This window comes from Myxocyprinus asiaticus, chromosome 29 (assembly GCF_019703515.2).
Source record: "Myxocyprinus asiaticus isolate MX2 ecotype Aquarium Trade chromosome 29, UBuf_Myxa_2, whole genome shotgun sequence".
In the NCBI taxonomy this organism is placed as follows: domain Eukaryota; kingdom Metazoa; phylum Chordata; class Actinopteri; order Cypriniformes; family Catostomidae; genus Myxocyprinus; species Myxocyprinus asiaticus.
The window spans coordinates 22,154,377-22,273,531 of NC_059372.1; the positions used below are offsets into that span (position 1 = coordinate 22,154,377).

Consider the following 119,155-nt stretch of genomic DNA (forward strand, 5'->3'; position numbering starts at 1 on the left):
TTGTAACCATGGAAGAGTTGGAGGTTGGTCCTTTTTTAAGTGTTATTGATGAATCAGAGTACTTTAATACAGTAGTGTCTCATTCATTTTACATCTTTCTTTCACAGGAGTACATGGACCCCATGAATGAGTACAATGCTCTGAATGAAGCCAAGCAGATGATTGCTGTTGCAGATGAGAACCAAAACCATAACTTGGAACTAGAAGAGATCCTTAAATACAGCGAGTACTTTACTGGCAGCAAACTCATGGACTATGCCCGCAACGTACATGAGGAGTTCTAATCTCCTCAAATCTGTAAAAAATAAGAATAGTAATATGTATGTATATATCCCTTAAGGCTACACTGAGGGCTATACAAAGTGTTGCAAGAACGATGTTGCTCTTTGCTTGCCTTCCAGATTGGCTCAACAAGTGCATTTGAACATGTGTTTGTAACTTTACAAACCTGCAAGCCAGAAAACCTTTTTTAAAATTGCAGTACAAAGGTGAAGTCACAGGTGTGCTGTTCAAAGGTTTTCCAAGTTACATATGAGCTTGCCCCATACATTCCCCTGTAATTAAGTTGAGACACTTTGTCACTTTCATGAATTGTTGAGTGTTGATAATTTAGAGAAATGTATGTATATGAGGAATTTGGTCAGGGGGAAAGAGTGTGTTTCACATAAAGGTGGAATCAACTTATAAATTGATTACTGTAAATAATATAGTTACTTGGAGTGCCATAATATATACATGTTATATATAAATGTTTTGAAATTTTGGGTGGGTTAGTTGTAAGGCAGGGCTTTGACAGGGTTTGTATATTTAGTTTACTAAGCTGCAACCCCTGTTATTTCCAAAGATTAAGAAAATTATTTAGGGTGGTCATTTTGTGAAAGCTAAAGTATATAGCACTTCTTTTTGGGATCTCATTGTTCAATGCAAAGCAGTAAAAAAAATTCAGTTGAGAGAGTATAGATTAATAAAGCCAGATGTGACGTATTGTATTATTTGGGCACCAGGTTTTTTTGTAAGGAGCCATTTTGTTGAATTCATTATTGCGGCTGGCCTGAGTATTGTTTTTTTTTGACTCTTATGACTGCAAGTGAAAATTCAAATGACCCTGTTACCTCAGAAATCTCTTTCAGTCACATGCTTATAAGTCAGTAGTTCATTGACCCTGACAGTTTATTTGAGAACTTGTTCCCAGACGTGGTCATAGCGCTTTCTCCATTAAAGTTTGTATTTAGAGATCTAGAAGTAATTTTTATAAAAGTTAAAAATATTTCCAAGAATTATACAATAAGCTTAAGACAAATGCATTGAAAGGCATACGCAACCAGAGGAACTTTTATAATTTTATTATTATTTCATGATTATGACTAATGGAAGCAGAATTTCATGTATTTTCTGGTCTTGCCTATATATTTGAGCACCAATCTCTGGTTTTGGTGTTCAAAGACAGTCTTTGAATGTGCAATAATTGTTAAGCATGCTTTGGTAATAGTTTCAGATTATGAATTTTTCGTAAACGTGTTTTTTTTTTTTTTGTGGTTTTTTTTCTGTTTGAATTATTGATGACTAAGGCTTATTTTACTTTCTTTTGCTTTGTGGTTCCCACAGAGGACTTTTTGGCTGTTTAAATAATAGCTCCTAATCTATTCACAATCATCGTTGTACAGAACATTGACTGACTATATTGCCCTCATCCTGTGGAAATTCAAGTGACTTGCTTGACGTAAAGTTTTGAAAAAACCCACTTGTGTCTGAGTTTCTGATTGCTGAACATTGTTAAGCTTTGAAATGCACCGTATTGTAGTTTATATATTCATGAAAATGATTTTTTTCATCCCATATTAATACACTGATCAAGCAATGGACAAAACATACCTCTAAACTTGACACTTTACCTCTAAAACTTTTAAACTTTCTTCATACTTACGGTTGAAACTGTTTGCTAGATTAGAGAGGTTGCAAAGCAAAATCAGGCTAAAATTGTTATAAAAAAATGATAGTTATTCTAATCTCTATATGTAATTTTGATTAATTGGACCCTCATGATATCAGCACATCAGGATTGTTGACTGTTTTGTTCATTTGTTCTGGACTATCTTATACCATAAAACAAATGTTGCAAGATGAAGTAAATACATTTCTTTTGATATCAGGATCATATCCACATATAAAATTCTCATTAATTTGCTAGGAGGTCTGTGAACAATTATTGAGAAATAAAAAGTTGCCAAAATTCGACATTACTGATGTTTCATTCTGCATTCTAAAGTCTACAAATACATTTAAAATTAAAAACTAACATTTTCTTCAAGTTTCTACATCTAACATTCACCTTATTCTAATAGTGGGTTGAAAAAAAAAAAAGATATATTTTCAACATAATAAAAAGTAAATACTTTTCAAATCATATTAATGGCTTCTTTTGGCTTTAGTACTATGACAATATAAAAGCCAACTATTTAATTTTGCCAACAGCATGTTGTCTATAATATTATGGTTACTATTTTCACGCCCAGAATAAATGGGTCTTAATACATGAAAATGTATAGCAGCCTTTTTATTTTAGAAAGTGGGTCCCTTACAACACAATCGTCATATTTTGTGGTTCTTGGCATCAAAAGGTTTAAAAACAGACATTTTAGATTCATTTTAGATACACTTTTAAATATAATAATAATTAAAAAAAATAATAATAATTTTAAATGGAGTCAACACGTGAAACTGCTAATAAAATTTATTTAACCCTCCTATGGTATTCGGTAATTTATGACCAAAACAAATGTAATAAAAACAGTTTCCTTTATCTGATCCTTATCATACTGGGCTTGATTCAATAAGTCTAAGTGGCTGTAAAAAAAAAACAACAACATGGCTTTTGGTATTTGTGGTCAAAATTGACCGACCACTGAAAATGAATGGGAAAGTCCAAAAAACAGCAATTCTTTTTTTTGATTTGTCAAATACAATCAATAAATCAGCTACATTGCAGAAAAAAACAGACAGAAATTACAGGGTGAGACTCTAAAACATCCTCAGTGTGAAACATACACAACCACTCACACTCACTTACACAAACACAAGAATGGTGAGACTTTAACACAACTTTTTTTTTTACATTTGTCAAATGAAACCAATAAATCTGCCACAAAGCTAAACATACACACTCAGGGTTGAGACAATAACACACTCACATACCAGAGCATCAGAGCATCAATAAGTAGAGTTCTACAACCATCTTTTGTTCATTGTTGGCATTACAAGTCATCTGTTGTTTTCCAGCTGTTGACAGCAATCTGACACACTCACTCACACACACACGTTTGCAAAATAAAATTTAACTACAGAAAGTTTGATATTGTAAAATGTTTACTCTGATTCTTCTGTTTTATACTCTTACAATACTATTGACTTTACAGAATTTTGCAGTTCATTTCTGTTTCTTGATGTTCATTTTCTTGGCATTATTATGCATTTACCTTGAGTTATTACATTTTTATGTTTTAAATAAATTATTGGTAGAAAAATGCTTATTCTGTGTAACACCATGGTCAGGTCTGATGACAAGCATAAAGACATTTACTGCGAAAACTAACACTTCAAATTCATTTTAAAATGCTAAACTTTGACAAATAATAGTTTGATAATGTCTAAATATATATCCAAATGCATATCTTGTGATAAAATATAAAATAAGTTTACAACACACTATCAGACTACACAGTAGGTGGATACAGCCATCTACTGGCTGTTACTGGCATGGCATGGTTTTCAAGTCTGTTATTTTGTTCACCAGATGGCAGCCATCTGCATCCAATTAATGTCACATTCTAATATTTTCTTCATGTTTTATCTTATAGAAGAGTAGGGTCTGATTTTTATTCATTTATTTATTTCCAAAAATGTGCTTATTTGTTTTTGCAAATTAATGGTAAAATTTAGAAATGTACATGTAAACAAAACAGCATAAAATCTCAAAAGAAATACATAATTTTATTGTTCTTACTTCAGGGAAGAAAAATGGTATCATTATCCTCGTAGAAAAAGGGGGGGGGGTTACATATCTAAACCTTTCGGTCAAAAAAAAAGCGAATACCAAAGGAAGGTGCCATTTTTTAATACCATATTTTTGAGTCAGCATGTGAAACTGCTAATAAAATTTATTTATTACAAATCTTCATGCATCATATTTTTTACTTGCAGAATGGTTTCTCATATTTTGGGGTCCTTGGCATCAAAAGGTTTAAAAACTGACATTTTTGATTCATTTTATATAAACTTTTAAATGTTAAAAATGAATGTAATGTTAAAAAAATATATATATTTTTTTATCAACACGTTAAACTGCTAATAAAATTAATATAATATAAGAAATAAAAATATTTTTTGAGTCAACTTGTGAAACTGCTAATAAAATTAATTTATTAAAAATCTTTATACATTAAGTAGTTCATCTTATTTTTTACTTGCAGAATTGTTTTTAGCTACAAGGTGGCAGTCAAGTTTCAAAATTCATAAAGACTGTTGCTTTTAACATTTGTTGGATTAAAACTCAGACCATGATAAAGATTACTGCATGTGCTTTGAAAATATGCTAGTTTACCTGCTGCTACCACTTTTTGTCATCTTAAAATTTATGCACAGCATTCCCTAGCAGAGATTTTTGCAAGCATGTCTCATGCATGTCTTCATGTAGAATTAATCTATCTTAAATGTATTAAAAGGAGCAGGGCATTTCTTTCTCTCCAATAAATAAAACAGTCCCAAATGAATGATGAAGTTCTAGCAGAGACCTACAATAGGGTGTGGCATTGTATGAAGAGCAAACAGATGGGTAGAGAGAGGCTTTTTTCACTGCTAGAGAATGTTATGTAAGGAGGGAGAGTCTTCCCACCTCCCCTCTCTGATTTTGTTTTTCTCAATGAGCCAGGCTCTCCCTGATGCAGGCCCCTGTGCCTGTCCACTAGGCCCCTTTTCTGGAAGCAGAGCCTGGCGGGGGCCACTTAGGGGCAAGTTTGGAGGGAGAGAGAGTGTGATTGAGGAAGGGGGTCTCCTTTCCCTTTCTGCAAATCACATGGTTTCAGACTTAAATCTGAGCCTTACAGAAACCTCAGATTTGGTCAATCTGGGCACAGTTCTTCTTGAGCATTTGCAATACTTGGGTTCAGGTCATTGAGTACATGCATGGACTGACACTGAGGGTGGGAGGTTCTAGGCCGGATTAAGAATCTTACATCCTGTTCAATGATTATTAATATTGCAACAAAAAAAAAAGTGCAAAGAATGTTTAAATTTGGAGGATATTTTGGGTGTACAAACAACACACAACAATGCTGTGATAAGTTGTATTTTGTGTCTTATACTTACAATAAATATATTTATAAAAATACCAAATAGAAGAAAAACTGGAGATAATCTATTATCTAACTGATCTTGAGTTTAATCAAGTGCCATATTTTGACAACGCAGTTTTCAACAACAAAAATGCTTTAAAGGACACCATAATTAGATAAAGGAAAACGTAAATATTATGGTCATTCAAAATAGCGCATGCATGATCTATGATTAATGTTATAATTAAATATGAATATTATGTGTAAATATAAATATGCATCAGATAAGTGTGTGCAACAGTTTGACAGTTTTCTTGCTTGATTGTCTTGAAATGTATTCCAGAGATGCTTGAGTGCAAGGGAGCAGGTTCTAATTTCGCTCCACCCTTGTTCAAGGCACTAATCCAAAATTGTAACCTTATAAAAACACAACAATTGGGTTGCCCTTTTGGGTGAGTGCATGCAGGAGCTAGGATTACAGTAGGGTTCAATAAACTCTTTGGAGTTAGGTACAACTACTCCATGATGGTCCGTGATTCATTTACAAAAGGATCTACTTAGCAGGAAAAGATTTGAAAGGAACAAGTTGCCAAACAGCCCAAAATTGGCAATATATAACAATTTTGCTCTTGTTACCTGTACCTGTTAGCTAGTTCTAATGGAAATTATAAGAAATGGAATTAGTAATAGAAATGTTTTACATTTTTCATGTGAAAAACAGACAATAATATAATTTCTAAATAATCAATATTATTATTATTTATAATAACAAAATTTTTTGGACCAAGCTTATTTGCCGTAACTATTATTTCAATATTAAATCAGCTCAACAGCTCAACTCAAGTTAAATCAAGATAGAGCTTCATTTACCTCTTTTTATCTCACAGCTTTGACCTCTGTGGAATGCTTAGTCGGCAGGACAAACAAGGGGCACTGTCTACAGCAAGCAAGAGGTGTTAAAGTTTCTGTAACACATAAATGCTTTCATATTCTATATCAATAGATTGAGAAAGTACTATCAAAAACCTAAACTTTGTGCTAAAAGTAAATTGTGGCATATTTTATCTTAATATATATATATATATATATATATATATATATATATATATATATATATATATATATATATATATTATATGTGATAAACATAGAAGATTTTATATAATATATATTATGCATTGTGGTTTTTTTGTGATTCCATGCCTTTAGTTGCATGGTGTTGCAAAAAAAAACTTTTTCAAATGCAGAACATGTTTTGGAACTCTCCTGGTTACACTTATTTTAGTCACATATCAGACATCTGCACAACTTCAACATTTCTAAAACTAAGAATGTAAACAGTGGTACCATTCTTGTTTATGTCTTGGTTTTGTGGTATAGAATTGGTTCCATTTGGGAATAGTCAGGAATAGATTTCCAACATAGGAGATCACTCAGACTCATAACACTGTACCTTTCCTCTTTATTCACTAATATTTATCTCTACCTCTGTTCTCATAACTAAAATAAAAATGAGATAAACAATGTGCGAAGGAGCAGTGCTTACATTTTTGTTTGAAAACATGTTCAATTTGGATGCCATTGTACAATAACACTGCTTCAACTAATTCAAAAGCAGCACCGCATTAACAGGAATTATTTACTGCAGTAAATGCAATTGCATGTCTGAAGTAATTAGTTACATTATTAAATGAACTTAACCTAACTGGGTTGCACTAGACATACAAGGCAATTAAAGGGATAGTTCAGCCAAAAATTAAAAATTCTCTCATCATTTACTAACGCTCATGCCATCCATTTTGTGTACGACTTTCTTTCTTTGTGCTGAACACAAATTAAGATTTTAGAAGAATATCTCAGCTCTGTTTGTCCATACAGTGCAAGTGAATGGTGGCCAGAACTTTGAAGGTCCAAAAGGACATAAAGGCAGTATAAGCGTAATCCATATGACTCCAGTGGTTGAATCCATATCTTCCGAAGTGATATGATAGGTGTGGGTAAGAAACAGATTAATATTTAAGATTTTTTTACTATAAATCTCCACTTTCACTTTCACATTCTTTTTCTTTTGCTTTTAGCGATTCGCATTCTTCGAGCATATCACCAACTACTTGGCAGGAGGAGAATTTATAGTAAAAAATGACTAAAATATTGACCTGTTTTTCACAGGTCAATATTTAGCTTCTGAAGATATGTATTAAACCACTGGAGTCATATGGATTACTTTTACTCTGCCTTTATGTGCTTTGGAGCTTTAAAATTTTGTTACCCATTCACTTGCATTGTGAGGACCAACAGAGCTGAGATATTTTTTTTAATTCTTAATTTGTGTTCTGCAGAAGAAAGAAAGTCATACACATCTGGAATGGCATGAGGGTGAATAAATGATGCGAGAATTGTAATTTTTGGATGAACTAACCCTTTAAAGGTGCTGTAAACGATTATAGCCGTTCTAACTTCCACAAGACTGAGCCAGCCATGCCCCCTCCAAAACACTGCACCAATACCGTTGAAACCGACACAACGCATGTTCCCACGGTTATTAAACACAACATTAGCGAAATAGTGCCCTCAACTGACAAATTATAAATCAGAATATGGCAGTAAGTCTCAATAATTAGCTGCAATGACAACACTATGAGAACGCACAAAATGATTGACAGGCAGAAAGCGTCAGAGACTGCGGTCTGCCGACATATTTTTATTTGCTGTTTAGAGAGTCTAGAGCTGTCACAGAGATATTTGTTGAGATATCTCATGACACTTATTTCAGTGATATCTTTCAGGGAGTAGGAACATTTTTTGCATACCTTTCCAAGAAAAAATCACTTACAGCACTTCTAAGGTGTAAAAATTGGTCAAACTGGGTTGTGAGATTATAGCAGCATACTGTCATAGGACAGACAGGGTTGGGAGGGTTACTTTTGAAATGTATTCCACTACAGATTACAGAGTACATGCTGTAAAATGTCATTTGTAATGTATTCCATTAGATTACTCAAGGTCAGTAACATATTCTAAATACTTTGGATTACTTCTTCAGCACTGGTAGATTTTTTTTCACTTGTTTTGACTATAAAAACTCTGCCAGTACAGTAAGACAAAATACACATTAAAAATATACTCTCTGAAAAAAGCTTAAAAAGCAGTGTTGCTTCTAAAACAAGATAAAGCAAATTGATCTTGTTTTAAGGATTTTTAGATATTTCTGCAGAAAAACAATACAAAAATTCTCATCAAGAATAAGATTTTTGCTCTAATATTAAAGGTCTTACTAGAAAAAAATATATATATAACATGGATTTTCTTGATAAAAAATATGATCGTTCCTGGTAACAGGTGCATGTAAAATGGCTAGAAATAGCATTTTAGCTTGGCATGAAGCTAAATGTTCACATGATAATTTACACAAGGTTTATTTCTATTTCTTCTGCTCCAAACTTACTTCAAACTTACATCTCTGTCTTCTCGTTTGAATGTCACACATCTTAAGAAAGTGTTTCACCGCTGTTTAAACGCTCTTTGGATCGAATCATTTATATGGATAAATAATTTACAACTGAATAGACTAAATTTTAAATGGAACAAATGACAATAAAATGCAAAGTAATCTCTTCAGTAATCAAAATACTTTCTGAATGTAACTGTATTCTGATTACCAATGATTTAAATTGTAACTGTAGTGGAATACAGTTACTAATAAATACGTAATCCCATTACATGTATTCTATTCCTCCCCAACCCTGAGGACAGAATATGTAACTCAGCCAGAGGCATTTTTTTCATGCAGCTCATCATTACAGTTTTACATAGATGCTTTCACTGAGCCAAAGTCCTTGCACGGATACCATGAAATATTGTTGTCAAAGCAAACAAGCTGTTATCGGAGTGGTAACATGGTTTGAGAAGCTTGATGATTTTGAATATTCATAATTGTTTTGATGTTTAATGGTCTTACATCTTTACAGAGATTTTAGTGATGTACTGTATGACATACTCCATAACACCAGTAAATGCTCATGACCAAATCAACATTAAGATTGCATTAAATGCAGTAAAAACAAAAAATTAGGAACTCATTAATAAACGTGCATAATAATAATCTGTAGTTCATTGAAATGTTGCAATTATATTGTTAGCTGCTATTTTAAAAGGATCAATATTTAATCAATATTTGTACAATCACAATTATGATGAGGAGGATAAGGATCAGTAGGAAAAGAAGGCAGATTTGGTGTCACACATTTTGAAAACAAAGCTTTTGAAATATTACCAATTCAAGCGCATCCCTAATTTCCTTTGCAATGTCCTCATTATTGAATTAGCATTCCGACACTTTCATTTAGATTCAATAAGACCACTGCATCAGACTATACCAGCACTAGAATGTTTTCAGTGTGGTGTGCAATGTACAGAAGAATGCTTCAGTTACGCCCACTTCCTGGAGATCCAATCCGAAACGACCAGCTGTTTCAAGGCGCCCCTCCGAGCCCATCCAAAGCAAAACAATACACGGAAAAACATTAAAATCGTCAATTATCGGCTATTTTCGATTCTTTTCTTCTCAAGTTATAAATCTAGGCGAATTGGCCGTATTTTGTTTCGAAACTATAATGCTGGTTATAGCCCAGCTACGGGGTTGTTTATCTGTAGTAAGGGGAACTTGAAACCGTCCCTTGCCCCATGTCCTCGGTTGTTTTTCTTCTTTCGCCTGGATTCTCCATGTTGTCGGAGAAATAGTGAGGGCTTTACCTAGACTAGGGGCGGCTACGGATAAACATACAAGCGATAAAGTAAACTGAGACGCGAAGCCTACAGAAAAGCAGATAAGAGAAAACAAAACAAAGTGCCATGCCCCTCCCATGTGGAAGAGAATAGAAGGCGGGAATAAATAAATATCAAAATAATTTGTCGCCGTAGGTTCGAGATATTTTTGCGCGAACGGAAATGATTCATTTCAAGTATCGATAGCCATTAATGCCACTAAATGCGGTCCGACTGTTTGTCGCCGGAAAAGGTTGGTTGGACGTTGAGGGCTGTGCGTTTGTTAGATGGAAAGTTCGATCATCACTCAAGTGCAGAGAGAGAATTCTCGGTTGCCTTCGAAAACAGGTAGGCAATGCACTGTCACATGCAAAATGGTAGTGTTGCAGCGCTGTCAATACAAGCAGACCTCTTTGAAGTCAGAGATTCTCGCTTTGGCAATAACGCGACGTGAGATTCGAACATTGTTATTTGTGATATTGAGCTGATTGACATGTCACAATATGGAGCGGAATTCTTCGGAACTTAACGAATTCCGCTCCATAATGTGACACGTCAATCAGCTTAATATCACAACAGGATGTGTGTATATATATATATATATATATATATATATATATATATATATATATATATATATATATATATATATCGTGTGTGTGTGTGTGTCTTGGTAAAGTAAGATTAAATCTCAGTGTAACTGCAGAAATGTTATTTTATTATTTAGCCTACATGTTTTGCTGTTGCAATCAGGCAGATGCTTGATGTTTACGTAATATAATTCAAAAACTGTTTTTCTTTCTGTAATATATATTTTTTTTAATTGTTTTCAGCTTATAAACTATTAATGAGTTTCTTTCTATTTATTTATGCTTATTACAATACTATGATAGTATGCTGAAGGTTTTGACATTTTTTCAAACGTGTCACCAATCCTACCAAGTTCATTGTCGTTGAAATAAACTACTGTTTGCTCTTTTGTGATGTTAAACAGGCAGCGTTTCATAGCTTGGCTAATGAATAATTCAAGAGACACTTATTCTTAACATTATGTAGATTAGGTTTCACAAATATTTTCGGTTTTGTTGCGTTTCCTAAGATCACATATCTCATACTATACCTCGCTGAAGTAAAACTACGAAAATATCGAGTTTAAATGTGAAAAACATCGGCCTAACCGAGAACGCAAGGTGCCGCGGAGGAATGCACAAACACACCCCTCAGCACACGCCCTCCATCTGCCGCCCGACACGAACAGCCACAGACGATACGATTACACGAATTGTAAACCTGGACGCATTCATTTAAGCGTTTAAATGATCGTGTGTGTTGTTTTTTTTTTTTTATTTATTTCTTCTTTTTTTCTTTTCATTTTTTTTCTTTAGAGTAAAGGCCACAATGTTCTGCAGAAAATACCAAGTAGCCCTTTTGTCCCCTTACTTACTACCCGACCAGCCTACCCTCTCGACGGTGTGTTGACGTGCTACCAGTGTTGTTTATTGTGTTTCTTCTGCTTTGCGCTTATTATAGGCCTGACGTAAATACTTCGGATATGAAAGCCTTCGTTCTATTGTGACCATATGTTAGTGATGTTAATAAGGCTATTATAACAGATTTTATTACCTCTGTATTAGTGAATTACGAGCAGCCATTATAATGGAAATGACCAAGGCAAGTATGCAAAAAATAGTTGAACACAGTTACACATGCTTGCTTGCATAAAGAAGTGTCCAATTACATGACTGTACCACATGTCTAATAAATGACTCGTTTGTGGCCATGACAGCAAAGAGTCAAATTATGGCGCTCAGATTTGAACGAATAAAAAAGTGCAAATGTAAACATGCGTCTGTGGCAAATAATGTTTTGCAGTGTTGCATTTTGTATTGCTTTCAGTAGTGTGTTTGCTTTAGAATCTTGAGGAATTCGATTTGTTTAGAATTTCATACAGTATTATAAATATTTAAATGATAAAAATGAGGATTACAGTGTATTAATTTGTTATTTAGATAGTTGTTTGACATTCTGTTGTCAATAGCTGAGGATTATCCACCTGTATCTATGGTTTAGTTGTACATGTGCTGGATGATAACGGATTACATGTAATCTGTATTATGTAATCAGATTACAAAAATCAAGTACTTGTAATTAGATTGATTTACATTTAAAAATGAATCATAATCACATTACAGTTACTTTTTATGGATTACATGATTACATATATTAATCAGGCAAAGGCAGTAAATTGTTCATAATTTATTGGTCCCTCTAATACTTCTTTATATATATATATATATATATATATATATATATATATATATATATATATATATGTATATGTATTTAATTTTTAAAATAAAAATATTGCACACACACAGACCTGATACTAGCCACCAGCCATAATTACACTGAAGATGGAGCGGTACTAATCCACATATTAATGCCGAACCGATTGCATTAGTGCAGTAAAGTTAGTTTTGCGAAATGCTTTTATACATGGCTTCAAAAATGTACATGAACCCGCTTTTGATTAACATAGTGTTGTCACGATACCAGAATGTCTGTAGTTGGTACCAGTACCAGTAAAAATCCCAGATTCTCAATATCAATTTCGATACCACATGCTATTGAACACTCCTTTAGCCTGTTTAACAAAGTTAAATGTATCAATGGAAATAATAAATTAAAACAATTGCATGTTTCCTCAAGTAGGACCCTATAAAATAAATGTTTTCTAAATTCCGTTTTCCCTCCAAATTCTGTGTTTTCCGTCAATTTCATAATCAAAGTAGTGTCTAATTAGATTAATTAATAAAACTGCAATCAAATCAAAATAGAACAACTACTTTTCAACATACCATTGCATTCTTTTAATCAAAGTTTTTTTTAATCCAGTTAATGTAGTGCTTCAGTAAAGATCCTCTCAGCATAATTCAAAACACAAAATTGGTTTTATTATTGTCAAATAAAGTGCTGCACAACAGAGCATCACATTATAACAAAACATTGATGAAAAATTATATTCAGTACAACAGCTCTCTTGCTTGTGAGATATTGCTTAAATATAATAATAATTATTATTACTGCAGTAAATACTACATTGTACTATACAGTAGTTATATATTTCTGTTGTGATTTCCTTAATTCTCCCATTGAGTTTTTATTTTGAATCAAACTTTTATTTGACGTGAAGGCTTTTCCGTTCGGTGTTTTTCACTGTAGTTTCACATCTCCAGTTAAGACATTGGTTATAGGGTCCAGTGTGATTATTAAAGCGCAAAATGCAACGATTTAATTATATAAATATACTGTCTGCAGGCGCTGTGCACTTTACACTAAATGTACATTCTCTTCTGTCATCTGCTACAAGCACATTGCGTGATGCTCATAAAATGTGGTGTTTTCAGCTCATAAGTGGCTTTACACATTCACGTGTGTGCTGAAGCGTGCAGCACATGCAGACTGAATTTATTTAATTAAATCGGCGGTTTAATATTCAAATGGTTTAATAATCATACTAGGACATATCCCTATTTTAATTTGATTAATTGTCCATTTTAATGTAAAAGGAGTTACAGAGTACATGCTCATAAGCATTTGAGCATTTGAAAGCAGCCGTCTGTCAGTCAGACAGCGTGCTGGGACCAGATTGAGTCGGTGCTCGGTACTACTGGTACTGCAGAAACACTGGTATCATTCTATCTTTTTTTATTTTAGTATCGACTTGGTACCAAAGTACCAGTACATTTGACACCACTAAATTCAAAATATAACTGGTCTGGGCTGCATTTTCCAATAACGATTGATCGTAGCGGTTAAGAGTGTTTTCTACGAGCAATTTTACGAACGTTCGTTATTTTTTTACGTGCGTTTTCCAAAACTGCACTTAACATGAACGTGTGAGGATGCACTTTAAGTGCTACTTAAGAGAGTTGCTGCTGTCCATGTGACAGTGCTGAAATGTGACCATATAGTGCTGCTCGTCATTGTAACTTCATAATATTTGTGCACAACTTTACAATTTGTAATTTACCTCACTAAAATTTGTTTAAAAACAATGTCTTAAATATTCGACCTAGTTAACTGCATATTTACATATTGTTTTTACAATAATTTTGTGCAGAACGATCTTTTACATAATCTGCTTCCATAATCAGGTGTGCATTTGTAATATTTCGTTTTCACAAATTCCTCTCGATATAAAAGCTTCCAGGATTAGTGAAGACAGTGGAGGCCCTGTGTATGATCCTGCTAATTACAAGCATTCATTGAATATTATTCTGTGTTATTGCGGAGCACAAAATTGGAGACGTTTGGAAGATGTGCTTTAGGGACATTTACCAATAAAGCAGAGGTCTGCTCTTTACTCCCAAATGTTATAATGGTGACAGTAATGCTGCATGTGTGGTGCTACACAACTTGTAGTGCTGGCGAGAGAGCCTTTGGGTGTCATAGAGGAAGAGGAGACGAGGATAAAAGCGTCTTCCAAATGAATAAATGTAAATGTAGGATGATGAGCAAATATATACAGACGATTTTCATGCACGGCAGCAAGTTAATGACTTTTTTCTTCTCTTTCTAATATTAATTTATACTGTTGTCTGCATCAATCATGCCACAACTTTGTTGTTACCAACTTGTCCAACTAGTCCACACAAATAAATGTATTTGCATACTAATTAATCTGTTCATCCATTTAGACTATCTAGTTTATGTATTTAATTATTATAGTCTGTTAAAATTAAAAATAAATAAAACACATATATCCTGATAGTAAAGTCTTAGCCTAAAGTGTTGTGCTGCAGGTGTCTGCATATGTCTGTGTCCTCATGATGTCCTTAGCGCTGTACGATTACTCCAGAGCACCCGTTAATCTAGGAGCATTTTCGAGAACTACTTAATTTACGATACTTTTGGGAAATGGGCCTCAAAACTAAGTTGAATCATAAGTTGGATTTTACGATCTACTTATGCTTACGATGCTTTTGGGAAACGAGGCCCAGATCTGTTAACACACCTGGATGCCGTTTGTAATGCCAAAATTGCTGGAGTAAAAACATTATAAGTGCCTTTTTTATTTTACTCAGAAACAGACAAATAGCGAGTAAACACACAAACACAAAAAATAATATCAGTTTTCATATTTTGGTCCATTAAACCTGAAGTATGTTACTTTTTCAGTGTTAAAATACTTTCTTCTATCCCATCTTAATATGCAGAGACAACAGTAAGTAAGCCATTCATAGGTTAATTTTTGTGAAAACTGTAAACACTGTGTCTCTGTGGCACCTCTGCTTTGAGAGACCCATTTAGACCCACCCCAACAACATTACTCAACCAATGGCATGAGTTGGGGGCGGGACTGTCTCTTTGTTTAACCAACAGGGTGGGGGGGGTCGCATATTTCTTTTTTGCAAGTCCATTCGATTGCGCAAGTTTTGCAGAAATTACATACTTCAGGTTTAATTACGTTTTCTTTAATGCATTGAAGCATTTTTAACAACATTATGTCAAAATGGTTCAAGCTTATCCTACTCAAATGTATGTGACATCACATAAACAAGAATTAGGTCAGAAGTAATCCAAAAGCAATCAGATTATATTACTTTAAAATATAATCCAATAGATTACGTTACTGACTTTAATTTTAGTGTTGTAATTTGTAATCAGTACCAGATTACAATTCAGAAGTAATCTACCCATCACTGGGCATGAAGCAAGTTGATGAGAAACAATGCATTAAAATTAAAACTTTTCAGTACTCTGAGAATTTAGTGAATTCTCATTCTGTGCAATGTTTTTAAGTAGGTACACAATTTTGATATACTTGAGTACACTGTAGATTCATGGTTAGTTTATGCAAATGTCCAGCAACTCACTGCATACCTGAAAAATAGCTTCCATATGTATTGATAAAACATTAAGTCTAAAACCAGTTTGTTTTTCATTAGGTGAAGACCAGATCTAAGACATTTTTGGGTGGGATAACATTGCTGATGTTCTCCCAGTGTTTTGGATCTCTGCTCTTTAGATACATGTCAAAAAGGAAGAATAAAACTTATCTTAAAAAAAGTTCTGAACAGTACCGAAAGGTTCTGGGGGCAGGTATGTATTTACGAGCTTCTCCATCCAGTGCTCTAATTACAGAAATCAAGCACATGGCCTATTACTGTTTTCTTAACTGATTCCTTGGAGTCCAGTTACACCAACCTCTTGAAACTCAAATCCATGCTTGACATTTATTTCACCTTCTTTAGATCTTTATTATCTAGGAAATGTCAATCAGATAATTTACCAAATTAAAGGACCAAATTAGTGCTGCAGAAGCTCCAGGTTTTAGCATTTTGTTTTTACTTTTACTTCTATTCAGTGTTAAACAGAAAGTTGATTTTTATAAAAGGATTCACAGTCTCTTAATTCTAGTTACTATTAAGTTAGTAACTAGAATCCCTGTCCACTTACATGCTTCTAACAGAACCTTTGATGGCCCTTAAAAATGCCATTCCTTATTTCAGACCGCTCAGAAATCTGTGCAATACTGTTCCATCTGCATGTGAGAAAGAAAGTAGATTTAAATTCTTGGATAATTATTTTTGTACTTAATTTCCTGAGTCCTTGTGTTAAGCAGGGCTTTATCAGTGAGTGTACAGATGGGCAAATACAGCAGCATAAATGATGACGAAGGAGGCCATTTTCTCTCATCCTCTCTCTGCTGTACATGCCGCTCGTATGTTACATAAGATGATTCCTATGGCTACATAAGCCCCTAAAGGCTTCAAGAGAGAGAAAAGGTGCATGGATTGGAAATGAGGATCAGCCTCTTTTTCCCTTGCCCATCAGGATGGTCAATGCCTTCATATGAGAGAAAAAAAAAACAGAAATAATAACTAGTACTCACATTAGATCATTGTTGAAATAAAAAGAAGATTCTAATCACTGCATGATTTACTTTCATGTGCAAGAGCTTTTAGGTCTATTTTTTATATTATATGCTTCCTCGTAATCTTAACAGGCAAGTCTGGACAAAATCATGTTTCACTTACATGCATATTTGCAAGCCAAAGTATGCAGAAGCCCCTAAATTTGCAGTGAGCCATAAGCCCTCTGTAATGAATTGCAAAGCTTGCTACAGATGTCATGTTACAAAACATAGCTCTTATTTCTGTGGCTAGGAGTTGTGTTTGTGGTGTATGCATATGGAGGACCGAACGTGACAAAATCAAAAAATAATTAAATAAATATATTTGCAAAGAAATGTAAAAAATTAAAAAAGTATACTTAGAAATAAATAAATAAATGTTTAAATTTGACATAAATGAGAATTTATACTAATAATCGACTGATTTGGGTTGATTAATGTTCGATGCAGATATCTAGAGAGCAGGATGGACGATATAATGGTGATATACATATACAGTATATACTGTAGGATATCACACATAGTAAATTACATGTTTATAAAATTGCTAAGAATTCATTTAACTTTTTCAAATAAAATAAAAATCTGTAAAAAAAAAAAAAAAAATGATAAGATTCTTGTGTGTAAAAACAAAACAAATTGTGCTTAGTAATTTACATGCCTTAAGCTGGGCCACACTAGCCAAGTTCTCTGCTGATTTTCAGGTGTGAGCTTCACTTACATAATCACTGGACAGGTGGAGGGAGACAGAGTACGCATTATGTCAAAGTGTCTTATCAGATCTGTTGAAATGGTGGTTTCTGTTCAGATTTTCAAGATATTCAGCTGAATCCCTGATGGCTGGGATTTCTAAAAGAGTCTGACAGGTATTGTCATCCTAGGTACATACAGTTACCGTGATGTGAAATGACAAACAGTGATATAATATTTTGTCATATCGCCTACCTCTAAATCATTCATATAGTAGATATCATTCATTATCTATTCAACCTATTTGACTCAACCTCAAGATGTCACTGTGGCCTCCAAGCTTTACTTTGGAGCACTCTGAGCTTGATTGCTATGCCTGAAGTAGAAAACACACCCCCTCCACGGACAAAGAAATGTAGAAATAAATAAATATGGGAATAAATACATGTATAAAAAAAGAAATGTGGGAATAAATACAATAATGCATAAATAAGGAAATAAATTTATAAATACTAATTTATGTCAGATTTGAACATTTATTTATTTATATCTAAGTACACATTTCTTTGCAAGTATATTTATTAATATATATATTTTTTAATATTGTCAAATTCGGACCTCCATATATGCACTTCTAGGACTTGTTTCTGCCAGACTCTCCTATGATGAAATGGCAGGAGTGTTGTATATGTGTGTGTGTGTGTGTGTGTGTGTGTGTGTGTGTGTGTGTTGTGCTCCAATGGTACTGCTGAAATGTGTGGGCTTTCCCGCCCTCTGAGATTATATAACATATACCAGCCATGGCCAGCAGTCTCATTTAAAACAGATTTTCTGTTTCTGTGCAACGTGTGCCATCTCTGCAGAAGGGTGGCTGAGCATTTGATCATTTTGATGTTTACAATCACTGCGTTTACTGACAAAAACATAGATTCCATTCCAGTGCTCTTAAATATTTATAAGGTCTGTCAAGTGCCAGTGGCATACTTGATGCAAATGCAACTAGCTAAATAGTGAAAGAAAAAATATTGTTTGCATGTAGCACAAGATCTGTCTTATCTATTGAAGGTTAAATTGATTTATCAAAAATATGCATTAATGCACACTGGGTGGGGTTTAGCAGTAGTCTGTAGAACTTTGTAGTAGCTTCAAGTTAGATTGTTTTAGGGTGGCAACAACTAATCAATAAAATTGAAAATGGTCAACAATAAATTTTATTCTCGATTAATCAGGTCTTTTGGCTATGCATGGAGATACTCAATAAGTGATGTCACTTTACAGTGATGACTTTTTTTTTTTTTTTTAAATGGTAAAAGCACATTTGATAAAAAAAAAACGTGCATGCGTCTCAACCAAACAGAGTACAATAAAGAAACGGAGCACAATAATAATTAAAGGTGTACTCCGTTGTTTTTTCCTTATGAAAATTGTTTTACTCCTAAGGAAATTAATTGTAATTTTTAGTGCAATTTTAACTAAACAAAAATTTACTAAAATGAAAATTACATTTATGTTTTGAATTAACTACATTTAATTTAAATCCAACAAATAATGCAAGTAACAATATTTTATGAGAAGAGTAGTACAGGAATATATGATATAATACAACATACAGGAAATGTTTATTTTTATTTGATTAATTGAAGAAAGTGTCAAAAGATTAATCGATATATCAAAATAGTTATTAGTAGCAGACATAGATTGTTTTGTAAAACAATCACCAGGAACCTTGTTATTATATCTAACTCAGTTGAGGAAGGTAGAAAATTAAAAAAATATATTTTATTGTGTTGTCCTTCAAACAGATCAGGTAAATAATAACTCGCCTCGGAAACCTGGAAGTCGGAACATCTTCAAAAAGCTAATCTGTTGCCTTCGACCTCAAGATGCCCAGCTGCCAACATCACCTACCCATGATGCCTTACTATCACCTGAGGACAATGGGATCATTGCTGAAGTATTAAATTATTTATCTTTAATTACCATTGAATCAATTTTTTGTGTAATTTTGTTGTTTTATATCCTTAAAAATATATAAAAAGACATTTCTAAAGATTACTAGATTTATGTATTTATGTCATTTGTATAAAGAGTTGGACTAGCTAACAATAGCTACCTCCAGTGTAAAAATGTTTTGTCTGCTAACTTTATGTGGTAACATCTAAATTAACTGGTCTAAAATATATCTAATATGAATAAACCAGAATATTTTAGGCTGTACCAGCAAAAGTCATTTTTAAGGGCTAGATCATGTAGAAATAACTGGCAGCTCCTTACAACTGACCTGTTTAACTTTGAACCATTTAACCTTTTAGTGTAAACAAAACAAAAAATAATAAATTTCTAGCTGCATCCAATACATTCAATTTAGCTGCAAGTAGACTGAATAATACATTGAGCATGAAACATTTTCATGCTTGGGCTCCTGTTCAGCATTTGTTCTACATTGTAAGCCACTGCATTGTCCTGCCCAGTGGAATGAATGTGATGAAATCTTTGGGTATAGGAATGAAAAAGATACATATAAAAACGAAAGAATTCCCCTCTGATTTCTTCTGAAATCAAATATACAATGAACAGACAATAATGCCTTAAAGTATTGTTTTTCTCCTGTCAGTCATAAGCTGTTTGATCACGAGTTTCAAGCTCACATGGTTAGGAAATAATAAAAACATGATTTGTGGTAACACATAAACTTACCTGAAGAGTTATGGTATCATCTCCAGATTCCAGGGGAGTGTCTTCTGCCAGCAGTGACCTCTCAGGACCAGGGGAAGATCTGTGTGGTTATAGATCTGGATGAAACACTGGTGCATAGCTCCTTTAAGGTACGCCCAGTTGAGCATTAAACATTGCATGAGATTGCATACTCATTTAAATGGGTCTCTGAAGCAAATGGCTAATGAACTAGATATATTGTCTGTAAATAAATTAAGCTACATGTAGCAGTTTTAATACTTTGTAAATCGACATAAAATCACAGGATACATAGTAAGATCATATTAAAATATAAATATTAAAACAGTTCATATAATATTCACATTTAACAGCATTGTTAATATGTAATATATTAAGTTATATATTGTGTTTTTTAGCCAATAAGCAATGCAGATTTCATTGTGCCTGTGGAGATTGAGGGGACAACACATCAGGTGAGATCAGATTAATATTTGTATATGTGAGAAACACTGGTAATCCCACTGGTTAGCCAGTGCACTGGTGTTTTTCATTGACTTGCATGTGCGCTGTGCCTGAGGAAAGAGTGCGGATGTTTTTTCCCAATGAAAAATGAGTGATGAGCACCCTCTGCTGGACTGATGTGAGAAGAGAGCTTTGGCTGTGGCTGAGGATTGTGATGTCATGTACACAAGTAATCACAGAAGACATTTGCCAGTGCTTAGATTTTTTTATCACACTGAGCTTGCATCTTTCTTTAAACATTTCTTAGTCCTTTGTGGTTGTCCTCTTTCTAACTTTCCACCTGCATTTGGCCTTTGCCTGGTTCAAGTAATCCAGGATAGGTTAGTTCCCACTAGTACGACCTATTCTCGATTACTTGTTTCAGGAGGAGGCTACCAGCAACGGAACTATAAGCACCACAGTGCACTACAGAACATTTTGTGGTGTTGTTTGTTATTTACGTTCTCAAATCAAATAATTTTAAGACTACTTTTAGCAGTGAACTTTACATCTAATATATCTGTGATGTCAACTATCTCAACCACTGACAAAAAACATTTGTGTTTTAGGTGTACGTGTTAAAGAGGCCATATGTGGATGAGTTTCTCCGGAGGATGGGAGAACTGTTTGAATGTGTTTTGTTCACTGCAAGCCTTGCTAAGGTATCAATTTAAAATAATTCGACAAGATGGTAGAACATTAAGAATTTCTAGAGATACCTTACAAAAAGCAGATGTTTTAGCAGGGTTCCCACAGTCATGGATAAGCTGTAAATATGAAGGAATTTGAAAAGTTTGATTTCCTGACCTGGAAAAATCATGGAAATAAAAATAGTAAAATTTAAAAAATACATGAACATTTCAGTTGTTCATAGATGTATACTAGATATGCTTAGCTTTAAAATATTTCATTAGCTAAGTATCACTTTTTGTGAGTGCAATAGCTAAAAATTCTTACTCAGTAATCACAAGCGACTGTAAAAGTCCTGGTAAAATCATGGTAGTTCATTGGTCTGGGAACCCTGTTTTAGTGAATTATACCCTGGTAGTTTTGCTTATCCCAGCTTTCTAATGTTTGTTCTAATCCTGTATCAATCCAAACTTGCAGATCCATTGCCGTTTTCTAAGTCCATCCCTCCTTCTCGTCTATCCTTTTTTTTATCCCTCTGGTAGTATGCAGACCCAGTGACTGACCTGCTTGATAAGTGTGGTGTATTCCGGGCACGGCTGTTCCGGGAATCTTGTGTGTTCTATCAAGGCTGCTATGTTAAAGACCTGAGTCGTCTCGGCCGTGAGCTCCACAAAACCCTGATCCTGGACAACTCCCCTGCCTCCTACATCTTCCACCCTGAGAATGCTGTGGGTTTCATTTTCTTGCTTTCATTACCCTGCACTTGGCTTCTTGATTCATTTTCTTGCCATTTTACATACATTTAATGTTTCATGCATCCACTTACTGTGTACAGAATTGGGCAGTTTAAGACTTATTTAGTTGTATTGGGCATAATATATACACTCACTGAGACAAGGAACACTTGTACACCTGCTTATTCATGCGATTATCTAATCAGCCAATCGTGTGGCAGTTGTGCAATGCATAAAATCATGCAGATACAGATCAGGAGCTTCAGATAATGTTCACATCAACCATCAGAATGGGGAAAAACTTTGATCTCAATGATTTCGACCGTGACATGATTGGTCTGGTTTGAGTATTTCTTTTTTTGGTAGCTTCTTGGTTACTAATCAAATAAGCAAATTTGTGACATTGACCATATTAACTCCTTTGTACAAAAGGATTATGCTGGGATAACATGGATCATCTGGTTTTGCACAAACTTGTGTAGCCCATGCCAGCTCTAGTGCATAGTGTTATCAAAGCAAAAGGGAGACATACATTAAATGTTAAAGTAATATTCCAGGTTCAATACAATTTAAGCTCAATCTACAGCATTTGTGGCATAATGTTGATTGCCATGAAAAAATAAATATTTTCGATTTGTCCCTTTTCTTTAAAAAGAGCAAAAATTTCAGGGCCAATCCGTACACATTAAAATACTCAATGTTTCAAAAGTATAGCCACAAAATGTAAACAGTATGTGCAATAACATGAGTTTAGTGTGGAAAAATCGCTTGTTAAGCTTTCTGGGTAAAGTTATATTTTACATCTTCGTTGCCATGACAACATAATGCTGTACACCCTGTAATCCCAGTAAAAGTCGATTTAAGCAACTTTACAGCTCAAATAATACCAGTTTCATATGAAAGTGCTTTTATAAAATTTCAAGCTTCACATTTCTGCCTTTAAACCCTCCAAAAATTGGCCCCATTCTCTCCAATTGAAAGTGTCTCACTGTAACCTCAATTTTTACTTTTTTTTTTTTTTTTTTTTTTTTTTTTTATTTATTTAAGAAAATGAGGGACGAGTCAAAATAATTTTTTTGTGGTAAACAACATTATGCCACAAATGTTTTCGATTAAGCTCAACTGACATTGAACTGGAACTTTTCACTTAAATGGTTGTACTGATAATATAATTTGTAATAAAGCAAACGGTATTAAATTAGAAAAAATGAAAATTTTTCAATTTTCACCAGTTAACACAGACTTTTGTACCCAACTGTATGTAACAATGTAATATGAATGTCCCACCCCCTTAAAATATATACAGTAGGTTACACTTTATATCCTTAATACACTTATATTTTTATAATGACATGTATTTTGTTTGTAATGCTGACTATAAGAGGACCTCTGTGTCTTTTACAGGTTCCTGTAATGTCCTGGTTTGATGATTCAGAGGACACTGAGCTGCTGCACCTCATCCCAGTATTTGAAGAGTTAAGTCAGGCTGAAGATGTCTATAGCAGACTAGAACAACTCAGGGTTCCATAATCCCTACAACTGCCAGACCACAGCAAACCTAGATCTTGCAATGCACTGACTGCCAATCACATGCAAGCGGCTCATATGACAGAAGGCTCCGCCCTCTGACCTAAAAACATAAACAAGTATTCTACTGAACAGAGAGAAATGTGTGTTCTACTATGGATTACACTTACTTGGATGATATTCTGGTCAGAGACCAACTGTCTCAGTCATAGAGCTTGCTTTTTGCAATAACAATTTACAAATTTTGTATTATCATCATTATTATTATTATTATTTACTATTTTATGAGTATTTTTTTACATTTATAATGCCATCTTTTGGGAGATTTAAACAGATGCTGTTAAACAGGACAATACACAGGGTCTAATCAAGTCATTAACAAACAGTGCAGCTGAAGTCAATGCATTATGGCATACAGCTGTAATGTAAGCACAATATACCTTCAGGCCAGTGTCTCTATGCAAGCTCTACCTGAACACACTCTCACATCACATGTTAATTTACATCATGAATTCATAACTATACTTACAATATTTAAAGGAAAACTGGTGTTTCTAATGTATTCCAGACATAAGCAAAATGCCACAAAAATTGTGAAATGGCATAAATGGAATACATCTTATATTTGTCCAACATGCTATGCATTCTTTTTTATAAATGCTAATGTGACACCAAGGACCAATACAACCTTGTTTTTGGTAACAGTTCTATTACTTTACAAAAGCCTTGTTTAAGCGTAAGTCAGTTGAGTAAATAGCTGAGGTGTATGAACATGTTTTAATTATTTTATGAAATTCCTGTTTTCAACACTGTTTCATGTGAATTACAACCACATACTGTTAATTTAATTTGACACTTCCTGTATTCATCTTTAAGTGGCCTTATATCTGCTTCAGGTGTACATAATGAAAGAAGTTGTTTTGATACTTGCGGGGCAGAATTAACCACATAGAATGAACCAAAGATATTTATTTTGTTCAGTTCACTTCTAACTCTCTGAGGGTTTACACCATGCTGTATTTATGCAGACAACTACTTGCTGTCCACCATATATGTGTATATTTGGTTTAACTTGAATTTAAAATCTTTATATGATACTGTTATCATATCTGGCATAGACCAGACATTCCAGCTCTTTATTTCAATCTTGTAATATTATTTAAACATGATCATTTCTATAAGTTGTTTTCATTGTAGCAAAAGCATCCAAAATGGCCATGTTTTTTTTTTATTTTTTTTTTATATATAAACACAAAGGGTGGTATTTTGCCTTTATGATAAAAAATCAACATGCCCTGAATAAAGTTTGTGCTATTTAATATTTTTGACTTCTGAATTGCAGACAATATTTTGTTTTCCCCCAAATAGGAATATAAAATTGCTAGGGCATTAATATTCATCTTACATACTGTATACAGGACTACACAATTCTAAGGTATAGCATGTGTTAAAATATGGTTATTAAAATAACTTCTAATCCAGTGTAATGTTCAGAGTCAAGCAAGTCAGTTTTAGGTTGATCCCTACTAAAAAAAAAAAAAAATGTAAGTGTATAACTGTGGCACTATGTAATTTTTTTTTATTTTTTTATTTTTTTTATTTTTTTTGAGCATCTCTACCAGCCTGACATTGGTTCAATCAATAGCTTTACTTTTTTTATGAAAAAATAACCTATAAAGTAAAAACCTACAAATAATAGGTGATTAATTATTAATATCAGAATATTATGAAACTTTCAGATATCACAGAACCACATATATTGCAAGTAGTCTTAAATCTTACTTTAGATGACTAACTTGTTCATCCTTTATATTTACCACTAGTGGCACTGGAATCCATCTTAACAAAACTACAGGTACAAAAACTGCCACATATTTTATAATAAACCACAAAAATAAATACTTAAAAGGTTTTATTGAGCTGCATGAGTGATGGCGATTGCTTAAAAAGGAGATTATGAGAACACATTTATGGCTTTTGCAGGACAGAGTGAAAACAAAGAAAATCAGCACCTTACAGTATATAAACCTTTTACAGATATATTAACAACATCGTTATTTCTTTTGTAAACATACCAAACTAATAAAATATTCCTGACAATTACAACAACGCGTAAATAACAATAGTTCAAATGGCAGGCAAATTATGGATCTAACATAGTAACAAACTACTTTAAAAAAAATCATTAGAGGGTTTTGTGACAAAACAGTGTCGTGCTTAAAAGATGGAGCAGGACTACAAAGTTTATTCCTCTCTACAAAAATGGTACATTATATATGGGCCTGGAGAGACTGCTGGAGGACAGTACACATGTTTGGGAATGTTTCTGATTGGTCTTTTGCTATGGTTGATTTATTAAAAAGAGGTCAGCACATATTAGAAAGGATTTGGGCTTATATACTAACCTATGGCTTTTTGTGCAACCACTTGAAAATGCAAGGCATTTGTTATTATAAATTTTTTGCCTATAATCCCTTTTGCAGGATTAGCATTGTCAAAAACATGCATTGCTACACCTTGACTTGCATTGCACCAAAATGTTTTAGGTTGAAAAAATATGGGTTTGTGGAAAAACGAGCATTTCCCAACGAAAATCTCTTGAAACTTGGCCCAGAGTAGGATCATTTCTAACAGCTTGTGAAAAGATGTGTAAGGCAGAGACAGAATAATTACATCAACAAAAATAGTAAATGACTTATCAGCCTAGTATTCAAAATTCACAAGGAATGGTTTGATGATTATTTGCACATTTTTGTTTTCTACTACTTGGCTGTGGTCAAACTTAGGAAAGTCCTGTGAAATTTTAATTTTGTATAAAAATGTCAGTGATTGTAAGCAGGGTGATCCAATAGCACAGTTCAAAATTAGGTCATGAATTCATGAGTCAAAAGTTTTTAAAAAATCCTTGCATAAACATAACAAATAAGCCATGGCCAAATTTGAGTAACAAACTAAAATATAGACACCAAGAGAGACAAACATATAAAGTCAGGCACGGTACATGTTTTAAAAGAACTTAAAAGTAGTAACCAATAAAACGTGGTCTTGTCTTACCACACTATTCAAAGAAATCAAATAAATAAACTGTGGAACACTGTAGCTCAGTCTTGCATGGATAGCATTTATGTTGCTGCTACAAGTTTTTTTTTTTAAACACAATGAATCAAACAAATCTCTATGCATGAAGTTTTATACAAAGGCATTTTTTTATTTTCATGAAATAAGCATATTAAATTAATTGAAAATCACATATATTAACATTCACTTTCCAATAACTTTACACAAATTTGACCAAAGAATGTGCACTGATGTTGCATGAGAATAGCAGAACATTCTGTGAGATTAAAAACTGGAAGACTGTTGCAATGGACTCAGAGCTTTCACCTTTAAAGTTAATTTAAACCCAAAAATAAAAAATAAAATCTGTCATCACTCACCCTCTTATTGAACACGCTTACATGCACTTAAGAAAGCGGTTTATTCCAGGATTTTTGCAGAAAGGGGCATTCTGAAACGTCATATAAACGAGAACGTCGATTTCTTTATGCCGTTTAATGATTAAGAGAAAGCAGTTTAACACACCTAGGTTTCTACCAGAGAACGCAGCTTATGTGGCCATGTAAACACATATCTAATGGGTTTTTGAAGAGTGCGCATGTGCGTGGAAAAGACCGAATAACAAACGTTATAGGATGGAATCCAACAACAAGACAACAAAACATTTCTGGGAGTACAGCAGGGAAAGCACACACAATAAAATATACCCATTTATACACACCAATGTAAAATATTGACTGTCCCTCACGTTCGCGTATATGCGCTCGTACATCGAGGCAATCCCGGAGTTTTACGTAAAGGGAAACCCCACTATTGAAGTGTAATTCCACTGCAGGTCGTGATAGAGAATTAAGGAAACAAACACAGCAACAGCTCTGGAATATCTGGAAATAAAGTGAAGCTACAGAGCATAAAATAGTGAAGTCTTTTTCGGATACCATGTTTGTTATTTGCACAAGCATCACGGGGAAAATTACGTTGCTATGGAGAAAGCTGCTTACTGACCGAGCCGCGTGTATACGGAAGTAATGAGTACACCGCTTAAACCATGTATGTAAACCGGAACACTGCTTTCTTTGCAATAACCTGCTTTCTGATGTCCATGTAAACGTAGTCTTTGTTCCAAACCTGTATGACTTACTTTCATGGGACACAGAAGGAGATTTTAGGCAATATGTTATGTTATCTCAGCCACCATTCACTTTAATTGCAATTTTTTCGATAAAATAAAAGTGAATGGTGACTGAGGCTAAAAGAAAAGTCATACAAGTTCAGAACATGAAGGTAAGGTAATGATTAACAAATTTTCATTTTTGGATGAACTATTCCTTTAACAATAATATGATATCAACATCACTACTTGGCTACTAGAAACACAGAACACGAATGAGGTGACAGAGTTGTTATAATGGTTTAAAAATGACATCAGAACAAACACACTGTAAAAGTCCTTCTTCCATCCATCAGGTAACTGAGATACAAACATGGGTATCTTGTGAACAGGAGTAACATTTTGTGTGAGTTTTATTTCGGGTCAAAAAAATGGGTTATCCCATAAGCATCCTCCTCCTAAAATGTCTGAAGCATAAGAAGTATCATGAGAATCGGGGTTACAATAAAAGGTTGGTACCTGGTTATCATTCAGTCCTAACTTCTAAAACCATGTCAACCTTGGCTACCACAGGAGGAGAGGCTGTCATAGAGAGAATCGCTCAGGGATTCGGGGGTCTCAAGGACTTGGGGATGGCTTGGAGACAGACTATCGTCAGGTCTTTCTCTCACCAACTCTAGACCAGTGTCTCTCACCATCTCTGGGTTAGCAGGAATACGGCTTTTGCCTCGACGTGCCTGACCAGGTTGAGGAAGACTTCTTGGGTCGCCTTCACGGCTGACCATGGAATCGCTAGTCTTGTTGCGCTGCAGATAAAACAGACCAGAAAATGCATTGTGAGTAACACAGTAGGAATGAACACATGAAGCATTTTTTTTTTTTCAAACTGTTTAATTAAAACAGAAAAGGATGTTGTTTGATGTTTTCATCTTCTTGTTGGGTAATAATAGGACAGTCATAAGTGATGCTCACCCTCTTAAACGAACTCTTATGACTGACTGGCTCCACTCCATCTCCAACGACAAGAACCTCAGATGGCTCTGCAGATGCTTTGAGGTTAGGGAAAGTCCAGTTCTTTGTGGGGCCTAATTTCATAGGTGCTCCACAGATTTCAGTGCCTGAAAATACAAATCACAGCTTATTATCCAATGAGAAATAAATACCTACATATCTACATATAATAAAATCTGGATTACAAATCGAATTTAAATTGTGGAAATAAACATTTGTAGAATTTTGAAAAAATGTAAAACAAAAGACACATTATGATGCAAAATGATTAAGAAATACACTCACTGAGCACTTATTAGAAACACTTGTACACCTACTTATTCATACGATTATCTAATCAGCCAATCATGTGGCAGCAGTGCAATGCATAAAATCATGCAGATACGGGTCAGGAGCTTCAGTTAATGTTCACATGAACTATCAGATTGGGGAAAATGTGATCTCAGTGATTTCCACTGTGGCATGATTGTTGGTGCCAGACCGGCTGGTTTGAATATTTCTGTAACTACAGATCTCCTGGGATTTTCACACACAACAGTTTCTAGAGTTTACTCAGTATGGTGCCAAAAACAAAAACCATCCAGTGAACGGCAGTTCTGCGGACGGATATGCCTTGTTGATGAGAGAGTCAACAGAGAATGGCCAGACTGGTTTGAGCTGACAGAAAGTCTACGGTAACTCAGATAACCAGCATCTCAGAATGCACAACATGTTGAACCTTGAGGCGGAGGGGCTACAAAAGCAGAAGACCACGTCGGGCACTTTATTAGAACCACAGTGTTCCTAATAAAGTGCCCAGTGAGTATTTTCAATAGTGGTCTAAACTTTTGGACCCCACTGTATTGGTTATATTTTTAAAAATTCTTAAATAATGCCTTTTTATTAAATGTAAAATCATTCTATATTCAAAGGTCTCATAACTGCATAATTTTAAGGGACTGCTAAGAGTTTTCAGACATCTATGCTCCAAATACTGCCTGGCAATGTGAACGGGCTAGTTACAGCAAAGTGGTGTAATATTCTACAAGCTCCTTCCAAATTCAACAAGATGACAGAATAAAGCTACTCTCTATTATGGCATATTTCACATATTGGTTTAGCATGGCCATTTACAGTAATACTCTATAAACAAGTTATTTTAACAAAAAAGCATTGTATTACAAATATAATGTTCAAGTCATACCATCATGAACAATGTTTGCAATCTGGCTGGATGGAATCTTGGTTTCCATAGTGCTGGAGTGTTGGTCCATATCCTGACTCCCCATATAGTCTTCTTCTAAAGATGACAGCTCTCTCTCCAAAGTCCAGACCTTGTGGGAAATCTTCATCCCTAAGCCATTTTTTCCCTGGAGAAGAGAAGTGTCACTCTCCCCTTGGGCCTTTCCTTTGGAAATGCTTTTGCAACCAGCATTTGCACTGTAGTCAGGAAGAGGAAAAGTGCCGATGCCACTGTCAAGGGTGTGTGTAGAGATTCCTGAGCCTGTAAGAGAGGGTTTCATTTTGAAAATGTAGACGTTAAAAGTAAAAATTAGTATTTACTATATTTATATGCATATTTTACAGTATATACTGTATATGTGTGTGGATGTAAGGGTGTGGTCGAGCGCCCGTTTGGGGAGAGAGAAAGTGGTAATCCACCTGAGATGAACTGTGATTAATTACCATTTCTATGTTCACAGTGAGAGTCGGGGGAGATAAAAGATGGCCCAGTCCAGAGAAAGAGGGAGAAATACAGACCAGAGACTACGTGTCTGTTACCAGAGTGTTGTGCTGAAAAGCAGAACTGTCTCATCTTTTATGCTGCAAAGCAGACTTTTGGTTGAGTGTGAAGCTGCAAAGCGATTTTCTATTATTTTTGTTAATAAAACTCTGATTCACATGGAGTGTGAAAACCGGCTCCCATTTCCTCCTTTGATCCAAATACGAACCTTTGCTACACTGGTGCCGAACCTGGGACAAGGAGGAAGAATACGCTGTTATGGAGTCATCTTTGCTGCTAGAAGAAGAGTTCCGATCCCTCACCAGCATCCACCAGGCTCAACACCAGGCCCTCATGGATCTGCGGGCGGAGCAGCAACAGCGCTTCAAGGCGCTCCTTCGAGGTCAAGAGGAGGACCAACGGGTGTTGCTGAGCTTGTGCCTCAGGAGGGGGGCGCACTCTGTGACCCCGGCAGCAACGAACCCCCATGTGTTGCTTGCGAAGATGGGGGCACAAGACGATCCAGAGGCCTTTCTGGAGCTCTATGAGCACCCGGCCCAAGCTCTGGAATGGTCAGTCCACCTCTTACCGCTGCTGACCTGGGAGGCCCAACTCGCGGTCCAACAGCTCCAGGTCGACAACCTCCTGAGGTACCCCGAGCTGAAGAAAGCCATCCTGCAGCGGGTCGGCCGCAGTCCAGAGGAGCACGGTTCCAATCCCTGATGCTGAGCGAAGTCGGCAGCCCATTTGCCATCACTCAACAGCTCCATGATGCCTGCCGGCGGTGGGTGCTGGCTGAGGAGCCCAGCGATGTCAGGGATGTCATCGATCTCATTGTGCTGGAGCAATTCATCTCCTGACTAATGAAAGGATCAGCAGAGTGGGTCTAGTGCCACCACCCGGTGTCACTGGACGAAGCAGTACAGTTGGCAGAGGACCATTTAGCAGCATACCCAGGGGCCGGCATGCCTCGCTCTCTCTCTCTCTCTGTGATCCCTCCCCCTCCCCTCTTTCCTTCCAACCTATCCCGTTCCCCCAGAAATGGTGGAACAATCCCCCGAGGCCTCGGGGGTGTATTAACCCTCCTGTTTCTCTCTCCCCCGGCTCTACCCATTCTTCCTCTCAGGTGGGGGAAGCTGCCACTAGTGTGGGTGTGAGGTTCGGGCCAGTCTGTTGGAGTTGCGGGGAGCCAGGTCACGTCCGCAACCAGTGCCCGGTGATGGAGGTGGAGACGTTGATCCGGTCCCCGACACTCCACAGGCCGCCCCCGATCGAGCCAGGATGTACCAAATACCCGTGAGTATTGGGGGGGGGGGGGGGGGTACATACCAAGCCTTGGTGGATTCAGGTTGTAACCAAACTTCCATTCATCAATGCTTGGTACAAAATGGGGCACTGAATACAAATAATTGGGTGAAGGTAAGGTGTGTGCATGGTGACATTTACGATTATCCTGCAGTGACAGTCACTATTCTATTTCGGGGTCAAAAGCATAACACTGAGGCTGTAGTTATTTCCCGCCTCACCCATCCACTAATTTTGGGTACTAATTGGCAGGCTTTTCCCAAATTGTTAAAAGATGGGTCCTGTAATACAGTGGGACAGTGTGGGGTGTGCAATGCGCTGACAGGGGAGGCAGAACTGGGGCCGTCTATGTCAGCTACACATCAGGATGACGTAAGGGAGGGGGAAGCCTCGACCAGCCCTTAGGGGAATTCCCGCTGGGGATTTACCTCTGGAGCAAACGCGAGATGAAACTCTTAAGCATGCGTTTTTCCAAGTGAAAGTAATTGATGGTCTACGCCTTCAGCTGCGCATTGCACCCACATATCCGTATTTCTCGATTATAAATGATCGGTTGTATCCAGTGATGCAGGACGCTTAGACAAAAGAAGATAAAACCCAGTTGTTAGTACCAAGGAGCCGTCAGGAAATGTTGTTCCAGGCGGCACATCATAATCCAATGGCGGGTCATTTGGGACAGGGGAAAACACTAAACCATCTCATGGCCCGTTTCTGTTGGCCAGGCACATTCACGGGGATGTTAGCCGGTGGTGTGCGACATGTCACGAATGTCAGCTGGTGAATCCGCCGGCCACACCAAAAGCACCATTGCGCCCTCTTTCGTTGATCGAGGTTCCCTTTGAAAGAGTTGGCATGGACCTCATCGGGCCATTAGAATGGTCAGCACGCGTGCATCGCTTTGTGTTGGTTCTGGTGGACTATGCAACGCGATACCTGGAAGCAGTGCCTCTTCGCAACATCTCAGCATATAGTGTTGCAGAGGCACTCCAGAATAATCTCGCAAGTGGGGATTCTGAAAGAAATCCTCACTGATCAGGGCACTACTTTCAAGTCACGTACACTACGCAAGCTGTACAAATTATTAGGTATTAAATCTATTCGGACAAGCGTGTACCATCCACAAACGGATGGCTTGGTCAAACGAATTAATAAGATCTTAAAAAATATGATTCGTAAGTTCGTTCACGAAGATGCTCGGAATTGGGATAAGTGGCTCGAACCCCTATTATTTGCAGTGTGAGAGGTCCCGCAAGCCTCCACAGGGTTTCCCCCATTTGATTTATTATATGGCCGTAAGCCCCGTGGCATGTTAGACATCATGAAGGAAAATTGGAAAGAGGGACCTTCACAAAGCAAAAATGAATTTCAATACGTTCTTGACCTGAAAGCAAAACTCCACACACTGGGTGTCTATCACAGGAGAATTTGCTACAGGCTCAAGAACGTCAGTCCCAGCTGTATAACAGGGGAGCTCGGCTATGGGAGTTTACACAGGGAGATAAAGTACTTATGTTACTACCCATATCAAGTTGACTATGAGGTAGTGCATACGGATAGGGGTGGGGCTCATCAAATTTACCACCTCAACCTACTAAAACCATGGAGAGAGGTGGTCCCCATATCCTTGACGATGGCAGTTCCGGAGAGGGAGGAGCTCGGTCCGGAGGTGAGTCTAAAAGCCAAACAGTTCACTCCGGTCCCTTGTGGAGACCACCTCTCACCGTCACAACATACGGAGGTTGCCAGATTGCAAAAAAGTTTCTCTGACGTGTTCTCGCATCTCCCCGGCCGCACTAACCTCATAGAAAACCACATCAAGACAACCCCCAGGGTAGTGGAACACAGTCGGCCCTACCGCTTACCTGAACACAAGAAACAGGTAGTATGGGAAGAATTAAAGGCCATGCTCGATATGGGAGTAACAGAAGAATCCCACAGTGATTGGGCCAGTCCGGTGGTTCTGGTACATAAGAGCAATGGCTCCGTCCGATTCTGTGTGGATCATAGAAAAGTCAACGCAGTGTCGAAATTTGACGCGTATCCAATGCCTCGTATTGACGAACTGCTTTATCAGTTGGGCACTGCTTGCTTTTACTCAACACTGGACTTAATAAAGGGTTATTGGCAGATCCCTTAACGTCGAAGTCCCGTGAGAAAATGGCCTTCTCCACACCATTTGAATTACACCAAATTGTGACCCTTCCATTCAGTTTGTTTGGGGTCCCGGCTACGTTTCAGCATCTGATGGACAGAGTCCTCAGACTGCATGCTGCATATGCTGCTGCTTATTTGGATGATATCATTATTTACAGTAATGATTGGTAGCGTCACATGCAGCATCTGGGGGCCGTTCTGAGGTCGCTGCAATGAGCGGGGCTCACAGCAAACCCGAAGTAGTGCGCAATTGGACGGGTGGAGGTACAGTATATGGGGTTTCACTTGGGGCGTGGGCAGGTGAGACCCCAAATAGATAAAACCGCAGCAACTGCAATCTGCCCTTAGACCAAAAAGGAGGTGAGACAGTTATTGGGGCTAGCTGGCTATTATTGAAGGTTTGTGCCTAATTATTCGGACGTCACCAGCCCTCTGAGTGATCTTACTAAAAAGGGAGCTTCAGCTCCAGACCCAGTCCAGTGGACGGAGTCGTGCCAATGGGCTTTCACACAGGTAAAAACTGCATTTTGTGGTGGGCCGTTTCTTTATTCCCCTGATTTCTCTCTCCCTTTAGTCTTGCAGATGGACGCATCGGACAGGGGGCGGTGTGCTGTTCTGTCCCAAGTGGTGGAGGGGGAGGAGCACCCTGTGCTGTACATTAGTCGAAAGCTCTCTATGAGATGAAGTACAGCACCACAGAGAAGATTTGTTTGGCTATCAAATGGGTGTTCCTCACTCTCCGCTACTATTTGTTGGGATGAGCAATCACCCTCTGTTCGGACCACGACCCACTTCAATGGATCACCCGTTGGTATCTGGCACTCCAGCCATTTAAGTTCGAGGTGGTCCACAGACTGGGGGCACAGATGGCTGTCGCGGACTTCCTCTCCAGAAAAGGGGGGGGGAGTGGGCAGTCCGGACGGTTCCCCCGGCCTGAGTCGGGTGGTGGGGGTATGTGGAGGTGAGGGCGTGGTCAAGCGCCTGTCTGGGGAGAGAGAAAGTGGTAAGGACATCCACCTGAGATGAACTGTGACTAATTACCATTTCTATGTTCACAGTGAGAGTCAGGGGAGATAAAAGACAGCCTAGTCCAGAGAAAAAGGGAGAAATACAGACCAGAGACTACAAGTCTGTTACCAGAGTGTTTATATAGAGTGTTGGGCTGAAAAGCGGACCTGTCTGCAAAGCAGACTTTTGGTCGAGTGTGAAGCTGCTAAGCGATTTTCTATTATTTTTATTAATAAAACTCTGACTCACGTGGACTGAGAACACCAGCTCCTGCTTCCTCCTCTGATCCAAATGCAAACCTTTGCTACAATATGCTTTAAATGTGTCACTATACAAATAAGGGGCCAAAAGAGCAAAAGCAGCCCCAGATTTTGACCTTACTAGCACCATACTTGACTGATGGCATATGGTTGTTTTGATGGTAAGCAGTGTTTGGTTTTGGCCAAGAATAGCAGTTTTGATTATGACCAAAAAAGTCAATTTCATAATTACTTACCCAATCGATTCTTATTTCTACCTACAGTATTTAATTGAACCAATGTCACTTATTTTTGCTAATGCAGTAATTTTAAATATACATTATATATAATGTAATAATAATTACATTTTTTTTTAACACTTCAAATAAAAAGGCTGGTTCTGATTAAATAAGGATTTTATTAAATAAGGAGTTCACAAGGAATATGATGAAAAGTACAGATACGCATATCAAACTCTATAAACAATGTTTCTGTTTGCTATGCAGCTGTTGTTGGAAATGAGTCATATTGAGTCACCGAAATAGGGGGAAAAACTCAGACGCACCTAGATCATTCATCATCAGAGACTGTACAACCAGGTTTAAACCTGTTGTTTGTGGCTACATGCTAAACAATCAGAATTCTTGCCTCTGGAAACTGACGCCATGCATTATAATCATAATTTACCTGCAAAGTGTTCATGGCGAATTGTCTCAGCCAGGTTTTCATCTGATGTAACATCTTTACTTAATAAAGTAGAAACCTGTGAAATATGAAGGGTCAAACTAAAATTAAAAAGCAACATCACATTGACTACTTTCAAACCAAAAATGTGCATGATATCCATTAATTTCAATTGGTGATGATTTCAACTTATGATTTTACCTTTTCCATGTCATCACTGCTTCTTGTCTGACTGGGAATGCCTGTGCTCTGATGACTAAATACAGGTCTGGATTTACAGTCAAATGAGAAGCGTCGATGTGCCATAGTGATCCCTGTGTCCTTCCCATCAACACTTATGGAAGAATAAGGATAAAAATAAGTGATCTGAAAAGTACTTTTAATTGTTTTTCTACACTTGAGTACAATGCAATATCTCACATTTTGTTCTGTTCCTCACACAAAGTGTATAGCTTTAGAAGACTTGGTGTACAGCATCAACAATTTTATGGTACTTATATGTCCTTTCTGGAGCTTCACTGCCTTGTCACCTTCTAATTGTTTTATCTGGAAACAAATGGCATTTAAATTCAGCTAAATAATTCTTTATATTCCAAACATACACACACTCCACATATGTGGTTCGAGTGAAGGTGAGTAGATGGAAGAATTTTCATTTTTGGGTGAACTTTCCCTTTAATTTTTTATCAAGCAATACACCCCAGACAAGCTACTATGATAATTATCCATAAGAATTCCCAGTCACTGACAAAGCAGCTGCCATTTTAGGTACTTTTACTCGGAACTACAATTTTTCGTCATTTTCGCACATGAGGAACTATAGTTCTTCTTAGCTGTTTAGAGGGACGTTTTAGCTCCTACTCTCGGGTAGGTACTTTTTGAGAGAAAAGGGATTGTAGGAGGTGTTGCAACCTGTGATTGGTCAAAGCACAAAGCAATGAGAAATGCGAGTCAATGAGTCAACAGCCGCTATTAGTAAACAAACTTGTAGCTGCTAGCCTTCTATTCAGAGGATTGCACTTTTTAGAATTTTCCAATTCTCTAAAACCAACAAAGTATCCTAATTAAATCACCAGTTTCACATATTTTGTGTGTGCGAGAGGTGAGCAGAGCTGCTGCGTGACTGCAACGGGAGACGCAGTTTGAGTTTTCATCGCATCTGTACTGTGTGACTATACAGAAAATAAAGTGATTTCTGGATTACCACATTGAAATTTTCCTGGGATAACAGACATAATAATAAGATGTTTATCGAGAGTGCCTCATCTCTCCTCTCACTACCGCAAGGCTCATGCGCCCTAACAAAACAAAAACAAAACAAAACGTTTTGTTTGGTGTTGTTGATTTTTTGGTTGTTGTTGTTGCTATTGAATTACATGTGCAAACAATGTCAGAAAAAAATGGTTGACACTAGATAAAATCACTACGGCTTTTGCTTTTGTTTCCTTGGGTGTGCAGTTCCTCTTAAGAGTTCTCATCAAGAAAGTTCCTAAGGGGAAAGACTATAAGAAAATGGCTATAAAGCTTACATTCAGTTGCAATTAATTTGGCCTTTGTTTTGTAGGTTTATTGTGGGTTTTCTAGGTGTTCTACTTTGAGGTTTATGTAAAAATGCAAGTTGTACCCTCAACTACCTGTATTTGTTGTTTTCATGATACATGTATTTTATTATAAGTAGGCTTGAAAAGAAAGTGTCTGCTTGGAATGTAACCAACAATATATGAATACAAATATATAACATAACAATAATCTATATCCCAGCAAACACAGAACATTTCCCTAATGGTATTGTATGGTTACCATTTGGTTATTTTTTTAGGGAATCAATTCCTAAATTTGTAAGAACATTCTCTGAAGGTTTGAATTTTTTTATAAAAAATAATCTAACCTTCCCAGAATGTTCTGGGAACCAAATATTGTAAGTTGGGATACAGTTTTGTACTAACCGGTTTAGCAGTTGCTGCATGAAGTTGTCAGATGGCAATCCTCTGTACATTACAGACAACTGCCCTTGGGCTTGATCCATCACCACCTCACAGGAATGTCCTTTTCCCTGGCGATCCAAAGCCACTCCATTCACATAGGCCCGTTCTTCTTCAAGAGCTTTATGTAAGCCCTCAGCCTTCTCAATTAGCATAGATATGTTCAAGCTCTCACTCTCCATTTTCTTAGCAGCACCCTTGAAGTCCTTGCCAACTGAAGATATATTAAGTTTCCATTCTCTCTTGTCATCTTTCCCTTTCAGTGCTTCTGTTTTTCGGCTCAGGGCTGGTAGCTTGCTTTTTCTTAGGCCAAACCAGTTGGCAATACCATTGGAAGCCTTCTGCTTGACCTCAACCATTTGCCCTTTATCTTGCTCTTGCAGTTTTAGCATATTCTCTTTAATGCCCTTCATGACCTTCTGCTCAATAGAGGACTGAGGGCTGGGAGCAGAGTGCCTCTTTTCTTCTACAGATTCTACCGGCCTTGGTGGTGGAGGAGGAAGGCTCTCTCCATAAGAAGTCTTCTTCTTATTGGCCCTGAGATGGCTCCTGTCCTCAGATTTTGACATGTACCTCTGAAACTCCTGAGTAGGTTTCCCATCTCGTTTCATAGATGGCGGCACAGTTTTCATTGGCGATTTGAGTGGGATTTTGTTAGGACTACTACTGTGGGGGCCAGCAAAATGTTTTCCATTATATGAAAGGCTGTGGGGTGTTGTACCTTTAGCATAGCTGCGTAAAGCTTGTGCAGCTTCTAAGTTAGCAGATGGTGGATGCATCTTTGATTTTGGGCTCTCCTGCTTTGCTAAAAACATTCTAGAAGGTTCATGTTCAAGTTTCGAGACTAACGAACTAGAGGGAAGTGACCTGACTGCTTGGTCGGCATGCTGAAAGGATCCTTGCTGTTTGGAGATGGAACCATCAAGATGACCTGAATGGTAGGGTTTATCATCAGTGGATTCTGCATTTTTTGGAAGTCTATATTCTCCTGACCTACAATCAAAATTTCTTTCAGCCGTTTTGATTTTATCATTGGTCCGTGTTGGTATAATAGCAGCAGACTGAATTTCTTTCTTTTCTGCAATCTGAGGACAAGCAGTCAATTCCTCTGGGTTCCTTAGCTTGCCAAGTGCAGCCAGACGCTCTTTAAATGAATGGTTTGATTCACCTGAATGTCTTCCAATCCCTGGTTTTCTAGGAACAGGTGGTGGATCATCCCTTTTGAAAGGTGACTCTATGGTATGTGGATCATTAACTATGAACTCATTCTTCTCTTGGCTTCTGGACCTTGTGCCGATCCCACTCTGAACCTTCTGGGATGATGACTGACTAGGCAGACTGCGATGATTGACTTGTTTATGCCAAACCGGGCTCTCCGAGCTGTCCTCCTGGTCTGAAGAATCAGATTCTGGTGAGATTTCGTTCTGCCTCAGACTGGTTGGCCGCTCAATACCAAATGCTAGCTGCTTTCCTTTCACACCTTCTCTACTAGGACTGGCACTGCGAAGAGATGAGCTCACTTCCCCAAGCAACTGGGATACATCAGTGCCATATGTCTTGGAGAGATCTGAGACATTTTCATAGTGTGGTATCTTCTGAGGTGTCTTCTGAACATGAGAAATTTGTGTAGGTTTGGCTACACGACTTGTTTTAGGAATTCCACAGCTAAGCTCCTTTGTCAGTGGTGTGGGGACATCATCAGGCTGGGGTGGAGAAGTTGGAGCAGAGTGTGATTCGGATTTAGAGGCTGGCAACTGTCTTTGCCTCTCGGTTGTGGTGGCTTTTCGTGTGGCAACAGGTGACTGGTGCACCTCATAGTTGTTGCTCCGGCAAGGAATCTTTGAACTACGTGTCAATTGTGGACTGAGACGGGGTGTATTTGGTACTTCGGTACGTTCTCCAAGAGTGGGTATCTTCAGGAATTTGAGAAGTTTGGAGGGAGAGGCTTTGACCTCTCTAAGGCAGGAAACTTGATTGGGGCTCACTGCAAGTTTCGATCTGTTGGACTGAGGATCAGGTGGGGTGCTGTCTTTCACAGGGATGGAAATGTCATCCAATACTTTTGAGGCAGTATGGTTCTCATTGGGTGAAAATAATAGACCTTTGTGAACTGGTTCATTGCTTTCCATCTCACAGTGTGCATTGTCTTTGAGTCCAAGAGTTGGCAGCTTTGAGGCAGCTGTGTTGGCACCACAGACACAGTCAGTGTCTTCTTTATTTGCAAACTCTTCACTACCACTTACTTTCTCAAGTCTCTGTGGCACCACAGCATTTAAGTGCTTTAAGTCAGAGTCCAGCAGGGTAACATCAATTGTGCTATCATCACAAATCGTCTCATTGCAGGTGCTGCCACTTGACCCGTTTGACTGGGACTCAAGCAGAATGTCTGACAACCTATTCTTGTCTCTTGTTTCTATGGACATATGATCGGGAACTCCTCTGGACTGATCTCTTTCCAAGACTAATAATCTGGAGTATGACTCTCGGGCTTCTAATGAGTCTGGATCATTAGGATGGTCTGTTGAAAGAATGGACACATCAGCAGATGTTCTATTAACAAACAGTTCACTTGTACCTGTGGCAGGCTTCACAAGGCTCTGCAAGTCCGTATTCTCCTGGAAATCGGGCCGAGCCAAATTGAGGTTATTAATAGTAATGGGGTTTGAAGTGCAACAATTGTGGCTACTCTTGGCTAAGCAGACAGAATCTTTATTGGACAGCATCAGGCATGTGCTACAACTACCACACTTTACATTGCTGTGCTCTCCTCCATTCAAATGCTGATGTGTGCAAACATCTGGACAGGAATGCGAACAATGTGCTTTGGGTGCATTGCACCTGGATGAATTGTCTCTGCAGGCTAATACAGCCTCCTTGGAGGCAAGAGCCTGGCTGTAATCACAGATTGAGGGAATGCCTGAGGAACGATGGTACCGAAGCGGATCTGTTTCTTCAAGCTTGCGGAGGACCTCCAATATGTGTGCTTTCTTTTTCAAGAATGGGGACATGGCCTCCATTGAGGTGGATGAGCCCTGGGTGTCAGGTATGCAATTTTGTGCACATTCACTGTTTTCCTGTGGAGCAGAATCATAAATATTAGGAAAAGTTGCTTACACTGATCTCATAAATAATAGATTTAACAAACACTGCTGCCGTGCATTTGTTCTTTGTGTATGTCACTTACCTTGGCCTGCGGAATCCTCTGAGTCTCAACCAGTTTGGTAGATTCACTGTGCTGCAGCTCGCCGATGTGTTCCATACAGGGTCCTGGCTGTTGTGATAAGACACATCAAGTTAGCTTTAAGCTTCTTATTATATAAATCAATTAGTGGGTTAAGTAAAACACAATGTATAACAAGCATAAATATACAGTCGGGAGTCCTTTTTTGAAAATGCTTCTATTTTGTTCTATTTTCTTATTTAATACAGTTTTCATTACAAATAAAATTATTAGCATAACAATTTGATTGAAAAGTTGAACTGACAATTTAACATGAATTTCAGATCTTTACATTTGGTATGTCCCCTTTAGATTCACTGGCAGTTTGTACTTAAGCTGACAAGGACTCCACAAGTTTGTGCAAAACCTGATGATCCATGTTATTCTGATCTGAGAATGTTCCAAAGAGCATCTTGTATGCATTAATGGAGGCAAGGAAATCTCACACAGGTACACACGAGTTAACATGCCACAAATTGCTTATTTGATTAGTGACCTAGAAATAGTGCAGAATCTTAAATATTTCTTATTTATTTTACATCATAACATTTCTATTGGTTTACATTTTTCAAAATCCTAAAAAAAAATTATTTCCAGGTTTACATTTTGAATTCCTAGATTTTCAATGTCAACTCAAGACTTTTGAACCTCACTGTGCATGTATAACAAGGGAATTGTTTTCTGTCTTATACACAAATTCCTTTTAGTCACATAAAAAAATTGCTGCATGGGCATCACAGGAAAATTATACAGGAAGAAGTTAATTGAGCCATTTTCTTCCATTTGTAAACAAATCTAATAGAACATCCCTGTGGAGTTAGAAGAATGTTTCGGGGGAAAACAGCACATTTAAAACTATAACATGACTGGTGCAGTGCAATTTTCCATCACATTTTCAACATTTAATCACCTACCTGCTGATGTACACATGATTGACTGTGTAATTTCTCCTGCAGGAGTTCACACAGTGTTCGGTTCTGCCTCTCCAGATCAAACACACGCATTTTTAGCTTAATGCATTCCTCTCTGAGATCCTAAAACAAGGATGTACAACCATTAAAACAAGAGAAAATTTTATAGCTAAAACTGTGATTGCCACTATTAAATGTCATTACCCCTATACAATAAACACTTTATAAAATACATAAGCACTACATAAAAATGCAAACATAGTGATACATACATTTTGTATTTTACATTACATTTTGATAAAAAAAATTACAAAAAAGTAAAGGTTTTATCATTGTCTTTCAGATCCTGAAAGCGTTTAACAGTGTTTTTACCTTTTGATTGAGTAAAGCTTGGACAACATGGTTGGCCACCTAAAAACAAACAGGCATTTAAAATAAATTACTTTGAGAACAATTGTTTATATATCAACTGAGTAAAGAAACTCTGGTTTTAAGGTGTTTTTTTTTTTTTCTTCAGCAGGGTGCATTAGGCAAAACCACTGCAAATCTCTATGGCTTGGAATATGTATGTATGAGTGGTAAGGAAAAATATTAATTCTGTCAATCAGAACTCACCTCATCCAAGCATCGTTCATATGCTTCTCTCTGACTTTCATTTGCCAGGGAAAGGGCAGAATTCTCGGCCTATAAAAAAAAAAAAAAAAAAAAACATGGTGACTTTAAATAATGAATCAAGAAAGAAAAGAAACTAAATCGATACAAATATACTCTTGGTGGAAGTTTATGGTATACTTACTTGAAGTTCTTTCACTCGCTCCAGAAGCTCACTGCTACTCTCTTCCTCTAGACAGGACTCAAGATCTCCCTCCTCAGACTCAAAGTCCTCATCCACTCTATGTTGGACCTCTTCTGACATTGTCTCTATCTAACAATAGAGAGAGAGAAATTTGTATTATATATATATATATTATTCCACTACAGTTACAATTTAAATCATTGGTAATTAGAATACAGTTACATTCAAAAAGTATTTTGATTACTGAAGAGATTACTTTGCATTTTATTGTCATTTGTTTCATTTAATATTTAGTTCTTTCAGATGGAAAACATTTATACATATAAATGATGCGATCCAAAGTGCATTTGAACAGCGGTGAAACACTTTCTTATGATGTGTTACATTCATACGAGCAGACAGAGAAGTACGTTTGAAGTAAGTTTGGAGAAAAAGAAATAGAAATAAACCTTGTGTAAATTGTCAGCTTTACGCCAAGTTAAAATGCTATTTCTAGCCATTTTACATGCACGTTACCAGGCACGATCATATATTATTATCAAGAAAATCCACGTTAGATCATAATTTTTTTTTTTTCCTAGTAAGACTTTGATATTAGGGCAAAAATCGTATTCTTGATAATTTTTGTATTGTTTTCCTGTAAAAATATCTACAAATCCTTAAAACAAGATCAATTTGATTCATCTTGTTTTAGAAACAACACTGCATAAGATATTTAGGTTTTTCAGAGAATGTATTTTTAACGTGTATTTTGTCTGACTGGCCAAACATCCAAGGGTATGTAAACTTTTGATCAGGGCCATTTGGGTGATTATATATATACATATACACACACACACACACACACACACACACACACACACACACACACACACACACACACACACACACACACACACACACACACACACACACACACACACACACACACACACACATTTATAACCATACAACCAAACAGCAAAAAATATGGACAGCAAACTAAATAAAAGGTTATGTTCCCAAAAGTGATGAACAAATAAAAGTAAAAAAACAAATCACATTTGAAATATTAAGCCACTTTCATGTTTACAACGTAACACTGAATAGGAGTTTATCATTACATCCCATAGGGGACTGAGTCTAATTTTGGGGAAAATAGCTTAACCCAGTCAAGAGACCATTATGAATAAAGACAGTCAAGGCTACAATCAATTTTCAGAGTTTACTGAAGACAAAGTGTTTTCCAATCTCCACAGTTCCAATGGCAACAATCTGAAAAACAGGCTACAGATGAATTCAGGAATCGAACTAAATTAAAATACAAAAATACTAGGATTTATGGGCATATGCAGAACTGGTTTACATCACCGAAATTGAACTAACAGAGGAAGATTACAGAAACTGCACAACAAAAGTACTATTTAAGACATAACATTTGTTATCATAATCATATGGTAATTAATTATTAATAAACTTGATAATATAATATAAAGAGTACGACATCAGTGCATATTTACTGTCATGATGAAGCCAGGCTAAATGATTAAATACTGTAACTGCACTCTTGACATAGATCAGACCCTCAGACCCCGTTTACACCTGGTATTAAGATGCATCTTGAGTGATCCGATCACATGTAGGTCAGGTGAGACACATAGCTGTTTACACCTGGTCGCTTGAATGCGTCTCCTGTGACCACTTGTGTTCGGATTTGGAGGGGAGGGTCTCTGTTTCATAATGACTTACATCAATCACTATGTCAGTGTGTTACTGCATGATTTTACAGTGCAACAAGTCAGAAAAGACAAAGAAAGCGAAAAAAAAAAAAAAAGCATCTTGCCGTTTCTCCCAGATGGGGTTGCAATTTCATCCCAGCACAAACGCAAAATGTCAAGCAGGATTATCCGTTATTTTAACGGATTACCTATATTAAGGGAGCTTCAGATGTTTGTGATTCTCATCTGTGTTGATATCAGACACACTGAAGAAGATCCGTGTAGCTCTCGTGATTGTGTATATATCCGCCTTTGAAATGTTTTTGATTGGACCCCCCCGGGTCAACAACTTTGGGGGCGTGTTGAAGTGGGTCTTGCCCAGGGCGCCATACAAGCTAGAACCACTACTGTTGGCACTTCACGATGCATCACGGCCTGGGATGCATTCAGGATGGATTAGTGATTGCACCTCAAATGTGATGTGGTCACATGCAGTTTTGACCATATATGTATGTGGATTTTGTGATCTGATCACAAAACAATTTAGATCCCATTTAGACCTGTATTTAGCACTGATCACATGTGATCAGATCACCCGAAACGCATCTTAATACCAGGTGGAAATTGGATCTGAGTCGCTTCTCAAAGATTAAATATAAACTTGTGACAAAATAAATATTAAATAACATATCATTATGACAACATAAAATCATTCATTAATAAGAAGTATTGTTAGTAATTTTATTAAACTCATTAACTAAACCATAGAGAAATGCAATATAAAATAAAAGGGTGGGGATCTTAAATCAACCCCTTCACTAAAGTGTGTAGATCCAACTAAAACCCAACTATACTAATTAACAGCATAACTCAAGTAGCCTTCATCCACCCATTCCCACCAATGCACTATACGATACATTTGACCTTCAATAAGAACACCGGATGTTGTAGCGGATGGACTGTCATTGCAAAATTTTATCAAAAAAATCAATATGCATGTTCATGGGACTCATTCATAATTGATCCTCAAAGCATTATGTATGCCCATCTATGTGGCAAGCCTATCCATAGACGTCTGACTCTTTGCGAGTGAATAGCCTAAATGGAAACTCCATATCTGAGAGTAAATTAATACAAAGGCTATTGGGGTCGGAGGGTTGAGGGGGTTTAGCGGGTCAGAGAATAAACTATCCTTTGACAGTAAAGAATGGCACTAAGACAAGCTCCAGGCCACACTATACGACTGGTAGTTCCTCTAGGAACACTGTAGTGCCAGGAGGCTCCTTTCACATGACAGACTCTTTTCATAGAGACACAAGTGATAGTCTTCCAATAGAGGAAGACATATTTAGCTGTGTAGAGTGGAAGTATTTACAGTGCATTTTTTCATTTTGAAAACCCCCTGCTGAAAAAAAAAAAAAACATCTTAAACAAGCCTATGCTGGTCTCGGTTGGTTTAAGCTGGTCTAGCTAATCTCACAGTCTGGCCAAGATGGTTTGCCATCTGACAAGCTGCCCAAATCCCCTCTAAAACCAGTACACCAGACCAGCCTGATCAAGCTGGGAGACCAACTAAGTCAAGCAAGCCAATTTGGGCTGGTTTAAGTTGTTTTATCAACAGAGAATTTTTATTTTTATTCTTATTAATGTTTAATCATAATTCAAATCTTATCTTTTATCTACACATCACAAATCTTACAAACTAATGCATGTTGCCATTAAATGTTTTACTGCCATTGAACCAGATGTTTAATACATAAAACATTGAACCAATTCATTTTAAAATGTTACTTTTATATTATATTTATATTTTATACTAGTATTCCAGGGTAGTATTCTTAAAAATAATAATAATAAAAAAATATATATATCCCTCTGAATTTCATTGGCACACTCAATTTCTCACATGTGTCTGCCTAACCCATACATGTGAAAAAGATGACTGCCCTACAAGGAAGTTAAATCTACATTCATATATGTAATTACACATAAGTGATGACACGTCAGTTGGAAATACACCTCACAACATTTTTAATACTTCTGGATTAGCGAGAACCATTTTTATGTCTTTGTTCATTTGTCTATTTTTACTGTGTTGTTAATGCTTGCTTTTTGAACGCTGGTGGCCAGGGCTGGGCACTCTCAGGAGATGTGATCTACCACCAGCCTCGATCATCTTTCCTTTTCATCTATGAATCACTGGCAAGCAATGACAAATTATTGGATGAGTAAGCTTATTCTGGTGAAACAGAGCCTCAAAAGCCTATTTTGAAGTCTTTAAGATATCACTGTCAGTGGAGAGATGACTGCTAGCAATGATTTGAAGTGTCAAACTCGATGAGAAATTCAACTTTACTGCTACTGTACAGTTGTACTTTTCTTTCAAGTCTGCCGAAAGCAGTACGAATATTTTTCAAAAGTTACATTTTGACCAATCGAAGCTGACATAGTTTTAGCTACAATATGTTTGACAAAAAAACAGTGGGCCTGTTACAGATTCCGTTGATTCTCATATGCTTTGAGGTGGTCAAAGATACCCAAAATGCGCTACACCAGTATGACAGCATGTCAACGCGTTCTCGTTCAACTCAAGATATAAACAAAATCTTAACATAAACTTTAAAACACTTTCCAAAAGGTCCTGACACCATGGAAATTGTAGCAAAACTTCATTAAATTTCACTTTACCAACCAGAGCATCTTTGCACAACAGCATGAGAATGAAGCGCACCAAGTGCTTGTAATTTTCTTTTTCTTGGATCTTAAAAATGCATGGAACATTTGCAACTTCATAACCATGCACTGCAACACCTCTCAAAACTGCATTCCTTGTTGACATGTTAACGCTTTATGAGACCATCAAACAGCTGCAGGACTGAGTCGATAATCACCAAAATGATATACTGTAGCTTCCAGTCAATATGTGTCAACTGCAAGTATAATTTCTATTGCGGTTATACAAAATCTCGCTTTATGGCAGGGAATTAGCATTCTAAAAATCATATTATAATCATCATATTTCTCTCTCTCTCTTGCTTGATTATATATATATATATATAGCGGCAGACTTTCTTATATGCAAGAAGGGGGGCTTCAAGGAAAAAAGGTTGGGAACCAGTGCCCTAGGCCAGTGGTTCTCAACTGGTTTTACTTCAAGCCTCTGATTATACATAAAGTGGCAACCCAACACTGTTTCAAAATTGCTCACCAAGAAATTGAATTTTAATATTTTCTAGCTCTGGCAGCCAATGATTCACCACACAAAACCTATTGAGATCGGCACATACCAATGTCATTTTGCAAGTAAAAACTGTATTTAATGCAGTCTGGGTCGTATTTCTTTTACCTTGCATAGTTTTGTTCATGGTTTTCGAGGATGAGGGAATGTCACGCAATGGTCCATGTTGGCATCTGCCTTATTTGGTTAGATTTTTCCAAGTGACAGATGGATTTGCAATAAAATACCATACAGTTTGATTGGACATATGACCTTTGATGTCAACAACAAAAGCTGAGACATTTTATTATTAGTATTTAGCATTGTTTTTTACCACTGCTGTGACCCTAACAGGCTATGATACATTTTTGGGTTGCAACACACACTGTAAACATTATTTTACTGACATTTACCGTAAATAATTACAGAGTTTTTCTGTCTTTCTCTATGTGCAGAGCAAACGCGAGAATGGAAGGCGAACCGCAGCTACCTTATATTCCTCCTGAACCACCAGTAAAAGGAAACAAGAAAAGAAAGACCGTGTTAGAAACTTCTACAACGAAAAAACGTCTGGATCATAAGCGTGCTAAAAGCAGAATTAACATTGACGGTGCTTTTCTACGCTGGAGGCAACTGCGGGATTCAAAGGGTCTGAAAAATGATGCCATGGTTGCTGTTTTTCTTTTGGACAGGTAATTACATGGTTTGATTTGTTTTTGAAATATTTTGTTAATGTAATTAAGTATTTAGCTCATGTAGTTTGTGTACATTTACGAATTATCTCAACGCTAACAGCAGCTATGATGTAAAATGAATTTAAAAAAAAAAAATTTGTTTTTTTTACATGAGGTAATCTGAAACCATTGCGATCAATTCCACCAACACGTCTCTCTCCTAGACTCTGCTCTGTGTGTGTGTTCATGTGTGATAGAGGAGGCGTGGCTTTGGAGACACCTCTGAAGCAAGGGCGGGCTCTATGCTTTCAAATCTAGCTTGCTAACTGATAGCCTCTCTGGATTACACACCCTAGCTTTAAGTAATTTGTTACCCCTCTCTTTAAAAATGTGGTAAATTGTAATATAATCTTATATTTGGCAGAATACAACTTTATTGTAAACCACAGAAAATGAGGTCAGCAAACAGTTCTGTGTTGTGATTGGACAAAATCGTCGTTGCCGGAACTGTTCAGCCAATGAATGCCCGAGAATCAGTTGTTTGAATCTGAGCGCCAGCTGTGCTGCGGGAGAGCTGTCTGTCTGAAGAAGGAAGAGACAGCCTGGCTGCACAGAAGTCCATGTTCACACCAAGTGTTAATGTTTAGCATCAATTAAAGGTAATGTCTTGGTTTTATTTTTGTCAAATATCCGCTGCTTTGCTGGGAGTGAAAACAGCTTACTTTGTTTTTAGTTACTTTATTATGAATAGTGGCATTCTGATGTCAAGCTAAGTGATTTAGTGCAAGCTAACAGCAAGGTTAAGCTAAGTTGTCAAAGTGAACAGATTTAAGCTATCAAAACAATACCAGAGCTTAAGTTTTAACCCCTTTAACGAGCTGAGGGACGTTAGTCTTAGAAATTTAATTTGATGGTGCATCTGTTAAGTTCAGTACAGGCAAACAAACATTACTCAGTGGTCGTTGTTGTATTATTGAGCTTATTTTTAATGTGCTAACTTGGCAGTAAAAGTGAAAGATGCAGTTAGCTCTTTATAGAAGTCCGAAGAGCTAACGTTACATGTGATTATTGTTATAAAGCGGTCTAAGGTAATAATGAAAACCCTTGTTAAATTTGTGTGGCATTTTGACACAGAAAATGTGTGGGAACCGTACTTAAATAGTGATTACAATTAACCCTTACAGTGAAGTGGATTTTAACCCTTATCTTATTTCTGTGCTTTTTTTCCCCGTTTTTTGTCACTTCTGTCCCTGATATGTCAGAAAACCTCAGTTCAACCCAGTCACCAGGACCATATTTTGCTGTGTTCCCACATGTCTTCAGAAGATTCCTACAAGCAAACAGATGTGACCAAGGTGTGTTTTTTAGTTGTGTTCACACAACATTAGAACAATGGAATAACCAAATGAATGCAGTATGAAGGCTAGAATGTTAGTGCAACTACACGTACTATGATTCAATTTTTTAATTTTTTTATTTTTATGAATTTGCCAGCAGATTTTATCATCAAACTGCTTATTATGCCAGACAACACACTCTTAAGTGTTAGAGTTACATTGACAGAGCAAAGTAGAAAATCAGTCATCGAAATTCAGCAACTTCCAGTTGATCAGCTGATTCAGATACTAATACTACAATTACTGATGATAACAATAACAACAACAGTAATCATGATTCCAGATTTTTACATTTTACATTACAATTGTATGTATGCTAAATTGATCTAAAAAGTGCACAGGATGTGTCAGAATTACTGTACACAGGTTGCAGGTTCAAACAGATAAACGTTTGATTTGATCTTTTCACGAGGCAGCTAGACGAGCTAGACGAGGCGGTGGCCACTGGTTTAATGATGGCTAACAAGATAATTGAGAGAAGCTGCCCACAGTGTCCAAAGCCTGGAGTTATGGAATTTCCTTCCTTATGGATGCCTCCTAAGATGACTGACATCTTTCTCAGAGTTAATGTTAAAACTGTTATGCAGTGACGGCTAAGGGAGAGTGAACTGAGACTGAAGAAAACTAAAGTGCACAGTGACATGTCATTCTATGAGATATTTGATGTGAGCATTTCATATAGTTAAAGGTGGGGTATGCGATTCCATGACAATACCATGACAAATACCATGATATAGAGCGAACAACGACACAGCAAGTAATGTAACTAACGTTAGCTAGGTAGTGGGTAGTTAGCTTAGCTAGGTTGCGGGTTAGCAAACTGTCTCTACAGTTGCTGCTGCGAAGCTAACAGCCAAAGAGGATGAGACGGTTTCCCAGAGCCAGCAAACCAGCTCCAGACAGCGATACTCACAACTCTCCTGGTACTATAGCTAACATCAAAACAACAGCATATCTTGGCAAGCTAGAAAGTAAGCTGAATGTCCATGGGCAAGTAATGTAACGTTCCCTGACATACAAATCATGGCTGGAATAGTGTTGTGTGGCTTGATCCGAGCCACTTTATTTCCCATTTACAGAGCCAAGGCTGTGTACAAACACAGGAGTATTTTTTCAGCGCACACACTGAACGAACAGCTAGCATACTGTGAGGAGATATTCGCTGAATTTGACAAAAAGACGTGTATTGGATTAGAATCGCATACCCCACCTTCAAAGTCCCAATCCTTTAAATTTTTTCAGCACACTTTCCATCTTTCTGTTACTGTTGAAAATGCACTAAACAACTGTGTGTAGGCCCCTTTTAAGGACTGTAACAGCTGGTTCAATATTAGGTTCTGTGATGGGGGTGGGGGGTTATATATGTAAAAATATTAAGAACACTTTACCCTATTATTTCACCATTTTAATTCTTCTTAATTATACGTGTATACGTGTGTGTATATATATATATATATATATATATACACACACACACACACACACACACACACACACACGTGTGTGTGTGTATATGTATGTGTGTATACATATGTATATACAGTTGTGCTCAAAAGTTTGCATACCCTTGGAGAATTGGTAATATATGTACCATTTTTAAAGAAAACATGAGTGAGTAGGCAAAACACATTTCTTTTATTTCTTATGGGATTCATATTCAACTGTAGGTTATAACAAAATGGCACAATCATAAAACAAAACATGGCAACAAAGAAAAAATGAAATGACCCCTGTTCAAAAGTCTGCATACCATTAGTTCTTAATGCTGTGTATTGCACCCTTTAGCATCAATGACAATGAGGCCCCAAATTCTTGCAGGTGGTATAGCTGCCCATTCGTCTTGGCAAAATGCCTCAAGGTCATGCAAAGTCTTTGGTCGTCTTGCATGAATCGCACGTTTGAGATCTCCCCAGAGTAGCTCGATGATATTAAGGTCAGGAGACTCTGATGGCCACTCCAGAACCTTCACCTTTTTCTGCTGTAACCACTGGAGGGTCAACTTGTCATTGTGCTTAGGGTCACTGTCATGCTGGAAAGTCCAAGAGCGTCCCATGTGCAGCTTTCGTGCAGAAGAATTCAAATTGTCTGCCAGTATTTTCTGATAACATGCTGCATTCATTTTGCCATCAGTTTTCACAAGATTCCCCATGCCTTTAGAGCTCACACACCCACACTATAGGCCTTGTTGACCCCTCTCCAAACATAGCGCTTATGGTTGTGACCATAAAGCTCTATTTTGGTCTCGTCACTCCAAATTACAGTATGCCAGAAGCTGTGAGGCGTGTCAAGGTGTTGTCGGGCATACAGTAACCGGGCTTTTTTGTGGCATAGGCGCAGTAAAGGCTTCTTTCTGGCAACTCGACCATGCAGCTAATTTTTGTTCAAGTATCGTTGTATTGTGCTCCTTGAAACAACCACACCGTCTTTTTCCAGAACAGCCTGTATTTCTCCTGAGGTTACCTGTGGGTTTTGCTTTGTTTCCCGAACAATTCTTCTGGCAGTTGTGGCTGAAATCTTTCTTGGTCTACCTGACCTTGGCTTGGTATCAAGAGATCCCCTAATTTTCCACTTCTTAAGTGACTGAACAGTACTGACTGGCATTTTCAAGGCTTTGGATATCTTTTTATATCCTTTTCCATCTTTATAAAGTTCCATTACCTTGTTATGCAGGTCTTTTCACAGTTCTTTTCTGCTCCCCATGGCTCAGTATCTAGCATGCTCAGTGCATCCACGTGAGAGCTAACAAACTCGTTGACTATTTATACACAGACACTAATTGCAATTTAATTAACTAATTGAAATTAACCTTTAATTGCCATTTAAACCTGTGTGTGTCACCTTGTGTGTCTGTAACAAGGCCAAACATTCAAGGGTATGTAAACTTTTGATCAGGGCCATTTGGGTGATTTCTGTTACCATTATGATTTAAAAAGGAGCCAAACAACTATGTGATAATAAATGGCTTCATATGTTCACTATCCTTAAATAAAAGACTATAGAATAGAATAAAATAATTTTTTTTTGCATGATCAGTCATATTTTAAAAATCAATGCCAGGGTATGCAAACTTTTGAGCACAACTGTGTGTGTGTATATATATATATGTGTGTGTGTGTGTGTGTGTGTGTATATGTATATATGTATATATATATAGATAGATAGATAGATGTGTGTGTGTGTGTGTGTGTGTCTCTCTCTCATCAAGAGCAGCTTAATGCTTCATTTGCAGCTCAGTGGGCAGAGGGAGTCGGGTTTGACACACAGTGCTCTTTATTGAATCAAATTGTTTTGAGTCGTGAATTAAGAATCAATTTAAATCTAATTGTAACACCAAGAATCGGAATCAAACTGAATCGTGAGATTGCCCCAAATTCCCACCCCTGCATGGCAGTACCACCATGTCCAAATAATATTTTCCCCATGCAATCCTAATCTGAATCTTTTAATAAATGTATACTAATACAGTCCATACTACAGATAAATTGAGAATTATATAGAAGGTAACTAGTGCCGTTATTCACATTATTGTTTATATTTTAGATATACATTATTATAAATCTTTAAAACCTTAGAAGCATTATTGTAAAGATCCACAGTAACCATTTCTTTGCTTCCATTTGGTGTTTATTTTGAATGGTAGGTTTGAAAGCATGTATTTTTGTTGCGCTTTTATTGTTCTGGCCAATAGCTTCACATTGTTTTAAAAGAGCAATAGTGTATTAGTTGGTATGTATTTCTGTAAAATTAAAGTACACCATTCTTTTATCTGCGGAAGTAAAATGTTCACATAATTAAGCATATTAATTCCTGTATAAAACCTGTAATTTGAAGAACAAAAGAACCACAAAAATATGTATACTTATAGGAATTTATTGTAGAATTGGTAGACCTTAAGGTGGTTTTAACAAACATAAAATGTTATTACATCCCAAGCACTGTAAATGAATTGGAAAGTATTTGATTTTAGAAATGTAACATTTTCTATGAATTTCTGTGAATATATTGAATGATCACATAAAATAAAAGCTTAGATCTGTGAACACACTAACCATAAATGTTTATATAGGGTTAATTACATGTAATTTTACATTATTTTTCTGTATTTAACCACTAGAATCTAGTGCTGTAACAGTGAGATCTCATGGATAAACAGTACAACGTAATAGTTTGTAGGCAGGTCATCCAATATTTAATGGTTATCCATTGTAAATTTATAGGTTAAGAACATTTATTGACAGATTACCTCTGTTTAAATAAAATTTAAAAAAAAAAAAGTAAAGTGACTGTTAATTTAAATAATTTTTCTTTATTTTACTTTTAAAAATGTGTACTCTGACAGGCACATGTTGTAGACTGATTGAATAATTCTATGAAACAACATAATTCTGCTGTTATTTAAAAGATAGCAACCTTCAAATTGTGGGCTTTAATTGTATTTATGCAGTATTTCCTTGATTTGATTACATTTTAGAGATCATTTCTAACAATAAAATTTTTTAATTCTACTAAAATTTGGTCGTAATTTTACAGTAATTCATTGTTGAATTAAGTATAGTATTTTACTGTAATTTTACGGTAACTGTTTGGCAACTTTTGCTGCTGGATATTTTACTGTTTTTTTTTACTTTTTTTTTTTTGTTTTTTGTTTTTTTACAGTGCACCAGTTGAAAGCCACTGTACTAGACTGCCTCAATAGCAATAAGCTTAACTAAGTTGAGGCTCTCAACTTCAGGTCTACATTTATCCATTCCAAACTACTTCATCCCATCTAAACAAAAGCCAAACAGACAATTTTCAGTCCAGAACTACTATACTTGGTTTGACCACTACACCCCTGAGTTGGCACCTAATGACCTGAATAAGATGTGTTAGTATGACCAAAAAATTATCTTTGTGGTGCCTCCAGGATGAGGAATGAAAACCACCGACCTATTATTCAGTCAAATTTCTCTTAGCCACATCACTAACATCACCTGTTTATGAAATGACAGCTCGGAATTCAAATGATGCCTAATGTTTTACAGCGATGCACTTGCATCACTGTCAAACTGCGCCTCTGTCGAGAACAGATGTCCTGAAGGCTAGTGGCCTCACCTGCAGTACAATTACTTCTGACACACACTTTAAGTACTATGCTCTCACTCCCTCAGTGGAACAAGGCTAATCCCCTCTGCTCTTGTAAGAACCTAAACAGATTAGCATCAGTTTGCATCTGACCCTAAACTTCAGGTCTGTGTTCTATGCAGACCAAATAAGGATTGTCAAATTGCTCTTTGCTGCACACGTGTGACAATCCACCAAGATTTGTAATGGGACCTTTTGCGGATTAAATAGATCATTAAATACTAACTGGGACAAATAATCATGATGCATTCATGCTGGTCTCTGACTTTCACTTAGTAAATCACCAATCTGAAAAACCTGGATACTGACTTTTAAAGAATATCTTATGTTAAGATACCCTTTCTCCTATCCCAGCTTAACATGCAGAGACAACTATAAGTAAGCCATTCATAGGTTAATTTTCTCGAAAACTAAACACGTTATCCATGTGGCACTATAAAACTGTTTTGAGCAGCCAGTCTAGCCTGACACAACACCACTGACTCAACTAATGAGTGAGTTTGGAGCGGGACTATCTGTTTGTTCGATCAACAGCAGATGGGGGGCATATTCAGAAGGCTGTCTGAAAACAATGTTTATTTTTGCAATTCCGTTCGACGGCGCTAGTGGCACTGAAATGTTTCTGGTGGGGACCAAATTTAAAAGTTTAAAAATTGTAAAGCACTGAAGAGTGCAATTTATTCCAAGTTCAAACTACTATCTCCTATCCCAGCTTAATATGCAGAGACAACTATAAGAGCATTCACACGGAACACGTTTTTGCATCTGCCTGCGCTGGTTTTTAATTGTTTTTCTATATAAACATGTGCTAGACGGACATCTTTGACTGTCATGCAGCTGTTTTTCCAGCATCTCACGCAGGAGCGCTACATTTTAGGTCACTGCAAAAAAGTTACTTTTTGGTTAAGTAAAAAACTTAAACTTAATAATGCATTTCGAGACACCTGTGTTCCATTTTATTTGTTGCACTGCATCTAGTTGTTTTTTCTCAGCAGAGGCACATATTCAGTCTAAACAGCCACTGAGTCTTTCATTTGTAGGTTGATTCCTCCAAATATTTAAACACTGTGGCACTATCAAAACACTGTTCCATTTACACATCCAGGATAATTTTTTCTTTGATAAATTTTCAATTACGTTTTGCAGGGGGTTCTATGGTGGTTACGACCCTGCTGTATATAGCCTACTATTCTGATGTGGAGCTGATATCAGTGGCAAGTAAAAAGAGAAAAACGAGTACCCATGTCAATAAGATTCTTGGCAGCGCTCAACCACAATTCTAACCCCTAATCCATGGATATGCTGTATAGTAAACATAGCAATAAAGCACTATTGCATTCCCTAAACAGGGCCCCAAACTCATTTGTCTATACAGCAGTGCATTTATTGAGGCTTAGCTTCTGAGACTACTGTTAGTGTTGTGCATTGGAACACAGAGGCCTGGTAAGACCTAAATTCTCCCATCCTTCAGAGTCACTTACTTGGTATGATACCCAGAGGAGAGAAGTCTACTGAATGTAACAAAGACTACAAATCAAAGCTTTGCTCTGCAGATGAGATTCTCTCAAAGCATGGCAGAGTCAGACACCAGAGGCCACTGTCTCTTTTGCTGGATATCTCAAACTCTAAATGACCTCTCATATCTGACAATGTGAAGGAAACAGACTGGGCTTCTCTAAAGGCTGGTAAACTTGGTCAAATGATTTAGAGGAGATGGCACACAGAGTCTATTGTTTTAAAAGAGATACCTCCTGGAGAATGAAGTTAAGTTTTTTAATTATACAGGGTGCCAATTTTTTTATATATTGTATATAAAATAGATAGTTCCAACTTTAAATTCTGATTGAATGAGCTGCATTCGAGGCCATTGTAAAATGGCCTCTACATTGCTTGGCAATCAAAATAAGTTAGGATAATGAACTATATAACCTGGCGGAAGAATTGTCTTTTCCATAAATTATTATTAACAAATTGAACTGTTTATTAAACATTGGTGTATTTATCATAGCACTGTTGCCACCGTTTCGCATTGTACCTAAGAACACCCCTTACCATAATAAAATCATTGTATCACACAACATCAGGGCTTCAGGACCAAGAGAAAAGCCCTAATGTCTTTCACATGCCTTCTAATGAATGTCTGTAATTTATACACTTACACTAATTGCAGATACAGAATGGATGGCTGAAAGGTAAAAGCATTTTAATCAGGGTAATGGATACATAGGAGCAAACATGTTCAAGCCGACAGTCAATCCGGTGCCAGCCAATTCTTGACAAACATCGTTCCACTGTGTTATATTCTTCAAAGACATTTAGTAGGCTAGATTTTGCTGGTCGTTTGTATTGGTGTCTGCAAATCTAGTCACTGATAATCCATGAATGAAGGAATTAATGAATGGCTGACATGGATTTGGTGCTCATTTTCATTTTTTGTTTTTGGTGGAGAGCCTCATACAGTTAAGAATGATATCTTAAATAATGCAAATAAGGATTTAGTACAGACTGTAGATTAAAAGGGGAACTGGATGTTGGGGGAGGCCCTGTATGGCTTAGAGGGGTGGAATAAAGCCAGTGTGAAGGCAATCAAACAGAAGTAGGGCTCTCTGGGATCCCAAAATGTGCTGGGAGCTCCGCCTACATCCCCCACATTTGAGGAGTTATTAAGCAGCAGCCAATCCCCATCCACTGGGACAGTCTCTGATTATTCACACCCTGCACAATGTGCACAGAGCCCTCATACACCTTCATAACCCTATTATTGATTTTTTTCCTATGATTTATGAGCTGATAAAATTATCAGTCATGCTTAGAGAGAAAATAGGCACTCCTCAAATGCATTGAATAACTGAGTTATAGCGAATAAAAACAGATGATGCCGCATCCTAAAGAAAAGTAAACAAACAGATCTTCCATCAAGTCCCTAAGGGCATTATTTTTTCCCCTTTGATGTAAATTATTCCATGGATAAAGACTGTCTCTGAAGTATGCAAGGCAGCTTCTATTCCTTAATGTGGCACTAAATATATAAAATCTTTAATAATGTATTTTTATACAGCCTAAGTAAAGATTTCTATTTCAAGTTTCTATGTGCTTTAAAGATAATTTTATCCACTGGCTCAGACTGCTGCGTCAGTGACACTCTGACAGCAAGGCCCCAAATTTTCCTTGACTCTCTAGACCTCCATTTTGCTCAAAACATGAAAGGTAAGCCATGTTACTCTGTAGCTTGCAGCAAAGTTAGCGTGCAGCCATCTGCAGACTCATGCATTATTGTTGTTCCTTTTGCAGTTGTGCATCTATGTGGGCTATGTTTAGATGAAATCTAAATTTTCATGGCCCCAACTGCAGCATGAGCTACCAAAACAAAAGATGTAAGCCATGTTGACTCTGATCCAATTCAAACAGATCAGTTTTTTTTTTTTTTTTCACTTAAACATGCAATTGCTTCTCTAATGAAATCTAAGACTTCAGTCTATTTAAAAATTATATTAGCCCCTGCTTTACACGACAATGAAAACTTGTTTGGGTCCTTTAAGCAAAGTGTTTGCTTAGCATATGGGAATAATGATCAATGACCTACCTGAAATCAATGTCCAAGAGATACTGACTTGCACATTTTAAAACATGTGTTGTATTATTGCAGCATAGTAATGGAACGCAAGTATAGATAAAATACAAATGCTACAGATTCTATAGATTTGTACAAAACTGTATACCAAGGGATAAATGCATACTTATAATACTAAGCCAAATCTGAGATACATTTCCAACGGATCACGGAAAATACTACTGACAAAGTGCTTGCTAAAACAAGTCACTGAAAAACAGCGTGATATGTACAGACAGGATTCAGACTTAGCTGAAAAATAGTGTTGCCAACAGCTATGTGTAAAATTACCTTTAATTCCAGTCAAAGCATCCCAGGCATTTAAGTGCAACCCATGCAAGGAAAATGCGAGACACAGGAGCAGGATCTGAAAATGCCACAAAGAAACCCTCATGAAAAGGGTGAATTTTCAGTGATCGTTCATCCTTTGCAAGCATGGAAATCTCTCTCTCTTTACTTTGGAGCTGGAGTGGCTGTCCTTAGGCAGCTGTAAGGAAACTGTCTATGCCGACTGCAGTGGCCTCCATGTCCTCCCATTGTTCAAGGGAGTGTGAGGCAGGCATCCTACCCCAATAGACCCAGCCTACTACAACAGCTGTGGGCCAGACCCCCACCTCTCTCCACTGAGTGTCTTTCCATCCTCCAATGGCTGCAGCTAAACATTAACCCTACAACTGCTGGAGAGGCCATAAAAAAGAGGGGGTTATATTTCAAAAAGGACAACACTGCACCCCAAACAAAGATGAGGATAGAGAAGGATATCCAAACAAGTACAGGGGAGAAATGGGAGTTACCCAGGCAACTTAGCCCATCTCAAGTAGCAGGAGCTTCCTTTCTAAGAGGATTGGACACTTTATAAGACTTGCACTGATTGGATTGCATCTGCAGATACCTTGGCATTCTATACATCTGCATGGCCAAAAACTGACTTGGAAAACACTGCAAGATGAAGATGCAAGTTGCAAACTAGAGACAGTTCAGGCCAATTTACACTAATACGGGGTTAACGCTTTATTGGAAAAACTTGGGAGATTCAACTCTGTGCAAGTGGTTTCTATGGCAACATTCGGAACACCAAAATGGATACATGTGCGGCTAAATATTTTATCACTACATTAATTCACCTCTTTATTTTCTCGCAAAATGTTGAAGAACAAAGAAAGAGCACCAGGTAATGTTAGCTACAATAAAATGCCGTTTCATAACTGTTAAGGCCGCTGCCATTTTGGTTCCTTTTACACAACGTCAACTTGTATTACAAATTCGACAAAAGACGTGAATGATTTATACATGTCGGAAATTTCATAATTATGTTAATTCCGACATGATGTGAACACACCACAAGAACTAATTTGTTTCTATGGCAAAGATCAAAATGCCAAAACAGATCCATGTTTGACATCATTGATGACAGGAAAAAAATTTTATTTCTACATGAATTTATAAATTCCCCTCTTATTTTCTCAGAAAATGTTTGACAAAGAAAACACATCAGGTAGGCTAACAGTAGTTATAATAAAATGGCATATCAAACAGAAATAGGTTTAAACTACCTTTAACTGTTGAAGCCGCTACCATTTTGGTTCCTTTACTTAATGTCACGATTGTCAAGTTTGTGTTTTCATAAAATTCCAACTTGTACTTATGAGTACTTAGAAGACAGGAAAAGTTGGAATCTCATCATTTCGGTTATTCCAACATGATGCAAATGCACCATTAGCCACTTTATTTGTCTTGAATTAATCACTATTTTCCAAAGATGGGGAATTGCTATTTTATTCTATAGCTTAGCTTTATTTCCAGATATTCCAGAGTTGTTCCCGTGTTTGTTTTCTTAACTTTCTATCACAGTCTGCACTGGAATTGCGCTGCAATAATGGGGTTTCCCTCTTACATGAAACTCGGGATTCCCACAATGTACAAGCACATATGCAGGAATGTGAGGGACTGTCGATATTTTAAATTGGTGTGTATTAATGGGTATAGTATATAGTGTATGATATTTTTCTCACTGTACTTTCAGAAATGTTGAATTCTTTGTGCTTTGTTGACTTGTTGCATGGGCTCCATCCTATGACGTTGTTATCCGATCTGTTCAAGCACATACGTTAAAATTACCACATTAAGCCGTGTTTTCCGGGAGAAACCTTGTTGTGTTAAACCGTATTCTTTTAACCTCTTAGAATTGGCGTTCTTGTTTACATGAAGTTTCAGAACATCGCTTACTGCAATATCCCTGGAATAAACTGTTTTCTTAAATGCATGTAAACGTGGTCAGACAGATTGCTATCTATTAGGTATTGTATGTACATTTCATTTACACTTGGTCAAAAATGTGTCTTCGCAAAACGGATATAAATTGGATCTACCATTTCTGCACCATATGCAACTATAATTGAGTTCACTTCGGTGATGATGCAAATGCATTTAAACTAAGCCAAGTCGCATCTTCTATGCATCAGTAAAAATGTATGAAGATGTAAATGTAGATCCCCCTTAGAACCCAAATATTTACTTAATCAGCAGCTATAGGACTATAAGTCACTAAACTGTGCTGGGCACACTAAGAATTTGACACAGTTTTTGACTCCCGCCACACCAAAAGTTAATTACACTACCACAATCCATTCCTTCCCTAATAAAAAGACCATCCCTTTGCCAGCAGGAGAGCAAAATTCTTGTAAGCACTAAAATCTTATCTAAATATCTCAGCATTATGGCTAGAGGGCTGGTCTACAAGGCCAAATAGCTATATAAAAAAAAAATAAAAAACTTTGCCCCTGACTGTGAATGATCATTTGCTTGCCAGACACTAATTCATATGTGCATGCCTGTAGGTGAAATTCCACCTCAGCTAAATTAACGTCTTCACATGAGACTACCAATTGGATGAAATGACCCAAATGCAAGGGGGTCACATGTTGTCATGGAGTCAACAGTCAAGGGGTGAGAGCATTTTAGACAAAAGGCCATTGTGATCTTTTAAAGTCCACTTTCACCTCTCTATACACCAAGAAAGATAGACTTACATTATTACACAATGATCCAGATCCATAATGAGAGGCACTGTGACATGTTGAGAGTGTTATTGTCAATAATGGAAAAGGATATGAAAAAATTTTTGGTTGCTGAAATAAAAACATTTGGACAAACTGAAAGTAAACTAAAATACATTTTCATGATCATAAAACAAACCAAAATAAAATAAAAATGACCACAAATTAATTTTAGTTTTAGATAAACTTTACAACCTGCCCCCTTTAAACAAGAAAATAACTAGCTAGCAATAACACTATGCCCTGATAAATGTAATGCTGTTAAACCTTTTTAAATGATACTATAAAACTAAAGTAAAATCAAAATATACTAGAAACTAGAAAACACTGAAAAAACTAGAACCAAACTAAAACTAACAGTCATAGGTTGAAAACTACCAAAAACGAAACTAAATTGTATAAGACAAATTGAAAATAAAATGACAAATAATAATAATAAATGTAAAATTAATAACTCTGCATTTTAGTAAAATGTCAGGAATTTAGAGCAGAATCTTCTTATTGGATGTTGTCATTGCTCTCATGCTGCCAATGTGTTACCAATTCACTACTCAGCAATGACATGCAAACTGGAGCACACTTGAAAGTATTTGTAAGCCCCAGGTGCCAAGTGACATTAGCATGCTTGTAACAATTCTGCTGAACTACATCTCCAACACAGCTGGACATTTAAACCAATTAGAAAACCTCAAAAAGGAAGTAATGCATGCAATTACATTTCTGAAACTGTTGATTCAACCTGACTGGGCAATATCTGGTGCGTACAAAATATTACATAACTACAACAAATGTGATAGAGCTGATTGTGAAAACTTGGATTCTGTGTGGGAGAAGATAAACTCGAGAAGAATGTTATTGAGATTTCCTGGGTAACTAAATTATATTATAGTGCACTCATCTATTCCATGGTAGAAGAATATGGGTAGTTGACATGAAATACTTTTGCAAAGTTGACATGTCCTGCAGTGTGCATGCTATTCTCTATATGATAGAGATATTATAATATTGTAAACAGAATTTTGCAGTTCTTTTACAGTTATTATGCATTAAGTTTTAATGAGCTCATACAGTGTGAAATAAAACATTACATGGCATATGTGTTCAATCAAAATTCACACAAAATATTCATTTCAGATGAACTAGTGAAGGCAAAAAGGTGATAAAAAAATCTTAACTGATCACAGCACCTAAAACACACACTTTTACTCATTTATTAATATACATTTGAACCTAAAATAAATAAAAAAAATGAAATCCACAAACAAAACAAATCAGAAATATATTAGCAAAGAACATCCAACAGAAACCTTGAGAGAGACATTTGCAAGCGTTGGTCCACTTCTCTTTTGCCAGCAGTTGGTCAATGACAAAGCATTTGGGTGACTCAGGATTAAAGGAATAAATCAGGCTCATGGCAAAAAAGCCCCCATTGAGAGTGAGACAGCTTAATGGGCGGTAATGTGCTGAACTCGATGTGAGGTGGAGAGGCTGATCCACCTTTTAGAAATGTGACACTAGTCTGGGGGAAAGGGAGGGGCAGTGTGCCACTGTGCTAAACTGACCCTATTCCTGTTTTCAGCACCACGGGGAGTGCGGAGTGTCTTCTATACAAGAGCAACAATTATTTAGTAGTAAACAATTAAAATAATAAACTACGTATTTTTCCAAATAAACTGAGCATTATTATTAGCCTACAACGTCACACTTATCCTATGAAATCAATTTAATTTTTTCCAAATTCCGTTTGTGTTTTTTCCCAAATTCCATGTTATCCATTTCATTTTTCTCTGAATTCTGGGTTTTAAAGTTGAATTACATTTTATCATTAAAGAAACTGTCTAATCAAATTAATTCATACAATTTTAATCAAATGAAAATGGAATAATTACTTCTTAACATACCATTGTATTATTTTATTAAATGAAGAGTGTCTACTGATCCTCACAGCACAATCCAAAACCCAAAATTTGAGTTTTTATTATTATTATTATTATTATTATTATTATTATTTGGGTCAAATACAGAGCTGCACAGTAGAGCATCACAGTATTAATGAAAGCAGTTATGAAACTCTTGCTTGAGATATTGCTTAAATATAATGAAATTATTACTGATATTATCATTACTACTACTACTACTACATTGAACATTACATTTTACTATACAGGAGTAATATATTCTTTCGCATTTTTTAAATTTCACGCGTCTAGTTAAATGGAGCTTTTATATTGCCGTTTACGGTTAGGGTTAGGCCTTTTGTGGTTTAATTAAACTAGGACATATCAAGATTTTAATTTGATTAATTGTGCATTTATCCATTCATTTCATCCCAAATATGTCAAATTCCATGACATTCCGCGTTTTATAATTAAAGGAATATTCCGGGTTCAATACAAGTTAAGATCAATCGACAGCATTTGTGGCATAATACTGATTACCACAAAAATTGTATTTGACTCGTCCCTCCTTTCCTTTAAAAAAAGCAAAAATCTGAGTTACAATGAGGCACTTACAATGGAAGTGAATGAGGCCAATCTATAAACTTTAAAATACTCACTGTTTTAAAAGAATAGCCACAAGACACAAACAATGTGTGTTAACATGGTTTTAGTGTGATAAAATCACTTAAACGCCTTTTCTGTGTAAAGTTATAGCCAATTTTACGACTTCGTTACCATGACGATGTCAACAAACCCTAAAGCCCTAAAATGACTGTAAAATTTATGATTTAAACAACTTTACAGCGCAAATTATTAATGTAAGAGTTACATTGGAATTAATGTGGGTGCTTTTATAAAAAAAAATTTCACATTTCTGTGTTTAAACCCTCCAAATATTTGCCACATTCACTTCCTTGTAAATGCCTCACTGTAACCTTTATTTTTGCTTTTTTTAAAGAAAAGGAGGGACGAGTCTAAATAAATTTGTGGTAACCAACATTATGCCACAAATGCTGTCAATTGAGCTTAACTTGTACTGAACCCGGAACATTCCTTTAAACCCGTTTTTATGACTGGATTCTGCGATTCCATCCGTGTTTTCCGCAGCACAGAAATCATAGGGCCCTACAGTATTTATCCTACTCATTCAAGGAGGAAGAGCACATCAGCTCAAGGATATGTATGAACAGCAAAAACATGCTACACAAAAAAAAAAAAAAAAAAAAAAAAAAAACTGCTTGACAAAGCAAATTTGACTTGGAGGTTGCACATTTAAACGGTTTGTCTACCGGACAAGGACATCTGTTAAAGCCTACACTGAATAATCTTGTAGCCATGGTTACCACCTTGACTAAATTTCACACCAACTACTGTATTGGCTACACTCACAAAGGAGGATGGGAAAAAATCCATTGATAAACAATAAAACGAGCCACACATATAACCAACCTGGAAAGATTTTCTTCCATTGTAAAATAAGCAGCTCTCCATAGTAAAACAGTGGGCTATATGCTTGGTTTAAAGTCTGGCATGTGAGTTGTGCAGGCTAAGCTGGTGTTCCCGTGCTGGCACTGCAGTAAAGTGCAGTGAAGCCTGGCTTTCAGCAGACTACATAGCCAGTGAACATGGACATAGCCACTAAACATCTGGACATTAGGCATCGTGGCTCAAAGCAAATGCCCTCTGGCATCTTCCAGCTGGGCCAGTGTGACCATAGCCATTATAGCTCCCTACCTAGACTCTTTTGTTCTGCATCATGTGGCCACATTCCACTCAGAAACGCAAGAAATCACATTTAAGCCATATTAATGTATTCTGCGGATATGCTGCAAATGTGCAGTTCCCATCCGTCCTCTGGTTAATCCTCTGCATCTGTCTGGACTAAATATATGAAGTCTGCCACCCAAAAAGAATACCATGATAACGGACTGCCGCCACTTCTTATAGAACAGATTGATAGTGCGAGTGTTTTAAAAGAAGTGACCCTTGAGCAGGGAAGGTTGCATATTTAACATAAACATAACATACATCAGCTTCAGCAAGCCTCTAAGGGGAAGAGTTTGGCGTAATTAACAGGCTAAAGGTCACAGGGTCCCAAACCACCAGTGCTTTCATTTCAAGAGAAAAAAAGAAGGCAAATGAAAGCACATGAGGCCATTTTTCCCCTCTTTCAAACAGGATGGTGGTGTGGCTTTTCAAAGGGGACCCTGACTGTAGCCTCTTTGTGCCAGACCAAAGGGACCCCTGCCATATCAAATGTATGTTGCTGTACAAATGCCCCACTCTAAACCATTCATGATGAGGTTTGTTTGACTCTCATTGCTGCCCAGCCAAATCGTGGACATTTATCCCCTTTCTCCCCAAACAGGATGTGCCATTGACCTGGTTTTCTTGAATTGATTAAGGCCACATTCCAAAGCATATTTCCGTTGAGTAAAAGTATGAATTGAATGTTTGTTGCAGCTGAAGACTGACACACTGAGAGAATCCAAAGCAAATGTTTGCCCTAAGTTTTTCTGCAGTGGGAATGTGAAGCAAAATAAATCCACATATTTTGCAATGGTGCATTTCTCTCACTAGGTCTCTACTGACATGTTCTCTAAGCGGCAGTGTTCAACGCAAACAATATACCGTTCTAGGGCAATGTATAGAGGAAGGTAATAGGAATGTAAGGGAGACAAACCCACTGTAATAATATATACACAAATGTGTTAAATACAGTCTACATTGTGACTGTGACTTGACGTGGCATCTTAGAAACGTGGCACTCATGGCGCAAGATGCTGAAAAACAGTGAAATGCAATGGACAAAAATTTCTACCTGACACATGTGTACAAAGACCAAAAATTAAAAAATAGAGCAGATGGAATGTAATAACGTGTTCTGTGTGAACGGCCACTAAGTCTACACTGGGCCCGGACAGACCGACAACTAGATTGCAAAATGTATTGCTGTGGATTGTATGCAAGTTATAGGCTTACGTGCATTGTTATGGAAATATAACAAAAAATATATGGACTTCTAAAGCCACCTTTAGTAATGCTATCGTCTGCCACAATGATGCTATATCTATGAACTACCTTCATTGTGGGGCTTTTCTCAGCAAATATTATTATTATGATAAACTGTTGTTAATTTGATTAATTGGCATATCATGCAATTCATTTGATTTGAATTTTTAATATATATATATATATTACACACACACAGTTGAAGTCAGAAGTTTACATACACTTAGGTTGAAGTCAATAAAACTCATTTTTTAACCACTCCACATATTTCATATCAGCAAACTATAGTTTTGGCAAGTCATTTAGGACATCTACTTTGTGCAAAGTAATTTTTCCAACAATTGTTTACAGACAGATTGTTTCACTTTTGATTGACTATATCACAATTCCAGTGGGTCAGACGTTTACATACACTAAGTTAACTGTGCCTTTAACCAGCTTGGAAAATTCCAGAAAATGATGGCAAGTCTTTAGGAAATTAGCCAATTAGCTTCTGATAGGCAAATTGGCTAATTGGAGTCAATTGGAGGTGTACCTGTGGATGTATTTTAAGGACTACCTTCAAACATAGTGCCTCTTTGCTTGACATCTACAGTTTGCAAGTGCACATGGAGACAAAGATCTTCCTTTTTGGAGAAATGTCCTCTGGTCTGATGAAACAAAAACTGAACTGTTTGGCCATAATGGTCATCGTTATGTTTGGAGGAAAAAGGGTGAGGCTTGCAAGCCGAAGAACACCATCTCAACTGTGAAGCATGGGGGTGGCAGCATCATGTTGTGGGGGTGCTTTGCTGCAGCAGGGACTGGTGCGCTTCACAAAATAGATGGCATCATGATGAAGGAAAATTATGTGGATATATTGAAGCAACATTTCAAGACATCAGCCAGGAAGTTAAATCTCATCACAAATGGGTCTTCCAAATGGACAATGACCCCAAGCATACCTCCAAAGTTGTAGCAAAATGGCTTAAGGACAACAAAGTTAAGGTATTGGAGTGGCCATCACAAAGCCCTGCCCTGACCTCAATCTGATAGAAAATTTGTGGGCAGAACTGAAAAAGCGTGTGCGAGCAAGGAGGCCTACAAACCTGACTCCATTACACCAGTTCTGTCTGAAGGAATGGGCCAAAATTCCAGCAACTTATTGTGAAGCTTGTGGAAGGCTACCCAATATGTTTGACCCAAGTTAAACAATTTAAAGGCAATGCTACCAAATTCTAACAAAGTGTATGTAAACTTCTGACCCACTGGGAATGTGATGAAAGAAATAAAAGCTAAAATAAAATCATTCTCTCTACTATTATTCTGACATTTCACATTCTTAAAATAAAGAAGTGATCCTAACTGACCTAAGACAGGGAATGTTTTCTACGATTAAATGTCAGGAATTGTGAAAAAATGAATTTAAATGTATTTGGTTAAGGTGTACGTAAACTTCTGACTTCAACTGTATATAATGGATGTGCAAAGTCCTCAATATGCCTGTATGGATAGTGGACCCCAAAATGAAACAAAGACTGGAGGAGGGGAACACTGGAAGAGTAATTGCTTTTGCCCAAATTTCTGCAGTGTTTGTAAAAACAGTAGTAATATCTTGGGGATAGGGCAGCCAACTCCCCTGCTCTGGATTCGGCATATCTTTCAAGCATCAAAGTAATTGACGAGTTTTCTACATGCTTATATGATCCCCCAGTCCATAACTATGGTAACTGTTTTCCAGGGAACAGAGGGGAAACTGTGCCAGGAGGGTAAAATGATAACAGACATGGCCAACCCAACCATGGGTAAAATAAAAGCCTGTGTGTCTGGCGGGAGTTTAAAGATGCTTTGTGCCAAAAGTGACCAATCAGTACTCTTTTTAGCCTTTTAAGTTGGCAAAAAAAGATGCTGCTGTAATGACCCGTTCCATTTTCTCACATTAATGCAAGACTACTGGGCCCCAATCAGGCTGCCCGGTAATATGGAGGCTCTCGAAGAACAGAGCCAAGCAGGCATTGCCAAAGGTCCAATTTCATGCCTCAGCCCTAATTGTTCAGAGAACCATGTCTAGATGACCGAATGCAGAGTGGGGATGAGGGGCCATTCACACAGGACACGTTCTTGCATCCATCTGTGCTGTTTTTAAATATTTTTTCTATGTAAACATGCACTCGATGGCTGTTTTTGACCGCTGCAATGAGTCTTGCTTCTTTTCAATGTTTTATATATTGAGCGATGCATTTTAACAACACGGTGTTAAGTTAAAATAGTTCAGCTTTTAAAAACTGAACTATTGTCTTGAGACACCTGCATTTTGCACCATTCAGTTGCATTCTGCTAGCTTTTTTTCAACACAAGAACATGTCCTGTGTTTCCCTACTTTCTGTTGTCATTCCTTAAAACTGTGCAGAATAAGACTGCAAAGAAAATTCAAGAGACATTAACCATTCATCTGCCTAAGTTTTATATTGTTTTTCAATGCAAGTATGCGCTAGTCGGGTATCTTTGACCATTGCAATGTGCCTCGCTAACTGAGCACCACGTTTTTACAATACTGTCAAGTTAAGTTTTTAAAAACTTGTTTTGATACACCTGCATTTTGCACCATTCTGTTGCTCTCTGTCTAGCTTTTCTTAAACACAAGAACATGTCTGGTTTTTACATTTAAAGTTCACTTCCCTACTGTCTTTTTCTCAGTAAATACTGAAATATTGAATTGTTTTGTGAATCTCATGAAATTAGTGCCACGTTTTCACAACACTAGGGGTGTTCGATTTCGAGTATTTTGGAGTCGACTCTGATTCCTGACTCCAGCCATTGGAGTCGATCAGGGTAGTTTCAAAATTCAGGACTGTCATCAGGGATGGCCATTAGTGGGCAGTGCTTTCCCAAGTGACATATTTTCACCCACCAAAATTGCTTGTAAGGCATGAGCGGAAAATCAACGGAATTATAAAAATCCTAGTTTAATTTTCACTCGTATTTCACTGCTTATTGCATCCAATTGCCACTCCGTGATAAAGTTGAAGTTTTTCTGTAACTGCTGGTCAGTTTCTCCTACCCAAATCCAAACACTAACGTTAGTGGGACGGGAGAAGCTTACTTTAGTCTAGATGGTTTCCATGCTGATAGAAAAAAATATATATATTTTCTTGCTTGATTCACTTCAATAACTATTAATAGGCATATTATGGAGATGTAATAAAATAAAAAAAATATTAATTTGGACCGTTGTTTTTAAATGGAACGTACAGTATGGTACGTGGAATCGCTTTTTTTAATGGAACGTATGGTGAAAATTTTTAAACTGAATAATTTCATTGTCATATAGAAACTAGACATTTTGAGAGAATCCACTTCTCCAACCACTGTTCCTTGCAATGATGTAATGCTACACAAACTTCCGAAAGTTTTAAAATCTGTCACACCCTCTCTTTCTTTTGCACGCACGCACATTATCTCTCACTCAAATGCACATGATGAATGAGGTGGTGTCCCACCAACCAACAGGTGTTTGTAGATGATGTTTTTATGAAATCAGCTCTGCATTTTCATAATACATGTCAAGTTAACAACAGTTCAACATTAAATTTGTTTCCAAACACCTGTGTTTTGTTCTATTCCGTCCCATCTAACTTAAAAAAAAAAAAAAAAAAAAACACCATTCCTGAAACTCCTCAACAACGTGAAAAACAAAAACAAAAAAAAAAGCCCAGATAACTTTCAAATTTTAATTTAAGGAAGGGTCCACTTCCCTACTTTCTGTTTTGGTTCCTTAAAGCTACAGAATAACAATCAAGAGACATAAACCTTTCAACAACAAACATTAGAGTAGGGGGCAAAATCTAAAAGATGTCAGTTCAAAATTTTCCCACAGCACTCTGTGTGATTTCATGCCTTTATCAGATGTTTCACAGGGGTTTTGTTTTTATGCGACTCATGTGCCTCTGCTTTGTGATAGCAGCTGATCTGCTTTTCTGTCTTGTACTAGGATCAGGTGGCCAGCACATAACCATTCTGGGCTCCAGTCCATGAAATAACATCATGATCCTCAACCTGTAAAAACACCGAATGACACAGTTTGTTGGCTACAACATAGCAGATTAACAACTTCAGGCCATGTGGGAGTTGTAATGTGTTGAAATACATTTCAGTGCAGTGACTGATAGTATCTTTTAAAAGTACACACACATGGAAACAACAGAAATTGTTTGGCTGTTTTGGCACAATATACAGGAACTCCAACTACAGTGGAACTCCTGCACAGTCAGTTCAATTCAATAGAATTTGTTACAATGAATAGTGCAGTGTTATTCATTTCTGTACATGTCATTAGAAAACATATATAGTATATGCTTCATGTAGGTGAATGGGGTACCAATCACTGAAATTTCACATTTAAACCTTAGGTCGCTAATTTCAACATATTACTTTATAAAAAAAAATAAAAAATAAAAAAAATCAAAAAAATCATTGGCACCAGTCAGTTTTTTGTCAAAAGACATGGGACTATAATGGCAAGGCACAGTGAAGACCAATTAGAAAATCTGCCACACACAAAGTGCCTAGGGGAACCCAGTGCATGCGTGTGTGTTACACCCACATTGGCATGTCCAGAATCTGTCTTGAAGAAATATATATATAAATATTAGAGCTGTCAAAATTAATGCATTAACAGATGCAATTAATTAAAAAAAGTTGTTGTGCGTGAAAATCCCAAGAGATCAGCAGTTACAGAAATACTCAAACCAGCCCATCTGGCACCAACAATCATGCCACGGTCAAAATCACTGAGATCACATTTTTTCCCCATTCTGTTGGTTGATGTGAACATTAACTGAAGCTCCTGATCCATATCTGCATGATTTTATGCACTGCACTGCTGCCACACGATTGGCTGATTAGATAATTGCATGGATGATTGTTGGTGCCAGACGGGCTGGTTTGAGTATTTCTGTAACTGCTGATCTCCTGGGATTTTCACACACAACAGTCTCTAGAGTTTACTCAGAACAGTGCCAAAAACAAAAAAATATCCAGTGAGCAGCAGTTCTGGGGATGGAAATGCTTTGTTGATGAGAGAGGTCAACAGAGAATGGCCAGACTGGTTCGAACTGACAAAGTCTATGGTAACTCAAGATAACCACTCTGTACAATTTTAGTGAGAAGAATAGCATCTCAGAATGCTATTCTGAGATTCGGGTTGGTGCTGTTTTGACGGCATGAGGGGGACCTACACAATATTAGGCAGGTGGTTTTAATGTTGTGGCTGATCGGTGTATTTCTCAAATGAGAAACTTTTAATGAATTATATATATATATATGTATACACACACAACAGTTAGTTCTGGTCCTCGAATCTGATTGGACGAGAGACGATCTATGAGTACTGATGGTCTCACACCATCAGCACTCCGACACTTCACTGTTTGTATCACTCCGCTTGTGTTCGTGCCGTTCTAAACTAAAGTGTAAGAGCAGTGCATATGTGTTAAGAGCTATACGTGTCTCTTTACATTACATATTTTAGCCAGCAGTTGGCGGCAAAAGGCCATTTATGTGTGTAATATGAGCCAGTTAAGTGACCTGAAGTGAGTCAGCATTAGTCAGTGTTTCATTCTTCAGCACTACGTGATCGCTCGTATTACTACTACATTACTAAAGCTAGGAAATAGCTTTAAACTAACAACTTCAGCATTAAGGCTCATCACAGCCGAGAGACCCAACAGACTGATTAATTACACAAACTCAAGGCGCTTACCTCTGACTGGAGTTTTCACACTGGAGAGGACATACTGTTCAAAATAAGGAGATTGCGGTTTCTATAATGAATATCTCTTGCGCACCAGCTACCACGAAATAGTGTGGAATACCCACACTTGGACGGCTACTTTTCCACTGAGAAAATAAGATGTATTTGATCAAAATTACATTATCTTCAGGAAGCTGACTAACACACTAAGGCATCTCTGCTTGGGAGTGGCAACAGGTGATCACACACACCCCATTTTTTTTTCTCTCTCTCTCACTCACTCACTCACTCACTCACATATACATTCTTGTTTCTCCAATAACTTGTTAGAAACAGCCCAAGCCATGACACTAGTTCTAAAGTGACATATTTGAATTACTAATGAAGGCTTGGACACATCATTTGTTTTGAACCAGCAATGACAGATTCTGATCTGTGGCGTAAGAAAGTAGTTCCATGCACAAATGCGCTCTTTATGCGTACTCATTTGTTCCTAATTTTTCAAATCTACTTGGTCATTGAACTGTTGTATATAAGGAATATCACACTCGCAATTGTGCTATATGGCCCTAAATCAGCACTGCTGTGATTACCTATGGCCGAATCACAGCAGTGCTGATGTAGGCCCATATCGCACTCTTGCTCGTGTGATATTGCATATATATATATATTTTAAACAACACAGCCTGTTTAAATATGGTTACAAAAATAGATAAACTGCCCCTATTCAAAAATTTTCCCATTACGCACATCACATGAGAGAAATGGCAAAGGAAAACTGGCAGCATAAACATTTTGAATACAACCAAGTGTTTAGGAATCTGCAATAATGTGATCCTGCCTGTGTCATCTGACTGCCATTAAGGACAATGTATGTCCCCCGGGTATGCAAAAAGATCAAAAGCTATACCAAGATAATGTTTTGATCATGGGAGTAGTTTGCAAAATTACCACATAACCATGACTATCAGTAAACTGGGAGCAAGCTCCCCAGCAGCCTGTAATGTCCTTTGTGGCCATTTGTTTTACAGAGCAATTTGGAGTTTATCTTGCTTTCAATTGCTGTCAGCTATTTTGGGGACATTATTTCATGTAGTGTGCAATGGTTTGTTTAGACATCAACATTCCAAATGCACTATGTAAGAACATCTCTACTGCATGGTCTTTTTCTAAATGAAAAATCTGGGGGAATTGTAGGCTATAAAAATAATAATAATAATAATAAAAATCTTAACTGTGTCTGCAAATGTGAAAAACATCTGTGAAATATTAAAGGGGAGGGGCTTGGGGCATGCTTTTACCCTCAATTACTCTTGAACTAGTTGCTGTTTTAGGGTCTCATGCAGAATGATCCGTGCCAAAATTAGCCATTTTACAATGCAGTCTGCGTCCTCATCAAGTAAACACAAAAGCTGAGGGTTGTCAAAGTTTGAGACCATAAACAGACGTTTGCTATGCGTATTGCTTTAGAAAGGGGAAGGGCTATACCTTTAACTACATGAAACAATTTGCACTGGTTTCCACTCATCACTATGTAAAGGCTTAGAACAAGGTCGGATTATTGTTATTTTTAGTGCATTGCCCTCAATGTTAGGATAAATCGACAACTGGCACAATATAACCTTCTAAAACCACTCTATTGTGCAGAGCTCATGATTTAAAGAGCCAAGTACAATGTTTCTGAGCAAAGCAGGATATCACAAGCATCCTCAGTCTACAACCCCACCGGTGTCTCAGATAGCCGGATGGCTAATGCCACCCATTTCCCTTTACCTACTTACATTAACAATTAATTACACAACAACATCCAGATATTTGCATGGTATGCAACATTTAGCAAAATCAGCAATTTCGAAACTTAAACACCGAATGTTGTGCTCGATAGCTGGGAAAAGGGATATTTACCTCGCGCGATCCTTGTGTTGCTTCGGAAGGTGTGAAAATATCCCCGATAAATATTACTAAGAAATACCCATGACTGTATTTTTAAATTCGCAGCGTGTAGACATGTTTATCTGTTTTCCCAGCCGTCGGTTAGAGGTTTTATCGTTGTCTCTTCCCATCCGTCTCACTTCCCGTGTTTAGGTTAAAGCACTAGGCAAGAAAAGTGATGTCATGGCTTGAAATTGTGTTGCCCGCCCCACTTTTTGTAAAGGGCCTATCTTTATGTGCTCCACGTCGTATTTACAAAAGCCTGGTTCTCGTTACAGCTTAGCATTATACATTTATCTTAAGTAGGCTTTTTTTATTTGCTAGCCCCATTTATTTTACTAATATTCTATGGAGTTAGATCTTCTCTATGTATCTGCAGTGATTTCATTAATCATGACTTATGACTAACCAGCGATACAGATTTAATATTTTGTAGACTGCAAGATCTAGCTACGATTCAGTGCTTCGTGGCAAATCCGTAGCGTCTGTACCTGGCTAAATGGAAAGTTCACTCCAAAATTTAAATTCTCTTATCATTTACTCACCCTCATGTTACCCCAGATGTGTATGGCTTTCTTTCTTCTGTATTACACAAACAATGATTTTTAGAAGACTATCTAATTTCTGTAGGTTTCTACAAAGCAAGAGAATGAGTCTTAAAATGTTAAAGCTCCAAAAATCACATAAAGGCAGCATAAAAGTAATCCATATGACTCCAGTGGGTAAATCTATATCTTCAGAATCGATATGACAGGTGTGGGTGAGAAAAGGATCAATATTTAAATCCTTCTTACTATAAATTCTCCTCCCTGCCCAGTAGGTGGTGATATGCATTAAGAATGAGAATAGCCAAAAACAAAAGAATGTGAAAGTGGAGATTGAGAGTAAAAACACTCTTAAATATTGATCTTTCTCACCAACACCAATCATGTCACTTCTGAAGATATAGATTTAACCACTGGAATCATTTGGATTACTTTTATGTTGCCTTCATGTGCTTTTGGAGCTTCAAAATGTTGGTATCCATTCACTTGCATCATGAGGATCTAGAGAGCTGAAATACTGTTTTAAAAATCTTTGTGTTCAGAAGAGTCATACACATCTGGTATTGCATGAGGGTGAGTAAATCGTGAGGAAATATTTTCATTTTTGAGTTAACTATCCCTTTAAAGACAGAACTAAATATTTAAATTCTATCTAGTTTAGTTTGACCAACACATCTCACTAGTAACTGGAAAATGTTCAACACCAAGGCAATTACTTATTGACCCAGAGGAGCTTCATTCATAATTTTGCACAATTATAATTAACGGAAGCAAGACACGATGTAAAGATTTATTTAGTGAACAAATCCAAGCATAGGTAATGCATTGCATATATGGAACTAAAAAATTACTGGAAAAAATGGTGATGGTGCTGAGACTTTCTGCAGCTTGGTGAAACTGTAGTGAAACACTTTTCTCATCCTCACCTGCACTTCAAATACCTTTTAATTTCACAAGAGAAAAAACTTGGGGTCCAATCACTACATCAGAACATTTAGTTATCTAGTGATTTACTATGAAGCCTGTATGCCTAGTGATATTTTTTGAAATGAGAAGGTTTTGTTTCAATGTTTTTAGAAATGAAAACATGCTTCTGGAAAAATGGCTTTTAGGCAAAGTTATTCAAACTGTTTGAAATATGAACAGTACAGCAGCTGAGAAAATCAGGTCACAATGTGCTCAGAATAAGGCATCTGTTGTTTTCATGTCAGAGTCCTGTGATGAATTCTGTGAGGCGACTGCTTGTCCAACTGCTTCAAGTATTTCAGATTCAACCTGTAAAAAGACAAGATAAGTCTGGTTCTTGAGTGCACACACATGGTGTTAAAGCAACAAAAGACAGGAGTGCCTATATACACTATACGCTCACTAGTGTGCAGAAAGTACCATTTGAAACAGATCTTTGGTCTGCTATACGAGAACAGAGAAAGTGATCATTACCTGATCATCCACAGACACCTCATCTCTATCAGACAGCTCTGCATCTTGGGGAGAGGCATCAAGATCGTCCTGCTCTGCCCCTGTCAGTATGTCCATGGGGGCCTCTGCAATCTCTCTGATGGTTTGGTCCTCTAAAGCAAGCGCTGTGTCAAATAGCAAGGGAGACGGCGGACACTGCAAGCCCTCATCTTCAATGTCAAGATCCTACACATTAAAAAACTTGTCAGAAGATGGAAATACATCACTGACTGTGACGTTACAATGAACGAGGAATATGAATCCAAACAGGAAGATTATATTCATGCATTCTTTGGGTAATTTCCATCATGCAAATCTAGTATAAAGGCTCCCTAGTATGATCTGAGGTTCCTCCTCCATTATACTGTCATTTCATTCAATTTTTAGCATCTCAGATAGTGGAACAATTCTTCAAACTGAGGTCCATTTAGTTACAATCATGGATAAACATTGACTTATTGCAACAATTCTTAAACCAAATTTGTTTAGCATACCAAATGTCTAATAAAATTAGAAATCCCCTAATCTCTAATCCTCAAATGTCATCATTATGATGTCAGTGATTAAAGTAACCAGCACACAAAATCCAGCAATATTTTAAGACATTGCCCGTTTTCAAAAACACTGTGAACAAGTAATGGAAAGGCACATAAATAGAGTAACAGGAAAAACAAAAGTTACCAAAAACAAAATTTAATGAGAGGTTCTACTGCAGGCACAGAAAATGTCAGACACCCAAAATAAAGATCACTGCTGAACATTCAGATTCATTTGTTTTTCCATTCATGTGAGGCTACAGGCAAGTATATGATTTACACAGCATGTTTGAGCAGCTGTTTGCAGGCATGTAGATACTTGATTGATACCTCAGCAATCTGAAGAGGTAGCAAGGTGCTTTGATGAACACAGTAAAGTGTTGATTGCAAGAAGTTGATTATTCTGATAATGTGAAAATTAGTTTGAAGGGATATGCCAAAACAGCTGAGAGACGCAATTGCACAGTGATTTGTTATAATGGAGGTAAAAACCAACACAAATCATACATCACTGAATTCCAGAGGTAGGTTTTCTGTTGGCTGGAGCTCTGCAGCACTGAGGTACATGTCTGTGGGTGCAGAAGCCAGCTCCTCCGGGGCAAGAGACTCCTGTTCAGGCTGGTACATGGGTGGAGGTAGGGACAGGTGCAGAGGGCAACGGGGCTCCTCTGACTGTCCCATGTGCACGGGCCGATCACAAGGAACATCCTTCAGGCCTGGGCACATCTTGAATAAAACTTGGCTACTGTCTTGATAAATGTCTAGTGTGAAGGTTTAAGGCAAAATAATAATAATAAATGCACCAAGGAGAACTAAAACTTGGCAAAGTTGGGGGGGCGGTAAATGACAATTCTCACGATCGGGTGAACTATCCCTTGAATATTGAATTTATAAGAAAAGGAAAGATGACTAAGAGGTGTTCCTTCTAACTGAACTGGCTCAACCCATTATATAAAATTGGGAAAGCCAACAGACCATAAGAAGACTTTGCTTTAAGCCACTGTTTGAAACCAACAGCTACACCAAGCTGTGGGCCTTGATTCAGGGCTCCAAGAGGCGGTATATAGATATATGCACAAATACAGGAAATCGTTATAGATTAGCAGAACTATATGATCAATCCAGTTTTATTTTGCAATTTGGAAAAAAAAAAAAAAAAAAAAAAGTAACAGATCTGAGGTACTGAAACTCAAATGTGCAAGGATACGAGAGACACAATGACGAGTCATTGGCAGACATTGATTTGAGCAGCGTGTCCCCTCCACAAAGGAAATGCACCTTTGGCCAAAACGCATTGCCTATGCAAAAAGAGAACAAAAGAATTAAAGATATACAACAGACAATAATAAAAATAACTGACCATAACAATAGGCTCAGATTGTCTCTTCTGACTGAACTGACTTGATAAAAGTAGGGTTAACCCCCAAAAAAAGCTGTATTTAAGCAACTTCTTAAAACGAACAACAATGGATGTGCACGAGTAATCAGCTAATCGAGTACTCGTTCTGCACCAGCTAGTCAACTATTAAAAACACTACTTGAATAAACCAAATGGATTTTTCTTTGCGCATTTGCGTGCCATGAGCAGCGCTGAATATGTGCTTTCCCTCTGAATTGCTCACCAAATCTCACAGTTACAATTGAGTCCAATGGGGAGCGCTGTAGATGCGTGTCGTTGATGTGTAGGATGAGAAATATGAGTGTCTGTGCTTTTGAAAGCAAAGCTTAGTGTAGCACTAACAATATTAGTAATATTTTGATTCTTTTTTTTTATTCTATTGATATTCGGTTCTTGTTGGAGACATGCAAACCAACAAACAAGGATCTGCTTTTATGGTGGAAAGAAACTGCGAAGCAGTACAAGAAACTCTAAGCTTATCAGACCAGTATGTGTGTATGTGTGTTAAATCTCTCAACATCGGCAGAGTGTATTTTATAAAAAGCCAACTTTCACTACTTGTTTTTATGAATAACATGTGAATTGACAAAAATGTGATGGCCTTTATATAGACTTTATATAGTTTATTTGTACATTACCCTAATGCCATCAGCATCAGTTTCTGGGCTCTGGGTGAGTGCAAAAGTTATATATATATATATATATATATATATATATATATATTCATTTTTACTAATCATATTGTTCATTTCAGACTACTTTAATTTACCTTATTTTGAAACCGTTCCTGGTAATGTTTGTGAAAAGAAATATAAATTTCACCTATGTGTCATTTTTGTTATTTTTAACTTTTCAATAATCAAGAGTTAGAGTACACGACTATAACATTTAAAAAAAAAATGCCCAGCCCTACTAAAAACTACAGCAGTTTGCTGGCCTTCATTCAGGGCCCTCTGAAATGGTAATCAGTAAAATTGAAGTAAATACAATAAACCAGAAAAAAAAAAAAAAGAGCCTTCTATTGTCTATCCGTAAAGAAATGGTACTAATAATACCCAAAAACAGCAACCCAAAAATTTAAATTGTCATTAGTTTACATGTACACTTTTGAAACAATTTGCGCATACTGTCCAGATTATTTACGTAATCTATTCCTTCAATTTGGAGAAACAAAACCATGAGTCATGAGATATTACAAGAAAAACCTTCTATACCTGTGGTGTTCCACCCTCAGTAATAGCTTGTCTACGCTCTCTGAGCTGACGATGGAGCAATGCCTCCACGCCATAGCGGCGACGATAGCGACGCAGGGCCTTCAGTTTCTTTAGGTTCTCTCGCTCCTTCATGGACAGACCTTCTGGACCTGTTAGCAGGCTGCTTCCTGTAAACACAAACATTTAGTGTTCAAAGTTAGTAAATAACAGTTCATCATGCCACTATAAAAGTAGAATGGATGCCAACTTACCAATTGTCTCATGCTCAATTTTGCGGCTGTGTAGGTAGCGTCGTTTCTTTTCTTTCAATAATTGTTGCATACGTTTAAATTGGTCAATGTAGAGGGATTGAAGTCTGATTAGCTTCTCGCGGGTAATGAGTGCCACTTCCTCTGCTGTATACACACCCGCATGCCTATTGAAATGTATCGCCCTCCATCAATTTACTTCTTAGGTGACATTCATTTAACACCGATTTGGAGCAATTAAATTAAATCAATTATAAATTGAGGAATGTCTCACTTCAAAGGGTCTTCGTGGTCACTGTCAAGGCTTTCAGCTTCACTGTCAGGTTCTCCTCTCCATGTTTGATCCAAAACAATTGGGTCCTGGTCCTCTTCACTCCAGCTGTCATCTATACAGAGAATTCAATAGACATTCATCAGCATAAAAATCAGATAGATTTAGAGAACACCGCAATTTTACAAATACTTTAGTTTGTAGGCTTTGATACAAGACTCCAAATTTAAGATTAAAACACTGTTTTCATATATTAAAAGGAATTGTTTACCAAATAAAAAAATAAAAAATTCATCATTTACTCACCCTCATGCCATCCCAGATGCGTATGACTATCTTCTGCAGAACACAAAGATTTTTAGAAGAATATTTCAGCTCAGATGTAGGTCTATACAATGCAAGTGAAAGGTGACCAAAACTTTTAAGCTGCAAAAAGCACATTAAGGCAGCATAAAAGTAATCCATGAGACTTCAGTGGTTAAACCCATGTCTTCTGAAGCAATGAATAGATTTTGGGTGAGAACTGACCAAAACGTTCACCTTTTTCACTGTAAAAGCGCAAGCGTAAAGCACTAGGAAGTGTAATTGAGCTTGAAATCATGATCTGAAGACAGCAATGGCAAGATTTACAGTGAAAAAGGAATTACATTTTGGTACCTTCTCATCGAAAATCAATTAGATCTCTTCTGAAGACATTGATTAAACCACTGGAGTTGTATGGATTACTTTTATGCTGCCTTTGTGCTTTTTGGAGCTTTTAAAATTTTAAATCACCATTCACTTGCCTAAAAATCTTTGTGTTCTACAGAAGACAGTCATAAACATCTGGGATGGCATGAGGGAGAGTAAATAAGAGAATTACATTTTTGGTGAACTATCCTTTTACATCTGCTTGCCATATCTCAGGGACATTTCCATTAAAATGCATCTCAATTATTGAAGACTTCCGTGTCTTAATCTGCTTTCCTTTAGATGCCTATACCATATTCAATTACTGACCTGAAAGCTGTCCATTTTATCTGAAGCAATCACCAAACTTGAGGCAATTTTCATGCACATAATTTTATGCCTGTAGCTGTTAGTTCAAACAGCATTTATCTGCATCATAGCCAGACTTTAAAGAGATTTCTCAATGGTTATGAGGCCAAAAACATGCCTGGTTAATAAAGAAGGCCTTGATTCCACCTGGTATTAAGATGCGTTTTCGGGAACCAATCACAAGTTCTAAGCCGAGACACGAAAAATATCACGATACTTCAACATATCGATATTTTTTCCCACCTCTAGTTTACATGCACACCAATACATAGATTACTACCAAAAAAAAATCATATTGAAAAATATGACAAAACAATAAAACATCTCGTTTACGTACATAACCTCAATTCCCTGAGACGAAGGGAACGGGACATTGTGTGCCAACGCATATGGGGAGTGTCCTTCCACACAACCTATTTGAAACCTCTCTACAATAACGCCAATATTCTAATATTGGCTATGGTGTTTAAGCCCTGCCTTTTTAGGCGCAGCGCTGTCCACTATAAAATCAGGTGCACAAACACCATTTCTCAGAATTTTCTGACTGAGGGACAATGAGCGCATCACTCGCACCTCAGAAGAACTCCAAGTCTTGTAGTGTGGCCAGCATTCGCAGTGTCTCGTTCCCTTTGTATCAGGAAACCGAGGTTACGTACTAGGGCTGCAAGTAATGATTATTTTGATAATCGATTAATTTAACGATTATTCGGCGATTATTGCAACGATTAATCATTAGCTCTTAACCGATTATTCAGCTTGTGCCCCGAGTTAAAAGGTTGTATTAAAAGTTCTTACTAACAATAAAGGACAAAGTCATCTTTTAAAAATGACTGTAAATGACATTCACTGAATTAAAGGAAAAAAATACTTGTTTAATTCAGTAAAGAAATTCACGGCAAAAAATCCCATTGTTATCAAGTGTTTGTCTTGTTTTCCATTTAAAATTGTCTAAAAATCCTTGAGAATTTACTTGAGAAGTAACATAATATATTTAGACTTGCTTTTAAATAGGGCTGCCCCCTGATAGTCGACCAAACGTTAGTTGATGAGAAGAGTCTTGGTCGACCAAGTTTTGATTGGTCGGTTGGTCGCAGAAGAAACTCCACAGGAAACCAACGAACACCAGTTTTACCGCTGGTTGGACGCTAGATGGTACTATGGGGTCATTTTCATTAAGCAGGGTTAGCGTTAAGCCTACACAATAAAGCAAGACACCTTGATTTCAAACTTTGAACTTTATTTTATTATTTAACTAAAAATTCAAATGAACCTGGAAAAAAATAAGTGCAATTAAAATGTGTGTTGTTCAACTTTTTGAAAGCTGGCTTTACAACAGTTGTCAACATCTCTCTGGCAAAGAACCTACTTCATCTCTGCATTCTCTACCGGTTGGGTATTTAGTTGTCTGGGAAAATACATCGTGTGTGAATAAATTAGTTTTGTTCCCCCCTTCACGATATGTATGTATGTGTGTGTGTGTGTGTAATATATATATATATATATATATATATACACACACACACACACATACATACACACACACACACACACACACACCCCTTTCCATTTACAGTCAGGCAAGTATCCGTCTAAACATGCAGGCGGAATATTACTTACACAATTGAAGACAAAAACAATTATAAATGTAAAAATAGTAATTATAATAATGATAATCACCGAAATATAAATAATGGTTCGAGGTGAACGTGTTTTTGTATTATTATATATATTTTGTATTATTTTACAGGCTGCAGAGTTGCGTTCACAATGAACTGCTGTGGAAATAAAGCGAATAAACTCAAAGCACCTGAGCTGAGATGTCTGAGGTCATTTGCAGCACTTATATACAATACTGTTCTTGCACAAAAAAATAAAAATAAAATTAATAAAGACAGAAACAAATAAAGAGTGAGAACCTTTTACATGCGCGTGTTCCACGAGACTGCACGCCTCCATATCAGCGCGTCATACATGCGCATAGACGGCTTTTCTGTCATCTGTTCTTAATAATATAATAAAGTGTGTTTCTTCAAGCGCGTGTCTGTCGGTGTCTGTCTACGGACAAATTATTTGTAATATTAATTTTTATAACATTAATAGCCCAACAACAATAAACTATTTAATACATGGGAAAACGGGCCAAATATCGTCTCGACATGGTCAAATGCATCAGCTATTGCCGATCACTCTGACCATCGTCGATCCCGGAGATCATCGTCTGTCGGTACAACCCCAATGTGCATTTCTCTCTATAAATTAACAAAATGTTCAGACAGTCTCCTTGCTGGTTTTTCCGACACATTCAAAATCATTACAACTTTTGCCGGTGTCGCTGTGGCTTGCCTCATGCGTGCGCTTGTAAAATTGATATTTTAAAGGCTCATTATTACGGTTTAGTATTTCTCTGTAATGTAGAACAGCGTTAGCACTGTTATTTATAACATTCTTTCTCAGCCCTGGAACTCCAAACCATTTTCTGATACCCCCCCCCCAAAAATAAAAGTAATTAAATTAATATCATAAACGTGTGACTAGTCAACTAACGGCTTAAATTAATGTCTACTAGTCGACTAGGAAAATCTTTGGTCGGGGGCAGCCCTAGCTTTGAGAATGTATCTTAAGTGTATTTTTTCACTTGGTTATACTTCAGCGAGTGCAGTTAAGACAAAATATCCTTATATTCAAGATCTTTTCTCTAAAAGCAAGTCTAAATATCATATTTGCTGCTTCTCGGGTGAATGCATCTTTTTTTAAATGATCTTTAGATATTTTAAAATATTTGTATTTTTAATATTATATTCAACTTTCTCAGATATTTTTTTTTTCTTCTGCAGTATAGCTGCTAAAGAAAATGTACACCGTTTTAAAGTTTTAGATATTTATATTGGAAAACAAGCCAAAACAAAAACAAAATCAAAAAATGTATTTTGTTGCAGTGTATAATGGGGCGAAGACTTTTTGTTCACTTCAATTCATCTTTAACTCACAAAAAACAAACTCTTATTAATAAAGCTGCATATTGCCAATTTTCTTCACAATAACAAATTCAGTGACAAACTCAGTTATAAAAAAAAAAAAAAAAAAAAAAAAAAAAGAAGAAACGTCCTCACTTTCAACTGCTTTTATTTTCAGCAAATTTAACATGTGTAAATATTTGTATGAGCAAAGATTCAACAACTAAGACCTGTGTCCTTGAAAAAGGGGGTACTGCAGTGTCCATTAAGTACTGCAGTGCATCTCCTCCTCATGGACTGCACCAAATTTTTCAGTTCTTGCTGCGAGATGTTACCCCACTCTTCCACCAAGGGACTTGCAAGTTCCAGGACATTTCTGGGGGGAATGGCCCTAGCCCTCACCCTCTGATCCAACAGGTCCCAGACGTGCTCAATGGGATTGAAATCCAGGCTCTTCGCTGGCCATGGCAGAACACTGATATTCCTGTCTTGCAGGAAATCAAGCACAGAACGAGCAGTATGGCTGGTGGCATTGTCATGCTGGAGGGTCATGTCAGGATGAGCCTGCAGGAAGGGTACCACATGAGGGAGGAGGATGTCTTCCCTGTAACACACAGCATTGAGACTGCCTGCAATGACAACAAGCTCAGTCCAATGATGCTGTGACACATCGGCCCAGACCATGACGGACCCTCCACCTCCAAATCGATCCCGCTCCAGAGTACAGGCCTCGTTGTAACGCTCATTCCTTCAACAATAAACGCAAGTCCGACCATCACTCCTGGTGAGACAAAACCGTGACTCGTCAGTGAAGAGCACTTTTTGCCAGTCCTGTTTGGTCCAGCGAAGGTGGGTTTGTGCCCATAGGCGATGTTGTTGCCGGTGATGTCTGGTAAGGACCTGCCTTACAAGCCCTCAGTCCAGCCTCTCTCAGCCTATTGCAGACAGTCTGAGCACTGATGGAGGGATTGTGCATTCCTGGTGTAACTCGGGCAGTTGTTGTTGCCATCCTGTACCTGTCCTGCAGGTGTGATTTTCGGATGTACCGATCCTGCGCAGGTGTTTTTACCCATGGTCTACCACTGCAAGGACGATCAACTGTCCTTCCCATCTCCCTGTAGCGCTGTCTTAGGCATCTCACAGTACGGTCATTGCAATTTATTGCCCTGGCCACATCTGCAGTCCTCATGCCTCCATGCAACATGCCTAAGGCACGTTCACGCAGATGAGCAGGGACCCTGCGCATCTTTCTTTTGATGTTTTTCAGAGTCAGTAGAAAGGTCTCTTTAGTGTCTTAAGTTTTTATAATTGTGACCTTAATTGCCTACCGTCTGTAAGCTGTTAGTGTCTTAACGACCGTTCTACAGGTGCATGTTCATTAATTGCTTATGGTTCATTAAACAAGCATGGAAAACATTGTTTAAACCCTTTACAATAAAGATCTGTAACTTTTACAAAATTATCTTTAAAATACAGTGTCCTGAAAAAAGTTTTTTTTTTTTTGCTGTTTATTTTGATTCTATAAATTGCGAGCCATCATGTTATAATCTGGCTGCATTAAGCGCACGTTCAAGGGACAAGCGTCCCTGCGACAGTGTGTGCATCAGCCGGATGCAGTTTCAATCTCTCCCCTTTAGATCGGGACACTTCGCAGCTCACAGAAGAGGCGCTGACCGCACAGAGAAATGCCAGTTTCGGAGTTTGTGGTTATTTACAATACCTGCTTCCGTATTATTTGAACTTTAAAGTTATAATGCATTAAATATAACTGCATTAAAGATGTAACACCAACACGCAAGTTTTGCTTCAGCGGAGCTGCAGCTCCACTTATTCCACAACGAGAGTGCTTCTGTATTTTTGTATAATTCCCTCATACTTTGCGATCTATATCACCTGAAGCTGTTTGGAAAGTTTAGAGTGCATCTGGACTGTGAGCGGTGTAATTCTTCCTCTCCTCAGTCAGGCATGAGCTGCAGTGCTGCTTAATGTGATCTCATGTTATGTTAAATGAGATCAAACGACTATTCAACAACGAAAATTTGTCAGAATTTGTTGACGTTGTCAATAACAGACTAATTTTTTCAGCCCTATTACGTACGTAATCAAGATGTTCCCTTACGACTCAGTACACTTGACATTGCGTGCTAATGCATATGGGGAACAGAATCCCATCACGCCGCACTACACGACATAACCTTCCAAGAGGAAACATGACACCGCAGTCCCGCAGGACAGCGACTGACATGAGTACGCCGCAAGTGACTGACCCTCATGTTGGGCCAGGAGGGGAGCACTCAGAATATGAACTATAGTCATATAGTATGAATTAAACCATTAACGAACCCAGTCGGGAAAGGAGTTTATTTATAATGAAAGTGCTTGTGATTTTATGGTAAATTTGTGTTTGTGTAAAATGGGGAGCCCATACTTAAGGGGAGGGGCATAAGTATATGTTTGGCGAATGAAATAGCAAGTGATCCAAACAGAGAGGACTTGAAGAGAGACACGTTACGTCTAGGTTGTAAAACCTTGCGAATGTGTTTTGAGAAGACCATCCTGCTGCAAAACACGTCTTGTAAAGACACACCGTTCGTCCATGATGAGAAGGCCATGCCTCTAGTTGAATGTGCTTTAACACCAGTTGGGCAATTTGCCTCCTGTGACTCATAAGCCAGGGCAATCGCATCAAAGATCCAGTGAGAAAGTCTTTGCTTGGAGACGGACATTCCTTTTGTGCGTCCTCCATAGCACACAAAGAGCAGATCAGACAGTCTGAACTGGTGGGTGCGCTCAACATATGCATGTAGTGCCCGCACAGAGCATAACAAATGCAAGGATTGTTCCTTGCTCCTCTAAGGAACTTTATGATTAAATCATGCTTGCCTATAGTGGCACTGGCTTAAGGTGTGTGATACGCAGATATAGTCGCCACATTAACTTTGAGCGTTGTCTGAGTGAGTCCTGCGTCTAATCGCTCTTGAAGAAATATGACAATTTTATGTATAGGGCAGTTTACTGGGTCTTTGCCACATTTCGCCAGCCATACGTGGGCCAGCGTGTCATGGCAACATACATACGCCACTACTGTTTTGTTGTCCAAACGAATCAGAATGTGGTGATTCACAATATCGGAAAAGCTCTCAAAGCTAGAAAGACAGACAGTAGCTCTAGGCGGTTGACATGTCACAGCCGTTTTGCACCCGTTTCCAGGTGTCGAAAGTCAGGCATCCATTACACACCACGCCCCAGCCTGTGTTGGATGCATTTGTGGTCAGCACTTTCTGAAAACCTGACCCAGCATAACACCCTGTTGGAAGGCTGGCGCTGTCCATGGTGCTGGAGCAGCCAGACAGTGGAGAGTTACCGCGATGCACATGAAAATGAAAATGACTTAAGTGGTAATGTTTTTTCAGTTTGAACTGAAACAGACACAGAAAAATGGTCTGTACGTGCTCGTTCATGAGGTGCGCATGCATGAACTCCTACAAAGGAGATTTACTGGCTGGGGAAGTGTGTGCTTTTCGCCAGTTGACATTAGACCAGATTTTCCATATAGCAAAGCAGCAAGTCTCTGTGTAAGCTCAGAAGTGCCTCTGATTGGCTAGTAATAACCAGTCACTGAGGTAATTCAAAGCACATCGTTACATTTCATGAACGTGTGGGGAGCCAGAGACAAACTGAAATGAAGGACTTTAAATTGATATGCAGTTCCCTCGAACGCGAATCTAAAAAGCCGCCTGTAACAGTGCAATTGGTACATGAAGTGCGCATCCTTCAGATCGATTGATGCAAATCTTTCTTGAGGACGGATGGGCGATCAGATCTGTTTCTGAGTTAACATTTTGAATGGACACGTTGCGAGCACGCGATTCAAGCCTCTCAAAACTGTCATTTTCCAGAACAAGGAATTAACAGCTGTAAATCCCGCTGTCTGTGTACGCAACACTGGCATATCCTGTGGTCAGACCACAGATTGTGCTCGATTGTTGTAAACGCCCATGAGGACTTGCCACATATTCGCACTGCGGGACATCAGGCTTATTATATGAAACAACCTCTATTGTGCGAAGATTGAGTATTTCGGCTCGTAACACTGGCGTGTCTTCGGATGGAACCGCTGAAGACAGAATACTGTTGAAACGGGGTGGCCGATGTGCAAATTGGATCGTATAACCATGTTCGATCGTTTTTTAGCACCCAGTCGGAATGCCAGTAAGAGCTTGCCACCATCCGCATAACGGGACAGAGGGCAATTTGGTATGTTCATAACATAATGCACTGCTCACCATTGGGAAGCGGTTGCGCATAAGGCTTTGAAGTGGGAAAACCCTTTATTGAAATGTGTGAGCATCTCGTGCATGTGCAACGAGCGCTGTAATCTTTTTTCAATCTTTATATGTTAATACATGATATAATGTGCCACTCACAATTGGGAAGCAGTTGTGCATAATGTGTTGGCTTCGGAGCTGAAAAGCCCTTCATTGAAAAGTGTGAGCGTCTCGTGCGAGCGCTGTACTCTTTTTACAATCTTTGTATGTTAATACATTATATAATGTGCCGCTCACCGTTAGGAAGCGGTTGGGCATAATGTGCAAACTTTATTGCATGTGATTAATGCGAGACACAGAAAACAACATTTTGAACAACAATATTCCTTTCCCGACAAACAGCAGTGAGGAAGAGGGGAACAGTATTGCGTGTCAGGAGCGCTTTGCTGCGGGGGTGTGGGTCCCTTCCCTGCAGGGCTTGCACTGAGGCATCGGCCTTCATTTGGGCCACGGCTTGCATGGCTTTACCAGCGGCTTGGCGGCAACATTTGGCGGCGCTAAGGAAGCTGTTGTGGGGTTTCTCGCCGGGCGCTGAACCGAGACAAAGCAGGAGTGAGCCGGTTGTGATGAAGTACTGCTCCGTTTTGGTATAAAATGTCTCATAGCCTGTGATTGTTGCATCGTGAGTCGTTGAGTCGTGACGTAGCACTCAGCAATTCTATTCACAGAGCCTCCAAAAAGGCCGGCTGGAGACACCGGAGCATCAAATAGAGCGGCTTTTCCCACATCATGCATTTCCATGAGGGTCAGCCAGATGTGACGATCCAAAAACACCAGGTTGCTCATCAACTTGCCAATGACCTGTGCAGTGATTTTGGTGGCTCGAAGCGCTAAGTCCGCAGCGTTGCGGAGCTCTTCGAACGTCTCTGGATCGTAGCCTTGCTCATCCATTTGTTTGAGGAGCTTAGCTTGGAAACTTGGAGCACTTTCATCGCGTGGGGTGCTGAACTAGTTTGGCGTGCTGCAGAGTATGCCCTTCCAGCCCGTGCAGACGTTAGTCGACATGGCTTAGAAAGATGAATGGGGCGCGAGTTCCACGCCCTGCTACTCACCAGGCAGAGATGTGCCGCTACCACCTCTTTCAGGGGGTAGTTGGGCATAACAGTTTTCTTCCCCGTGATCCACATTGGAGAGGATATAATCACTGCGCGGGCGAGCTGAAGTGCACACCAGGATTTTGACAGTTCGTTATGAACTTCAGGGAAGAATGGGGCAGATCTACGAGACACGGTTGCTTGCCAGCGTCCAGATCGCAGGAACCATTCATCAAGGCGAGATTGTGTAGGTTCCTTTGGAGAAGACCACTCGATATTGAGCTCTTCGTCCACCCTTGAAAGGACACGAAGCATCTCGTCAGTGGCACGAACATGCTTCTCGCCCTCGCTGGGGGAAGGGGCAGTAGTGTCATCCACTGACCACTCGCCTAATGCAGCGAGACATGACATCATCATCATCCCCAGTGTCAGAACCGCTGAACGAGACCATGCGCTCATGCAGAGGGCTTGAGCTAGTCACGCACAATGTATCGGCATAGATGCGTTGCATGGAGATTGAGGGGCTCGCAGGGCATGTGCCGGCACGAGGTCCACCTCAAATTCATCCTGCTCGACCTTGCGCCGTGCCTCATGTGATCCCTCGGGTGTCATACAAGAGGCGGTGGGAGGTCACGTGAGGCTAAATTGTCCCTCAGAACGAGGGCGATTTGCGAGCGAAGCGTCGAGACTCATGCCCTCGCAGTGAGGGCAGTCTGTCTCCATGAGAGCTGACTCTGCATGGGTGCGGCCCAGACAGAAAATGCAGCTCTCATGCTGATCTGACGGCGGGATGTGCCTCTCGCACAAGGAACACTTACGGAACGCCATCTTTAAAAAGATGCAAACACGTAAGCGACTCTTTTAGATAGATATGTATATTTATACACACTAGTGCCCATCAGCCGACATTAGCCTTTCACTGATATATCGGTATCGGCGTATATTTTACCGATATGAACTTATTTCAGAACGTAATGCAGAAAACAATGCTTTAGAATTCGTGTCATAGCGTAGTTTGTCCAGCAGAGCGCGCTCCGACTCTGTTTATAGAGCTGAACTGACGGTTGCTTTGCAGACAGGGTGGAGTTCAGCGGTGTCATCACAGTAAGTTGTTAACTAGTCTGTTAAATACATACTTGAAACTTAAACAATGACCCCATTTTCCCTTTTCAATATAACTAATATAACATTAACCTTGTCCCTCATGTCTGTTTGCTGTTAGCCAGCTATAGTGCAGTCAGTAATGTAGCAGATTGAAAGGTAAACATCAGAGCATCTTTTTGCAGCTCAGCAGACAATGGTGTGGTGGTGGATTTTGTCTGTTGAGTGTTGATTTTTACGTTATGTTATTACCTAGTTAGTGAGAGACAATGCTGGAAAGTAAAATAAACAACATCCGTCTTTTACTCTCCGTGACAACGAGCTTATAACTAACTAGCTAATCACGTAGCTACTTTCATTGTTGTCAGCTGAGTGGAAGCTAATGAGTAAACATATATTCACCAAACTGTTTTGTTTAGGATTCACAGTTTGGTACCCCCTTCAACCGAACAATTCCAGTCGTGTCATTTATAAAATGTAATAAAGGTCTGGTTTTCCACAGTTGAAAGTTTCCCCTGAACTTGTATAGCAGAATACAGTGTAACACCACTGCTGCTTTTATCTCTTGTCTCGGCAGTATTAAAATAGTCAGCATTTGACTGATACTAAACATACAGTACTGAGGTTTATTTAGCTATTTATTTTATTTATTCTTTATTTAAATAGTCAGCATTTGACTGACACTAAACATACATTACTGATGTTTATTAAGCTATTTATTGTATTTTTATTTATTCTTTATTTTCTCAGTATTCATTTCTAGAATTTGTTGACAATGTATAATAATACTGTCAAATATTCTTTGATAAAAATATTTAAGAAAGCAGCCTACCAAGTACCTTTGCATAGTCATATCGGTGCAAAATCGGTGAAAAATCCACATAGAAAAGGTCTGTTTTCATTCCAGCTCAAAAATTAAATATATCGGCCACCATATCGGTAATCAGTGAATTTTCCCTCTCTAAAATTGGTATTGGTCTAAAAATCCCATATCGGTTGGGCTCTAATACACACAATATAAAATTGCTTTATAAGGATACACAACACCTGCCGAAGCACTGCGGGGAATCAGGATGCTGAAGCGGCCCGTTCACCAGCGAAGCGTCAAGCGGCAAGGCGGAGTGATGTTTGCCGGAACACTGCAGCAGAGCGGAGAGTATTCTCACTACCGTGAAGAAACACCATAGCCAATAGAATATTGGCGTTATTGTAGAGCGGTTTCAACTAGGTTGTGTGGAAGGACACTCCCCATATGCATTAGCAATCAGTGTCAAGTGTACCGAGTCATAAGTGAACAGAGTTTACATGAGATGCAAAATAATCACGTTATTCTCTGCTTTTGACGTCAAACCGTGAAGAGACATGCGCTCAACACATGCGCACATTGGATAAGCCGATGAGAACACCAGTAAAGGTGTTTACATGCCAGGCGAAATAGATGTAATGGGCAAAAATCTACCAGTGTAGACCAGTTTCTTATGCCGTTTTATGACCTTCCACCGATAAAGTAATGCCGTTTATTGGGTTTACATGACCACACGTGTTGTCGGCTTCTTAAGCATAATCAGTGTAAGAACATGTAAACGTGCTAAGTGTGTTACTGTATGATACTATACTGCAAAAAGTCATATAAAGACAAAGAAAATGGAAAAATGGCGCACCGAATCCTGTTATTTTAGTGCAGTACCTGTATTGAGCTTCAGATGTTTGTGCTTCTCATCAGTGTCTCTGCATGTTGATATCAGACACACTGAAGAATTTCCATGAAGTTCTCGTGATTATGTATTCGTTTTTTCAAATTTTTTTGATCGGACGGATATTTATTTTTAAAGCCGCACATAACCGGCAAAATTTAAACTTGTTTAAACGCAACTTTTAGTGCAACTGTTGACTGACAGGTGAGGGGTGGTGCTTTCTCGCTGTTCGGGAAGGAACCAGTTTCAAACCTCAAATGCAATGTGGTCACATGCGTTTTTGACTACTTAAGCATGTGGTTTCAGTGATCCGATCAAAAGTTTTAGATCCCGTTTCCACTTGTATTTAGCACTGACCACTTGGGATCGGATCACCAAAATGCACCTTAACAACAGGTGGAAACAGGGTCCAAAACTTTTAAGTACATTACAGAACATGATGCAAATAGCTCACCTAGTATGCGACTAGCTTCACTACGCCCCTCTTGACTGTAAACTCCAGACTCTGGCCGACTGTAGCCACTGAGCTGAGACAGCAGAACTTCAGGGGAAGGTCCCGAGGAGGCTTTCCGCATTTGAGCTTGTTGAACCAAAGCATTTCTGCGTGCGTGCTCAGCACAGAATGTAACCCTAAGAGAATGGAAAGCAGCACCATTGGTCAAATACATTTCCTAGCAAAGTTTATAAATAAATAAGGGAGTAAACAATTACACACCCTTCTTTCTTCTCTGGTTTCGGGGCTGCATTGGGGCAGCGCTTGCCATTCTTATTGGAAACATAGCTGCATTGCCTGTAAGGAGCATTCTTATCCTCGAGTACGTGTTTGATGCAGAACTCTAGACCCTCCAGACGAGGCTGTGAACAGGGTCTCTGAGTGTGGGAGCAGGTCTGAGGCTCCTGGGCACGAGCAGTCTGGGTCACTCTACCCCTACTAGACGGCAACACGTGGATCCGAATCCTGTTCATCACTGAAGGGTCGCGCGAAAGTCAAATTAAACACTGAAATACAAACACCATTTACGAGAGACATTTTTGACAACATAAGAGCATTTATTATGTCATTAAACAGGTTTCACTTAATTCCCAATGCCATGTGCTAGCAAGAAAAAAAAAAAAAAAAACTCACGCAAGATGCACACAAATTAATTATGCCCATGTATCAAAAGCCAAATACTTGCAGTGTTTGTTAATGTACATGCTTAACGTTATATAACGATTTATGGTAGTCTAGTCAACATACTATATTCGTTTAGATCCTGCAAAGCATGCGTGACCAACTGTCATCACCAAGAGTTGCTAGACCTTTAAATAAAATAAAAACATAGCTTAGCATAAAGAAAAAATAGTAATGTTAACATTACAATAACTCGGGGTTATAGTTAATAAGATTGATGTTGTCATCTACCGCAGAAAGCGCCAAATACATACGTCAATAGTGCTGTGCAGCCATCTTTGAAATGGGAGGGCAATATACGCGATTTAAACTATCACTAAACAAACAACTGATATGCTTAATCAATATATATATATATATATATATATTATCCATTTAGTGCTAGAAAATTTTGAAAGTTGTAATCTGGAATTTCTAGGAGCAAAACTCACCGATATAGTGACACTTCTGTTAAGGTTTGTCTGATATCTTCCCGCAGACCTTCCTGAGATGAACGCCACACACAATAAGTTGCTACTGCTAGCACCGTCATCAACTTTCACGCCCTCCTACGTTAACGTTGATTGGATCACAGGTATGAAGAACGATTTGATTGGAGAACAGTACTTCTTGATTGAGTATAATGCTTTACTATTGGCCACTACATCCTTTTTTTCGTTGCCAGGAAATTTACGCATCAAGTGAGAGACGAGTAACAAAATAAAATCCCACTTAGATTTACGTGTACGTATTTTTAAACATTTAATATGAATGGAAATAAGAAGTAGGCAATCTCTATCAAAGTAAATAATTTAATGCAAAGTGCAGGAGGTCACTGCTTATAAATTCATGCTTTGTTTTGTGACAGAGGTTTAGCTTATCCATAAAGCTTGTACATCCTTCTCAGTTTCTTCAGATTTGGTTTGGGAGGATCCTGTGGGGATATAAAAATGTAACTTTATCAACATACACATTCAAATTTTCATATAATGCAGTTATATGCAAAGTGTTGTCCTGTGATATGAAAATATAGGGATATGCAAAGGTTCTGGCTGATTATGATATGCTTATCAGTTTTTGTGAAATTTCAAACATGTTTATATTATACAAAGGTGTTTTAGTGCCAAGTAAAAATAAAATAAAAATCTATGATTTCTTGTAATGACAAAAAGTAATAGCATTACGAGAACAAAATTACGACAATAAAGTCGTATCATAATGAAATTATTCTCAAAATATTATGACTTTAAAGTCAAAATTACAACAATAAAGTCGTAGCATTATGAAATTAAAGTCATAATATTTTAAGAATAAAGTCAAAATAGCGACAATAAAGTTGTATTATTATGAGATTAAAGTCGTAATATTTTAAGAAAGTCAAAATTATGGCAATAAAGTCAGATCATTATGAAATTAAAGTCATAATATCTTGAGAATAGTCAAAACAACGACAATAAAGTCAGATCATTATGAAATTAAAGTCATAATATCTTGAGAATAGTCAAAACAACGACAATAAAGTCAGATCATTATGAAATTAGTCATAATATTTTGAGTATAAAGTCCAAATTACATCAATAAAGTCATAGTATTATAAGATTAAAGTCGTAATATTGTAAGAATAAAGTCAAAATTACGACAACAAAGTCGTAGCATTATGATATTAAAATCATAATATTTTGAGTATAAATTCAAAATTACAGCAATAAAATTGTAGTATTATGAAATTAAAGTCGTAATATTTTAAGAATAAAGTCAAAATTATGACAATAAAGTCAGATCATTATGAAATTAAAGTCATAATATTTTGAGAATAAAGTCAAAATTACGACAATTAAGCCACAGTATTATGAGATTAAAGCCGTAATATTCTGAGAATAAAATCAAAATTACGACAATATAGTATTATGAAATTCAAATCATAATATTTTGAGTATAAAGTCAAAATTACAGCAATAAAGTTGTAGTATTATGAGATTAAAGTCATAATATTCTGAGAATAAAATCAAAATTACGACAATATAGTATTATGAAATTAAAGTCATAATATTTTAAGAATAAAGTCAAAATAACGACAATAAAGTCAGATCATTATGAAATTAAAGTCATAATATTTTGAGAATAGTCAAAATTACGACAATAAAGTCATATCATTATGAAATTAAAGTCGTAATATTTTAAGAATAAAGTCAAAATAATGACAATAAAGTCAGATCATTTTTAAATAAATGTCGTAATATTTTGAGAATAAAGTCAAAATTACAACAATAAAGTCGTAGTATTATGAAATTAAAGTCATAATATTTTAAGAATAAAGTCAAAATAAAGACAATAAAGTCATATCATTTTGAAATAAAAGTCGTAATATTTTAAGAAAAAAGTCAAAATTAAGATAATAAAGTCGTAGCATTATGAAATTAAAGTCATAATATTTTTAGTATAAAGTAAAAATTACAGCAATAAAGTTGTATTATTATGAGATTAAAGTCGTAATATTTTAAGAAAGTCAAAATTATGACAATAAAGTCAGATCATTATGAAATTAAAGTCATAATATCTTGAGAATAGTCAAAACAACGACAATAAAGTCAGATCATTATGAAATTAAAGTCGTAATATTTTAAGAAAAAGTAAAAATTACGATAATAAAGTCAGATCATTATGAAATTAAAGTCGTAATATTTTAAGAATAAAGTCAGAATTACGACAATTAAGCCACAGTATTATGAGATTAAAGTTGTAATATTCTGAGAATAAAATCTAAATTACGACAATATAGTATTATGAAATTAAAATCGTAATATTTTGAGTATAAAGTCAAAATTACAGTAATAAAGTTGTAGTATTATGAGATTAAAGTCGTAATATTCTGAGAATAAAATCTAAATTACGACAATATAGTATTATGAAATTAAAATCGTAATATTTTGAGTATAAAGTCAAAATTACGGCAATAAAATTGTAGTATTATGAGATTGAAGTCATAACATTTTGAGAATAAAGTCAAAATTACGACAATAAAGTTGTAGCATTATGAGATTAAAGTCATAATATTTTGAGTATAAAGTCAAAATTACAGTAATAAAGTTGTAGTATTATGAGATTAAAGTCGTAATATTCTGAGAATAAAATCTAAATTACGACAATATAGTATTATGAAATTAAAGTCAAAATGACGATAATAAAGTTGTAGCATTATGAGATTAAAGTCATAATATTTTGAGTATAAAGTCAAAATTACAGCAATAAAGTTGTAGTATTATGAGATTAAAGTTGTAATATTTTAAGAGAGTCAAAATTATGACAATAAAGTCAGATCATTATGAAATTAGTCATAATATTTTGAATATTAAGTCAAAATTACATCAATAAAGTCATAGTATTATAAGATTAAAGTCGTAATATTGTAAGAATAGTCAAAATTATGACAACAGTCATAGCATTATGATATTAAATCATAATATTTTGAGTATAAAGTCAAAATTACGTCAAAGTCGTAGTATTATAAGATTAAAGTCGTAATATTGTAAGAATAAAGTCAAAATTTTGACAATAAAGTCGTAGCATTATGAGATTAAAGTCATAATATTTTTAGTATAAAGTCAAAATTATGACAATAAAGTCAGATCATTATGAAAATAAAGTCATAATATTTTGAGAATAAAGTCAAAATTACGACAATTAAGCCGTAGTATTATGAGATTAAAGTCGTAATATTCTGAGAATAAAACCAAAATTACGACAATATAGTATTATGAAATTAAAGTCATAATATTTTAGGAATAATGTCAAAATTACAGCAATAAAGTTGTAGTATTATGAGATTAAAGTCGTAATATTCTGAGAATAAAATCAAAATTACGACAATATAGTATTATGAAATTAAAGTCATAATATTTTAAGAATAAAGTCAAAATTACTACAATAAAGTAGTAATAATTCAGATCATTATGAAATTAGTCATAATATTTTGAGAATAAAGTCAAAATAACGGCACTAAAGTTGCAGCGTTATGAGATTAAAGTCGTAATATTTTAAGAAAAATCTAAATTACGACAATAAAGTCATAGCATTATTAAAGTCATAATATTTTGAGAATAAAGTCAAAATTATGACAATAAAGTCATAGCATTATGAGATGAAAGTCATAATATTTTCAGTATAAAGTCAAAATTACGGCAATAAAGTCGTAGCATTATTAAATTAAAGTCATTATATTTTGAGAATAAAGTCAAAATTCCAACAATAAAGTTGTAGCATTATGAAATTAAAGTCATTATATTTTGAGAATAAAGTCAAAATTCCAACAATAAAGTTGTAGCATTATGAAATTAAAGTCATAGACTTTAATCTCGTAATTTTGACTTTATTCTCAAAATGTTATGACTTTAATCTCATAATGCTCTGGTTTAATTCTCATAACTTTGAATTTATTCTCAAAATAATAAGATTTTATCCTCAAAATGTTTATTTTTTTCCAACGTGGCACTAAAAAGCCATCGTAATATTTGGACAAGGGCCTTGGGTTAGTTTTGAAGTGGAAATCTACCTGTTGATCTTCCAAGTGGTAAAGGTCTGCCAGAGGGACAATGGAAGGGAAGCTGACACGAGGAGAGCGAGCTCACCAGACTAAAGCACTCCTCTTTATTCAAGATGTGATTGAACTTCATTGCTCCTGTTTAAAACAAACAAACAAACAATTATATTAAATGTCGTGCATGGCAATATTTAAAACATATAACATTTAACAATTGTTACATTTATTCAGATTTACAAAAATGTTTAGACCCGGTGTTGAGCCCCTACAGCAGGGCATTTGGGTGACGTCTCGGCAGCATACTCGCTCAGCAAAGCGACACCACTCTCCCGTTCCTGTTAGGGTTTCCAATCGATTCTCCCCACTCGGTGATGCACCCACTGAGAATCATGTTGAATCATAAGGAATGTGGAAATAGATACTCCAGCCACTATTTTGAAATGCATTTCGGGGACTCAGGCATCTGACATCAGATCAAATTTACAAGTGCTGGCTAATACTAAACGTAGATTTTCTAAAATTGTTATTCATGTCGGCACTAACGATGTCCGGCTTCACCAGTCGGAGATCACTAAAGATAATGTTAAAGAGGTGTGTGAACTTGCAAATATGATGTCAGACACTGTAATATGCTCTGGCCCCCTCCCTGCTCGTCGTGGTGATGAGGTTTATAGTAAGGCAAGGCAAGTTTTTTTAAATAGCACATTTAATACACAATGGCAATTCAAAGTGCTTTACATATACATTTAAAAAAAAAAAAATACAAGATACATAAAAAAATAAAAAACATTTAAGAACATGAAATAAGAATAAAAATAATAAAATTAATTTGATTTTTTTTTTTAAATTATTAAAATTAATAAGAAAAAGAATATTAAATTGTTAACACCATCCATAACTGTTGTTAACCTTCCCTGATTAAACAGAGGATAACCAAAAATTGTTAACACACACTTTAATTGTTGTTAACGTTCCCTGGTTAAACAGAGGATAACCAAAAATTGTTGATACACACTTTAATTGTTGTTAACCTTCCCTGGCACAGCAGAGGATAACAAACATTTTAAACACATTGAGAAAAAGTTATAAAAATAAAATAAAAATAATAAAATAGAATAATTAAAATGAAAGAAAGACAAAAGCAAAATGATTCAGTGAAATGAAAAAGTGCAGCACAATGCTCTGTCAGAAAATGCACAGCTAAACAGATGTGTTTTCAGTCTGGATTGAAATGTGGCTACTGTTGAGGCACATCTAACCTCTTCTGGAAGCTGGTTCCAGCTGCGGGTGGCATAATAGCTAAACGCTGTCCCACCTTGTTTTGAGTGAACCCTCTGTATGTCTAACTGACTTGATCCTAATGATCTGAGAGGTCTGTTAGGTTTATATTTTACAAGCATATCTGGAATGTATTTAGGTCCTAGACTATTGAGCGATTTATAAACGAGTAATAGTACTTTAAAATCAATTCTAAATGTAACTGGAAGCCAGTGTAAAGACCTGAGGACTGGAGTAATATGCTCAGATTTTTTGGTTCAGGTGAGAATCCTGGCAGCAACATTCTGAATGAGCTGCAGGTGTCTAATGGTCTTTTTGGGAAAGCCGGTTAGGAGTCCATTGCAGTAAGCAGATGCGTCTGAATAGTAGCGAAGCAGGAAGCAAACTCACTGATTAGTGTCACTGAATGGCTGGATGTCTGAGCGGTTTCCAGAGAATAGCATAGGATTTATAGACAATTGGAAGAGTTTTTGGGGAAGACCTGACCAGCTAAAGAGAGACAGACTCCATCCCTCCCTGCCCAATTCCCACTACTTAGTAGGTCCTCATGGTGGCGCAGTTACTCACCTCAATCCGGGTGGCGGAGGACACGTCTCAGTTGCCTCCATTTCTGAGACAGTCAATCTGCGCATCTTATCACGTGGCTCGCTGTGCATGACACCGCGGAGATTCACAGCACAGGAGGTTCATGCTACCCTCTGCGATTCACACGCAACTTACCACATGCCCCATTGAGAGCGAGAACCCCTAATCGTGACCACGAGGAGGTTACCCCATGTGACTCTACCCTTCCTAGCATCTGGGCCAATTTGATTGCTTAGAAGACCTGGCTGGAGTCACTCAGCATGCCCTGGATTCAAACTCACGACTCCAGGGGTGGTAGTCAGTGTCAATACTCGCTGAGCTAACCAGGCCCCCGAATATATTAGTTTAAATGAATCTATTCCCCCAGGTTATTATTATAAACATGAGCCTCGTCTGAAGGGTCAAGGAGGAGGTGTTGCTGCAATTTACAGTGAAGTCTTTTGAACTAATAATGCTTAATGTGACCCCGTCAGATATAATTAAAAAATCTCTGTCGTCTTTTGCCCTTGCTACAGTATATAGATCACCTGGGCCGTACTCTGGTTTCTTTAGTGAATTTGCAAATTTTCTATCAGATCTAGTATTTAATGTAGATAGAGCTTCAACTGTTGGTGACTTCAACATTCACACAGATAATGAAAATGACACATTGGGATTAGCATTTATCGATATTCTGAACTCTCTTGGAGTCAGACAAAATGTGACAGGACCAACTCATCACCATAATCATACGCTAGATTTAATTCTGTCATATGGAGTTGATGTTGATACTATAGAAATTCTACCACAGAGCGATGACATCTCAGATCATTACCTCGTCTCTTGTTTGCAGCAAAAATACAAAACAGAACGTAAATACATGAAATAATTTATATCCCTATTACCCCCGCCCCACAATGGTCAATATAAATACAGATAAAGGACTTACATATATAAACAAATACACAGAAAAAAGTGTTTATCCACATAAAAAACAATACAATTTTTGTTTAAAAAAAAAATACAATTTAAATGACTACATACAACAAAACAACATTGTCTCTCTCCCCTAACCATTGTTGAAACCCTCCAGGAAGGCTACATATGTGCCCCATTTCTTCCTGTATGCCTCCATGTTACCCAGCCATCTATGCGACATTTCCTCGAAAGCCGCCACCTTGCCCAATTCAGTGCACCACTCCTGAAGGAAGGGAGAACCAGCTGCCTTCCAAACCCTAAGAATTATTTGCCTCCCAATCATCACACTAGATAGAACCCACTTTTTCATATATTTGTTGTTTGATATGTAGAATGTCCCATCCCCCAAAATACACAGTCTTGGGCAGAGAGTAACTTCAGTGCCCAAGACCTCACTGATGTAGTTCTGGACTTCCGACCAGAACTCCTGAATCTTCGACCAGAACCAAAAGGCATGGGCTATATGCCCATCTTCTGACTAGCATCTACAACAGGTTGGTGTATCTATTAAACCAAGTCAATACAAGGGGGCCTGGGTAGGTAAAAGATGCTGGCTACCACCCCTGGAGTTCGCTAGTTTGAATCCCAGGGTGTGCTGAGTGACTCCAGCCAGGTCTCCTAAGCAACCAAATTGGCCCGGTTGCTAGGGAAGGTAGAGTCACATGGGGTAACCTCCTCGTGGTCGCTATAATGTGGTTCGTTCTCGGTGGGGCGCGTGGTGAGTTGGGCATGGATGGTGTTGCTACCTTTTACTGAGGAGTGGCTTCCGTCTGGCCACTCTACCATACAGGCCTGATTGGTGGAGTGCTGCAGAGATGGTTGTTCTTCTGGAAGGTTCTCCTCTCTCCACAGAGAAATGCTGGAGCTCTGTCAGAGTGACCATCGGGTTCTTGGTCACCTCCCTGACTAAGGCCCTTCTCCCCCGATCGCTCAGTTTGGCCAGGCGGCCAGCTCTAGGAAGAGTCCTGGTGGTTCCAAACTTCTTCCATTTATGGATGGTGAAGGCCACTGTGCTCATTGGGACCTTCAATGCTGCAGAAATTTTTCTGTACCCTTCCCCAGATCTGTGCCTCGATACAATCCTGTCTCGGAGTTCTACAGACAATTCCTTGGACTTCATGGCTTGGTTTGTGCTCTGACATGCACTGTTGACGGTGGGACCTTATAAAGACAGGTGTGTGCCTTTCCAAATCATGTCCAATCAACTGAACTTACCACAGGTGTACTCCAATCAAGTTGTAGAAACATCTCAAGGATGATCAGTGGAAACAGGATGCACCTGAGCTCAATTCTGAGTGTCATGGCAAAGGCTGTGAATACTTTTTTCTGTTTTTTATTTTTAATAAATTTGCAAAGATTTCAAACAAACTTCTTTCATGTTGTCATTATGGGGTATTGTTTGTAGAATTTTGAGGAAAATAATGAATTTAATCCATTTTGGAATAAGGCTGTAACATAACAAAATGTGGAAAAAGTGAAGCGCTGTGAATACCTTCTGGATGCACTGTAAACCACCTTTGTCAACTGGCCAGTGTAACTTATTAAAATGCATCTGAGGACGTTTACCATTCCAAATAAAGGATTTGGCTATACTATCAAATTGTTTAAAATAAGTGAGAGGAACTTCAATGGGGAGAGACAGTAGTAAGTAGTTGAATTCTGAAATACAATTCATTTTTATAACATTAACCTTCCCAATCATAGACAAATGTAAAGAAGCCCACCTGTCCACATCACTCAAAAACCTTTTTATTAAAGGGTCAAAATTAACTCTAATTAAATCACTCAAACTTGATGGAAATAAAATGTCCAAATACTTAATGCCCTGCTTGGGCCACTGCAAGGTGCCCGGCTGAAAAGCTGTTACAGGGCAATAAGCTGTCAGAGCCAAAGCTTCGGATTTAGACCAATTAACACTGTATCCTGAGAATTTAGAAAAGGAATTAATAATTCTGTGGAGGCAAGGCATAGATCTAGTAGGGTCGGAGACGAATAATAAAATATCATCTGCATAAAGCAAAAGCTTATGAGCCACACCTCTTGCCACAACCCCGGGAAAATCATCCTCTTTCTTATCGTGCTCCATCTCTGCCTCGCCACTTTTAATATTCCCTTTCAAATTCACGAGTTCTTGTGCTTTGTATTTTTTGGTGAATGAGGCATACTGTATGATCAGGGCCCTAAGAACTGCCTTAATTGCCTCCCAAGCTACGCCCACAGAGGATACTGAGGACCAGTTGGTCTCCATATAAACATTAATTTCAGTCTTTAACATTTGTTGAAAATCAGGATTTTGCAAAAGGGATACATTAAAGCACCAACTATATGATTTCTTTTTCTCCATATGAGGCAACACCTCTAAACTCACCAGGGCGTGATCTGAGTCAAAGATGTTTCCAATTGAGCAAACAACAACAGATGAAATGAGGGACTTAGATATATATATATAAAAAAAATCGATTCTAGAGTAAATCTTATTGACTGATGAAAAAAATGTATAGTCCCTCCCAGATGGGTTCAAAAGTCTCCAAATATCTGTAAAACCAAGATTTTTACACATCCTATGAAGCATCAGTGCTGCTCTAGGGGGCTTGCAAACTTTTGCTTCACTATGATCAAGGACTATGATGAGTCCATCAAAAGATTAATGTCTCCTCCCAATATTATATCATAAGGGGTGCCAGCGGCTTGTAACATCCCTTCAAGATTTATAAAAAAGCCCTGATCATCAACGTTAGGTGCATAAATATTAGCCAAAATAAGACTTTGTTCCTGAATTTCAACTAAAACAATAATGACTTTTCCTAATTTATCTTTAATCTGTTTGAGACATTTGAATTGTAGAAGTTTACTTATCAGCATAATGACTCCCCTGCTCTTACTCGAGCCAGCACTAAAGAAAACATGCCCACCCCATATCCTCCCAAATTTCCCAGCTTCCTGCGGAGAAAGATGCGTTTCTTAAAGAAACACTATCATATTTCTTATGCATAAGAAGAGAAATAACCTTCCTTCTTTTTATGGGGTGCCCCAACCCATTCATATTCCACATGGAGAGAGACAATCCACTCATATTTACATTTGACATTTTGACATATAAGAAAAAATAGATTGTGTGACAAAAACAAGATTACAAAGACCACATTCCAACATTAGTGCAACCATCAAAACCCGAACATCCCCCAGAACAAAACAAACAGAAAAAAGAAAAACGTGCGCATTAACCCACGCACGACAGCACCAACTGGCGTCCGTCCCTCCAAACTCAAACAGTCCATGCACGCCTACGAGAATCCCCGCGACAACCTTGCCATCGGATTGCTCAAGTCCGGTGTTTCTATAAACATTTTGTGAGACAGAATTACACAGAAAAAGATAATCTATAAAATAAACTCCAGCCGATAGGCGGAATAAGCACAAAGAGCGTGTGTTCTTCCAAGAAAGCCTTCCTTTACTCCTCGCCTCGCGTAACACAAGATCTTTATTGGATGATCTCAGAAATTTGGCCAGAATTGATCGGGGCCTGTCTCCCTCCACGGATCGCCGAGCAGGAACCCTATGAGCTCGCTCGATTTCCAGCTTATGGCCTGCTATGTCGAGCAGATTTGAAAAGAGCCCATCCAGGAATTTCACCATATCCTGTCCCTCTACTCCCTCCGGGACTTTATTCCGTCGGCTACGGTTTTCCATGTCCTCCAACTTCTCCCAGACACACTCTAAATCCACCTTGGTCGCTAGCAGATTAGCAGATAATTCCCTCTCCAATGACTCCAGGTAATTGATCTGTTTTTCGACATCCCCCACTCTTGTAACCACATCAGTGAACTTCGCCTCCATGGCAGTGATCGATGTATCACAGCAAGATCCTCCAAGTCAGCAATGCCGACATGTTCAGCATCTCTCGCCGCATTTCTCACACCTCCCTGACTAAGCTGACTCCCAGGCTTGCGGCCTGCTCAGGGGCATCAGCTTGAGCACGCAAGTGTTTTTAATGTCTCCAGAGCCCGAGGATTTTGAATTCTTTGACATATTGTCCTCCTAGAACAGTTATGGAACAGAGTGCATCGAATCTCACTGGTTTATGTCATAAGTACGCAGAGCTCACCGTTCACACGTCTGATCCTCGCATGGCCAGGTCAGCATATTTTAGCAAACTCACAGAAAATAAGCACAACAATCCTAGGTGTTTATTCAGTACTGTGGCTAAATTGGTTAGGAATAAAGCATCGACTGAACCAGATATTCCGTCGCAGCACAATAGTAATGACTTCATGAATTTCTTTACTGATAAAATTGAAATAATCAGAAATAAAATTGGAACTATGCAATCAACTGTCACAGCACCTCAGAAAACAGTGTCTCATATTTTTCCTCACGAGCAACTTCAATCCTTCGCTGTCATAGGTCATGAAGAACTAACAAAACTTATTAAAAAAAATCAAAAGTCACAGAATGTATGTTAGATCCAATACCAACTAAGCTCTTAAAAGAGGTATTCCCTGTAATCTCAGAACCTCTTCTGAATATTATTAACTTCTCGCTATCCTTAGGACATGTCCCAAGAAACTTTAAAATGGCAGTTATCAAACCGCTTATTAAGAAGCCACAGCTTGATCCTGGAGAATTGGCTAATTACAGACTGATTTCAAATCTACCATTTATGTCGATAATACTAGAAAAGGTAGTGTCCTCCCAACTAAGTTCATTTCTACAGAGAAATAGAATATTTGAACAATTTCAGTCAGGATTTAGGCCCCATCACAGTACGGAGACTGCACTTATCAAAGTTACAAATGACTTGCTCTTATCATCTGATCGCGGCTGCATTTCTCTTCTAGTGCTTTTAGATCTTAGTGCTGCCTTCGACACGATAGATCATGACATTCTCTTGAACAGGCTGGAGAATTATGTTGGCTTTAGTGGACTTGCATTAGCATGGTTTAGGTCCTATTTATCAGACCGCTACCACTTTGTATGTGTAAACGAGGAATTGTCAAATCAAACAAAAGTTAAAGCTATGGTGTGTAATCCAGAGAGGCTAGCAGTTAGCAAGCTAGCTTTGAAAGCATAGAGCCCGCCCTCACTTCAGAGGTGTCTCCAAAGCCCAGCCTCCTCTATCACACATGAACACACACAGAGCAGAATTAATTCTGCTTTTAGTACGCTCTTGATCCAGACATTTTTTCATTGTAGAAGTTTCTAACACGGTCTTTATTTTCATGTTTCCTTTTACTGGTGGTTCAGGAGGAACATTATGTAGCTGCAGTTCGCCTTCCATTCTCGTGTTCGCTCTGCACAGCATCAAGGAACCCACGCTGATGATGTGTGATTGTCTGCACGAACAAGTTGCACGGCGGTATGCAAATATAGATTGACAGACAGGAAGGACATCCTATCATTCGGACCGAATGCAATGATTGGTCAATCATTTTTTAGTCCTGTCCCTTCCACAGAAGAGATATATATATATATATATATACACTATATTGCCAAAAGTTTTCGCTCATCTGCCTTTAGACACATATGAACTTAAGTGACATCCCATTCTTAATCCATAGGGTTTAATATGATGTCGGCCCACCCTTTGCAGCTATAACAGCTTCAACTCTTCTGGGAAGGCTTTCCACAAGGTTTAGGAGTGTGTTTATGGGAATTTTTGACCATTCTTCCAGAAGCGCATTTGTGAGGTCAGACACTGATGTTGGACGAGAAGGCCTGGCTCGCAGTCTTCGCTCTAATTCATCCCAAAGGTGCTCTATCGGGTTGAGGTCAGTCAAGTTCTTCCACACCAAACTTGCTCATCCATGTCTTTATGGACCTTGCTTTGTGCACTGGTGCGCAGTCATGTTGGAACAGGAAGGGGCCATCCCCAAACTGTTCCCACAAAGTTGGGAGCATGGAATTGTCCAAAATCTCTTGGTATGCTGAAGCATTCAGAGTTCCTTTCACTGGAACTAAGGGGCCAAGCCCAGCTCCTGAAAAACAACCCCACACCATAATCCCCCCTCCACCAAACTTCACAGTTGGCACAATGCAGTCAGACAAGTACCGTTCTCCTGGCAACCGCCAAACCCAGACTCGTCCATCAGATTGCCAGATGGAGAAGCGTGATTCATCACTCCAGAGAACGCGTCTCCACTGCTCTAGAGTCCAGTGGTGGCGTGCTTTACACCACTGCATCCGACGCTTTGCATTGCACTTGGTGATGTATGGCTTGGATGCAGCTGCTCGGCCATGGAAACCCATTCCATGAAGCTCTCTACGCACTGTTCTTGAGCTAATCTGAAGGCCACATGAACTTTGGAGGTCTGTAGCGATTGACTCTGCAGAAAGTTGGCGACCTCTGCGCACTATGCGCCTCAGCATCCGCTGACCCCGCTCTGTCATTTTACGTGGCCTACCACTTCGTGGCTGATTTGCTGTCATTCCCAATCGCTTCCACTTTGTTATAATACCACTGACAGTTGACTGTGGAATATTTAGTAGCGAGGAAATTTCACGACTGGACTTGTTGCACAGGTGACATCCTATCACAGTACCACGCTGGAATTCACTGAGCTCCTGAGAGTGGCCCATTCTTTCACAAATGTTTGTAGAAGCAGTCTGCATGCCTAGGTGCTTCATTTTATACACCTGTGGCCATGGAAGTGACTGGAACACCTGAATTCAATTATTTGGATGGGTGAGCGAATACTTTTGGCAATATAGTGTATATATATATTTTTTATTTTTTATTTTTTTTTTTACATTTAGACCACTTAAATTATTGATTGCTATCACGATGTGAAGAGACTTTCAACCAGTATAACAAAAAATGTTTCTGGAAAAGATTGCACACCCTAGCTTTAAGTATGGAGTGCCACAGGGATTCGTTTTAGGGCCTCTGCTTTTCTCCTTATACATGCTTCCCCTAGGAGATATTATTAGGAATCAATAAGTTTCCACTGTTATGCCAACAATACCCAACTTTATATTTCTTCTAAACCCAACGAAAATTCACAATTCTCCAAATTAGTGGAGTGTATTTATGAAATCAAAGATTGGATGGCCAGAAATTTCCTTCTACTCAATTCTGACAAAACAGAGGTACAAATTATTGGACCAAAAACCTCTAAAAAAACCCCGCTAAAATATAATTTGACACTCGATGGATGTTCTGTTATGTCATCTTCTACAGCAAAGAACTTATGAAATATCAAAGAAATATGATCATATTAGCCCAATTTTATCATCGCTACATTGGCTACCTGTTAAATTTCGTATTAATTTTAAAATTCTGTTAACTACTTACAAAGCTTTGAATGGTCTAGCTCCACAGTAATTAAGTGACCTTCTGACACCACATTCATGTCACGTTCATTACAATCACAAAATTCTGGCTTGTTAATAACTCCCAAGAATACCAAAATCCACAAAGGAGATAGATCCTTTTCATATTTTACTTCTAAACTATGGAATAGTCTCCCTAACACTATTCGGGATGCAGACACACTTCACTCAGTTTAAGTCTAGACTAAAGACTCATCTATTTAGCCAGGCATACACCTAATTTATCCATCAACTCACAATTAGGCTGCTTTAGTTAGGTCTGCCGGAACCAGAAACATCTATCATGATCTATAAATCTGCATAAAATTTAATGACATCTACGCTAATATTATTCTATTTGTTTCCATGTCAACCTTGGGATTTATATCCCGAGGTTACCAGAGCCGGCCAAATCCAGCTCCATTCCTGCTTGGTGTCGGACTCCACTGCTACGTGCCGCTGAGTGATGACAACAAACTACAGCTGGTGCTAGCCAGACATCACTTCAGTCTTTTGATTTCAGAGGATGAACTGATACCAACTCCAACTGTAAAACATCGGATACTTCATATGCCACTGCCTGAACCTTGGACTCTGCTTGCATCACCTTTGTCTATTGATGGACTACACTCTTGAAATGGAATAAATAGAGTGTCATTTAATTCCCAACAAAAGCCTTCATCAGCCATCTAACAAAGGACAATGCATAATGTGAACTTCTGCAGTTAATCCAGGATGGACTTCAAAGACATTAGTCATTAATCTTAAAGTAAAAACAAATTATTTTTTTTTTAAACACTGGATCTTAACGCTTACTTAATTTACAAATTTAAAACCATGACTTGCACTGCACACAAATAACTAATATTGGCATTGTATTCATGTTGTTTAGCCAGAGGGGAACTGGCCTCCACAGTGAGCCTGGTTTCTCCCAAGGTTAATTTTCTCCATTTACCAACATCTTATGGAATTTTGTGTTTCTTGTCACAGTCGCCTTCAGCTTGCTCACAGGGGTTCTAAATACAATTATTATTTAATTATTTAATTTTTATACACAATTTACAGTCATATTTAATCAAACTACACAATGATCACTCATAGACTTTATAGATATTACATTAGACGGATTTCTTTTAAGCTTTGAAATGATGTGTGTTGTGAAAAGCGCTATACAAATAAAAATGACTTGACTTGACCCATCGTACCTTCTTTTGTATAAAAATTAAACAGTTTTCCTGTGTTCCCTATAACAGTTTATAAAAGGGATATATTTAAGTTGAACTCTGTTGGATTCATAACACTAACCATGACATGATTGTGAGGCAAGCACATTATGAACCGTTAAAGGCAACGTTCCTCTCACTTTTCCTGTTGTGCGCAGAAGCTGCAAGCATGAGTCAAAAGAGCGAGAACAATCAGGAACAAATCCTTCAAGCTCCAAAACCATACCAAGACCAAACAAATTAAGTATGAACATCCTGGCTCACCTCAATGTGTTCTCACAGGTAGTCCTACAGAATAAAACATACAGTTTAAGAAGAGGTAGACAAACTTAAGTCAGAGAGTTTAAGTCAGTTTAAACCATTAAAAACAGTGTCTGACCTTTGCAATGGTTTTAATTACTGACCGCCTTCCATGGCTTAGCTCTGTGCACTCTTTCTCAGTGAAATACATGGGAAGTCTCTCCAACAAATTCAAATTCACTCTCAGGAAAGCTTACTTCCAAAGAAATTTCCCTCAAAAAGCCTAACAATACCTTCAAAAACAAAAGAGATATTTTAGAAACCATTTATTCAGAGAAGTGGTAGGTTTCATTGAAGACATGCATATAGCGCAAAAACTGTATACAGTATGCAATATATGCAATGCATAGAGGCACCATACAAAGGGGGGCACAAACAGGTACTAAGGGAGGGAGCTAAAAAGACGTTCAAGATGGCCATGGGCGCCAAAGCGGATTTTGCATCCATCCCTGAAAATGTGTTGTGCCCCTGTGTATACGTTTCAGAGAGATAACCATAGTGGAATAAGAACTGATTTCTTCCTCTGTAACACTAATCTCCAAGAGTGGAGTTAGACTTGAGGAACATAGCCACTATTTTCCAGGTGTGTCTGGGTCATCCTCATAGGAGTCTACATCAAACAATCAGCAGTGTGGGAAAAACTATATTGAATCCATATTCTGCTCTTTTAAAGTTGATGTGTATTAGCTCTTACATGGAATTGGTATTTGTTCTTAAACATGGCAAAGACTTGTATGGAAGGCACTTTGCCACAACTCCTATACATGAAGTTTATTTATAGTTTCAAATGTATAACCTTTATATTTGCAACTGAATCATGTGATTGTGTTTACTTGTTACCAACTCCTCCAGTCGAACTCTTTTATGGGCAGCATGTTAATCAACCAACACAAGAAGATTTCCTCCACAGGGATACAATGATTACAAATGCAAATGTTTAGAACAATATCACACAATTCAATGTATTTATTTTTTAGCTCAAGATTAACATGGTACCTTTATTTTCATTGCTTTCAGAGGTGTCTTCCTCTGTTGTATTTATCAAACAAGCAAGACACTTATTGTCCACTTGACTGATGACATGAGGTAAAAAAAAAACAGTTACGGTACTTAGTACAGCAAGATTTATTTCCACCACAGAAAAGAAGCCCTAGCTTTGTGACATTGTTATTTTAAGTATCTAGACATACCAGTTCCTCAACACTCTAAAAGATTGCAGGGTAATACTTACTCTCATTGTGTATATCATATTCTTGGTAAACTGGTAGGGGAACAGAATGTTGTGGATTTTTACAGCAAGGCCTTCAGCTTGACCATTGGTCACATCCAAGGCTACCTTTTCAGAATGAATTGGAAAATAGTTCACATATTTTCTGAAACTTACAACTCTCAGGGACAATTATACAATATGTTTGAGTGAACTAAAAAACTCTAGTCTTTTTACCTCTGGTAGTCATATGAACACTGGGTTAATCCATTCTGAGAATAAAGTCGACAGACAATTGGGACCCTGGACATCCCTTTAGGAAGAGTGAGTATAGAAAGAAAATTAGTAAATTGGCTCCAAAAAACACGAAACCTGCCCTGATTTCAGTCTATAGCTGTACCTCTGCTGTCTGTCTCTGAGCAAAGAGCTCTGTTTGCTCTGGGTTTAGGCAGAAAAGGAAGTACAATATCTGCCTGAAATGGATAACACCTTTACTCAAATCCTATGAGCAAAGAAAAGCTGATTATGATGTTGGTTATGGTCAAATGAGTTTCAAATATTTTGAAAAACCTAAGATAACAGGAAAAAATCTACATAATTAGTTATTAAAACACTCCTTACTGAATTCTTTCTACCTGTTTTTGAAACAACACTGACCACCATGTTGGTAACATCTATTGTACATGGCATGTGAGTATCCTCCACTGGAGAATTATATTTTCTAAGCCCTGTAACTTGGTTGATGTAAACCAGTTTTCCTAATGAACTCTCATAATGAGCCAGCCAATTGCTGGATGTTGGGATCACTTTACCAATTTCATGTCTTTCGTTTGTAGTTTGACCTTAATTTCCTGTGTCGTGTGACTGAGGATAATGCTGAGAAGTTAAGCCAGCTTCATCACCAAAGCTCACACTTCCCCAAGAAGTCATATTTAATTAGCATAATTAGCATTTTTATCACATTCAAGTATGTAATCACCTTTGCAACTGTTATTCAGTTCTGTAGCAGTTGATAAAGGGGACTGAATAGGAAAATCATCATCCTGAATGGCTTCCTCTAAATAACTTTCAGTGTTTGTTGACACCTGCTCCAGCATGTGAACATCACCACATACTTCCATATCATTGGCATTATCCTTATTCTCAGTCAGTGCTTCAAATCTCTCATGTCTTGTACTACTTGTATCCTCAACATTTTTTCTTGAGGTTTCGTACTGCTGCAAAGGTCTTTGCCTTTCTCAAAGGACTACTTGTTGGATCATCAAAAACACTCCCCAAATTTTCAGTGTCATCCTGTCACCAAATTTTCTTTAGCAAGGAATGATTTTACCCTTTCCTCAATGCAGATGAGGACATCATCCCAGTCTTTGAACTCTATAAGAGATTTGGCAGGTTCTAGGCATACTGTATGTCATACTCAGAGTAGTGACATTTGATATTCAACACATAGACTCCTTGTAGATCAGCTCCACCCTTTGTTTAGGGCTTGATGTTAAAATAGACGACTTTCGGGCTTTTGTTTTGTCTAGCTGCACTGCTTACTCTCTTCAAGAGGCAGCTGAGCATTTTATGAATGTGTGTCTTCAGAAGAAGCCTCCCATTTACAAACAGGAATTGCAAGCTGTTGTTGTAGTGACCATCACGACCAATATAACCAGTCACTTCAAACTGCTCATGAATATAACTGACCTCTCCAAGCTTTTGGGCTTGACTCAACCCATGAATCTGAACAAACCTGTAGTAGGTATTACTTGTTTTGGAGAGCTGCACCATCATGTGTGCCCAGTTATTCTTTTTCACTGTAAATGGCACAGACGGGTGCATTAGCGATATGGCTTCAACCGTCTGACAGGTGTGCTCAGCTTCTAAAACAGTGTCAGTTCTCTTTCTTCTTACTAGCATGTTGTGGAAGAGGTTGTAGACTGACACGTTTGTCCCCGCAGATGGACGAACAGTCTGTGCTTCAAAAACATCCAATCTATTTCCTTCATTAAAGGTTTTAACTTGTGTTTTCACACACAGCATAGTCGTAGAGGATATTTCTACCATTTCAGCCAGGGACACTATACTGGAAATTGCTTCCCCTCTGAACCCATAAAAGTGCAGATTATCTAAATCCTCCAGTGTGCTGCATTTGCTTGTGTTGTAGCAGTTTCCTACTCTCTCCATGTCCTCCTGGCACATTCCTGAACCACTGTCTATGACCTGCACCTAGCAGGCCTCTATGTTTATTTTAACCGCAACAAATGTTGCTCCAGCATCAATGCTATTCAGTATCAGCTCCTCCACGCACTGCTGCAATGAGAAAATGGAAATGCCAGAGCACAGCTGTGCTTGAACATCTTTGGGCAAACTCTTGATCATTCTGAAAAATATCAATATTAAAATACTTTAGTGCACAGCGATGAAAAGTGTTAAAACATTTATTTTTGTATTCTGCAAAAGAAAGAATGTCACTGGTTTGGAACGACATTAAGGAGAGTAATTATTACATGCTGTTTTTTTTTTTGTTTTTTTTGTTTGTTTTTTTGGGTGATTACCACAAAAAAATAAAAAATAAATTAATAAATAAAAATAATAATCTTTTGACTCATCCCTGCTTCAAAGTTACAGTGAGGCACTTACAATGGAAGTGTATGGGGCCAATTTTTGTATGGTTTAAAAGCAGAAATATGAAGCTTTATAATTTTATAAAAGCACTTACATTGAATCTTCTGTTAAAACTCTTCTATTATTTGAACTGTAAAGTTGTTTAAATTGTCATTTTTACAGTCATTTTAGGGTTTATTGTCATTACATCACCATGGCAACAAAGTTTAAAGTTGGCTATAACTTTACAAAGAAAGGGTTCGTAAGCGATTTTTATCACACTCAAATCATGTTAACACACATATTGTTTGTGTCTTGTGGTCATACTTTTGAAACAGTGAGTATTTTAACGTTTACATATCGGCCCCATTCACTTCCATTAAGTGCCTCATTGCAACTCAGATTTTTGCTTTTTTATTTATTTATTTATTTTTTATTTTTTTTTATTTTTAATAAAAGTAAGGGCAAGTGAAAATAAATTTTTGTGGTAATAATTATTATGCCACAAATGCTGTCGATTGAGTTTAACTTGCATTGAACCCGGAATATTATTTTAAGCAGAAGTGTAAATAACGACATTTGAGCATTCAAAATGATCCTTTAATGAATAATTTAATAAGCGTATACCTTTGGACGTGTTTTAAGATGTCAGGTGTGACTGAATGAAGAGAAACAAATGAAGAAACAGGAACGGAGTTGACATTTTTAAACTACCGCATGCTGTCAGTTATGACTACAGACCGTTTTCACACTCCGGGTTTTGGAAGGTGGAAATAAACGTTTGCAGGGTAAACTTCGACAGCGGTGACTGGGAGTGAATGGGAGATCACAGCAAATATTATTTTCACTTACCTATTTGCTCCAAGGCCAAAAGAAAAAATCCACTAATACGTTTGAATGACTTTCCAGAAGAGGAAAAAAAAATAGAGAGAGCGGTGGATTAAGACAGTAAAATGGGAGAAGATGCCAAAATTTACTGTCACTCTCTCAGCAGCTGTAATAGAAACCTCCTGGCAGCTGTGGTAATTCGTTTTTTAAAACTAATCCCAGGGTGATATAACACAAAGCATAATGTTATAAATTTACGCTCAATATTTTAAAAAATTATAACAATAAAAAATAAAAATAAAAATACGAGATTTACGCCGCTAAATAAGACGGAAACGCGTCATCACAGTCTGTGAAAAAGGTCTGTTGCCATGTTCACAGCTAATGTTGCCGGTAAGTTTGTTAACCGTCATTTCCGTGGACCGTGACGTTACATTTCAGTACTTTTTAAATGGCAGGGCTCCCTTTTGTGACCTCATCCGAATGAAAAATATAATAATCGATTGATACCTTCGATAGTCCATTTACAGCATGTGGTACAAACTAATCACAACAACATGGACCGCAAGTGCAAGAGACCGTTGGGGACTGGGCTGTGTCTCGTTTCGAAGGCTGCAGTATACCGAGTGTCCTCCTTTAAACAAATCTCGTTTAAACGAGACAGCCTTCGTAGGACAAACTGAAACGGAACGTAACATGGTTGCTATGACAGCACGCCACTCTTTAACAAGCCCAAGCACATTGAGTGAGAAGGGAACAAAGTCCCTTTAGAAGGGAATGCATGAGGTACATTTTAGGAGAGTTATAAATATGTAAAGAGAAAAGAAAATAGATTATGCGGGTGTAATTTTAGTCTAATACTTTATTTTAATTATATATATATATATATATATATATATATATATATATATATATATATATATATATAAAAACACCCATCTACTGAGGTACTTCAACTTAGGAATTAACATTCCTTGCATTTGAACATCATATTTACAGCCAAATTGGTGTTATATTTTTTTTAGACATTTCCATTGAAGCAAAGAATTGTGGATTGTGAGTGCCCACGAAGGATACACCTTATGCATCCTCCGAATTCCCTTGAAAGAAGGTCGCATTCGAAGGCTGCATTCCAAGTGTCCTACTGGCTTTTGTGAAACGAGACAGCCTCGATGACGTATGCTGCCGACAAATGCAACCTCCGGAGGACGCAGCCTTCCAAACGAGACACGTTATGTACATGTTAACGATGTCGTTAACAAAAGACTCCACAGAATAAATAAAGCAATATTAATAAATTAATAAAAATAAAAATAAAATTGAGGAAAATGGAAAATCTACCTGCTTTAAAAAGTTGACAAAATCATCTTATTTTTTTATGTTTTAACCAGATATATATATAGAACTGGATCACTGATGCAACGTAAAACTGCCAGCAGGAGGTGAAGCCACCGGAAGTGTTCGAGCGGCCATCTTAGTATGCCCAAACTCTCATAGAGCATCGATGACTGACAAGTGAAAACAGCCCCATTTCACCCTTTCCGACCCGTGGATACAGTTGCATTTCGCCCTCTAGTGTAGTGACAATCATGTTTAATGTTTAATTAGCTGTTATGGATAATATTAGTTATGAGGGAAAGGATATAAGCGGATCACAATGTCAGAGCATTCACCTGCCCAGGTGTTCAGTCTATCAGTACAGCACAACAATCACCAAAGAAAGCAGCAAAACTATACACAAGTTGTAATGCAAGTATGAAAAGCTGTAATATTTGCTTGTTTTGGGGTTACAACATGTCTGTTTACTAAAAAAGTAAAACCGGGATTTGCCTGTTTTCATACTGAAGTGCTCACTGTAGTCTTACATAGATACATGTCATAAATTACGTGTTCGTTTGCCATTTCAACATAGTGTATCTGATTAATTTTAACCAGCTTTGCTTTGCTGATCTTCCTCTCTGCGCATGTGATAGAGGGAGAGAGAGTGTGCGCTCTTATTCAAGTGACTGCGAGAACAAGGCACTTTTTTGATGATAATATAAAACAAGTAATTGAACACTTCGATTATCACAATAAATATGAAATAATGTCTGTTTGTATCTAACCTCAGTTTCAGTGAACTTGTTTACAATCAGCTGATCTGTTCGCTGATGAAGTTTGTTAGTGATGGATACTGTTTGATACAGATAAACATAACTCCCTCTGGCTTTCAAACAGGAAAAATTCTCGACTTTAAATAAATAATTTCATGTAGGATGTTTGTGTTGTAGGGTTGTACATACAGATTTCAGATATAAAATCGGTGATTGAATGACTAATGTTTACTCACTGAAATGAGATGATTTCCTATTATGTCAGTAGGGACATTGGAGTGTTTGGGCATAGCAATATGGCGGAGGAGTGGCTTCACTGATATGACGTCATGAGCAATCCAGTTCTATATTATATATCAATGGTTTTAACAGAAAATTAATGCGCAATGCTAATTTTGATAAATGCTAAATGTTTCTTATTGTTAAATAGTGTGTTGAACAGAAGATATAACCGTTTTGTCCTGAAAATAGTATGTTAAAGAAAACTTTTAAATTAATCTCCATTAGGGTATGTGCTCAGTACAGTGCACATTATGGTTACAATTATGCAAAATCATGTTATAATCAATGTTAATAATCACAAGAGTTTCTAACACATAAACAACTCATGTAACTTTCCTGTATTTTTTTTTTCGTAGTTTGGATTTGAACACTCACGTAAACCTTAAAAGAAACATGAGTCATTGTAAAAAAAAAAAATAAAATAAAAAAACTTACATTCATTAGTCTTTTCCATCACATCTGTGCTTATTTTGTAGATGGTTAATATAAGAGGAACTTTGCAAAGATGTCCCTGCAGGTGTGGATGTGGATAAGAGGATAAAGGTAATTTGGAGGACTGTTAAACAACTTACATGCAGGTTAAATGTTACAATGATGACAACTGTATCTTATATAATAATGGATAGGTAATAATGGTCATATTAACAGTAAAAAAACATTTAAATGCTACAGTAAAAAAAAGTTAATTTGTTAATGGGTAGTTACCTTAACATAAAAGGTAAAACATTTTAAGATATTCAACAAGAGAATATATGTAATTTTATGGTTAAATATTGTGTGTGTGTATATATATATATATATATATATATATATATATATATATATATATATACACACACACAGGTGCATCTCAATAAATTAGAATGTCGTGGAAAAGTTCATTTATTTCAGTAATTCAACTCAAATTGTGAAACTCGTGTATTAAATAAATTCAGTGCACACAGACTGAAGTAGTTTAAGTCTTTGGTTCTTTTAATTGTGATGATTTTGGCTCACATTTAACAAAAACCCACCAATTCACTATCTCAAAAAATTAGAATACATCATAAGACCAATAAAAAAAACATTTTTAGTGAATTGTTGGCCTTCTGGAAAGATGTTCATTTACTGTATATGTACTCAATACTTGGTAGGGGCTCCTTTTGCTTTAATTACTGCCTCAATTCGGCGTGGCATGGAGGTGATCAGTTTGTGGCACTGCTGAGGTGGTATGGAAGCCCAGGTTTCTTTGACAGTGGCCTTCAGCTCATCTGAATTGTTTTGGTCTCTTGTTTCTCATTTTCCTCTTGACAATACCCCAAAGATTCTCTATGGGGTTCAGGTCTGGTGAGTTTGCTGGCCAGTCAAGCACACCAACACCATGGTCATTTAACCAACTTTTGGTGCTTTTGGCAGTGTGGGCAGGTGCCAAATCCTGCTGGAAAATGAAATCAGCATCTTTAAAAAGCTGGTCAGCAGAAGGAAGCATGAAGTGCTCCAAAATTTCTTGGTAAATGGGTGCAGTGATTTGGTTTTCAAAAAACACAATGGACCAACACCAGCAGATGACATTGCACCCGAAATCATCACAGACTGTGTAAACTTAACACTGGACTTCAAGCAACTTGGGCTATGAGCTTCTCCACCCTTCCTCCAGACTCTAGGACCTTGGTTTCCAAATGAAATACAAAACTTGCTCTCATCTGAAAAGAGGACTTTGGAACACTGGGCAACAGTCCAGTTCTTCTTCTCCTTAGCCCAGGTAAGACGCCTCTGACGTTGTCTGTGGTTCAGGAGTGGCTTAACAAGAGGAATACGACAACTGTAGCCAAATTTCTTGACACGTCTGTGTGTGGTGGCTCTTGATGCCTTGACCCCAGCCTCAGTCCATTCCTTGTGAAGTTCACCCAAATTCTTGAATCGATTTTGCTTGACAATCATAAGGCTGCGGTTCTCTCGGTTGGTTGTGCATCTTTTTCTTCCACACTTTTTCCTTCCACTCAACTTTCTGTTAACATGCTTGGATACAACACTCTGTGAACAGCCAGCTTCTTTGGCAATGAATGTTTGTGGCTTACCCTCCTTGTGAAGGGTGTCAATGATTGTCTTCTGGACAACTGTCAGATCAGCAGTCTTCCCCATGATTGTGTAGACTAGTGAACCAAACTGAGAGACCATTTTGAAGGCTCAGGAAACCTTTGCAGGTGTTTTGAGTTGATTAGCTGATTGGCATGTCACCATATTCTAATTTTTTGAGATAGTGAATTGGTGGGTTTTTGTTAAATGTGAGCCAAAAGCATCACAATTAAAAGAACCAAAGACTTAAACTACTTCAGTCTGTGTGCATTGAATTTATTTAATACACGAGTTTCACAATTTGAGTTGAATTACTGAAATAAATGAACTTTTCCACGACATTCTAATTTATTGAGATGCACTTGTGTATATATATATATATATATATATATATATATATATATATATATATATATATATATATATATATTAGATGCAAAAAGTATAATTTTACCATATAATTAACAGTAAAAAAATTAATTTGATGTTTAACGAGAGAATAAATAACATTTCTACGGTAAACTATTGTTAAAATTACAGTTGTAAAGTTTTCTTATACTGTCTATTTCTTTTTTGTTGAAAATTTTATATAAATGTCTTAA

At 37.5% G+C, this 119,155-nt stretch overlaps 4 protein-coding genes, 1 non-coding gene and 1 pseudogene across 10 annotated transcripts in view; 2 read left to right on the forward strand and 4 right to left on the reverse strand.

Annotated features, from left to right (window-relative positions):
- Positions 1–2,235, forward strand: part of LOC127420090 (45 kDa calcium-binding protein) — a 6,598-nt gene extending 4,363 nt beyond the window's left edge. The window contains exons 6-7 of the mRNA XM_051662075.1: positions 1–23; positions 108–2,235. The exon at positions 1–23 is cut by the window's left edge and continues 153 nt beyond it. Of these exons, the coding sequence (XP_051518035.1) occupies positions 1–23; positions 108–284 (200 nt within the window). The 3' untranslated portion in view covers positions 285–2,235. The remainder of the gene's footprint in view (positions 24–107) is intronic.
- A 7,822-nt stretch (positions 2,236–10,057) lies between these two features.
- ctdsp2 (CTD (carboxy-terminal domain, RNA polymerase II, polypeptide A) small phosphatase 2) lies at positions 10,058–25,096 on the forward strand. Of its 3 annotated transcripts, none has more exons than XM_051662076.1 (8): positions 10,058–10,439; positions 16,043–16,196; positions 19,503–19,654; positions 20,424–20,525; positions 20,793–20,849; positions 21,447–21,539; positions 22,050–22,235; positions 23,646–25,096. In XM_051662076.1, the coding sequence occupies exons 1-8, from the start codon at positions 10,305–10,307 to the stop codon at positions 23,769–23,771; spliced, it is 1,005 nt and encodes a 334-aa protein (XP_051518036.1). In that variant the 5' UTR covers positions 10,058–10,304; the 3' UTR covers positions 23,772–25,096. The 3 variants fall into 3 exon arrangements, with proteins under 3 accessions (XP_051518036.1, XP_051518038.1, XP_051518037.1); XM_051662077.1 differs by lacking the exon at positions 10,058–10,439 and adding an exon at positions 11,739–11,762; XM_051662078.1 differs by lacking the exon at positions 16,043–16,196 and having other exon boundaries at positions 10,070–10,439.
- A 569-nt stretch (positions 25,097–25,665) lies between these two features.
- On the reverse strand, positions 25,666–74,487 carry LOC127420072 (nck-associated protein 5-like). 2 transcript variants are annotated; one of them, XM_051662030.1, is made up of 13 exons: positions 74,312–74,487; positions 42,949–43,077; positions 42,768–42,836; positions 42,525–42,563; positions 42,156–42,275; positions 41,206–41,292; positions 37,986–41,095; positions 36,241–36,373; positions 36,043–36,118; positions 34,914–35,093; positions 30,131–30,430; positions 28,909–29,054; positions 25,666–28,742 (listed from the first exon to the last, which is right to left on the reverse strand). In XM_051662030.1, the coding sequence occupies exons 2-13, from the start codon at positions 43,066–43,068 to the stop codon at positions 28,491–28,493; spliced, it is 4,632 nt and encodes a 1,543-aa protein (XP_051517990.1). In that variant the 5' UTR covers positions 43,069–43,077; positions 74,312–74,487; the 3' UTR covers positions 25,666–28,490. The 2 variants fall into 2 exon arrangements, with proteins under 2 accessions (XP_051517990.1, XP_051517991.1); XM_051662031.1 differs by lacking the exon at positions 34,914–35,093.
- A 1,172-nt stretch (positions 74,488–75,659) lies between these two features.
- On the reverse strand, positions 75,660–93,885 carry kansl2 (KAT8 regulatory NSL complex subunit 2). 3 transcript variants are annotated; one of them, XM_051662062.1, is made up of 11 exons: positions 93,764–93,885; positions 92,874–93,157; positions 92,613–92,788; positions 80,316–80,348; positions 80,013–80,124; positions 79,742–79,905; positions 79,491–79,657; positions 78,085–78,175; positions 77,385–77,638; positions 76,324–76,527; positions 75,660–76,158 (listed from the first exon to the last, which is right to left on the reverse strand). In XM_051662062.1, exons 2-11 carry the CDS (start codon positions 93,122–93,124, stop codon positions 76,063–76,065), a joined length of 1,548 nt encoding a protein of 515 aa, XP_051518022.1. In that variant the 5' UTR covers positions 93,125–93,157; positions 93,764–93,885; the 3' UTR covers positions 75,660–76,062. The 3 variants fall into 3 exon arrangements, with proteins under 3 accessions (XP_051518022.1, XP_051518023.1, XP_051518024.1); XM_051662063.1 differs by having other exon boundaries at positions 92,874–93,126; positions 93,764–93,863; XM_051662064.1 differs by lacking the exon at positions 80,316–80,348.
- On the reverse strand, positions 77,792–77,928 carry LOC127420615 (small nucleolar RNA SNORA2/SNORA34 family). Its single transcript, XR_007893830.1, has one exon. It is a non-coding gene; the product is annotated as a small nucleolar RNA SNORA2/SNORA34 family (small nucleolar RNA).
- A 273-nt stretch (positions 93,886–94,158) lies between the features above and the next one.
- On the reverse strand, positions 94,159–113,070 carry LOC127420218 (DNA mismatch repair protein Mlh3-like; annotated as a pseudogene).
- Between the last annotated feature and the right edge of the window lie 6,085 nt (positions 113,071–119,155).

What these genes read in the sequence shown, in the direction of transcription:
- ctdsp2 (XM_051662076.1), top strand. Translation starts at nt 10,305, where the DNA reads ATGCCACTAAATGCGGTCCGACTGTTTGTCGCCGGAAAAGGTTGGTTG. An exon ending in CCGAAAGGTTCTGGGGGCAG is followed by an intron (nt 16,197 to 19,502) that starts GTATGTATTTAC and finishes TCCTTCAAACAG; the next exon opens with ATCAGGTAAATAATAACTCG. An exon ending in TCTTCCACCCTGAGAATGCT is followed by an intron (nt 22,236 to 23,645) that starts GTGGGTTTCATT and finishes TGTCTTTTACAG; the next exon opens with GTTCCTGTAATGTCCTGGTT.
- LOC127420072 (XM_051662030.1), bottom strand. Translation starts at nt 43,068, where the DNA reads ATGTCAGAAGAGGTCCAACATAGAGTGGATGAGGACTTTGAGTCTGAG. An exon ending in AATCATGTGTACATCAGCAG is followed by an intron (nt 41,293 to 42,155) that starts GTAGGTGATTAA and finishes TTATCACAACAG; the next exon opens with CCAGGACCCTGTATGGAACA. An exon ending in GCAGTGATGACATGGAAAAG is followed by an intron (nt 36,119 to 36,240) that starts GTAAAATCATAA and finishes CATATTTCACAG; the next exon opens with GTTTCTACTTTATTAAGTAA.
- kansl2 (XM_051662062.1), bottom strand. Translation starts at nt 93,124, where the DNA reads ATGAACAGGATTCGGATCCACGTGTTGCCGTCTAGTAGGGGTAGAGTG. An exon ending in GCATCTGGGATGGCATGAGG is followed by an intron (nt 80,125 to 80,315) that starts GTGAGTAAATGA and finishes TTCTCTGTATAG; the next exon opens with ATGACAGCTGGAGTGAAGAG. An exon ending in CTGAGGGTGGAACACCACAG is followed by an intron (nt 78,176 to 79,490) that starts GTATAGAAGGTT and finishes CTTTTTGCATAG; the next exon opens with GCAATGCGTTTTGGCCAAAG.